The sequence below is a fragment of the Dreissena polymorpha genome, chromosome 5 (genome assembly GCF_020536995.1).
Source record: "Dreissena polymorpha isolate Duluth1 chromosome 5, UMN_Dpol_1.0, whole genome shotgun sequence".
Lineage (NCBI taxonomy): Eukaryota > Metazoa > Mollusca > Bivalvia > Myida > Dreissenidae > Dreissena > Dreissena polymorpha.
The window spans coordinates 17,517,830-17,659,391 of NC_068359.1; the positions used below are offsets into that span (position 1 = coordinate 17,517,830).

Here is a 141,562-nt window from a genome sequence, read left to right on the forward strand (position 1 = left end):
ATTTGGTATCGACCTGCCCCTGTGATGTTTCAGGGGAGACAATCTCCAGATAAATTCTTGTCTGGACGCAGCTCCGCCGAGGGAGTGCAGCAAGCAGCTCTGCCTTTATGGCCACTCTCGTCACCGGCCGTCGTCTTCAACCCCGAGACGGTTTCCCCAGTGCGTTTAGCGCACTGAGTACCGCCGCCCGGGTCCACTCTCTAGGGCCACACCCTCAATGTTCTGATGCCAACACCAGGTCCACCCCGTACGTCCTCCACACTGGTAAGCTCCCTCTGTCCCGCTCTCTCCAGTCCCTCTCTTGGAAAGTATAGTGTGAAAGCCACACTATCTCCTAGACCCTTGCATACAGAGTGGCTCGGGCCCCCGGTCTTCAAGATCCTGAAGATAGCGAACCCCCGTCGATGTACCAGTCCCTCTCTTGGAAAGTATAGTGTGAAAGCCACACTACCTCCTTGACCCTTGCATACAGAGTGGCTCGGGCCCCCGGTCTTCAAGGTCCTGTATCAGCGGTTGACGAGACCGCTGTATCTTCGGGGAGACAGCGAACATAGCAGTGTAGAACACGTCCGGCTCGAGGGTGGCGGACTCAGCTGGATTAGCAGAGCCGCCAGCAGCTCCCTTTATAAGGAAATATGTACAGGTGAGAAGAACTTCTGCGGGTGACTCTCGCCTCGGTCGCGACGCGCACGCTCCAGCTGCTGACCGAGTTATGTTAAGCAGTGTGCTCGGGCAATGGTTTTATAACCGAAGTCCCGAGGGTAAACAACCCCATTAGTAGAAGTAGTCCGCTCTTTAATTCAAATAGTTTTCATCCGATCTTTACGAAACTTGGTCAGTAGTTGTATCTAGACAATATCTAGGTCATGTTCGAATATGGGTCATGCCGGGTCAGAAACTAGGTCACGGGGTCAAAAAACAGATTGATTTTGAAACAATGGGGGGGGGTAAATGTGATGAACAATCAGTAGCAATGCACATTTTGAGTTGCAGTTGTCTCCCTTTATCAGACTTTTTTATTATTGAAAACCTGGTTTTGTGACAATTTTGTCCCTTGTTGGTATCATTCGACAGGGAATTCTTTAAACTTTACTAAAATGTAAAGTTTGATAAACAAATTATACGCTGGATGATAAATATATGAGTCACAAGATTATTTTTGCAGGGTATATAAGAACATCTTTCAACATAAGACACATAAAGCTATATTTTATGTTTACTATGTGTATCAAACCATGCATTGACATAATAACTTATGAACAGTATGACCTTTGCTTTGTTATATACTTCTTTACTTTTTAAATAAGGCCAGCATTTTTATTTTATTTGTTTTACGGGAAATTTTTCAAAAAAAATGAGTCGGGGGGGGGATAAATAAAAATAAAAGCATGAAAAGTGAGCAGTCTACCAAACAATAAAAATAAAACTGTCTAAACCGATAAAAAAATTATTTTTGAAATTTTAAAATTCATTTAACCTTATGTATACTTGCATTAACCTTTACGTGTTTTATATATATATCATTACACTGTTGTAGAAGCTTTTTATAATAATAGTAAACATATTTTTATATATATTTATAGGTAAAAGCACCTTTCGCATGTATTATACTATATTGCTACAATAGAGACTATTTAACACGCCAGATGTGTATTGTATTATAGTGATCGTTGAACTTTTGTTGAGTGTATATCATATGTATGTTGATCACAAATATAGCATGCATTTGACTTAAATAAAAAAGACTTGAACACTTTTTACATTGTTTAATAGCTTTAAATAACAACCAACTTAGTAACTTTCATCCATGGGTGGAATATGCACACTTAAAAATACTCTTTAATATACAACAGACTTGCTTTATATTATGATAATTTGTATCAATCATGACAAAAAAAGAGCCACGTAACAGGAAATATGACCTTAGGGCGATTGCGACCATTTTGGCTCCAAAAGAGCAGTCTGATCAGGATCCAAAATGTTCAACATAATTGTCAAGAAATGTCCAAGAAAATCGTAGACATTCAAGGCTTAAACAATATGAAAAATAGCTTTTCGGCGAAGACAATAATCGCAAAAAAGAAGCATATTGCACAATTGCATAAACAATGGTTTATTGTTATTTTATGTAACGATTAATTCTCAATATGTAGTTGCATAATGTGTTGTTTTCCTTTCCAGCTTTGTGTAGCTATTTTGAATAGTGCCTCATCACGGCAAATATTCGTTTAAAGCTAGTCTAGAACTTACGTTTTATAGCGCAATACATTATCAGCGATCTGTTCTAAAGAGGATATTTATGTCTAATTTATATGACGCCAAGCGTTATACATCCCATCACGGTTTTATGAGCAAGTTAAAATGGTATATCATTCGACCTTTAAGTGGCATCAATAAAAGTGTCACTTTTATCTTGAAGTATCATCAACAGCTTTCTCACTTAGCCAATACCCCTCTGCTGCGAGCGAATTGTTAATAGAGGCGTAACAAAATGTACATTGAACATTAATGTTTCCTGACACCAATCGGATGAGGTTCAATAAGGACCTGGTATGCCATGACAACAATTTTTATTTAACTTTACGAATTTTAAGTGTAAACGCTCTGGTGCTGACAAATGAGTAAATTGCTTATGTGACCCCCCCCCCTCCCCCCACACACACAGTTTTTATCTAGAGGGTTGAGTGTTAAAGTATAGTATGCGTTTAACCTTAAAGGGACTGTCAACCACAAATGACGATAAAAGAAAAGTTATAAAATACTGTATTTTTTACAATTATTAGTTTATATTTATTAAAATATCACGACTGGTAGATGAAATTATTTGAAAAAAGTTCATATTTTCAGTATATTTGGTATTAAAATTACCCGATGTGAAATCGAAAGTACATCGCGAAAAAAAGGTGACATTACGATATATATTACACACTATAAATAACGCTAGTAGATTGATCATTTTCTATATAAGATATATACAATTCTCAACGCATGCACAATTGGCATTCCTGGGTTTACCACGTGACGATGATGATCGATCTACTGGCAGAATTTATAGTTAACTGGTAGTTACCTGGTAGACATACCCAGTAAAATCAATCACCAAATATACTGAAAATATGAAAACTTAACAACTTTTTTCAAGTAATGTTATATACCAGTCGTGATATTTGAATCAATAAAAACTAATAATTGTAAACAAATAAGGTATTTTACAACTTTTCTTTTCTACGTCGTCGTGGTTGACAGTCCCTTTAACGTATGGTATACAATTGTTAAATGCTTAACACTCGGTTTACATCGTTGAATAGAGAATGCCGCATTCCTATCCCTTGATACAGAATTCAATATTTATCAATTTTGGTTAGAACGTTGGACATTTTCTCATTGGATTTGATATTACTATAGAACATAATTTGGTCTTGACAGCTAGGCCGAAAAAACACAATTGTGGTTGTGTAACTTTATTTTCCTATTGAACACAATAAATATTTATCAGATATATGCTTTATTGGTAGAGAATGGACATACTTATTCGTGAATTCACACGATGCTTTGTCCGAATAAGAAAATGGGTTTCCTCAGTTACCGTTAAATTCATGACTGGGTTTATTCATGCAAGGCAAGTCTCTCTGGATCACACTGACTCCGAAAGTTTTACCTCGGACAGTGGGGCGAAGAGAGTTACAGGAGCTCGTGCCTTCCGAAGCTAGCCCCAAAGGTCGTACACTATGTGTGCCTTTTATATGGATTTTTATATTTAAAAAAAAAGCAATAACGCAATCCGGCTTATATGCCGCTTAAAGGCGCATTAAAATAGCATACAAATCGCAAACTCATGAAATAGAATAATTTCCGCGCTGTGTACCTTGTTTAATATCGCAAATCAATCGGAGAACGCATGGACACCGGGGATTAATGATGCGCTAGGGTTACAATTTTCTCAGATAACATATCCTGGTCAAACTCTAGCAAGATGCACTTGAAGTTCCGTCCGTCCGCTTCCTTGTCTGGTCTTTCTCATCCAAAACAGACCAGAATGTGCACATGGAAAATCTCATTTATTTGCCAAGCAATAAAATTTTCTATTTACAATACACTACAACATGTAATTGTACAGTAAAAAACTATCAATATAAGTACATACAATCCAAAGCTGTCAAACACGAAGGTCATGATGACCCTAAGGCGCACACCTGAGTTTAAAGTACAACAACTGCCCAAGACTTAACCTTGCGATATAGATTTTAACCACAAGTGACCCAATTCCAAAGTATTATTGTGGCTTATAGAGTTGTTATATGTTCTTTCCTAAGATTTGACCGAGTGGAAAAAGTTTTGAAACAGCATTTGACAGGGGTATAGCATTTGCTCTAAGTATTATAAACACAAACCCAATACATGTGAAATGATTTAGAAAATTGAGAGCATAATAATGAGTAATTCCATTTGTCCATTATAAAATGGCATAACAAAAGTAACATGTTCTATCTTTTTAACCCACAGTGTTTCTTGTAAACAGACTAGACCTATCACTAAAGTGAAACAAAAATAACCTCTAAACTACCAAAAAATACATATCAACTAACATATTATATTATGGCTATAAACTGCAAACAAAATGTATTTCATTTGAAATATGCCATTAAAGATCCAATCATGTTATTTAATGATATACAAGACGCCTTCTCGGCTAGGGAACATCTGAGCTCAACCAAACGCAAACATAAATACATTTTCCCTCTTAAAAACGTCCGCTTATCGAAAAGCAATAACCATAATTTATTCAAATTGTACTGTTTAAATGGGTAATAAATTGGTGTTTATCTACATTTTTGGTTATCAAAAAGAACTTCTGTATAATTACATTTACATTTACACGAAATTAGCGAAGTCATATTATCGTCGCTTATATAAATATATATTTTTTTATGCTACGATATTTTTCAGCAAGGCTTACTTCAAGTCGTTTGTCTTTTACCAATTAGCAAATGTGTCGTTCTGCTGCTAAGAAATTAACCACAAGGGCTTCCTTTAACTAATTGGTTGTTGACTTATATATGCATATAGCGTGCAGATGCAAAAAAAATCAATAAGATTCCACCTACTTCAAATAATTGGTTATTACCAAATGCATAAATACATTATTTTGATGCTTAAAAATAAAATCCGATTTCAAAAGCGACACAGCTGGATCATCATCATCATCATCATTAGTGGTTGTGTCGTAAGCCTTCTGTTCAGGTTAACCTGGATAGGAATCCCAATGGGAGCAGTAATATTTTACTATTTATGTATTTCGTAATAAGTCTTTAGTTCACATGTTTTAAACATCATGATGTAAAAACTTCAAAATAAACACAAATTTATAAACAAGCCCATTTTGTTCCCACGCATATTAGACGCGGAGACACGGCGATAATCGAATTTTTGGTAAAATCATATTTTCCAAAATCATGCAATTAAAATGTCATGGAAAACGTCTTAAAAGTACTGATAGAAATCGACCTTGCTATTTAACTAACTTAATGAAATTGTGGTTGAAAACAGGTCACGAAATTAGGGACATGAATCGCCCTAGCTTTTAAACGAACTTCAACTAAAATGAATTATGTTTACGTTTTATGTTAAACCAGTTTCGACTTCAGTTGGAAATCAACATTTAACATGTTCATAGAGTAGCAAATATTGGGTCAATGAATGAGTCATGGTATGATCGGGTTTTAATTTTAAGGAACAAATACGTTAATTGCTCATCACTTAAATAACAATCGTTTACAATACAAAATTTAAATGTAATTCTTACAAGAAAAATAGTGTTCAGTCATTGTCATTCATCAGTACTGACGCACGTTTACGTGCTGCTGCTGTTAGATACGAATGATGCTAGCTAAAGATCCTGTAAGGAATCTGATGATTGAACGAAAATTTGACAATGAAAAGGGAATTACTCTGTTACCTGACAAATGACACGCAATAATTTACTAACCATTTTGTCTTGTTCTACTGTCACCGATTCTTTTCATTCAAGCATACAATATCTTTAAATGAAATTGCAATCATTCATACAAAAAGATCTAACATTATTGCTGCAACAAAACCGAGTCACGCGTCATCATTTCTACCCATGTATAAATATATTTCATGTGAATGCCTCATTGAGAATGATAGGTAAAACATTTATTAAACTAATTAAAGAAGCTGCCAATAACCGCTCTTTATACGAACGATTAATATAGTATTAAGCCGAGTCTGGGGCGAAATGTGTATGGTTTAATGTTTTCCGGCTCGCAATTATTGCCATTGGGAAACTAAACGCATAATTTAACGACCGCCTGAATGTATCATGTTGAAAGAATGTTATCACATTATTTTCAAGTTGAAATGGGGGTCGCACGGGTTAATAAAGGGGTTGGGAATGTCGTGAATATATAGCGAGACATAATGGGGACAATCTAAAAAATCTTAAAAGGCTCTGGTATAAGAATATTGTTTATATAGTTTCATATATGTTTGAAAACTGCTTTACCTCTATCGAATTTAAATGTCAACACTTTTCTTTATTTGGACCGTGCTCTGCGAATTGGGGGTTTAATGCATGTGCGCAAAGTGTCGACCCAGATTAGTGGACGGCACTTTCCGCTTTCATGATATGTGTCGTTTAAAGAAAATCTCTTCGCAGCAAAATTAAAGTTGAGGCCAATGTATAGTAGGAACGGATCTTTGATTTGTCGATATTTATTTACATGCTACATTATAACAAATATATACAACTATTTGATTACGGAATGTGAAAAACGATAAAATGCTTACATAATATTCGCGTTAAGTCGACTGACGTATGAGCATTCGCACTAATTACGTGCATAATCTAATCTGCTGTATACTTTATTATTTTGTGGTTTTGACAATCTACTGAAAAATTATATTTTTAAATACTTTTTTTTAAAGATGTTGGAACGAAATGCATTAAGACCAAATTAAGTTGAAATATCTAAAACAAACTCGTATCATCGCTCGATTAGCTGAATGTCTTCTTTGAAATTAGGTTTTTCGATTTATCACATCTAACATCACACTATTTTGCTAACCCAAGCGTGCGACCTATAAACCTGAACATTTAATTCAATCATAGCGACAGCATATCATGTAGCAAATATAATTAAAGGGTCGTTTAAAATCGATAAAAAACGTAGGAAAGAACCAGTAGAACTCTGTAAATAATTATCCACATCTTTTCTTAAACATTTTGAAATGGGTTTTCTGTTCAGTTGTGAACGGGTGAATAGTTGAAAGATTAATGTCTTCATATGGGTAAAAGTTGAAACGTTTTTGTTCGCACGGATGAAATAAATTTACGTATGTTCAAATGAGGCCCGCTCAGAAATTAATTCCAGGACATTCACTGTTGAGTGGTAAATAAAACAGATTTGCGCCGTTCTTGTACGATTGTTTAATAGTGTATAAACGAACTGAGTATATTTTTAATATTTAATGAATGACAAAACAAAATAAAATTTATAAAAATGGGACCGAAAAGTTTGTTAGTTGAGTTTTATACAATTGCAGACACTTTTATGGTGTAATATATATATATATATATATATATATATAGGATCTGGCACGAGTTGTCATATCATACCATATTTTATTAAATGAGTTCAGGAATTTTGTTAGTAAGCGAGCCTTTGGCGAGCTTACTAAAGAATTTCCTGGTCGAGTTTAATAAAATATGGTATGATATGACAACGAGTGTCAGATCTTTTTTATCACATGCTTTTAAATTAGCCAATTAAATAAATATTTACGCAAATATAATGATAAGTCCCGAAAGTTGTTTACATTTCGTGACGTCATTTGACGTTGCAACGTCATTTCAGCAAAATAACAAAATGCGATTGGGTAATAAACGAAAACTAAGCCAATGAAAACGCTTAAAAATGTTGTATTACACATGTGTAATATAAAAAATATGTAATGGTTGTATCATGGGAAACAGGGTATAGCATGTGATAAATATATAAATAAATAAATAAATATATATATATATATATATATATATATATATATATATATATATATATATATATATATATATATATATATATATATATAACAAAGTCTCTATTAGTCTTGTATTTTTTAAACAAAAACGCTGTATTTAATTTTTGCCGAAACTTTCGACCTCACGATCTTCATCAGCGGCCATTTTTTATTTTCAGATGGTTTATTATGAACGAAAATGACGTCGTGCATTTCCGGCGGCAACGTTGTTTACGCGTTCTTTTATTAATGTTTATTCTTGCACGTTGATGCCATATGGTCGGTATGTCCTTAGTTTTGACTTCCACAATTCCTCCATGGTTTTGCGGTACTCGTCCGACCCGTTGAGTTTTTCGAGTCCCATTATTTGGAAATCATCCATGGAATGTCCGTCTGTGTAGAAATGTTCTGCTACCGGGCCACTGTGCTGTGTGCGAATACGCGACAGATTCAATAGATGTCGCTGGTACAGAGTTCCGCCGGTCTCTCCCACATACACGAACCTGCGACAATGACGACATTGTAGGAGCTGGTTTGCGCCTTATGTCCCAGATGGGACCACAGGCGAAGATGAGATGATGAATAAACGGCGAAAAATACCTGCCTCGGCAAGGACTTCGCCATCTTGACTATCAAGTGTTTACCCCCTCTGTGTCTGCGTTATCTGTTACTATCGTCTGCATTTTGGTGTCGGACTCACAATTGAGCATCGCCTTTGAAAAATTGGTGCAAATGTATGTGCGAATATTGTTGTCACAGATAAACCCGTGAAGCCCGCACAGGCTAATCATGGACGACACGTTTTGCCTTTATAGAAATTATGTTGAAAAGAAGTCTCGCCGTAAATCCATTTTAGGCGGCAAGTGCGTCCCTGATCAGCCAAGGCTAGTCAAGCATCTGAATTTAGTCCGTTTTTCTAAGCACGTGTTTCATATTATTTGTGTCGATTTGCTAAATATATAGAGAATACTAGATTAGTGTTGAATACAGAGAAGTTTATGTGGCGAGGCTAAGAACGCCGGGAGCGCGAGCCTTGGCGAGCGCTTTCGGTGTTCAAGCCGAGCAACATAAACTTCTCTGTATTCAACGCTAATCCTAGTATTCTATTTATCCCATTGGATTTTTTTCAAAGTGACATTTAACATAAATAGATCTTATAATCTTAACAATAATTGTAATTCATTCTTTATAAAAGCGCTTATAATCTAACGAATGTAACCATGCGTAGTAATATAAATGTATTTATTCTGGTACGCACAATAGTCTTAAAAATGTTCACACAAAAACTGTAAAACGAGGAAATATATCACCATATGCCTCGATTCAAAATAACGCAGCATGGGAATTGTAACACATTAACACATTCCAACACTATACGATTCCATTTCCAAAGCACATATTGCATAAGTTCAACGAGAAGAATTTCCAATTTCGCATAAAACGGCATATTCACAAATCTCTGAAGAACAAACAGTGCTAAAAATTATTTTAAGTAGTCATTTACTATTTAATTGATTATGTCCTCTGATTGTTGCATTTTTAATTTAAATATGTGGTCGTATATGCATTTATTGCTGTATTGACTTAAAAAAACTAAAATGGATGCCCATTCTTTGTTTGCTGTCTTAGTCTACCCTAAGATTATGCATGTTTCTTGCATAATTGAATTATCAAAACTGCATACTTTTAAAGGCATTGTCAGAGTTATTTGGTTAAGTTAGAGTCAAAGTGAATCATCCTCTGAAGCCCCCACTGGGATTCAAACCCAGATCTCTTTCCTCTGGGAAGGAAAGTATTCTATCTTGAAATACAAGGGCAAGTAAGAGGACAATTAGCAAGTTTAAACCTTTAAACATATAAACTTAATTTTTCACATAACCTTAGAAACAAAACAGACATCTCTGAATCTGAAATACATTACAGTTACAATTCAGGTTTTCAGTATTGTGCATTGTACATGAATGTTCAAGTATTGTATTTATCCTTGGTACACAGACCTGCCTAAAGATGCGTAAAATACCAGTATTCAAATATGAAAATATCCCATGTGTTTGTTTTACTCTGTTAGAATCCCTATATTATTTTAATAAAGCAGTTTTTTCCTTCTCCTGAAAATTTAACAAAATGTCAGTTATGCTTCTTTTTACATTCAGAAAATGACATGTGTTCGTAATGTCAATTTCGAAAATTTGGTAAAAACATTAGTTTTACCAAAGAGGTAGACTTAATATTATTAAACAGTTGATGTGTGTCACCTTAATAAAAAACACAAGAATGGAAAAAAGTAAAAATGTATAAAAATGTCAGTTACATGACTTAAAACATTAGGTAGACGATATAGCTTTGATACTTTAGGATTAGAGTGGACCTAAACACAAAACTTTACCAAATTTTAAATTTTCTAACTATTGGATTTTAATTATGCTGAAAGAGCTCGGGGTCTTGACCACCAAACTGGCTTGGATTTTCATAATGGTGAAATAGCTCAGCGAACTGGCTTGTATTTTAATTATGCTGAAATGGCTGGGGGTGTCGACCACTTAACTGGCTTGGATTTAAATAATGCTAGAATAGCTCGAGGTCATGACCACCAAACTGGCTTCGTTTTAAATTATGCTGAAATAGCTCAGGTTTGGTGTGTAACATCGTTATGAGGTTCTCTTTCAAGTTTGTTCAAGTCATACAGAAAATTTGCCCTCCCTAGGGGTTACTGGTTTGCTTATAAATATAAATAATATGATCATTCTCTGAAACCGCAAGGCCCATTGGTTTGTTACGTTGCATGCCAACCATATAGTGGTTCTTTGCTAAGTTTCCTCAAAGCATGTCTCCGTGGTCAAAACTGTTTGCGATTCAGGGGTCAACTGTTTTATATAGATTAATGTATTTGATAATCCCTAACAACACAGAAACCGCAAGGGTCAGGGCTCAATATTTGGTGTGTAACATATAAGTGTTTTCTGCTTCTAGGTGTGATTAAATCCTACATTTGGAGTAAACAATAACCCGTCCTTGTTTCACATGATTAATATTTACTTATTTAATAAAGAGCTTAAACAATCTTATTCTCTCAAAACGCATGGGTTAGGTGATAATTATTTTGTATGTGACATTGTTTGGTGGTAATCTCCGTAGTTTTTGTATCATGTCCAATTGCTTCACATTAGCCCCAACAAAATATTGAGGTAAAAGACACAATATACCTAGAAACCTTGATTTATTTCATTGAACATTTTCTTAAGTGAAAGCCGTATAAAGAATTATATAGTACATGTAGCAAGGATTTAAATTGTTCTAGTAGAATTACTCTGCTGACTGTATATACTTTACTCGCAACATTTAATTATATATAGAAAACAACTTTTGAGCTATGTAATTGTATATTTTTAAAATAGTATTTTATTTTAATAATTTCGTTAAAGACTCAAAGTATTGTCAAAATAAAATGGTGTAAACTTTTGCACACATTATTTTTTTCCTCTCTTATTCACAGTTTAAGTTAAAAATGAAAAAAATACTATGGAATGTGTTGTTTGTATTATATTAAGGAGAATCAGCAATGACATTTTCTTGGATATATAATAAACAGAGAGAGCTATTTAAATGTGAAGATAATAATAACCCTTGGAACACATACATAGAGCCAATTGAGCACATTTATCAACAGAGCCTGAAGTGTGATAAATTTTAATACTTGCCTTCCTTGCAGTACAAATCCTGCAGTATGAAAACATTATGTACAGTTGATAGACCATCATATTTCGGCTAAATAATCACTCATTTTTGAAAAATACATTAAGATGTATTTCTGATTTACAAAAAATGATCAAATAATTAAGAAATAAATTCCATTTACTTTTTCATGACATTTTGAAAGTCAAAACGTTGGTTTCGTCTGTAGAAATTCAATAAAATGAAGTGATCCAAACAAAGGGACGTAACTTGGTCAAAAGTTACTGGAAAAATGGTTAAACTGTTGATATAAAAATAGTTATACAGTTTAATATATGGAAAAATGTTTGTTTTAAGTCAATGATGAATAATAAGCATGTTAATTTGCTACTGTGTCAAGAAAAATAATTTAAACTTTCTTGTGACTTTGACGGACATACGAACATCCGGACAAAATGTTATTTTCTTCAGAAGCTGTGTTGCATACTTTTTTTCTAAATAAAGAATATATATGGGTGGGTGGGGAATGGGAATTATTGATGCAAGTACCTGTGGTTCAGTCCTCATGTTCATTATAAAGAAACGTAAAGTAGTACTTCTTGGACATTTTCGGGATGTAGATTTTTATCTATAAAAATATTACAGGATCTACATTTTAATAAATACGCATATTTATTAAACCTACCCAAAACTGTTAAACACACCGAAAGTTATCGATGGTGACACCTCTTCATCATTTGCAAAAACTCTAATTATTTTTGATTTCGTATCACATAATATGGGCATGATTTCAACAATGGTGTTCTGAAGATTAACTTTTATAATTGAAATTGTTTCTGCTCCGTTTTTAATTAATTTGATTTTAAAATATGTTACATTTGTCTCGTTGTTGTTAATGTCCGCCATTTCGAAATTGCAATATGAAAATCATTTGTTTAATACTCACCGATTGGCTAATAGCGTGTGGTATTGGCTGCAATAGCCAATGAAAATGGCTGACGCTTTACAAGTCGACTTGGCACAACGAAACAACCCGTATTATAAACAAAGTTTGAACAACACTTTCGGCAATCTGCGCATTTTTTTCTTGTTTTGGATAAAATACCAGGTCGGCGGGCGAAATGTAAATAAAAAAAACGAAAGTGACTTTTATTTTTATTTGTTTTTGTCGAAAAATAGGTTCGGGCGCTCCAGTAAAACAAATTATTAAAAAAATGCCGGCCTAAGATACCTGTCAACCGATACAAACTGAATGACTACGATTCTTCAGTTCCTTTTCCAAGGCGTACACATTTCAGGTATTTTTAGCTCGGCTGTTTTCGGAGAAAACCCGAGGTATTGTCATAGCCAGCTCGTTGTCCGCCTTTTGCCGTCCGTCCTGCTTAAACCTTAACATTGGCTCTAAAATCAGAGTGCTTCCACCTACAATTTTGAAACTTCATATTTAGTTGCACATTGATGAACTCTATACACATCACCCATTTTTGGGTCGCTAGATCAAAGGTCAATGTCACTGTGACCTCTTAAATAAAACATTAACATAGGTTCTGAAATTAAAGTGCTTCCACCTACAACTTTGAAACTTCCTATGTAGAAGCACCTTGTTGAGTTCTACACGTCACACCCTTGCTTTGGGTCACTAGGTCAAAGGTCAAGGTCTCGCCTCTTACCTTTCTTTCTTTTCTTCTGACAAGATTTCATTTATTCAAAACTTGCCCACTGCCAAGCGTTGGCACCCGCTATGCGTTGCTCTTGTTTATACAGTCTGTTTAAAACACCTCTTACATGTATAAGTTATGAAAAAAAAGAAACAAAGAAAACCAACTTAATTCTATTGAATTCTATTTACATAGATAGCAACTGTAATGAAAGAAAAGTAGAAAATGGCAGACTTGGCTTTATAAAGTTAATCACTCAGGCTTAAACTATGCCTAAATCCCGTAGGGTAAGGCATTGTTTTGGACTGAGCTCTCAAATTCTGTTCATGAGAAGTTCTAAAAAGTTTAACACTTACTCATGTGCTCATGCAGATTCAAAACAAGACAGGTAGTTTCATCTCACCTGAGCTTTTCTCGATATGAACTAAATGCCTGTCTGTCAGTTATCAGTTCACCTTAACGACAGACTTCTCTTCAGGAACCATATGCCTGGTCTGAATAGAACTTGAACAGAATTGTTTATGCATATTATTATATATGGGTTTAAATGAAGCAACGAAACATCGTTGCTAAACAAAATTGTCTAATGAATAGAACACTTGTTGGGGCTTTTTTTCCCTCTCTGTCAGTAGCCTGTCAAATGCCACTTCCCCTGAGAGAAAGGCCCCTAAGAAAATCACTGTACAAACATTCCTCAAAGACATGCAGTTTTTGTTTAAACTTTGACTCTACGATAGATATTTTATTCCCCTTTTGGCCTTTTTTTCCCCGCAGTAAAAGGCCAGGCCCCTTCCCATCATTGAAAAAAGGTTCAATTTTATTTAATAAGACATGATCCTTCAACTTTTGAACTTTTAACAGTGATAATGTTGTTGCTAAAAGTCTTAACTCATCAAGCCTTGGTGATGCTGTCATTGTCTTTAGCAAATAAGTATAGCTAGATCAGTTGGCCTAAAGCAGCTATCTGATCAAAGTATAGCCAGATCAGTTGGCCTAAAGCAGTTATCTGATCAAAGTATACTTTCTTTCTATACCCAACACAAGAATCAAAACAAAGACTATGAGCATAGCATGTTTTTCTTTCCATATTTTGGTTTATATATGTTCATGAGGTATATTATTTTGCAATGAATGTTCAGGGCTAATTGAGTTAATATTGTTTAAACCTCTTTTTTTAAGGGTGATGCGGGTGACTTGTTTTATGAATAATATTATTGTCAATTAACATCCAGCATTCTTATCTTTCAGACAAAAGAAACACAATGTTACAAAGGAGAGCCATGAGCAGGAATGTCAAGAGCATTGTGAGATGGAAGCCACTACATCGGAAAGTAGTGCAACTGCTGCCTGTAATGAAATGGGACCATCTGAAGAAACATATAGTGATATGGACCTTTCGAGTGATGCTTCTAGTGAGCAATCTGATAAATCATAACCTGTAACTGACGAACACATCTCTTGTTGATGGTTGTTTTCAGGGAAGCCTCTAACAAATTGTACCAATTAAATAGATCTAATTATAATTGTTTTTATAAGTGCCTGAAATTTTTCTTTCATTAATTGAGATCATGGAAAAAATTGAGTAAAAGCACAGCTTTGATGTTCTTTGATGATCATTTTAAGTGGAATAGTATGTTACAAATTAAACAATTATAACTATTGTAGTAATGAATTGAGTAAAAGCATACCTTTGATGTTCTTTGATGGTCATTTTAAGTGGAATAGTATGTTACAAATTAAACAGTTGTAACTATTTTATTTATGAATTGAGTAAAAGCACGCCTTTGATGTTTTTTATGATCATTTTAAGTGGAATAATATGCTACAAAGTAAACAATTATAATTATTGAAATAATGAATTAATTTTGCTACGAACAAATTCAATTAGACCTATATATACTAAAAACATTTACACTGATTAATTCTGTTATAAGAATTTACTGCAATAATATTGTTCATACATATCATAGTGATAGACATGTTCGGAGTTTGTGAACTGGATAAAATATGTAATTAGTGTTCTTGTGTTAGAATTCATTATGTCGGATCTTTGTTTAGATTGTAAGAACGTTGTTAGTGAACAAGAAGAAGCTATTGAATGTGATTTATGTAACAAGTGGCAGCACCGAACATGTGGAACCGGTAAGTCAATTTAGATAATTATATAATGTTAAGATTCTATTTTTCATCAAGGACTTAGATATCTGCAATAAACGTTATTTGATTTATATATGTATACTGAAGCACTACAATTCCATGTAAAAATATTGATTATAATTGCTAGTTTTTTTTAAATCATTCTTTTTTTCCAAAATGAATTAAAGGCATAAAATGATAGATACATAATGAAGATAAGCCATAAGTTATGATTTTTAATGAAGAATAATAACTATATTCAAATTTTTACTGAAAAACAAACAGTTTGACTAAATAAATATCATATTTAGATTTTTATTTTGAGTAAATAAAATTGTTATATAACATTTAAATTGAAATGGCCCAATACAGCGAGTATTGAATTGTAGTTCTCAGGTGTTACCTTTCAAAATTACTTTTTAAAAATTAAAGCAAACACAAGAATGAAAATATTTTCAAAACTAGGCAAATAATACGAAAGTAATGAGAGTTTTGAAATATTGTTCAATATTCTATTTATTAGGTTAACGGTTGACCAAGCCCCTGTTTCTGAATTTCATTTTGATGTCTATATATCACTTCATACATTATTGATTTCGTTGGATTTTTTTACATATTGATTCAGTCTGTCATCAAGATTATCATATAATAAAAAGTTTGACACTAAGGGGTGATTTCAAAAATAATGAAGCCTAAATGAAAAAAAAATCTCAAATTTTAGATGTTAAGTTATGGCAACAATTTCGTTTGTATTGCAAAGGGAAAGGGTTCAAGTTTTATAAATGAATAGGGCCATTCTGTCAGATGTAATCAATTTTATACGACAAAAGATGTTAACCAAATGTTTTGAAAATTTTGTTGATAAATGTACATGTCTTTTGCACTTCATAAAATCCTATTAAAACATGTTATCAATAATTTTTGTGTTTTTTCAACATGAAGTATGTACTTGACAAATTTATTTTTCATCTATGCTAAGAAATACCCAAACAGTCAGTAATATGGAATTCAAATAAAATTGTCATTTCATATTCTTATAATTATATAATTAGAGGGAACTTAAATTGTTTGCTAAAAGGATCTGGCATGATTTAGGCCAAATCTGTACATTTGGTGTTTATTTTCATCATGATCTCTTACCAGTAATAATTTTACATGAAGCAGTCTAATTTTCTTACACTTCCTTTAAACAGGTTTACTGGGATACATGTGTTATCTTTAATTTTGATAAATAGCTAAGCTTATAACTGATGGGATATCAGAGGCATAAGGACTCTCCATAATTAAAGTGTGTCATAGATCTGTATTTCTCATAAAAAAACATATTTCATAAAGTGTAGATACATTTCACCTGGTTTTCAATATATTTCACATAGTTGTATATATTTGACCATGGTGTCATAATTTACCTTGTTTATATAATAAAAATATATATTTGGCATGTAGGCTTCATTATTTTTGAAATCACCCTAATATGTTTAGTTATGCAGAATATTTACTCTTTACTATTACTATTTACCATCCCAATTTAAAAATTAATTTAATCTGTAGCCAAAATATGTGACAGCATTTAAATTTAAAAAAAAGATTAACATTTCTCTAAATGAAGGTCTTTATTGACATTTCCAGGTATCACACAACGTCAGTATAACAAAGCAATCAAGGCCAATCGTGATATTCCATTCACGTGTCAGAAATGTCTCCGAAGGAATCAAACGGTCAGCTCGAGTCTATCCATGGCTTCATTACACACAATGACAAGGAGAAGCAAGTTCCGTTGGCAATTATCTTTATGTCGAGGAGGAAGAACGACGATTATGTTCAGGTCCTTACAAGTATCCGTGATGCGTTAGATCATGTGGTTGTAGAAAACCTCGTAATGGAGCAAGGTAATAATAATACATAAATTGCTTAAATATTGTATTAAAACGGTAAAAACAGGTTTTATTTGCTTTTCTGATTTGACAGTGTTATACAAACACTATACAAATTTCACTTTCAAAAGAAAATAGATCAGCCATATGCATGAATGAGCTACCCAGCGTATAATATCTTAAAAAATCTACAAATTACAGACATGGTTATTATGTCTAATATGATTATAATATTATCAATATAATCTAATTTCGATTTTATTTAATTTTCAGCGGCGTGGTTGGCGGTCCGTCAGGTATTTCCGGGAGCAACCATCAAGGGATGTGTTTTTTACTTCACACAGGCTGTTTGGCGCAAGGTGGGGGACATGGGGTTAAGGCCAGCGTACATGGAGAAGGCGTCTATCCATACGTACATTAGAAACATGATGGCGCTACCATTCTTTCCAGCCGCCGACATTGAGCCAGCATCCAGCTGCTTGCTGCTAGAGCTAACTCTGAACAGATCACCAGGTTCGTGAGATACATGGAGGAGCAGTGGTTGAACCATCCAATATTCGGTATTGACTCCTTGTCAGTGTATGGGATTAGTGTGAGAACTAACAATGAAACTGAAGGCTGGCATCAATCCCTAAATAGGAAAGCAGGAGGCCAGCACCTGACATTCTACCGCCCTCCAGGTAGAACTCACAATGGAACGTACAGCACACCATGAGACACTTGTTACCTGATTGTGAAAAGTTGGTGTTTATGACATTTTGAAGTAAAGATGTTATGTTTGTGAAACTGAAATGCTTAGGTTTGGTGCATGATGACTAGGTTTATAGATAGTGTGTTCTGTAAAACTGATATATTCATACTCATATTTTTGTATTTAAAACATTATATTTTTTTTGTTTAGTTATTTTCATTTCCCTTTTACAAATTCATGAAATAATTTCTTTTTGATTTTTTTTTGCTTTTAAATATTATTAATATCTTTGAGTTAAATTAAAAAATATCAATATGTTTTGATCACATTTGCTAATTATATCATTAATTTTAAATAATGAAATAATGCACAATGAAAGTGCAATTGTGTTTTAATTAGTCTAAATTAGTTATTAGTAAAAATTAAAATATCAGCGACATCCAATAATTTGATTATAAATATATTAATGCATGAAAAATTGTACGCAGTTACATAGTTTATTTATATCATATTTGACTGTAACAAGGAAAACAGTTTTGAAATTAATATAAGTGTGATTTTACGATTTGTCAAATCACCAATTGACCCTATTTAATTGGATTAAAAACAACAGACAAGTACAGTTCCACAACACTAATGATTTGCATGCATTCCATTCACAGTTAAACCAAAAAAATGAGTTCTAAAACCAAAATAAAATTCCAACACGCTGCTTCGTAGATAAAGTTAATTATAGACTTCATACACAAACTAATCATTTTGATAATAAATCAAGATTATACTTCAACCAAACAATGATAAATTTATTTTGTGGGGGGGGAACTAAAACTAAAACTAAAATGGTGGGGGGAAAACGTCTGGGGAGGAAATGTCTTGGGGGGGGGGACGTCCGGAAACCTTACCTTTATAAGTAAATTGAATGCGTAATAATGTCAATTGTAAAATGCACAGTTACCCTTCTTTATTTCTGTGTCGTAGTCGTCGACAACTTCATCCTCTCTTTCCCCATGGCCATCGTCACTTTATTTGCTTTTCCCGTAAAAGTCAAAATGTTTGCTTTCCGCATTTTCTTTGCTGCACTTGTTATAATCCGGAATATTCGGAGGAACTCTTTCACCATTGCTCACTGAATGAAGCAGAAACAATATATTTTCATTCTTGTTCAATAACTCAAAGATAACAATGGTAAAAACTTATTCACGAACTAACATGACAATGGTATATATTTTTCATAGACTTGGCTTGCCCGCACTTTTTATACAATGCATTGGTATTATATCTGTACACGTTTGGGTATAAGGACTTAAACAAAGCTAACGTGATGTCATCTTGGTGAAATCGATTCCTCGGTAACGATCTGATATTTCCGAATCATCTTTGTCATCGTCATAACCGCCTACATGAGAAACATTTTGTGAAAGAAAAGCCATAAACGCCAATGCATAAAAGCTCTGTTTGTATGGTGTGCAGTTACGCATCACTGCACTAATTCGATGACCAGCTAATGGATAATAATAATTGGTTTATTAAAATTTGATTCTATTGCAGTCTTATGATGCATATTTTTCACGAAGATATTTGTCGATTAATGCCCAAAAGACGTTACCGTGACCTTGCCCTCTCTGACCGCTCTCAAGATCGCTGACACGTGTCATGATGTGATGAGAGAGGCGTGTTGCTTCGAGGTTTCTCTTGCTTAGCGTGTCATCGGCGGGCCTTATCTCGTAAGCCTCGTCGTTATGTTTTAGACTTCCAGTCTGATTATAAGGTAGAATATGATAAAAGAAAGAATAACACCCAAAAGAGAAGGAAGTGTTTTTTCCTTCAAAAAGTGGTGTAATACGAAGTCCAAACAAACATGTTTTAATTTTTAACAGTCTTATTCTAAACGCTGTATGTAAGAATCACATAGCAGTTTTTTAATTGATAATTATTAATGAATTTGTTATCGACATTAAAAGTCATGTTTATTTATGTTCGAAAAGTATCATTTTAATAGATTTAGTGCATGTTAAATAGAATACTGATTAAATGCCAATGCACATTATCAGTAAATTTTGCTTGATACATATACACGTTTATGATTGGCTATTCTGTAAATGTTATATAAATCAAAGCGCTGAAGGCACTGAAGATGTTCGCTATTGCATAATTTAACACGCAATTCATTTTTCAAAATCAATCGCAAGTTTGAAATGAACACACGCCATTCAACTTAAAAAAGTGTGTGTCATAGCGCACGGGTCGAGTTTTGTGTGCACTTTTTATCATCCTTATTATTTCATAGAAATAACTAAGACAAAAAAAAACAGCATGCTTTTTTGGAAGTTCTGAAAGCAAAGAAAGTATGATGAAAATGGTAATGAGAACTTAACTTTTGATTTTTGACACCATATACAAATTCAAAATATACAATAATCTTCGTATCTTGTATATGGAGGAGTAAAAGTATATAAACATTGCTGTTTATGCTTTACTTGTTACCCGAGCAGTTCACACGGTGTCAACAACGCTAACATAAACATAGGTATAGAGCACTAATGCGCTTTTAGGCGAAGCTGTTTCAGTTTTCATCTTAGTGACTTTAACATAACGCCAACAGACACGCATGAAGATTTTCGAATATTTAATAAGCTGATTCGAGATACAACCTCTGAATTTTTGCTACATCACTGCGTATGTGCTCAATTCAAAGGATGTAGCACTGTTCAGTGTAAGAAATTCCGGACTACTCTCTGTATGCTCAAACGACACAAATTGTGGCCCTGTTACAATTAAGCGTTACAATCCATCTCGCAGAATTTCAATTTCGCCTCCAAGATGAGAAAACAATCATTAGCGAAATAGTATAGTGTCACGATAAGAGAAAATCGTTTAATTATCATACCACAATGTTTGCCGTACTTGGTCAGCACGTCTGGAAATCATTCCTTAATGCGTCGATAGGCTGCCATTATTAACAAGTTTGTCATTTTGAATTCAATTTTGTATCAAAAAGCATTGTTTTTAAATGTGGGATTTTCAATTCGCAATGAGATTTGTAATGACCCTCGTCATGCGAAAATGGGTCTTATTCCATATGCGCCCTTCATATAAATAGCCCACTCAGCTATCCCTCCTTCTGGTAAGGAGAAACATAACATATTGAGTGATTTTAAAGCGAACAGCGTCGCCTATGGCCTGACTGCGCAAGAGCACATGTTGGGTTTACAAACGCTTGCCGAAACGCATAAGACCCATTTTCGCATGACGGCGCTATTGACGTGTGATTTAAATGTGACGAAAGAAAACTGCGTTTAAATCAAATATAAACATACGATATATTTCGATAATGAAGAAAGATACTCATAACAAGGCATATGAGGACACATATGAAGTGCTCTCCCGTAGTATATTTTTTATTTACTCACACTAATGTGTGGTTTGACAATGCTAACACACATTTCATGCGGTGAATATGCAGCTTACAAGTAAAAAACACAACACAATAGTTTAACTTTTGTTTAATTGTATTCAATTATTTAGAAAAGTAAATTGCTAACTTTATTTCAAAGTCGGCGTATACGCCGACTACATTTTTAAAAGACATGTATTGTTATAAATATATTTAATATAATATATTTAGTTGTTTTCGGTTTAACGATTATAAAGCATTTTCGAGGTTGCCTATAGTATGCCTGAGTAATTGATGAACTCATATCCAACTGTCAATGTATTGAGAACTGTGAATATAAACAAGCTAAACCTTCTACTAAGCTTCTACTATTGCGTTGCTAGCACCCGTAAATACAAAAGATCGCCGCTATGTGTTGAGAACCAAGAACGCTTTCCAGAAATACCCGATGTAGTAGCTTCAACGAGGTTATGAAACAGGTCATTCGTATTATTATTATAAATTATTTGTTATATTCGGGTTAAGCGATTATGTTTTTTTTTAGTCTATCGTATCGCTGAAGTTTTTGTTGAACTTATGTTCAACGTTTTATAAATTGAGAATATAAATAAGCGTCAACTTTTTCCCAAATCTCTCAATTTACGACCTGTACTACGTCATTGAGTTGTATGTGAGAGCGTAACCTATTGCGTTGTTATCGCCCGTAAACTTTCCTTTGTTTATCGACAGGCGCATCTATTAATAGCCTCATATCATGAATGCCAAAACACCCGCGAAAAAGAACCACGTGACCAAATAGGACGCTAAACGCAAATACCATGCGACTACGACTTTAATTATGTAAGAACGCTCCGCAATTCCTCTGAAGCCGGGGCCTTTGATTGCTTTTACGTAAAGAATTGACCTCTAACTGAAGTAAGCAAAGGAAACGCAGCACCTAATTGACCCATTCCTTCTATGTGCGAAGGCAGATTGAATTTTACTAATGTATGGTTTGCCTATTATAACACACATTATAATGCGGTAAATATGCGACTAAAAGTAAAAAACACTATAATTAAACTTTTGTTTTTAATTAAGTTATTTAGAAACCAAAATTCCAAACCTTATTTCAAAACAGCGAGACTACATTTTTTAGAGAATATTCTTGTTATATTTAAATGATTTTTAACAGTTTCAGCGATAATGAATCATTTTTATGTTGTCTATCGTATCCCGGTAATAATTGTTGAACTCGTGGTCAACGTGTTATTAATTGAGACCTGTGAATATAAACAAGCGTAACCTTATACTAGTGCGGACTCACCCGGACTCCCCTTTGTTTATCGCCAGCCTCAGATTTATGAATGAGATGAGCGAAAATACTACGTCACGCAGACGCAGCAGAAAGTGGACTATTTTAATCATTCATAAACAATCTCCTCCGCGACACGTGCAATACGATCATTGTTTTTTTTAATTCTTTTCTATAAAACACCATTCGAAACTATTGCATTTAACACGATATTAATATAATGTTTCCATTTGTGAATAAACATAATTGGAGAACTCAAACCTCTTGCATAAATTATACAACTCTTTCTTCGCGCGTAGTGTAAGCGGGAATTGGGCTAATCATACCCAGGCCGTATCGACCTGAATTTTACATCATGCACATTAGACGGTCGCTAAAGCGACCATCTAAAAACTATAATCAGAGTGTTGCAGTTTTTGTGAACTTTGTCACACTCTCAAGCAGCGAAGATAAATAGAGAGTTACCGGTCACTTCAACAAAATATTTAAATTTATTTGAAAAAAAAATATTGCAATGTTGTTGATTTTGCCTTCAGAAAAAAAAAGTGTTTGATTTTCTTTTAGCAAGATTCATATTTCAGTGTATCTAATGTAAAAAGAAGAAAAAACACGAAATTATACTGACTTTCACTCGTCCGTATACTGGGTGACACTGATCTTGATAATTTCCGATCTTTAAGTATCTTTTTTCTATCTAAGGCAACCTATTTTAAGACGATACTTACTTACAACGCGTCGCACGCATGCGCCGTTGTTGCGACGTTGACACGACACCATGAATGACCCAACTTTGTTTTTGTCCTGGTAAAATTTCGTCTCCTGTAACAGAAATTCGTGAGAGCGCGCTCATCTTTACAAACGTGCGATATCATAAGGGTATTTTATGCAGAATAGGAAACGCGACAAAATCCTTGAGAGAATGCACACGATATATCGAATATGCAATATTGTAGATACAAATAATTACAATACAAGTTTTTTTTGCAGTTTTATTTAACAATTGTTTAAGTCATATTTCTCTTCAGACGGATGCATATCATTGTATGAAACCGCGACATACATTACGTGAAACCGTGACATACATTGCGTTAAACCGCGACATACTGTACATTTCGTGACCTTTAAATAAAAAACTTTCACGAAGCATTTATGATAGATTTCATACAAGGCGTATGCTACTTTTAATAATTTAAGTTTCATTTTATGCAACCTTTGACCATTATTAAATACATAATTGTTGTATAACGGTCGCCTTGGCTAAGTTGATACGATGCTCGAGCTCGAACCAAATAGTACCTCTCTTCCCCAAAGAAACCAAGGCCTTCTTATACACAGGAAAACAGACTCGAGAACGTTTTAATAAGCAATCGACTTTCTATGCAATCGAGCTAAAATAAATTGGTTTAAAGTAAGTGTGTCAAAGTTGTACTAGAACAGCCTTAAATCCAATTTCCTATTGTATGCAAACAAATAAACGGTTGGAACGAAGTATGCAAATATAATTTACCAAATTTGTAATGAAAAAACTTTTTTTTTTTCGAAAAGCCAAAAAGCCACAAAATACTACTTCAGTATTTATTGACAACGCATAACACTTCTCATGTGATACTTATTTTGATCTAATTATAAAAGTGTTTTATTTGTCATTAGATCAATGTTAAAGAAAAAATAAGGTTTTAGTAACAGGCATAAAACAGTTTCTTTTATAAAAATGGAATATTTGATATTAATGTTAAACAATTGAACTAAAAATCATAACACTCTGGTAACTGCGGCGTAACAATTATGCTTGGTTAAAGTCCTATCATTCTTGCGTGTTGGTGTGCTTTCCGGTAAGCACAGTGCTTGTTACACACACCTCTCACCTCTTCGATCCTGGTTCAATCCCCGTGCCCGGAAGCATGTGATTTGGGTTGGCGGTAATCATATGGGACAGTTTAGGTTTCCTCCAGGTATTTCGGCTTCCCAAAACATCATAGCACCTCATCACAATGTAATGTAAAATCTTTCAAATACAACTAAATAGCAGAAAAGCTAAGTTTTAATTAACAATTCATCCCAAATTTCGTGAGTCTAGTAAAATGATGAGGTTTAAGTGACGGGACACAGTCCTGGTCCTACCATCATGCAGCCCATGCCATGCGATCGGGTTCGAAGATCGACAAAACGACAAAACTAATCCGATTAAATATCAACTCATTGCGTTAATTGAACAATGAAAAACTATATGTACATTAAGTGTGTACCCATCGCACGTAAGGCGTGAAATATAACATAAACAATTACAAGGTTCGTTATGATATATTGAGCAATATTTCTACATTCCTTTGTTAAAGTGCGTATACCAGCCGATTTCGAGCAGCTAAAGGTCGCTTTCTTACAATCAATTAATCCCACGTGTCGTTTCTCAACCGTATCATTTTACAAACGGGTGTTATGATGAGCCATAATTACATGATTTTATTTTTATAAAATTTATAAATAAAATACTAATATTTTTTATATTTTATAATTACTAAATTTGTGCTGGAAAATATACTTCAGTCTCGTGCTTTTACAAGTATTAGTTCGCATAATTGCGAAACTATAGTTTTGTTCCAATTTCAAGTTATGGGTTATTGTGCTATTTTGTTTATGTATGAACGTCCACCAGAAAACACTTTGCGAAACTTAAATATCGCAAACTAAATCATTTTTTTATTATACATTCATATTTCATAAATTGTTTTCGATGCAATTCTTTTTTGTAATCATTCTGTTATCATTAATTGATTGTTTTTATAAAATATTTCCTTTTCTTTCATTCTTTGGTGATTCAAAATTGCGTCTTGTGTGGGATTATTGTGTTTTTATAGGATTTTCTATTTTCCAATGTGATTTTAATCCCATATTAACATTTGATTTTTTTTCTGTGTAAAGTAATTGAACATAAATCAGCACAACTACTGTTACAATTCTTAAAACCGATAACGAGGCATGAAAAAAATGTTGATTTTTTTTAAAAATCCCATGCAAAAAGTTAAAAAAAACATGGGTAAAAAACAGATTGGACAACGAAGTCACATGGAAAAAAAATCCCATTGGAATACCAAATTTGGTCAGATACGTCATTGTGAAAAAAGCGCAATTTTAAGCAAAGACAATAATTAATAAAAGAATAAAATTGCTATCGCATACTTTATCTTAATGGGCAAATCTTAAAGAAAGAGGGAACTTAAGTATGCGAATCTTCAGTTTCGCAAAATTTCCTCGGTGGCCGTTCATCTATAATAATCAGCAATTAATTGCACGATAAAGTTTTATACACTTGCAAGGATATTAACGATGGCCTAAAACTGAAAAGTGTCTTGAAAAAATAATCAGTTTCTATTTGTTTTTACGTTTTTTTTGTTACGTTGACGTTCTCGTCAAAATGCTAACTAGAACGTTTCTTAATGTAATAAAATAAAACATTAAATGAGTAGCAGCATACCTTCAATGGAGAGGTGTTCAGCTTCCTCAGCACATTTTGACCATTTACAGACTTAACCTCGTACATCGGCGCATATTGATTCAGGCGTTTGTTCTCACTCAATGTCAGTTTGACGTTAGACGTCACGCCGCGCTTGACGTTCAATTCCAACCTCCCCGGCAAATCATCGTCAAGTTGACGTTCAAAAGTATCTGACGGTATGTCTTCCACAAGCACATATTCGTCAATGGCTGACATAATTTCAGTTGTTTACAAACATACAGCTTCCTGTCTTATACACCTAGCAAATATTATATTAATCTTACGAAGTAACTGAATCACGCAATTGAAATACATAATGGACATTCAATAATATCAGAACAAGTATGTCTTACTTGTTTACAAATACAATCGTTATTTAATCTCCAAATATTTCAGTTTTAACATAATGGCATTAAGAAAATAAAGATTGTGTTTTTTCGTTTCAAACATAACATATACATTATAAATATTGTCTATTCTAAATGAGAATTTAAATTTTTGAACACGTATTAGTTGTAGTATTTTGTATAGTATTTTGATTTGTCTGCTTTTAGGTCAGATAAAATATATTTGTATTAACCGTATTACTGCATTTACAGTCAACAGTATGACCGTAAAACTAAAGGTTCATCTATGGTTTTAGTAGAAAGATTGAAATTTGACATGATTTTTTTACATCATAGTTATAATAAAACATTTTAATTATATACTCTGTTTTGAAATCAATCTATTTGCAATCTTTGAATTTATACATTGCCTATAAGGTTAGATAATTGTTTGCATTAATTTTTCTTTGACTTTTTATCTTTCCGTGACTATCACAAATGTTTCCATTACATAAATTGTACTTCAATTTTTAAAAGAGACTAAATGAGCGTTTTGCATTGAACTGCAAAATGTAATTGAAAAAATATAATATTATGTTCCACTTACCACAAACTGTTACAATTGCACATAATAAAATGCACAATGAATTCACGCAGTCCATACTTGGGATCCTTTCTTACTTGCGACACACGACTGCGAAAACTGTATATCATCAAATTATTATAGTTATGCAAAACACATAATACAGAAGCGACGACACTTTCCGTTTTTATGATATTGTTTGTTTACAGAGTCTCTTCTTAGCAAAAATCTAGTTAAGGCGGAAAGGGTCGTCCCTGATTAGCACGTGCGGACTTTGCAGGCTAATTTGGGACCCCACTTTACGCACATGCATTAAACCCCCTTTTCACAGAGCACGGCTCAAATGTTTTATAAAAAAACTTAAACAAATGTTTTTATATACATCGCCTTACAAACGGTATGAATGAAAAACAAATTGCATGGAAAATATATACAGTTTGAAACGTGTTTTAAAGAAAATAACAATAGGGGCGCTTTTCATACGGTATTCAAAAAATGTATATATGTGTCGACGAAAGTCGTTCCGGAAGTATACTTATTTGTGACATGTTGTTTGGCATTTAGATTATCTGGAGAACAGCGGCATTGGTATGTATACAATGTATTTAATAATATTTTATTTTATGCTTTCCTGTGGTTTATAGAGAAATATCAGTGAAATAAACTGGTATTTCACTGTTTTAAACAGTGAAAAATAACAATGAAAAATTTCGATATTTTTCACTGTTTTACTGTAAAATGACGTCATTTTTTGGACAAAATGACGTCATAAATACAGCAAAATTATCCAGTTAAACTCTTTTACAATGTAAACAAACGGTGAAAAAAGTATAAAATAAAAAGAAAATGTGTTGGATTCGATAGAATATCGATTTTAATTCACTCGTGATCATAAAAAATACATATTTTATATGATCTCTCTTGAAATAAAATCAATATCCCATCGAATCCAACAAATATCCTCTATATATTCTGCATTATTCACATACCACTACTAATAAGCTAGGATAATTGGCTACTATTAATAGATGATTACATGGCTTTTTAATATTGCATATTGTACCCTTGTTGTGGAAGCAATAGGAACATGTTTGTATTGTGTATAGTAGATATACATAACGCTCTGCAAAATAAAATGTATCTTCTTTCAAGACCTTTGAACAAATACATTTTACAATTATATTAATAAAGTACATCCGAATGTATATCATTTAAGCCTGACGAGTTTGTTTATGTGAACATTTCCCTTCCTTGCACTCAGAGCGGAAAAAATGGATTAATGTTGAAAGCACTGTTTCTGTCACTATCTTACCACGTTTGCAAAATTTGTCTGTATTGCATGTTCTTACTTCTGACAAACTTTTCCTGGTTCAAATGCTCTCAAAACTCCTTGTTTTTACTCGGTACTTTCCTATTCACAGCTTATATACTTACTCTGTTCTGTTTTCGCTTAAAAAAATATGTTCTTGCCATTTTGAACACTCTACTACAATACACTACTCTTTCATTTGTAACTTATTCCAAACTAAGTTCAAACGAAAAAGTGCGAGAATCAAAACAGGCGCCATAAAGCCTATGGTAAATTACTACGTAAATATCAGACAAAACATCAACATGAGTCCACAAAAACTAGGGCAGCAATAAAGATAGCAGTGTGGATTAAATATCTGTAGTAATCTATGGCGTAATTATATACTGTTATAGTGAGCGTATGTGGTAATGTCGCATTTTCGAGAAAAAATAGCGACCTTAATTAGGATAATCTTCATAATAGCATATTCCTAAGCGAATGTTATGCCATACTTATTAACATTTCTAATACTCCTTAAAGAATCATCGGCGCGAAACGAATTGACAAGTGGCGCAAGTGAAACAACATATGAGGTAATTGCAAATAATCTTTCTTCAAATTGTGGACGTTTATGTTAAAGATCCTGTATCGAAACGAACTGTAAATTCAAGGGAGAGAACATCCATTAAAGCTCACTTGAAATAACGACATGACAATATGCGAAAATCCACCATGTAGGAATATTGCCCATAACATTTATATCAAGATTGTACTTTTTTATGAGATCTGACAAAAAAATGGAATTCATTAGAAATCGTCATATTATCTTGCAAAGAGTAATACTAGTAATTCAATGCAAAATTTTGCAAAAGTGGACTTACCGTACATCACAATGTTCGCATTTCCGCTCAATAGTTAGGCTGCAGACGCAGTTAACTAAAATTCTGGTCAATATTGTCGCACCGAACGCAAAAAAAAAATAATTATTGAAAAGGTGATAACTCTCAAATTAACCGAGACGCTCCACCTGATTATGTGTGTATTTCTACCATGAAAGAAAAGTGGACATTATATGGGTTAAATAAGAGAGTTAGTCCCGAAATCTCGAGCGAAAGCAACAAGTGTAAAGGACCGAAAAACGTACGGAAGGGAGGAACGACAACGGTATATTGAGTATTACGGAATTGAATTTCATGTAATTTAGAATCCGACCCACACAACAACTGCATTCCATCAAAATCAGATATCGGGTGGATGGACAAATCGGTGCCTGTATGCTGCCCCATTTAGGGAGCAAATATAAACACTACTTTTGAAACACCTCTCCAGTGTCTGAAAACATCGTGCGCTGCAATTAGAATTTTACTTAACTTCATCATAAGTGTGTATATGTTCAGCGGTATTTTATGTAAAGCTTGTGGACAGATTAGCTACATCCTCTTACTTTCCCGCTGTCTTTGAAAACTTCTGATCATAATAAAACACAGTGTTTTATTGAGCGTTAATAAAAGCGAGACTTACATAAACACCAACCATTTATTCAACAACTTTTAAGATTTATTGTATTTTTAAACACATAAGCCCTTGACATGACCCTTTAAGAACGCGTAGCATTATCCTAGATTTTCAAGGCAAAATGAACGCAATGGAAACATTTATTGGCGACTGCCGGGACATTGTTACTTTCCAGATTGACCCAAATAACACTTAACAGAAAATTACTTAAACAAAGTCTATATAACAAATACCTTTAAGAGAAAGTTTACAGGAGGATATAGAAGTCGACCAGGCATCGATTATGTTAAACAAGCTTCTACTCTATTAAATGACTAGTATTCAATCGAAATAATAAAAGGCGCTCTCCTTGATGATTTCGTTCAAGCAGGGTCGTTTTTATCTTATTCATTATAAGTTATTAAATTATTTAAATGATTAAACATATAACATTTAAAACCACCTTTTAAATAACAATTCAATGAATTTACATGTTATGTTTGTATTAATACACTCACAACCGTATTCAGATTGTATTATATGCGTGTTTTGTTTCAGAAAGACATGGGTGTGTATCACATGTCTTTCGGAGTCCGCATTTATAACGTCTTTCTTTTTCAGATTAATAAAGTGTATTAACGGCGCAGTATTTTAAGTTTCTAAAAAGACCCCTTTTAAATGTATCGAATACTTGTCTGTATAAAATATTTGGCATTGTTATACAAGCCTCTTTAAATTAAATCCATCTCCGAGCTGGTCGTGAGTAAAAACAGTACAAAGCTCCATGAAAATGACAAGTCGAATAATTCTTCATCAAGTGTGCACGGAGAGGTTATGACGATCGGATCATGAACTTTGTCCAATCTTCGCTGAAGTCGCAGAGAGTCGACATATGGAACGAAGAACAAGATTAATTTCCCGTTATTTTTTGTACATTATTTGATAGGTTAATGCATGGCCAGAAATTAACATACTGCGTACTGCGTACTCAGGTAAGCATGATCGCAATATGGTTTAACAATGAATCATAATATTTGCAAAAACACAGAGGAGGGACTTTCTGATGTTGGCTCTTTAAGTTGAATTTAAAAAGTGTTTTCTGTTGAAACTTCTTTAAATTTAGCAGTGTAGATGTAAAACAATATTTTAAAGAATACAAATACACGTGGAACGCTACGTTGGAATTTCATTGAAACGCCACGCGGCTCTGACATGAACGGACTGTAGTGATTCGTGCGTTTAAAAACGTGACTATAAGTATAAAACAGTAAAGTGTTTCTTTTAAAACACATTTAAGTATTTCAAAAACAAAAAAGAAGTTTCTAGAATAATGTTAATTCAATAATGAATAATGGATCTCTTTTTTTATTACCCGTCGACTTACCGGCCGATTCTGTGGGAAACTTTATTGTCTCCAATCTTATGTTTTGGAATTGTGGGCTATGTATTATCCATTTTGGTATGGAATAAAGGTTATTGGTTTATCTTTCCCCAAAAACTATTACTGGTAACATTATTTCTCTTTTTGAAGACACTGTTACAAGTAAATTGTGTCATTCATTAAAGTGGAATGGTCTTTCAACCATTATTGAAGCCTAAATTCTAAATAAATTAACGCAACCAGATGCCCGTTTTGGTGCAAAAGGTTCAAAACACTCTGTAAACGACATTAAATTATGCGGTGCATTGATTTACAAGAGCAGTCCCAAGGGTAAGCGCTTTGCGTATTTTGTGTCAAACATTGACAATAGTAAAACAGTTAATTATATGCAAATGCAAATTAAAACAATCGATACATTTAGTAAACGTAACCTTTATCCAAACTCCAGATTATGAGCGAAATATGTTCCTTTACAAGTGACCTTCACCTCGACCTGGCCCCAAACAAAGTCTGCAGTCCATTTTTAGCAATTCCAATATCTGGTGAGGTCAACATGTATGGTGTCTCAAACAAAATACCTACATATAAACAAAAACGTATTGAAATAAATGTTTTCTTTTTAGTAACAGTGAATTTGAAACAACTGGCCCCAAATGCAATTCCACTCTAAATCAACACAAACATTTATCAAAAAGTACCCATAATTACTCAAGTACAGCAAAAGACACTCTTATTGTGTTATAATGGCTAGGTTTAGCACATGTGACCTTACCTCAATTTGCCACAAAACCTGGATCTACATGCACGCTTGCATGCAATTTTCATTATGGCTTGTCAATAAAATAATGACAATTGCATATGTACAAAACATGAAAATGGGACATTATTTTTATAAATTGCAATTAAGAGTTCTTGCACATGGTCATTTGCGGTAAATTATTATCACAAAGACATACATTGAATTCTAATCAAATATTTGTAGTAGTATGTAATTCAGATATAGAGATGCTGAGTTTACCTGAATAATGATCACAAACATTTGTTTGAATAGTCTTTGAAGATGTTGCACGCTAAATTAAAATAGTAAAGCATGAACTATTTAATGAAGCACAGACTAATACAGATTTTGAAATTTATCGTTTTCATTCCTCCTCAGCGTTGAACGCATACACATAAACATTGGATGATTCGAATGTGCCCAACCTAACTATAACACCAAAACTGATGTTGTTTAAATACGATTGATTGTTTTATTTATTATAGACATAGCTTTGAGATCAACAATGAGTGTTCGAAAGCAACCTGACGAATTTGTGTCATGGTCATTGTACGTAATCAAGCTGAATTCCAACATGTGGTGGATTTCTGCGTAAATGGTATACCTTGCGCTCTTGCTAAACTGGATAACATTACCGAAAGTTACATAGAAACAGCCGAAATAGCAATACACGTACATGTAGTAGTAGCGGTAGTGGTAGTTGTAGTTGTAGTTGTAGTAGTAGTAGTAGTAGTAGTAGTAGTAGTAGTAGTAGTAGTAGTAGTAGTAGTAGTAGTAAGTAGTAGTAGTCGTAGTAGTAGTAGTAGTAGTAGTAGTAGTAGTAGCCGTAGTAGTAGTAGTAGTAGTAGTAGTAGTAGTAGTAGTAGTAGTAGTAGTAGTAGTAGTAGTAGTAGTAGTAGTAGTAGTACAAGTAGTAGTAGTAGTAGTAGTAGTAGTAGTAGTAGTAGAAGAAGTAGTAGTAGTAGTAGTAGTAGTAGTAGTAGTAGTAGTAGTAGTAGTAGTAGTAGTCGTAGTAGTAGTAGTAGTAGTAGTAGTAGTAGTAGTAGTAGTAGTAGTAGTAGTAGTAGTAGTAGTAGTAGTAGTAGCAGAAATAGTAGTAGTAGTAGAAGTAGTAGTAGTAGTAGTAGTAGTAGTAGTAGTAGTAGTAGTAGTAGTAGTAGTAGTAGTAGTAGTAGTAGTAGTAGTAGTTGTAGTAGTAGTAGTAGTAGTAGTAGTAGTAGTAGTAGTAGTAGTTGTAGTCGTTGTGGAAGTATTAGTAGTAGTATTAGACGTAGTAGTAGTAGAGGAAGTAGTAGTTGTGGTAGTGGTAGTAGTAGTAGATATAAGTGATATGACAGGGGTCGCTTATTGCTATCGATACCGGTAGATGCATAATAGTGAATTTAAAGCCAACTTCTTTTGTATTTCATGGCCTTATCAAGTCCCAAGATACTATTACGCGGTTTCTCTGTATTATAGCACCTGAGGCTAAAAAAACTGTCAAAACACAGATTTTGTATATCAAACAAATTGAGTGCTAACCAATAAACATTAATGTTTCACATATATTTACTTTAGTTTTTGACTGATTTTCATAAAATATTTTGTATATATTGCATCAATATAAATTTATAGTTAATTGACGATTGATTGAATAAAAACAGTGTTCGATGCTATATTTTAAATCGGGGCCCCTGTCCCGATTCGATGTCTAATAGAGACATGTCCATATTTAACTTTATTGCGTCATCAGTGTTTACTTCTGGAAAATGAAAACATTTGTATTCATGGATTTGTTAAACACATTTGTGCAATATCGGCCAGAAAATATTAGTTTGTGTAAGTAGTATACTCATTACTTACAACGGTAAAGGTAGCATGATTGATATTTCTAAGTGTCCCGTTTTTTGGTCAAATGTCATGGCATTTATTGGTGGAATGTTTCCGATTAGCACCTAAACAACACCTGCAATTATGATTATGACACTTTCCATTGCAGCTAGTGGGCAACATAGGCCCGCTTTTTATGGTGGTTAAAATAGTGTGTTCTGATTGGATAATACATTCATTTCTGCGTGGTAGAGTCCACACATAGGAGGAGCTATGGGTTGACTGACTAGATCGAAAATATTTTGCTGAGTATTTATGTTTAAGATGCACCCACACAGGCCCTTGTGTCCGATTGAGTCACTTATGCCCCTTTTTGCGAACATTTAATGAAAACTTGTTTTTTTGCCACTTGTTTACGCACATTGAAAGTATGTTTTGCCACTTTTCTAAAACTTCGTATTTGGCAGAACTTGAAAATGATCGCGGGAGAGCTGCAAAAACGTGTTTTTAATCAACCGTTAAAATTATGTGATACATTTAGTCTTGTCAAACTTCCTTTATTTCAAACATAAGTGATTCGATTTTTATGTAGCTTCTCGCAGCCTTTACAAGACTAACGAAAATCGCACAAACATTTCGCTGTCACACCCACGCGCATTTTTTTCCATGTAACGTCCTGAATCTTGTATGCCCTGAGCATATATTATAATGTTATTAATTAGTTGGATTCATATTGGCTTTTGTTATTGAGCTGAAGACAGCCGTATTGGCCTGCGACCTCAGGCCAATACGGCTGTCTTCAGCTCAATAACAAATCCAATATGAATTCAATTAATAAATGACAATTTTATTAACTAACTTTATAATATGAGTTGTGTTCTGAGAAAACTGGGCATAATGCATTCGCGTAAAGTGTCATCCCAGATTAGCCTGTGCAGTCCGCACAGGCTAATCAGGACGACACGTTCCACCTTAACTTGATTTTCGATAAGGAGGGACTTTCTTTAAACTAAAAGTACCATACAAGCGGGAAGTGTCGTCCCTGTTTAGCCTGTGCGGACTGCACAGGCTAATCTGGGACGACACTTTACGCACATGCATTATGCCCAGTTTTCTCAGAACGCGACTCATATTATTCTAATTTCAGCAAAATAAACTTAAATTTCACTTTCGAATTACAGGTTTTTGCTATTAAATGAAGTATGAAGTTTTGAAAAATAGCAAAATTTCTGTTCTATTCAACTCTTTCCAGTTTACATTCCATTGCAAAATGCTTTGAAAATGTTATGTACACCAAACTACCTATTAAGAGATATCTTGTTAATATAAAACGAAAATTGAATATTGTTGCAAGAGCAAACATATGTTCCATGCATTTAATTGCAAAAGAATAATTATTATGTTATTAATATTGTAATATGAAGGCGATATTACTGATATATATCCTCAAATATTGAACCATACTGTTGTTGTTACACTGCACAATTGGTATTGTCGAAAAAGGGAGCTGAAAATGTAAGGAGCTGAGTGCTTTAAGTAAACTGCAATATTATATTTTTAAAGATTTAAACTTTTGCACCAAAACAAAGCATACAACTTCAAAATGGCGTTCACAATTGTCGAAATAGATTCTCATATAAGACCGAGTTTTTCCTGGTTTCCGATTGGCTGAATCTCGTATAGGCGAGTTTCGAGCTTTATTGGCAAGGCTTAGCGTGTATGGGGCGAACAAATTGAACACATTCTCGCCTAACATTATAAAGTAAATTAATAAAAAGTAATATAAAAAGTTTTTAAAAAATACAGGCGCCCGAAAATTTAGAGACGTGTATGCTATGTGTGTTTGTCTATTATTATATTGAAATAAAAACAATAAATCAATGTGAAATATTATTGCATTGAAATCGTCTTTCTCTCCTTTGAAATAAATACAACTTTACATCTTTGCAATCACTTACCTAAAATTATACATAAAAACATCAACAATAAACTTTTTGCTTTCTTCATACGATATCATTTCAAATGCTCTTGGAAGAAACCATTGTTTATTACCGGTTACCCAATAACGAAAATTATATAACGTAATTTTTTTACGCCAGCATAACATTTTGGGATTTTGTCTGTAAATAGGGAATGCTTTGAAATGTGTGAGCCATTCACTTTCCGTTGAAATGTTATGAATATTGTTACGCTTGCATAGCATTTGAGTTTGGGCCTGTAAATATGAAACTATTGGAAATACAACGGATTCGCTTATGAGTCGAAATCTTTGGAATTTTGTAACGCTGGCTTAACATTTTTAGTTTGGGTCTTTTTATAAGGAATGACTTGAAATTTGATAGCAATTCACTTTCTGTGGAAATATTTTCTTATTTGAGTTTGAGTCTGTAAATAAGAAATTATTTGAAATGCAAGGGATTTTCTTATTAGTTGAAGTGTTATGATTTTTGATACGCCTGCATATCTTCTTGAGTTTGGGTCTGTAAATAAGGAATGATTGCAAACTTGAGAGCAGTGCACTTTCTGTTGAAATATTATATATTTTGTTATGCCGGCGTTACATTTGAGTTGGGGAATGTAAATAAGAAATTATTTGAAATGGGAGCTCAGTGCTGATGAGTTGAAATGTTTGGAATTTAGTTAAGCTGGCATAACATTTTGAGTTTGTGTCTGTAGATGAGGACGGATTGGAAACGTGAAAGCAATGCTTTTTCTGTAGAATATATTTTTATTTTGTTATGCCGGCGTATCATTTAAGCATGGGTCTGTAATGATTCGAAATGCGAGCGATTTGCATCTGTGTTGAAATGTTTTTAATTTTGTCACACTGGCATAACATTTTAAGGTTTGGTCTGTAAATAAGTCATGTTCAAAAATGCGAGCGGTTTGGTTTTGAATTAAAATGTCTGGAATTTTGTTACGCTGGCATAACAAATTCAGTTGTGGTCTGTAATTGAGAAATGATTCGAAATAGACGCGATTCACTTTAATTTGAGTTGAAATGTAAAGAATTTTGTTAAGCTGGTGTAACATGATTTGTATCTTCAATAAATTAGCATGTCGATTTCGTGTTTTGTTTTAGGAGTTACATATAAATTATTACAAAAAAGATTTTTAAAGAAACATTGAGATTCAAGAGTATTTAAAAAGTTTTGACTCAGTGCTTAAGCCAATCCTAACATGCGGGCGGAAATTTGCTGCCATACCTTATCTGAAAATATACAAGATTTTCTTGTTCCACATAGGTAAGCCTACAATTGTATGGCTCTAGGGAAGAATGGAAGATAACAATTATGTCTAGACTATAATTTCAAGTGTGTTAAATTAGATTCTTTAATAAGAACGAGATGGAAATGTTACATATTATTATATGTGTATATACATTTTTTGTATTTTCAAGAAAAAAATGTTTATAGCTAAAAACGTTTGTACGTACATGTCTTTCAGTGTTTCTCACTTGTGCATAGTATGTGTATGTACATGTATGCTCATTTTAGTAATTTTTTTCCCTGATATCGTCTATGATTTTATTTCGAATAGGCGATTGTAAGGTGGGGAACATTAATTACAACATCACTTTTGATGAATTCAAAGCTCGTGTGTATAACGACTTTAAGCTATAATTGATTTGAAACGATTTATACAAGCTAATATTTTCCCATAATCGCCTACGGTAGGCTACATATATGTGAAAACAACAGACGTCAAAGATGTTTTTGTTTCTCCCCCCCCCCCATTCTTTTTTTCGTTTGCTATATTTATCTCTATATGTATTTTCAAGGCAAACACGTTAGCTTTGGTTCGCTAATTGAATGTTGTTGTTTTTTTATACACACATCGTTTAAAGTTGGAAAAGAAAAATATAGTATTAAGTTATTGTTTACTGTATTCTCGTGTTAGTTATCAATTCATAACCATGATATACCATACTTTTCATCTCATTAATTATAGTATTTATGTCTTTTGTTGCTACACCGTCATTACATGTACATTTATGTTTTCGTTTTGGCTACGTACACATGTATTTGCCAATAAAATTGACTTGACTTTACTTGTTAAATACTGGTGTAAACTTATTCACATGCCATAACATAGATACTCCAAAAACTGTTATAATATGTTGAAACGCCAGGATGTTTTTAATGTCGATGTATTTTTACAACTTTTTGAAGATCGCCTAATTTGTTGTAACACGTTTACATGGTCAGGGAATTTAGTCAACTCGTCTAGATGTGAAACATATAAAATGTATAAATCATTGCTTAAACCAGAAAAATACGTCGCGTAAAATACCACCTACTATATAAAATAACTTGCAAAGTCAAGATGTGCCAACCACAAGTTTAAATATTGAAACCGGACGACATCTTGGTATAGAACATGATCTTACTTATTGTATACATTGTCTAAATGTAGTAAACACTTGTGTCATTGAAAACGATTTTCATGATTTTCATGTATTTTTTCATTGTTCTGAATTTCACCTTTTTTCTTTGTATAGTGGAAACAATAATGAACTCGATTTTATTAATCTAATAAAAACGAAACATAGGCGTATATTGAATAAAATTACATTATTCATTTATTTCTTAATACGAACAGCATACGTATAAAACATTTCACAACTCATGCATGTATAATGTTACTTTTTTGTAGATAAATATAGTCAGCGATTGTGTTCGTATGTTGTATCCGCCTCGGAATCAAAGATTCATTTCTGAAAAAGAAGAACACACATTAACTTCAGAAAAGTATTATTTCAAAGGATAAGGAACAGTTTAACAAACCAATGCGTTTTTCTCAAAGTACTATAACACAAATAATGACAATAAACAATTTTTCGCCGGATCAAAAACTTAAATCAATATTTGTGGTTCAATAAAAAATAAATGACAGTATACATAGAATATACGGTGTGATCTCGCGAGACATCATTACTGAAAACGGAGACCACGGAATTTATGCAAGTACTTAAATACCATATTGCGCAAAATCCCATGCCAGAGAGCTAAATTGTTTGAAATCTAAATATAAATATTAAATTTGTATTTTAATAATACTGCATAATTACAATTAAATCAATTGGCAGCCAATAAATAAAAATCTCACGTGGCATTCCGGGCTGTTATTAGGACAACACAATCTACGCAAACCCCACCTGCCACAACGTTCGACCAGGCATTCGTTCCACTTACAGTTCAACGCACAGGCGCACCCGTCGGTCGCTGAAATAAAACAGAAACATACAACACATATGAGATGCTTTTGTCGTAAAACAAATTTACAGGTTGCAGTTTCTCATTACTAACTCTGATGCTTCGGTTTTACATCCCTGATTGTTCTTATCGTCGAAAGTGTCTGAATAAAAATATATACAGATCGCGGCAGTCCCTCTGAGATATGGAATTAGAAATTCATATTGGTACATGCAAGTATTCCAAAACCCGAATTTTCTCGTTCAACGTTAACACTTTTCGTTTTGACATTTTAATTTCTGCATATACATGTACTCTTAAGGAAATCTGACTCGATTATGATACATAATGAGCTGTAAAAATTAAAACACATCAATTGAAAACAAACAAACAGACCTGATTGTAAAATTTATTAAGTAAATAACAATGTGATTGGCTAACAAATATCTACTAATTAGCTTTTTTACAAATTGGTAATGTACGGATTTCGACAGATGTTGCCGATTAATAGTTTAATTTCCGCACTTCTCAGGAAATGTTTGTCGCGTACAGTGTTTCTGCACCTGTTATCTATACTCGAGAAAAATCGGCGTTGCCTCTTAACGATCCACATAGTAAACTATTTAAGCTGTAGACTGTGCGCAATACGTTCCTCTATTATTCAACTCAATAAATTGATACGCAGTCTACAACAATAACGGTCAGAACCGGTCAACGAGACAAAGCATAATCATAATGGTTGTGAAAACAAAGCAGAGGTGTAACAGTACATCTTATAGGCTTAGATAAACAATAAACACGGATTTGTCCCTGAAAGATCAATAGATTTAACCACTTTTACCTCCTAGGGGTCGCTTAATTCAAGATTCGGACATCATAATACACACAAATCAGCGGTCGCTGGTCGCTTAAGACAAGAGTCGCTTAATACAATATTAGTATATAGCGAAATAGCTCCGTGGGATTTCAAAATGGTCGCTTAAGACAAAGGTCGCTTAATACAAGTGGTCGCATCCACAAGATTGTCTGTATAGCATTACTAATATGCGTCCAGACAGCATAGCGAAACAGTCGCGACACATTCCGATATTGCCCATCTTTATTTTTTAGTTTAACATAAGGACGAAACATTTCTATTTTCTACGAATTCTGTCGTACTTCTTCAAGCAGAATTTATTCAATTTTCGAAAGTTAAAATCATTTGCGAATACAACAACTACGATGCCCACACATTCGACTTTTGTTTTCAACTTTTACCTTTATTTTTGATGGACGGAGACGTGTGTAACAAATAACAAGGCATCGTATGACGGTTAGCATCTTGGACACGACAGTATCTAAAGTATTTTATCCTTTTAAATAATACTTTTCTGAATTAAATGTGTGTTCTTCTTTTACAGAAATGACTGTTTGTTTTCTTTAAATTATTGAGCAACAATTTTGCCGACTTGACAGACTTTTAATGCATCATGTCTTGTTGTGAGCCGGAATTAAATCATTTCCTAGGCCTAATTGATCCGCAGTCGCCTATTTGTATTCTATGTTTTATTTGATTGAGTTGTTCAAGTTTTGAAAAAGCTAGTTGTCCTGCTTTTTAGCCAAGCTGTAACCAACTTTTGAAACTGAGTTTCCTGGGCTTAAATCTACTGGCCCCAGGCTAACAGGCAACCACAAACCTATAAGTTATGATGTAAGATCTGACATTGTATTGAACTCATTCAATTTGCAAGTCTGAAGACATTAAAGGGACATTTTCACGTTTTGTCTGTCACACTTTTCTGGATCCTGCGATAACTCTAAAAGTTCGTCATATTTTTTCATGACACGTGAAACATGGATAGATGGCAATATGGAGATTATGCACGTCATTTCATTGTGTTCCTACGTCAAGAATTCTGGTTGCTATGGCAACAATTTTTGTTTAATCTGACCATGGTGGAGTTTCACCGGTTTGGGACAATATTGCTTGGCAATCTCTTGTTTTATTCTTTTTTATTTTTAATGGAACTTTTAAGATCCAATGTTTACATTTATCAATATAATTAAGCATTTAATGACAAACTGTGAAAAGGTCCCTTTTAGATGTTTACCAAAAAATACCACAAGGTAAAAATGTAGAACTCATTGGTTGTTTATTTGATTTAAAAGTGATTTTGTTTATTTGCCTTGTCAGCAAGGTTACTTAGAAGTTATTATCACTTTTATCTTATTTCAAATCATTAATAGAAAAGATAATTTAAGCTTCATTTTGGAATAAACAGGGCTTAATGCATATGAATTAATTGTCATCCCAGTACCAGAGACTCTCTTTAAATGAAAAACACCATAAAATCAGAAAGTGTCGTCCTTGATTAGCTTGTGCACATTGCACAGGCTAATCAGTGTGCACGGGCTAATTTGGGACACCACTTATTTGACATGCATTAAGTCCCGTTTTCCCTGAAAGCAGCCAATATTTACTGATTTCAATGACAAACTAGCCAATGTCGTCGCACAAGCTGTTAAACACTATTGATTGCATACACACACTCACTGTCTGCAGTGTATCAGTGGTGAAGTATAAACAGGCAGATGCGGTGGTAATTGTTCTTAGCGTAGTTAAGAGCAGACTGACTTGCAACGCATACCATTAAACTTAGTTCTTCGCAAGCGAACAACTAAAAACGATAAACGACATCAAATTACTGTTCAGAGCGGTTTATGTTATTCTTATTGAAGTTTTCAAGATGTACCGATAATATACAATCATAAATATGTTTTTAATTTTGTCGATTCTGATTTATTAGTGAAATATTGAACTGTTAGATCGACTACTTCAATCAGATCGTTTTCCCGAAAATCCCGAGAGTCCATCTCCAATTGGTTGTGTTTTGTCAAAGAAATCACCTAACTAGAGATCCTTCATAAATTGCTTATTATTAGAATGAAAATACAAGTTCCGAAAGCTGGTTTGGCAGTTAATTTTAGCGGACGAAAAAAATAGGATAATATGTATGATAAACGATAACAAACGTCCGAGATGGACCAGACTTCCAAATTGGCCCATGCCTCATAACGGCTCTCGGACCAAAAGACAGTTGGTCAATTTAAGATGTCCGACAAAGCCCTACTGTATGCTAATGTCTAAGTATTTGTTCTTGATAATTATGCAATAATATTTATAGAAAAATACTACTCAGCTAATGCGAAACATAATTTGCATGTTTTTGTTGCATTTATAACTGTAAATAAATAAAACCTACATAATAATTTGTATTTTATTTCGGCTTGCGTTAGGTATGAATATCATTTCGATAGAGTGTGAAAAGTCACAGTTGCGCATATATTCGTAATATTGCGACATATTTTAATTGGTAAATTAATAAAGGAACCGAGAAAAAACGAGAGCGACGATGGCGTTAAAAGCATAGGTGCAAGATACAGGGAAGAATGGCGTCACGTGGTATAATGTAGTTCGATATCGCCATCCGCGAATTTCTCAAGTCAATAATTTCAAACAATTACCGACTATTTAAATAGATAATCTTTCCATTTACATCAGTGTTTGAAACGCTTATGAAAAATAATTACCCAAGCCTTTCAAAATTTAAGCACGGACAGATCTGTATCGAACTATTCTTTTCACAAATGAAAATAGACGCTACCCTATTCGTCTGCGTCAAGAATTTGTCGTAAAACTTGTGGTAAGCGTTAGATGCAGACGTGCACAACAGATTGAGTTCTGAATACAGATTTCTGAATGCAGATTTTTATAGAAACTCCTCACAGAAGTTACTTCCCTTGCTTCGCCCGGTCAGTAACTTCTAGTATAAGGGAGGCCACTGCGTAGGAGATTGAGATTTATAGTGCAGATAGAATTGTTTTACGAACGAAATTTGTTTTAGGTTATAAGATTTTTTAACATAAAACGGTCTTAGAAAAATTCACTAAAAACGGTGTCAGCAATATTCTTGGAAGAAAACGTTAGAAAAACGTTTCCAAAATTTTTTTGTAAGAATGACCATATACTAAATTAAATAGATGTTTCGTCTGATTTTTGATCAGGTAAGGCTTCATGAAGGGCAACCGATCGATGTGGATTTTCGAAATGTGGTATATACCATAAGCATAGGTGCGTTAACGCACCTATGCTAAAAATCGAATTCGGTCTATAGTTATATCGTTAAATTGCCTCTTTCAGTAAAATAGTTCGACTGCAATACATCAAATTAATTTTAATTTGTCCAAAATAACAAGTTGTAATAATAACTTCGATATAAAGAAGAAAACTAAACATTAAGACACATGTCATTGAAATGGCATACCTTCTGCCTGCTGCACTAAACTCCCTGCGAGGACGCACACAACCATGAGGACAACCAATATCCTGACAGACGACATTGTTCCGGTTATGATGATAACAAATCCCGAATTCTGTAAAAAAAAGAACACAACACATCAGCAGTGTAAATATATTATCATTTTCGTTTTAAAATACAATATATATTTATTAACAATGGTTTTTAGACATAAATTTATCCAACGAATATTTACTTTAACTGTAAAATTTAACTCACCTAGTAAGTACTTTAACGGCACAGGTATCAACTTGATTTCTTGTTATGAATACGTGCAAATATATAGGTTTCCTAACAGGATTTGTTTATCATTCGATCGTTTAGCGCTTAATGAGTTAGGAGAAAACACATTAAATCCGGTGTAATACAAACATCAAACATACGGGTACCACCATGCACATTACAAATTTAGGGTATCCAAAAATATTTATGTGATGTTATTGGACGTTGATTTCAGCCAATGGTTCACAGTTTAGAAACACTTTCACGCGAAAGTGTCTTTTCCAAACCAGTTTTTCCCGTTTTAGCGGTTGAATAATCCACTCTGATTTCATCAGTCATTACCTTTAGGTATGCACATACATGCAGTCGTAAAGTCGTTCAGGATGTGGTTAGGTTAGTCACTAATTCATTGCTATATTCAATTCAATTTAGAAAAAAATATTTATACGAACGAATTCATGCATGGGACTCGAATTCTATTTTTGTCCGACAATTTAAATGTCAAACATTAATAAGGGTATTTATTTATAGAACGGATACGTTTTGTTAGCAAAGAATCTCAAATGATTTAATGATTCAATGTTTGCGATGTCATGGTTCGAGGACTCCGAATGAGATCTGCAATATTCTAATAAATCAATATAGACAATCATTTGCAACTATACTCGTTGTAAAGGATGCTTAACACCCGAGGTCAATCGTGAATGTCCGTTGAGGCACATTTCTAGAGCATGGCAGCAGAATATTCACGTAAACCCGTTTCCTGATAAAGAATTAAATACGCATAAGCCTCCGTTTAAACAAATTTCTTGAGAATAGCTGCAGAATAATCAAATTAACCGGCTAACTTATAAAGTTGATGTGCATAAGCCTTCATTCAGACACGTTCTTTGAGCACAGCTGCCCAAAAGTCATGTTAACCCTCTAACTGGTAAACATTTTAAGATTCTAATACGCATTAAACCCTCCTTTATTTGAAGACAAATGTCGATTTAAAATGGAACAACACTCTATTTTGGTGGTGGAGGTGGTGGTGGTGGTGGTGGTGGTGGTGGTGGTGGTGGTGGTGGTGGTGGTGGTGGTGGTGGTGGTGGTGGTTGTGGTGGTTGTGGTGGTGGTGGTGGTGGTGGTGGTGGTGGTGGTGGTGGTGGTGGTGGTGGTGGTGGTGGTGGTGGTGGTGGTGGTGGTGGTGGTGGTGGTGGTGGTGGTGGTGGTTGGTGGTGGTGTGGTGGTGGTGGTGGTTGGTGGGTGGTGGTGGTGGTGGTGGTGCTGGTGGTGGTGCGTGGTGGTGGTGGTGGTGGTGGTGGTGGTGGTTGGTGGTGGTGGTGGTGGTGGTGTGTGGTGGTGGTGGTGGTGGTGGTGGTGGTGGTGGTGGTGGTGGTGGTGGTGGTGGTGGTGGTGGTGATGGTGGTGGTGCTGTTGCTGCTGCTGCTGACAGAGAGGTTTAATACATGTTAATTTACTAGTCCAGTGTTATGATGTGATAGTTACCTACCCTGTTTATACGTACCAATTAACTATTGCTTTGAGGTGATAGTAAACGAATAAGCTCGACTGAATGATCATAGAATGTCCGAATATAAGTGTATATGTTTAAGATATCAAATTATTTTGCTTCGTTAACAAAAGCTTAAAGCGCTTTGCATCGTACATATTTAGTCATTTTATGTACTGTTATATAACAGACATATACCATGGCTTAAACAGGTTTTAGAGAAACGAACTATGAAGTGTAAGCTTAGGACACAGTGTAATGATCATCCATTTGTATATTTTTTTGGAAACTTCTGAATAGGATATTAAGGATAGTATTAAAGGGTTTCCTCAGGGCCCATACGGCATGTTACGTCCGACTTCAATTCATACTCCGGGGATGTCTTGCGACATTCCTTATGCGCGTGTGTATGTAAGTGAGAGTTTTATAACATGTCCCGCGGCGTTTTCACAACTGTTTTTATGTGCGTTCCTGTGACATCTCATATTTTAACCCATTTATGCCTAGTTGACTCTCCCATCCTTCTAAATTGGATCAATTTATGTCCAAAATTAGGGATGTCTAGAAGATTTATTTCTATATTTAGAATATTTCTTTCAGAAATTCCTTTAAGCATATAGCGCAGACCCAGATGAGACGCCGCATCATGCGACGTCTCATGTGGGTCTACGCTGTTTGCCAAGGCCTTTTTTCTAGACGCTAGGCATAATTGGGTTAAATGACATCCTGTATCTACCGCCCGAGGTAAAAAAAACTTATATACGCCCAAACATAAGAAACTCGGTTACGTCCCTAATATTCGCGGCTGACTGGGTTCACGCGTAATCGATTAGAGGAGACGGTACTTGATTGCCACTGATTATCGATTAAATTACATGGTAGGTGGACAGCCTGTTACCCTGTTGGTACTAAGGTAAAACGCCCTTCGCACGAACTAACACAATCTCGGGCGTGATTTACTAGACTAACGAAAATAGAACTGAATTTTAAATAATAGCTGTAATTTACAGCTAGTCAGTTGTTACTGAAAGATTTTGAATGTTGAGTACCCGCAGCTAGAAACCCTACCAGTCCAGTATGGTATCCATCAACCAGACTCACATAGAAACCCTACCAGTCCAGTATGGTATCCATCAACCAGACTCACCTAGAAACCCTACCAGTCCAGTATGGTATCCATCAACCAGACTCACATAGAAACCCTACCAGTCCAGTATGGTATCCATCAACCAGACTCACATAGAAACCCTACCAGTCCAGTATGGTATCCATCAACCAGACTCACCTAGAAACCCTACCAGTCCAGTATGGTATCCATCAACCAGACTCACCTAGAAACCCTACCAGTCCAGTATGGTATCCATCAACCAGACTCACATGCTTTCACAGGAAACCCTACCAGTCCAGTATGGTATCCATCAACCAGACTCACATGCTTTCACAGGAAACCCTACCAGTCCAGTATGGTATCCATCAACCAGACTCACAGCTAGAAACCCTACCAGTCCAGTATGGTATCCATCAACCAGACTCACAGCTAGAAACCCTACCAGTCCAGTATGGTATCCATCAACCAGACTCACATGCTTTCACAGCCTCTCTAACTACTTAATCGTACAGTCTCTTAACATGCGATACATTCCATATCGCAGGGTATCAAGGCCAGTGCGTGGTCAGTGTGTCAGGAAATCGTCCTTACAAAGCTATGGCATATGCTAAAGCGATACAACAAACATCGTTCGGCGAATGCTAACGTTTCATGCACACTAGGGTACATCATTTAAAAAGACATGTGCACTTTACTAGATACTGAATGTGCTTAGACCATTAACATGATAGTCATCTTGTTTGGTTCATTTAATAACAAATATTATATAAACTTATCGAATGTACTTATCATAATTAAATTTATTAACGATACTATAGATAATATATACACCAGTCAAATTGTATGGCAAACAACTCAAACATGTATGTAAAGAACGCGCGCGTATGCATATTTAAAATATGTATGGGCGATTCATGATAATGCGGTAACCCAATGCTTTTATTGCATTTTACTCAAAGTATTGTGCATTTAAGCTTTAGATAAATTATTATCAATATATAATTTTGATAAATAAATTTTAAAATCTGGCTAAACAGCTCGTACAGATATGGATGGGTTTCAGTTTACATTTATGAAAAAAACCCATCCGCAACATAAGTCACCACAATTCTAATTGACTCACTGTTAACACGCTTGATATATTAAAGCTTAAAAACAACTGTACAAACGGATGTTATTAAAATTCATAGACAGTTTTACCCTACGCCATATCCTGTATCAAAGCACAAACTTATACCCTGTAATGAAATCCCAACATCAAATTTAAATCGCTACAATTTCTGGCTTTTTAATATTAATTTTTGAGTAAAAATAGTTTTTAAGTATGAAGTTTAAAAACTCTTTTTCTATCATACCTTAGACTGGACAACGAGCTAGGTAACACAATCTTCTTATATGCTTGCAGACAATTTGCTGATAATGCACTTGTATACAATGTCAGCGTAACGTCCGTATTGATTTCAAGCTTAATGCTCAAGGTCTCTATCACACAAACATATAAAGTCAAAATCTGTGCATGATTGCATAGTTGTAGGAAATCAAGTGAAACATCATATCAATGAAATCTTTTTTTTTTATCAATCGGTACATAGTCATTTAAGAACATGTTGGACGGTACGTGTCTTTAGCTCCAAATAACAGAAAGGTGTCGGTGTATATATGTAACTATGATTGTTTCATTCGCTCGTTCTTCCTATAGGTCGGTTGGTGGAGGTTTCCAAACTTACTCTTGAACATGAACTTAATCTTGCGTTGCGATGAAGGATTTCACAATTGATTGCTACAATTATAGGCCTATTTTAGAATGTGTGTCGCTCACAACTACCAGATAGAGTCTGTCAATGTTAAGTCATTACATTTAAGGTGACGCATGGCTTACCCAAGCTTTTACTGTTAATTGCGTATGGTATGCAATATCATAAACTTAAAATACACTGCTCATTTACATGCTTGAAGGTTTAAACCATTGATAGAAAAAATATTTCACCAGATTAAACGAGTGATGCGACCATTCCCCAATACGTTTCAGATGAGTCGTTCAGACGAAAACAACTATTAAGCACATATTGATGTAAAAGCGTCATTACCAAACATCAACAGCATGTACATTTAATGTGATGACTATCATCAAAAACAAATTAAATAGTTTACATCCTAGTTTATTGAAGTAAATTATTTCGTTTTTTCTCAATTAACTCAATTTTCCGTTACCAGTCAAGTAGAGTCCGAAGCTCATTAAAATAAAATCCTAACATCCACTCAAAGATTTGTCGTTGTTAGCCGGATGTTTAAGAAGCGTCAGACAGAGAATAATTTGAAATTCTAATATTGAAACAATAACCATGGATTTTTCGAATCAAAGAACTCAGTTTTCTCGAGCAAAACATGATATTACGTATATTGCTCGAGCAAAGCTCATGTTTCACTTTAATTTTGTGATATGTGCTAAAATGATTTCCACGCCTATCAGAGAAAGTCATGTACTTCATACTCATAATGCTTACATAAGTAAAAGAAATGCTGCATGCAATATACGTTAGAACGTTCAGCTGGTTTACATCTCGTGTTATTGCTGTTGTTGTTGTTAATGTTGTAAAATGTCTTTTAGGCCACTTTTAAAATAAAAAGCGTACAGCAAATGTACATCATAGACCAATAACTGGTGCAATTTTATTATGTAAATTTTCATAATTTTTAAGATAAATCGGGTTAAATTATAAGAATAATAATATCTACAGCCGCCAATCTATAACTAAATTCACAGTTATAAAATTTCATCACGTTGCGTTATAATCTGAATGTAATGGCTTTCATATAACGAAATGAGAATTTTGTTTGGAATCGATGAAAAATACACGAATATCAATTAGGAATCTGGCGAAGGGGCTCAAACCGATCATAACGTTGATTGAACAAAAAGTAAAGTATTGCCCGTCAGCAGTAATAAGCGTGTATTACTTTAACAAGTACACACTATATTGCGGTAAATGTATGTATTTCTTATAAATTCAAAACAAAGTAAGCCTAACGTTTAGTGTTTATTTATTGAATGTCTTGTACTTGCATAGAACGTTCTAAAAAAACTCGTATTTTGATCATTAATTAGTCAATATTTCTATAAATAGCGCATGGTGACGATTTTATAAGTTTTTATAAAATTAAAAAAATTCTGATCCTGGTAAGCTAAATATTGCGACTTGCTTTGAAGTTTTAATTTAGTGAAAACGCAAAACAAGTCTATATTTCCTCAAGATATAAAGATAAATTTGCAAAACCACTTAAAATCTTGGTTAAATAACTAAACGCCAACGAATGAGCAAATCTAAATACATGTATTAAAATTACACTACATTAAATTTAAGGGTAAACGTAATGTATACAAGTAAAATATGTACATGTAAAATGTAAATCCTGGGCATTAAACTTAATGGAAATTAAGAAGATAATAATTTACAATGATATTTATACGACTGAATTCATGCATGAGATTCGAATTCTATTTTTGTCCGACAATTTAAATGACAAACATTGATAAGGGTATTTATTTACAAAAACGTTTTATTAGCAAAAAATCTCAAATGATTAAATGATTCAAAGCTTGCGATGTCAGGGTTCGAGGAGTCCGAATGAGATCTGCAATATTCTAATAAATGAATATAGACAATCATTTGCAAATATACTTGTTGTAAAGGATGCTTAACCCCTGAGGTCAATCGTGAATGTCCGTTGAGACACAACTCAAGCATGGCAGCAGAATATTCACGTAAATCCGTGTACTGATAAAGATTCAAATACGCATAAGTGGTGGTGGTGGTGGTGGTGCTGCTGCTTCTGCTGCTTCTGCTGCTGCTGCTGCTCCTGGTGGTGCTGCTGGTGGTGCTGCTGCTGCTCCTGGTGGTGGTGCTGCTGCTGCTCCTGCTGGTGCTGCTGCTCCTGGTGGTGGTGGCGCTGGTGCTGCTGCTGGTGCTGCTGCTGGTGCTGCTCCTGGTGCTGCTGCTGCTGGTACTGCTGCTGCTGGTGCTGATGCTGGTGGTGCTGGTGCTGCTGCTGCTGGTGCTGCTCCTGGTGGTTGTGCTGCTGCTGCTCCTGCTGGTGCTCCTGGTGGTGCTGCTGCTGGTGCTAGCGGTGGTGGTGCTGCTGCTGGTGCTGCTGATGGTGCTCCTGCTGCTGCTGGTGCTGCTACCTCTGGTGCTGCTGCTGGTGCTCCTGTTGGTGCTGGCGCTGATGCTCCTGGTGGTGCTGGTGCTGGTGCTCCTGCTGGTGCTGCTGCTGGTGCTGGTGCTGCTGCTCCTGCTGGTGGTGCTGGTGCTCCTGCTGGTGCTGGTGCTGCTGCTGGTGCTGCTGCTTGTGCTGGTGCTCCTGCTGGTGGTGCTGGTGCTGCTACTGGTGCTGGTGCTGCTGGCCCTGCTGGTGCTGCTGGTGCTGCTGCTGACAGAGTGGTCAAGTTGTTCAACACATGCTAATTTACTAGTCCATTCTTATTATGTGATAGTAACCTACCGTGTTTAAACGTACCAATTAACTATTGCTATGAGGTAAAAGTAAACGAATAAGCTCGACTGAATGATCAGAGAATGTCCGAATATAAGTGTATATGATTAAGATATCAAATTATTTTGCTTCGTTAACAAAAGCTTTAAGCGCTTTTCATCGTACATATTTAGTCATTGTATGTACTGTAATATAACAGACATATACCATGGCCTAAACAGGTTTTAGAGACACGAACTATCAAGTGTAAGCTATGGACACATTGTAATGTGCACCCATTTGTATGTTTTCTGGACATTTCTGAATAGGATATTTAGGATATTATTAAAGGGTTACCTTGGGGCCCATACAGCATGTTACATCCTACTTCAATTCATACCCGGGGGATGTATTGCGACATTCCTTATGCGCGTGTGTATGTAAGTGAGAGTTTTATAACATGTCCCGCGGCGTTTTCACAACTGCTTTTATGTGCGTTCATGTGACATCTCATATTTTAACCCATTTATGCCTAGTGAACTCTCCCATCCTTCTAAATTGGATCAATTTATTTCCAAAATTAGGGATGTCTAGTAGATTTATTTCTATATTTAGAATATTTCTTACAGAAATTCCTTTAAGCAAACAGCGCTGACCCAGATGAGACGCCGCATCATGCTGCGTCTCATGTGGGTCTACGATGTTTGCCAAGGCCTTTTTTCTAGACGCTGGGCATAAATGTGTTAAATGACATCCTGTATCTACCGCCCGAGGTAAAATAAACGTATATAACCCAAAAACATAAGAAACTTGTTTACGTTCCTAACATTCGCGGCTGACTGGTTTCACGCGTAATCGATTTGAGGAGTCGGTACTTGATTGCCACTGATTATCCATTACATTACCCTGGTAGGTGGACAGCCTGTTACCCTGTTGGTACTAAGCTAAAACGCCCTTCGCACGAGCCAACACAATCTAGGGCGTGATTGCTTGCTTTTTTAATAGTAATATTCGAGGTCTTCTTGCAAACGTGATTTGTTATGACCAAACAATCCTGCTTTATGAAGATCAAGATACAATTTCTAATACTATTACATATGATTCCAACTGTAAAACCTGTAACTCTTTAAATATGCTCATAATTTAATTTTGTTGAAAAAGTTTATATCAACCATCATTAAGAACCGGAGTGAGGCAATGCTGCTATCACCTTAAATGCTAATGCAAAGTAATGAGGATGGGTGACTTGAACAGCCTAATAGCACGTGTAGTCTATTCATTAGCCTATGTAGCAAATACAGCTTGTATAGATATTTTATACGAAAGGTTGACATATACAAACTATTTAGCGCATTCAGCCCATAAGCAGCTCAGTCATTGGCCCATTGATTAGAAATAAAGAGTTATCCTCCGATAGCGAACTAGTACACGTCAAACAACCCATCGGCTGTCTGTCGGGATTACCTAGTATCGGTAGCCCGGTACCGACTTAATGAACGCCAACCACCTGCGAGCTGCCCGTTGGGATGACCCAATGTCTGGCCAATGTTTCAATTAGCAGACGTATCTTCACAAATTAAATTTACAAACACATGAAAAATAATCAGCATATTCATTACATCATATTTTTCACGTGCTATTAAATGGAGCGTTCTCAGTTGAACTAGGGTATGTACTTTTTTGTAAACCCATTTATGCCTAGTGGACTCTCCCATCCTTCTAAATTGGATCAATTTATTTCCAAAATTAGGGATGTCTAGTATATTTATTTCTTTATTTAGAATATTTCTTACAGAAATTCCTTTAAGCAAACAGCGCAGCCCCTTATGAGACTTCGCATCATGCGGCGTCTCATCTGGGTCTACGCTGTTTGCCAATGCTTTTTTTTCAAGACGCTAGGCATAAATGGGTTAATGTTTGCAAATAATAAATATGGTTTATACAAATATGATAAATATTCCTTCTGAATTGACTCAAAATAACTGCAAATTCGAATAGAGTATTTTTACCGTTACTCATGAAAAGTGTGTTGCAGGATCAATTTTCGAACTTGATGTCTCAAATTTGAAAATAAAATTAAAAAAATACCCAACGGCGAAGTAACGCTATTGACTCGTATCAATTACATTTAGGTCCCTGCTCGTCCCGAAAATATATCTTCATATGAAATCATTTTATTTTCATGAGTATTCATCATTTGAAATTGATAAAATTATGAACCGTAACTACCACGAAACCACTGAACCCTTCTCGGTGTTTATGTTTTAGGTAAACAGTGTTGCAAATTTAGATTGCTTACAAAAATGTTAACTGCATGATGCATTATAACATTAAAGAGAGTGAGAGAGAGAGAGAGAGAGAGAGAGAGGAGAGAGAGAGAGGAGAAGAGAGAGAGAGAGAGAGAGAGAGAGAGAGAGAGAGAGAGAGAGAGAGAGAGAGAGAGAGAGAGGAGAGAGAGAGAGAGAGAGAGAGGAGAGAGAGAGAGAGGAGAGAGGAGAGAGAGAGAGAGACAGAGACAGAGACAGAGACAGAGACAGAGACAGAGAGAGAGAGAGAGGAGAGAGAGAGAGAGAGAGAGAGAGAGAGAGAGAGAGAGTTTTCATTAATAAATACTTGATTCACAATAAATTACACACACACACACATATATATAATTGCTAAAAAGCAAATTATCCACTTGATTATAGGAACATTCTTATTTCGAATTCAAACAAAGAATGAATTAACCGTCATGATACAAATTATTTATCCCCAATAAATATCTTCTTCTGTCTGCAGATATTTCAGAAGCCTCTCAGGATATTCGTGAGGGGCATCGTAAACACGTACATTAAACGTAAAATCCTTGCGTCATCTTAGCAATCGAAAGCATGTTTTGTGAGGCTGCAATATTTCATGATAAAAATTTAGATTATGATAACTTATCGTGCATGTATTGCTATATTTAAATGTTTATAGGATATTAATTGTTTGTTGTTTTGTTATTGATTTGAGAAATGAAAACAGTGTATATTTCGATGCTACAATTCTATTCAAGATAATTATTATGACAGCTTTCTTAAATATATCTTGTTATTTTTTTAAGAATGTGTAAAACGAGAAACTTAGAGAGAATGTTCAAAGGCAAAACACAAATTATGAATATTCTTAAAATATAATTGCATATAAGTAACCGTTTTAATCCATTTTTGTGTATGGTGTGTGTACGCGCGTGCGTGTGTGCGTGCGTGCTCGCGTGCAAGCGTGTGTGTGTGCGTGTGACACAAATTGTTGCCCAGTTACAATTACGCGTAAAAATCCATCTCGCTGAATTTCAGGGTCAGTACTCGTTCACTAAATCGTCCAAGGAATATATAATTAGCTATCGATAAACACAGTTTTGCTTTCAAGATTAGAAAACAAACAAATAGTATAGTGTCACGATAAGAGGAAAATCGTTTAATTATCCAACCACAAATGGTTGCCGTACTAGGTCAGCACGTCTAGAAATCGTTCCTAAATGCCTGGATAGGCTGCTCTTATTTACAAGTTTGCTATTTTGAATACAGTTTTGTATCGAAAAGCATTGTGCTAAAATGTGCCATTTACAATTCGCGATGAGATTTTTAATGACCCCGTCATGCGAAAATGGGTCTTATTCCATATGCGCACATCATACGTATAGCCCACTCAGCCTGCGCATCTCTCAGTCTGGTATGGAGATACATAACGATACCATAACACATTGGGTAATTTTATAGCGAACAACATCGCCAGCAGACTGCGCAAATGCACTGGCTGGACTTAAGATACGCTGGCCGAAACGCATAAGACCCCTTTTCACATGACGCGGCTATGAAATTGTGTTTTTAATGTGTCGAAAGAAAACTGCGTGTAAATCAAATCTTAACATACTTCGATGGTGAAGAAATACACGAATAATAAGGCATGTGAGGACACATATGATGTGCACTCCCGAAGTATAATTTGTATCTACTTACACTAATGTGTGGTTTGACGATGATAAGTTGATAACACACATTTCATGCGGCGAATATGTGACTAACAAGTTAACAAACACAATAGTTAAACTTTTGTTTTCAATTTAATTATTTAGAAACGTAAACTGCAAACTTTATTTAAAAGTCAGCATTTACGCCGACTACCTTTTAAAAAGATATTTCTTGTAATATTTAGTTGTTTTCTTATATTCGATTTTAGCAATTATAAAGCATTTTTTTGTTGTTTATAATATACCTGTTATAATTGGTGAGAAAAGTAAATTGCAAACTTTATTTCAAAGTCTAGCGAATATATAGCATTTTTGTTGTTGTCTATCGTATACCTGTAGTAATTGGTGAACTCATGTTCAACGTTTTATTAATTGATAACTTACATACAATATCTTCATAAATGTTTCATCATATAAAACGATAGCAATACGTAAAATAATGTTTACATAGGCTGAATTAATACATGCAAGTAAACAACTTTTTAAGTTTATCCTTATACACGGGAGATCATCCAAGTGTTACCTTCATTATCTAAAGAGAGTGGCAAAAGATGTGGGTTGTTTCCCTTAAAGTTATATGGGCTGTTACCCATGTCACACAGGCACCTCCTGTCACATCGGTGTTTACTGAAATACATCCAGAGCCCCAAATAAGCATGTAGCCTGAAAGGCATTTGTTCAAAAAATGTTTTTGATGTTGTTGCTGTTTTTTTAAATATAGATTGCTTCTTTTCACAGTGATACTTTGCCTAAAAAACTGATATTGTTGCATTGTTATCATGTGTTTGTTATGGAACGGTTTGTTTATTGATGTTTTGTTGTTGTGTTTTTTTTTGTTTCTTTGTGTGCGTGGGGGGGGGGGAGGCACATATTACATGTTACACTTGTGTTTTGTGTTCATATGTTTTATATGTATTTGTTGCATTTAAATTCACCGATTCAGAGTAATAGGATATTAGTATTCAAAGGAGTAGGTCTTAAAAGCCGATTGAAGCGGTGCAGTTCTTAATAACTCATGGGACAATATGTTTATATCAGAGAAAGATTGTAAATGTTTTCAAATTCATATCATATTTCACATTAAAAATAAAAAAGGGTACTGTTTGCATGCAAAGGGACATAAGCAAAAATTACTCAAAGACAAAAATTAACATATGTGGCAGCAGTTAAAATACAATAATGACTAGGTTAACTGTTCTGCTAATTTTGCTGAATTTTAGTTACTTTTAATGTATTTCTAAATTATCGCTTCTACAGAGTGCTTTCTCAAAGAAATCACAGAACATGCAAAATAAACCCTTACCTGCATTCTTTTGCTTTTATTTCCAAAAGCATGATATTTATACAAATTTATACATTTGGTCCATACATACATAATGGAAAAAGAGTTAGACCTAAAGTTCTACAACATTATTGGGGATCTTTCTATTGGGAAAGTTTAACTTATTATAATGGTGAGAGATATACACAATATAAATTATGTCATTAACAACGTTCACAGTAGAGAACACAAAAAGCAATAAATATAATGATTTCATTAGGGAAATGATTATTCTAGTATATATTATTAGAATGATAGTAACAATCATAGTAGTTATTTATTATATTATTATTATTATTATTATTATTATTATTATTATTATTATTATTATTATTATTATTACTATTATTATTATTATTATTATTATCACTACTATTATAATTATTATTATTATTATATAAATACTAATAAAATAATAATAATATAAAAGTTAATAATAATAATAATAATTAAATAATAATAATAATCATCATAATGAAAATAATAATACTAATGATAATAATAATAATGTAAATAATAATGATGGTAAATAATAGTTAAAATGATAAAACAACGAAAGTAATAAGTCCTGTCCAGCATAAGAATTTTGTTAGCCAAGTTAAAAAGCGTTGTGTCGCATTAATATATCTTTGAACTTCTTTAAAAATGAATGTGCTGTTTTTATTATTTAATCAGGGCTTACCAAAAAGGAGCAGTTCACAGTTAAGGGGATGAACTGTTCGTTTCGCAGTAAAAAGAGCTAATCGTTGCAAACGGTAAGTAGGACAACAAAAAAGTAATGCTCAACATTTTCAACCACATTTCCGCATAAACATAAAGGAGTGTTTGCTTAATGATTATTAGATAGCAGATGGTAAAAACGAGCGTGAATAAAGTAAAGTTCTTCTTTATAAAATAATATACTTAATGTAACTTTCAGAGTGCTAACAAAGTTTGACTATAGCCATATTAGGATAAATTCCCCGATAAATTCCCGACCCCTGGCGGCCATGTTTTTCAACGGACCGAACTATTTTCTAAAGGATTCAATATATCATTAAAACAAATTTTCTGACCCAGTGTTATAGAGATTGGACAATAAATATGACTTTTAGAGTTTTAACAAGTTTTTACTATCATTAGCCATATATGGAAAAATGCCCCGCCCCTGGCGGCCATGTTTTTCAATAAACCGGAACCATATTCGAACTCGTCCAAGATATCATTGACACAAATCTTCTGACAAAGTTTCATTAAACTCAGATAATAAATGTGGCCTCTAGGGTGTTTAAAAGGTAAACACAAATTTTCCGCGGAACGAAGGAATACAACAAAAGATATCAGATTCCCTCTCAAACCGTGCTCAAAAGCCTAAATAATCGCAAAAGGCTACACGTCATTAATACGACTCGTATATCTGTCAAAGCCCAACTTCTAAAAACAAAATTAATTAAAACAAAACATATAAACTTCACATCACAATGCATTCTCACTTACTTTAAATCAAATCGTTATGCTAAAATTGTTTTTAAAAAATGTTTGAAAAATAATGTTACTAAAATATTGAATATAGTTCAATTGAAATATAACTTGGAAGGTCACTGTTTACGTTGGAAAGATTACATATCATTTTTCAACGAAAACAAATACAACATCTTATCATTGCGTGAATATAAGAATTTTTAATAATGTTGGATATCTGTAATAAGCCGTATTTTTTGCAATAGCTTACAGTCGTTAAAGGATTGTGGGTGAGGTAAGAGTTAACAAATCACTGTATTTGAACCAAAAAAGTAATTTTCATTTTTAAATTGATACAAAGTTTAACAGAAATAAATTTTCCAATAGCTCACACAAACATTAAATATGCAGAAATTATATCTTGTTTTACTCTATGTGATTTATAATTAGTTTTAGGACACCATAATTAGCTTCGCACTACATAAATATGTCAAAAATAATACCTCATATATCTGACCTGGCAATTTATAAAAACTGTTAAACCTGTTTTACTTTAAAAAGGAAAGGTTTTGCTTGCAACAAATTTGCATCTTTGTATCTGCTACAGAATCTAATATTTATATACCTGTATTCAGGATCATAATATAAGGCAAATACTGATGAAACGAGTGTGCATCTTTGTATCTGCAACATAATACATATCTTGCGGGTCATAATATTAAGGAAATACTGATAAATATACACACTAGTTAGGTATTTTATTGCAGGTTTTTAAAATAAAAGCCTACATATGTCGGGCGTATTTTACATGAATGATGGCTTAGATACGATTTTAAAGGTACATAGCAATAGGGTACGCATGTAAATAATTTGATTATTTTTTTCGAAAATATCAGATGCACCATCATAGATATATGTGATTATAAGTCAAAATCAACATAACAGTGTGTTATTTTCCATCATGTTATATAACTTAATGAAATTATTTATGGAAGGCAGGGAAGTTGAAGATCTGCAGGGATCCTTTGAACAGGGGGCCTTTAGATTTCAGAATGTATATACGTTCAGTCTAACGCTCTCCCAACTGAGCTATTCCCAACTCTCCCAACTGGAAAGCTCCCTATGTCGGTGTACATAAGAAATTCCTGCTGTCCCGCTCAATCTCCGGTTACGACTAAGGGGACTGATGGTAGCAAATAATGATTGTACATGTATACTATTAACAGCATTATTATTGTCCGTTTTCATGATAAATAAAATACAAGAATACTTACACGACTGAGGGAGGGATTTAGAATTGGCGTTGTCCGTCTGTTCGTCAGTCAGTCCGTCCGGCTGTCCTTCAGCTCATCCGTCTATCGCAAACTTTTCATGGCTATATCTCAGTCACTATGTGAGATATCCCGATGTCCCGCTCAATCGCTGGTAACGACTAAGGGGACTGACGGTAGTACATGAATGTGCACTGTCAGCCGCCGAACAGTGTTTCGTTCGTGCCGGAACCCGGGATTGAACCGGGGGCCTTTAGATTGCAGCTATTCCGGCTGACAAATATGTCAGATTCGTGATAATGTTTTAACTCTAATTTCAAACTTAATTTACATTATTTCAGCCTGTAATGAAAAGCAAGCATGTAGACGCAAGTAAACTCTAAACGACGCAAAATGAGCACACTAGCACTGTCAATGTCGGTCCAGGATTATTTTTTATCCCCCGCCAAAGGGGGAGGGATTTAGAATTGGCGTTGTCCGTCTGTTCGTCAGTCAGTCCGTCCGGCTGTCCTCCAGCTCATCCGTTTATCGCAAACTTTTCAGGGCTATATCTCAGACACTATGTGTGATATCAATACGAAACTCCATGTGTGTATAGCCATTAATGAGGAGCAATGCCATGCACAAGAACCATAACCATACACCTTCTTACATGTAAATAAGAGCTATTGCCTTTTGTTTGGATTTTACATTATGTAAATTTTCATTCTATCTCCTTTGATATATACGATTTCAACATGGAACCTAATGGGTGTAATACATCGATAAGGAAAAAAGTGTTGTGCACACGTGCCATAACTTTCTAATAAAATATCAAGAAAACAATAAGATTAGTGTAACTATGTTTATACAAATATGACACAAAACCTTTAGGCCATGTGTGCCTATGCTGAACACATTGATTAGACACACATTACATACAACGTTTGCATAGCGCATTTCGCGTAATTTAAATATGAAAGGGATTGCCCCTTGTAGGATGTTGATTTTCGGGCATTTTCTAAGGTTTCAAAAAAACTGTCAGCCGCCGAACAGTGTTCCGTTCGTGCCGGAACCCGGGATTGAACCGGGGGCCTTTAGATTTCAGCATGTATATATCTTCAGTCTAACGCTCTCCCAACTGAGCTATTCCGGCTGACAAATATGTAAGATTCGTTATAATGTTTTAACTCTAATTTCAAACTTAATTTACTATTATTTCAGCCCGTAAGGAAAAGCAAGCATGTAAACGCAAGTAAACTCTTAACGACGCAAAATGAGCACACTAGCACTGTCAATTTCGGTCCAGGATTATTTTTTATCCCCCGCCAAAGAGTGAAGGGGGCTTAGAATTGGCGTTGTCCGTCTGTTCGTCAGTCAGTCCGTCCGGCTGTACCTTCAGCTCATCCGTTTATCGCAAAATGTTCAGGGCTATATCTCAGACACTATGTGTGATATCAACACGAAACTCCATGTGTGTATAGCCATTAATGAGGAGCAAATGCCATGCACAAGAACCATAACCATACACCTTCTTACATGTAAATAAGAGCTATTGCCTTTTGTTTGGATTTTACATTATGTAAATTTGTATTCTATCTCCTTTGATATATACGATTTCAACATGGAACCTAATGGGTGTATATACATCGATGAGGAAAAAAAGTGTTGTGCACACGTGCCATTAACTTTCTAATTAAATATCAAGAAAACAATAAGATTAGTGTACTATGTTTATACAAATATGACACAAAACCTTTAGGCCATGTGTGCCTATGCTGAACACATTGATTAGACACACATTACATACAACGTTTGCATAGCGCATTTAGCGTAATTTAAATATGAAAGGGATTGCCCCTTGTAGGATGTTTATTTTCGGGGCATTTTCTAAGGTTTCACAAAAACTGTCAGCCGCCGAACAGTGTTCCGTTCGTGCCGGAACCCGGGATTGAACCGGGGGCCTTTAGATTTCAGCATGTATATACCTTCAGTCTAACGCTCTCCCAACTGAGCTATTCCGGCTGACAAATATGTAAGATTCGTTATAATGTTTTAACTCTAATTTCAAACTTAATTTACATTATTTCAGCCCGTAAGGAAAAGCAAGCATGTAGACGCAAGTAAACTCTTAACGACGCTAATGAGCACACTAGCACTGTCAATTTCGGTCCAGGATTATTTTTTATCCCCCGCCAAAGAGTGAAGGGATTTAGAATTGGCGTTGTCCGTCTGTTCGTCAGCCAGTCCGTCCGGCTGACCTTCAGCTCATCCGTTTATCGCAAAATGTTCAGGGCTATATCTCAGACACTATGTGTGATATCAACACGAAACTCCATGTGTGTATAGCCATTAATGAGAGCAATGCCATGCACAAGAACCATAACCATACACCTTCTTACATGTAAATAAGAGCTATTGCCTTTTGTTTGGATTTTACATTAGGGACATTTGTATTCTATCTCCTTTGATATATACGATTTCAACATGGAACCTAATGGGTGTATATACATCGATGAGGAAAAAAAGTGTTGTGCACACGTGCCATAACTTTCTAATAAAATATCAAGAAAACAATAAGATTAGTGTAACTATGTTTATACAAATATGACACAAAACCTTTAGGCCATGTGTGCCTATGCTGAACACATTGATTAGACACACATTACATACAACGTTTGCATAGCGCATTTCGCGTAATTTAAATATGAAATGGATTGCCCCTTGTAGGATGTTGATTTTCGGGCATTTTCTAAGGTTTCACAAAAACTGTCAGCCGCCGAACAGTGTTCCGTTCGTGCCGGAACCCGGGATTGAACCGGGGGCCTTTAGATTTCAGCATGTATATACCTTCAGTCTAACGCTCTCCCAACTGAGCTATTCCGGCTGACAAATATGTCAGATTCGTTATAATGTTTTAACTCTAATTTCAAACTTAATTTACATTATTTCAGCCCGTAAGGAAAAGCAAGCATGTAAACGCAAGTAAACTCTTAACGACGCAAAATGAGCTCACTAGCACTGTCAATTTCGGTCCAGGATTGTTTTTTATCCCCCGCCAAAGGGAGAGGAATTTAGAATTGGCGTTGTCCGTCTGTTCGTCAGTCAGTCCGTCCAGCTGTCATTCAGCTCATCCGTTTATCGCAAACTTTTCAGGGCTATATCTCAGACACTATGTGTGATATCAATACGAAACTCCATGTGTGTATAGCCATTAATGAGGAGCAATGCCATGCACAAGAACCATAACCATACACCTTCTTACATGTAAATAAGAGCTATTGCCTTTTGTTTGGATTTTACATTATGTAAATTTGTATTCTATCTCCTTTGATATATACGATTTCAACATGGAACCTAATGGGTGTATATACATCGATGAGGAAAAAAGTGTTGTGCACACGTGCCATAACTTTCTAATAAAATATCAAGAAAACAATAAGATTAGTGTAACTATGTTTATACAAATATGGCACAAAACCTTTAGGCCATGTGTGCCTATGCTGAACACATTGATTAGACACACATTACATACAACGTTTGCATAGCGCATTTCGCGTAATTTAAATATGTAAGGGATTGCCCCTTGTAGGATGTTGATTTTCGGGCATTTTCTAAGGTTTCACAAAAAACTGTCAGCCGCCGAACAGTGTTCCGTTCGTGCCGGAACCCGGGATTAAACCTGGGGCCTTTATATTTCAGCATGTATATACCTTCAGTCTAACGCTGTCCCAACTGAGCTATTCCGGCTGACAAATATGTCAGATTCGTTATAATGTTTAACTCTAATTTCAAACTTAATTTACATTATTTCAGCCCGTAATGAAAAGCAAGCATGTAGACGCAAGTAAACTCTTAACGACGCAAAATGAGCACACTAGCACTGTCAATTTCGGTCCAGGATTAGTTTTTATCCCCCGCCAAAGAGGGGGGGGACTTAGAATTGGCGTTGTCCGTCTGTTCGTCAGTCAGTCCGTCCGGCTGTCCTTCAGCTCATCCTTTTATCGCAAAATTTTCAGGGCAATATCTCAGACACTATGTGTGATATCAACACGAAACTCCATGTGTGTATAGCCATTCATGAGGATCAATGCCATGCACAAGAACCATAACCATACACCTTCTTACATGTAAATAAGAGCTATTGCCTTTTGTTTGGATTTTACATTATGTAAATTTGTATTCTATCTCCTTTGATATATACGATTTCAACATGGAACCTAATTGGTGTATATACATCGATGAGGAAAAGAGTGATGTGCACACGTGCCATAACTTTCTAATTAAATATCAAGAAAACAATAAGATTAGTGTAACTATGTTTATACAATTATGACACAAAACCTTTAGGCCATGTGTGCCTATGCTGAACACATTGATTAGACACACATTACATACAACGTTTGCATAGCGCATTTAGCGTAATTTAAATATGAAAGGGATTGCCCCTTGTAGGATGTTGATTTTCGGGCATTTTCTAAGGTTTCACAAAAACTGTCAGCCGCCGAACAGTGTTCCGTTCGTGCCGGAACCCGGGATTGAACCGGGGGCCTTTAGATTTCAGCATGTATATACCTTCAGTCTAACGCTCTCCCAACTGAGCTAAGGCCATAGCCCACAAGACTGTATGGGGCAACTGTGATTGGAAAAGAGAGAGAGGGGGAGAGGGGGAGGGAGGGAGGGAGAAAGAGAGAGAGAGAGAGAGGGAGGGAGGGAGGGAGCAAGAACATGAACAAGAGTCTAAAATGTGAAAGAGAGAGAGAGGGAGGGAGGGAGCAAAAACATGAACAAGAGGCTAAAATGGTATATCCTATGTAAACTTTATCATTAAATCTTATCAAAACTCTACATAGTGGTTACTCATTATAATGTTTTCGATACAAAATCAATATGAATTCTAACAACATAGGATCTATAAAAATTATGAACATTTACATCTGCTAAGATCTTAGTTTATAACCAATTTTGTAGAATTTGCAATCATTTTAAAAAAAGAAAAAAACATGTAATAATTAAGAATGATAGTTTTTCATACTATTTACATGTATTAATCTTTCCTCAACCCTTTACCAAACAATAACAAGATTTTAACAGTTAATGTGGGAAAAGGAATCATTCCTCAAACTGAGTAATTTCTCATTATCCCACTATGATTTCTACTCAAAGCAATTTATACTGAATATATTTTGACTTTTCATTTTAATTTTTTTCGCAGTCTCTTTGAATTCAAGAAACTAAAAAAAACAACCTAAGAGTTGAAAAATACAAATTTCCTTGAAGTTCTAGATCTAGTGACATGATTTAATGATGTATAAAAAAAATCCTCCCTTTCCTTCTTACTTTCTGTCTGACTGCTGTTGATGACGCAAAATTAAAAACGCAAGACATCCATGGCACCAAAGACTTACAAAATATTTCAATTTGTTTTCAATCCAGCCATCTAAAGTGTTCCTTTCATGTGCTTCCATCCAGATGAATGTTAGTGGTCCTTCCAAAGGTCATCCTTTGTTTTCCATAAAAATAATCCTTCCTTTGAAGTCTTTCCTATGTAATTGATCAATCCTTCTCATCCTTCCTTGTAATGCATTACTTACAAATCAATGATTTGATAATCGTTCACTAAACTCAAGGTTGTTGGTACTCATTAGAATAGCACATTTATACAATTCTGAGGAGAAAATACATGTTGTTTTGATTAAAATTCAGAAAGTTATTTGAAATACTCCACACCCCTTACTAGAGCTATCTCCTTTGTTTGATAGACAGCTTTTCTATTCTTTCATGTTGATGTAAGAGATAAACCACATTTCTCCAGTTAAAGCTACCAACAATTGAAATAAATCAGTACCCTATAACCAAAAAATATGTGGCTTTCCCTCGTTCCTTTCTGTCCATAAATATCCAAGAAATACATTGCTTTCGGAAATTTCCAAACATCCTTTACTTCCAAAATGTTAATCCTTTTTTCCTTCATGATTTTCAGAAACTGTTGATATTTATTATGATTATGAAGCATAATTATGCTCGTCCTTTTATGACTGTTTTACAGGTAAGACACATTTCTCCAGTAAAAGATGCCACCAATAGGTTTTAAGGTGCACCTTAAACCAAGAAATATATGGCTCCCTGCCATTCTAAATGTTTGTTCGAGTCCTTTCCATCCATTTCGCTCGGTTTCTATATCCTTGGATTACTTCTGCCTTGTACTGAGATGGTTTTAAACGGTCATGAAGGTCACAGCCAACGCACTAAGCACTAGATCTATTTGAATAACACTTCACACAGATGTTCCTTGGATTAAGTTCTTTGGATAATTTACAAGGTAATGAAGGTCACAGCAACCACTCTTAGCACTAAATCTATTTCAATGAAACTTCACTCAGGTGTTTCTTGGATTAATTTTGTTGCTATCTTCTATATTGCCAAAATTATGAGCAAGGTTAAATTTTTGGGACAAGCAGATACAATAACAGACATACACATAAAATAACAGACAGACACGCCAACAACAATATACTCATGATAATTTGATTAAAAAGCATATTTACCTTTAATGATGTCTTCAAAGTTTTACAAACAAACCAACAGTTCCTCAGCAGATGCATTGCCCATTTCAATTTCACCTAAGAAACAATAAAAATACATAAAGCTTTACACATGATTCAGATTATACTTATTTAATCCTTTACTGTACTAAATCAATGCCCATTAATTTTGTGATTGGTCCTATTTGAAAGCATAAGCTCAGCGACATAAATGACAAAATGAAAATATGCAATACAAGTTAAACTATTTGGTCGCTCGGGGCGTATTTCTTTTTAGCAAATAGCAAACCTGGATAGCTCTAACAGTATTTGTTTGCAAAGCCTGTTGAAACATTGACAACAATATTTGCCTCCATAGGATGACATATGCCCCCGATAATGAGTTATGAGCATTTTTTGAAACCTAAACACATATTTCAAAACCTGAACGCGTTCCCTAAGTTGAATTCCAAAGGGGTCAAACATTGTGTGTGTATGGAAATGCCTTGTCCAGATACACATGCATACCAAATGTGAATCTTACATTTGAAGCGACAAAGAAGTCATAAGCATTTTATTTTCGAAACTTAAATGAAAAGTGTGACGGACAGACTGACAGTGCGATCACTATATGCTCTCCTTCGGGGTCATAAAAATTGTAAGATAATCTGTCAGAATATGTATGTTAAAGCTTGCATTTAGTTAGATAAGAGAATTTTTTTTAAATTGAAATAATTTTTTACCTAATATTTTGATTCTCTATAAAAAATAACAAGGTATCCCCCGCAACATATGCTTCGTTTGAGGATGGGTGCAAATTGGACGGATGAACATAATGATAGATGGACGGACGGAGGACAATAACACAAAACTAAGACAAAGGAAGGTTCTTAAGCCTTCACAATTTATTTCATACCAAGTTTCAAAGAAATCCGCCAAAGCGCTTCCAAGATATGGCTCCGGACACAAAAATGCCTATAGTAAAAAGCATTTTTTCAAGATACAAAGGGCCATAAGTCTGTTTTTAACAGATGGTGTACAATGCCATTTGGCGTGCATCATCCTCTTATGCATATATATACTCATACGTAGTTTCAATGAAATCCGCCGAAGCACTTCCAAGATATGGCTCCGGACACAAAAGTGCCGGACGGACGGACAACGCCAAAACAATATCCCTCCGCCTCTAATATTCTGAAGGTTATATTGTATGCACAGGTTTATTTTTTAAATAACCTTTTTTACAAATTTACATTCAATTTGCCTTGAAAAACTTCTGCTTACCAAAAATGGCCAATGTCTTGAATTGAACCCGACAAATTTAATTTTCCTTGCAATTTCCGAGCATTGAAGTGTCCATTTTGACGAGTGTAGCATTTTTGTGTTTTTCATATAACTTCAATTGAAAAGCATGTGATAAACAATAATAAAACAAGCAATTTCCACCTTCTCACCAAAGTATTGATGAGTTTAAATTTTAAAGTACAGGATATCCTAAATGCAAACATGAAATGTGTTTGTTTGAAACGCTATGTCCCCTTTTGCGCCGCTTTGAAGCTATATATTTGACATTTGACCTTAAATGATGACCATGACCTTTCACCACTCAAAATGTGCAGCTCCATGAGATACGCATTCCTGCCAAATATCAAGTTGCTATCTTCAATATTGCAAAAGTTATGGCAAAATGTTAAAGTTGGAGCAAACCGACAGGCCAACAGACAGACAGGGCAAAAACAATATGCCCCCCACTATAGTGGTGGGGGACACAAAAATAATCTTATAGTGTTTAGCTTAATTTAATGTTGTAAAAGCCTCGGTTCGATATCAGAAGCCCCTGTTTAAAATCATGTTACCAACAGATACATGGGATTACAGAAACCTAGATTTATCATATAAAATGTTAATATACAGTGGAACAAACAAAACACAATCATCTTACCACATATGGCATCTTCTGAATAGCTTGTCTCCTTGATTCGCATTCCACTCTGAACTGAAAGATTAAGCAAAAAAAGGTCAACGGCTAATATTATTGTTTTCATGATAACAGACAGGTATTTGCACATCAAACTGACATTCAGACATATATCGAGAAGGACAAATGTATACATCATAGTGTTTTGTGGTATAGTATAATATTAGACAGTTAATTCATTTGTGTATGTGTAATAAGGAGGGTCATTTTCCTGACTTAAGTGTGTGTTTTCCTACTAAGGCTCTAACCAGTCAATTAGAGCCACCTAGTTACCAAGTTGACTGTCCCCCGGAAGACATCTATAATGCGGCATTGTTTAATGCAGACATGTGAACTGTAAATTGAACGCTTTCGATAAATACAGATTTAATATAAACAAATTAAACCTTATAATAAAAGAATGATAGTATGGTGGACAAACCAGTTATCGAACACCTAAGAAATTACTTTAAATTGCCTTAAAATTGAAACACTTAAAATGATAAAAAAACATTTTGTTTTAACAAATGACTAACAGTTCAATCATTGAATGGTTTATCTGTAAAGTTTTCCAGCAAACTACCTTCAAGAATTCATAACAATGATTCGCTAATTATTGTCACCTCTAGCAGACAAAACAAAATGGCGGCCGATGTAAACATGACCTATTACCCGACACTTCATAAACAGTGCAAACACTACTCCAGTATAAACAAAGTCACATGACTAATACATGACCCGGACTCGGCGAAAAAATCTGCGTCTGCTGCAATCAAAATTGCAAACAGAAATATGCTTTTTGGTGTGTAAATGCATGTTTTGATAAATGCATTCAAAAAGTTACAGCAAAAAACACACAAAACAGTGTAAATAACAATAAATGCATTCCTTTTACCTGTTTTTGGCGCATTTGTTTCAAGCTAAGTAGGCAAGTAGGTCATGGACTTAATGTGCGACCATTTGTTTATCAATGTGATGTCATGCGCACTTTTGTGCATGTGCATACAGAACCAAAACAAAACGTTTGATAGCTGTTCGATAACAGGTACTTACACGATAAGTTCACTATGCTGAACGAAAAAACAAAAACTTACAAGCTCGCTTTTTGTTTTTTCATTTAGTTTCGTCGTAAAAAATTCCAAATAATGAAATCTAAACTCGCATTTTAACTGGCCAGACTTGTCAACAACTGCATTCGTGTTAACATCCGCCGTATAAAATGAGCAGATAATTGAGACAAATAAATATTTCAAAGATTAAGGAATGTATAATATTCTAAGAGAGCACCGAACAGTTATGAAACAAAACAGAAGAACTATCGCGATGTGATTTATACCCATTCAATTTCTGACTGTTTACCTGTGAATCAAATGCGTTGAAAAAATTACCTGAATGTACCCCACTGTAAGTGTAAAAAGCCCATCCATAGCTTGGCATCCTCGACATTTCCTCCTTGCTCTATGCACTGGTGGCAAGCTGAAACCTTCAATTCCTCGTAGGTTTGGTTGTCTTTATCCCACTGGCGATCCTTCTCCTTGACATGTCTGTGAGGCTTACTTTTCCATGGCCATCCTGTCATCTAAAATAAATAATCAGGGTTTTACAATCATGTCAAATTTAAGGGTCCCTAGGACTTTTCAGTAAATAATTTTCAGGGGTCCTGTCAATAAAAATGGAAGTCCCAATATAACTTATTGGTAGAAACTTGCACTTGTTTGACTGATTCAACATATTTTGAACTCGTTTGATAATCTGCTCGTAGGTCACCTTGTTTTCATATTTTTGCAGACGAAGAGACTATTTAAATTCATGCCATTTGAGTTGCAAGCGGCAAATGTATTAAAGTTCTTACATTTCTACTAATACCAAGCTGGAAGGCTGGACCCACCGTTTTTAACCAGAAACTTGAAGATACGAGATCCTAATGCTGAGAACTTCTAGAGTCTCTAGTAGAGACAACTAAAACGACTGCTTAAATGTTTTGCTTTCGTCATCAAATGTACTACACCTCATAGTTCTGGGTTACACACCACTTAACTATTTACCACAGTATGCTTAATATGCTGGCTGTATCAAAGTTAATTAGTCAAAACTCAAAAGTATAGTAAACGATTGTTTACGTAAACAATAGCCGTAATCTATCACACACCTATAAAAGATTGTATATATTTTTATAGTTTTATCTTGCTTGCCAGATAATAAGGTATCATAACCTCAATAAGCTTCTCTTTCATATCGACATAAATAGCTCACATTTACACAATCTAAATTTGGGACTTGAGAAACATATTTTATTTCCAAAATAATAAAAAAAAACTACAAAATATACATAGCAATACAACTATTTTGAAGAAAGGGTAGGACCCTAAGTTCTAACAACATTAAAAGTGGGCTTTTCCGGTGTGTTATTGACATTACATGTTGGTGATGACAGCGTGATTTTGTAAAGCTCTATGTTACAAGGTCAAAAGTACATTAAATGAGCGTTTTATTAACTATATACAATTTACCGAACATGATATGTACTGAAACCTCCATAAATCGTAAAAGGTAAACATTCTATTTTTACAGATTGATTTCTGCACAAAACGACACCGTTGATTCTCTTAATCAATACTCATCGTCTGCTAAAATTGTGATCTGGCTGGCTAGCACGGCTATCTGAGCATTAGGGGTTCAGCTTCTGGGTGCGGATCATCAAGGGGTTCAATTGTCATATAATTCCTCAAAGAGCATCACGTCTAAAGTTCTTTAAATATACATACATAAATAATAGCACGGTGTAGATGAATATCGGTCGTCGTCTCTGTGTCAAATGCTGCCTCTCTTACTCTCTGTTCTTAAACAATAATATAGATGATGGAAATTCACAAAACAGGTAAACAAAGAACATCTAAAATTAAAACCCATAAACACATTTGTACATAAAAAGAGATGGTCCATGAGTTGAAGCATATATCCTGCTACATGTAGAGGTTGACAGTATTCCGCAGGTCCAAACACTTATCACAAACTCTGTCGAAGATGAAATGATCATGAGGATGGTGGAACAAACGGGCAGACATTTCACTTTAATGACTTTTTAACATAGATTTCCCATAATATGTCAAATATCTAGTGTCATTGATATCATCTTTATGATCAAATCCTTACGTTCAATGTATGCTTTATAGTAATTGTCATCAATTTAAATAAAAAAATGCCTACTTTCGCTTCTGTTGTGGCACGTTAAGCCTCTTGATCAGCTCACTTTTCTGGTATGGGAAAAGCCTACTTGTTGTCGATTGACACTGGCATGGGAACACTCTTTATTAATATATTACATTTAAAGGGATCTTTTCACGCTTTGGTAAATTGACAAAATTGAAAAAAGTTGTTTCAGATTCGCAAATTTTCGTTTTAGTTATGATATTTGTGAGGAAACAGTAATACTGAACATTTACCATGGTCTAATATAGCCATTATATGCATCTTTTGACGATTTTAAAACCTAAAAATTATAAAGCGTTGCAACGCGAAACGATTGAATAATTTGGAGAGTTCTGTTTTTGTCGTTAAATTTTGTGAAACTACAAAGATTGCTTATATAAGGTATAAAATACCTCAAGTATGTGTACTCGGCGGAATAGCTCAGTAGGCTAAAGCGTTTTTACTTCAGGACTCTGGCAGGACTCCAGGGGTCACTGGTTCGAAACCTGCTCCGGGCAATGTTCTTTTCCTTTTTTTAATTTTATTCTTGATTTTTTACTGGAGCTTTTACGATCCAATGTTTACATTTATCAATATAAAGCATTTAATGAATAAGTTAAAAAATGCCAAAATCTGTGAAAAGGCCCCTTTAAGGCCATATAGCCGTTCCTCGCAACAATGGGAATGGTGTACTTTAACAGGGTTTTACGGGACGCGATATTCTGCGTCAAATACGCATAAAATGCCAGTCAGGAGTGGACCCGTCATATTTATTAATTTGCGTCCCATGGGACGCACACTCATTTTGACGTATTCGTTCTTGTAATATCAAGACGCTCTGAAAGACATCTGCAGTACGCAATTTTCTAGAAGGATGTACGAGTTGTCTCGCTTGTTGATTTATCGACCAATTGAGTTATCGAGCACCTGCTGTTTATAGGTGCAAAGTCACGAATTGAGATTACATTCCTTAAATGTGAGCTATTTATGTCGCAATGAAAGAAAAGCTTACTGAGATTACGATAGCTTATTATCTGGCAAGCAAGATGAAACTATAAAAATAAATACTATCTTTACTTTTATAGGTGTGTGTTAAATCTCGGCTATTGTTTACGCTAATAATCTATTACTATACTTTTAACTTATTGACTTTGACACAGCCAGCATATTTTTACTGCTTGTAACTCAAGTTATATTGGGACCCCCATTTGTATTGACAGGACCCCTGAAAATTATTAACTAGAGTCCTAGGGACCCCTAAAATTTGACATGAATGTAAAACCCTGCTTTAAGCATCCCAATGATTAAATTAATACATTTATCATGAAATAAATTTATTAAAACTTATCAGAGAGGCAGCATTGTGTCAGAGAGCCCACCAATATGCATCTTCACCATGAAAAGGAACAGTGAAAGACAATATAAAAAACAATTACAGTCTGGCATCATAACGGATCAATGACGAAATACAATCAATATATATATAAATGTAACTATTGGACATGATTACCTATGCGAGTATAAATGTGCATGCATTAAACATGTTTTTTTTTCATCGGCAATAATTGAATGGCTTTGCTATTGTTTACGTTTAGGCGGAAGTGGTTTTAAAACAGGACAACAACCACTATAATGCTAAACAATCTATACAAAATTAAGTAAACTAAGGAAATCTTTGACATAATGCTTTCATATTCTTAACATACCACATGGATTAATGTATTGAAAACGCATTTATTGAAAATCATTGACAGAAAAATGACGAGTCCAAGTTGAGTAAATATCGCAAATCTAATGCAGAAATGCAGCTCAAACTCACTTACCTATATAGACTGTTTTGAATTCACAATATAATTAACTAAATAATTATAATTAGCAAATGTGTAAATAATGTTTTACAAAGATGACAATTTCGTGATTATGATCAGCAAGCTGATTTCAAGATGGCGGAATAGTAATGCGAATGGAATCAGCTGGATAAAAGGAGAGTTCTCATTGGTCAAATCATAGTTTGAAACATAGTTTGACACTATGATTCTTGCAATATGATTGGATGTTGAAATACAGTATTATAAGTTAGGTTGAGAGCTAAGGCCATAGCCCACAAGACTGTATGGGGCAACTGTGATTGGAAAAGAGAGAGAGGGGGAGAGTGGGAGGGAGGGAGGGAGAAAGAGAGAGAGAGAGAGAGGGAGGGAGGGAGGGAGCAAGAACATGAACAAGAGTCTAAAATGTGAAAGAGAGAGAGAGGGAGGGAGGGAGCAAAAACATGAACAAGAGGCTAAAAGTGTATATCCTATGTAAACTTTATCATTAAATCTTATCAAAACTCTACATAGTGGTTACTCATTATAATGTTTTCGATACAAAATCAATATGAATTCTAACAACATAGGATCTATAAAAATTATGAACATTTACATCTGCTAAGATCTTACTTTATAACCAATTTTGTAGAATTTGCAATCATTTTAAGAAAAGAAAAAAACATGTAATAATTAAGAATGATAGTTTTTCATACTATTTACATGTATTAATCTTTCCTCAACCCTTTACCAAACAATAACAAGATTTTAACAGTTAATGTGGGAAAAGGAATCATTCCTCAAACTGAGTAATTTCTCATTATCCCACTATGATTTCTACTCAAAGCAATTTATACTGAATATATTTTGACTTTTCATTTTAATTTTTTTCGCAGTCTCTTTGAATTCAAGAAACTAAAAAAAACAACCTAAGAGTTGAAAAATACAAATTTCCTTGAAGTTCTAGATCTAGTGACATGATTTAATGATGTATAAAAAAAATCCTCCCTTTCCTTCTTACTTTCTGTCTGACTGCTGTTGATGACGCAAAATTAAAAACGCAAGACATCCATGGCACCAAAGACTTACAAAATATTTCAATTTGTTTTCAATCCAGCCATCTAAAGTGTTCCTTTCATGTGCTTCCATCCAGATGAATGTTAGTGGTCCTTCCAAAGGTCATCCTTTGTTTTCCATAAAAATAATCCTTCCTTTGAAGTCTTTCCTATGTAATTGATCAATCCTTCTCATCCTTCCTTGTAATGCATTACTTACAAATCAATGATTTGATAATCGTTCACTAAACTCAAGGTTGTTGGTACTCATTAGAATAGCACATTTATACAATTCTGAGGAGAAAATACATGTTGTTTTGATTAAAATTCAGAAAGTTATTTGAAATACTCCACACCCCTTACTAGAGCTATCTCCTTTGTTTGATAGACAGCTTTTCCATTCTTTCATGTTGATGTAAGAGATAAACCACATTTCTCCAGTTAAAGCTACCAACAATTGAAATAAATCAGTACCCTATAACCAAAAAATATGTGGCTTTCCCTCGTTCCTTTCTGTCCATAAATATCCAAGAAATACATTGCTTTCGGAAATTTCCAAACATCCTTTACTTCCAAAATGTTAATCCTTTTTTCCTTCATGATTTTCAGAAACTGTTGATATTTATTATGATTATGAAGCATAATTATGCTCGTCCTTTTATGACTGTTTTACAGGTAAGACACATTTCTCCAGTAAAAGATGCCACCAATAGGTTTTAAGGTGCACCTTAAACCAAGAAATATATGGCTCCCTGCCATTCTAAATGTTTGTTCGAGTCCTTTCCATCCATTTCGCTCGGTTTCTATATCCTTGGATTACTTCTGCCTTGTACTGAGATGGTTTTAAACGGTCATGAAGGTCACAGCCAACGCACTAAGCACTAGATCTATTTGAATAACACTTCACACAGATGTTCCTTGGATTAAGTTCTTTGGATAATTTACAAGGTAATGAAGGTCACAGCAACCACTCTTAGCACTAAATCTATTTCAATGAAACTTCACTCAGGTGTTTCTTGGATTAATTTTGTTGCTATCTTCTATATTGCCAAAATTATGAGCAAGGTTAAATTTTTGGGACAAGCAGATACAATAACAGACATACACATAAAATAACAGACAGACACGCCAACAACAATATACTCATGATAATTTGATTAAAAAGCATATTTACCTTTAATGATGTCTTCAAAGTTTTACAAACAAACCAACAGTTCCTCAGCAGATGCATTGCCCATTTCAATTTCACCTAAGAAACAATAAAAATACATAAAGCTTTACACATGATTCAGATTATACTTATTTAATCCTTTACTGTACTAAATCAATGCCCATTAATTTTGTGATTGGTCCTATTTGAAAGCATAAGCTCAGCGACATAAATGACAAAATGAAAATATGCAATACAAGTTAAACTATTTGGTCGCTCGGGGCGTATTTCTTTTTAGCAAATAGCAAACCTGGATAGCTCTAACAGTATTTGTTTGCAAAGCCTGTTGAAACATTGACAACAATATTTGCCTCCATAGGATGACATATGCCCCCGATAATGAGTTATGAGCATTTTTTGAAACCTAAACACATATTTCAAAACCTGAACGCGTTCCCTAAGTTGAATTCCAAAGGGGTCAAAAATTGTGTGTGTATGGAAATGCCTTGTCCAGATACACATGCATACCAAATGTGAATCTTACATTTGAAGCGACAAAGAAGTCATAAGCATTTTATTTTCGAAACTTAAATGAAAAGTGTGACGGACAGACTGACAGTGCGATCACTATATGCTCTCCTTCGGGGTCATAAAAATTGTAAGATAATCTGTCAGAATATGTATGTTAAAGCTTGCATTTAGTTAGATAAGAGAATTTTTTTTAAATTGAAATAATTTTTTACCTAATATTTTGATTCTCTATAAAAAATAACAAGGTATCCCCCGCAACATATGCTTCGTTTGAGGATGGGTGCAAATTGGACGGATGAACATAATGATAGATGGACGGACGGAGGACAATAACACAAAACTAAGACAAAGGAAGGTTCTTAAGCCTTCACAATTTATTTCATACCAAGTTTCAAAGAAATCCGCCAAAGCGCTTCCAAGATATGGCTCCGGACACAAAAATGCCTATAGTAAAAAGCATTTTTTCAAGATACAAAGGGCCATAAGTCTGTTTTTAACAGATGGTGTACAATGCCATTTGGCGTGCATCATCCTCTTATGCATATATATACTCATACGTAGTTTCAATGAAATCCGCCGAAGCACTTCCAAGATATGGCTCCGGACACAAAAGTGCCGGACGGACGGACAACGCCAAAACAATATCCCTCCGCCTCTAATATTCTGAAGGTTATATTGTATGCACAGGTTTATTTTTTAAATAACCTTTTTTACAAATTTACATTCAATTTGCCTTGAAAAACTTCTGCTTACCAAAAATGGCCAATGTCTTGAATTGAACCCGACAAATTTAATTTTCCTTGCAATTTCCGAGCATTGAAGTGTCCATTTTGACGAGTGTAGCATTTTTGTGTTTTTCATATAACTTCAATTGAAAAGCATGTGATAAACAATAATAAAACAAGCAATTTCCACCTTCTCACCAAAGTATTGATGAGTTTAAATTTTAAAGTACAGGATATCCTAAATGCAAACATGAAATGTGTTTGTTTGAAACGCTATGTCCCCTTTTGCGCCGCTTTGAAGCTATATATTTGACATTTGACCTTAAATGATGACCATGACCTTTCACCACTCAAAATGTGCAGCTCCATGAGATACGCATTCCTGCCAAATATCAAGTTGCTATCTTCAATATTGCAAAAGTTATGGCAAAATGTTAAAGTTGGAGCAAACCGACAGGCCAACAGACAGACAGGGCAAAAACAATATGCCCCCCACTATAGTGGTGGGGGACACAAAAATAATCTTATAGTGTTTAGCTTAATTTAATGTTGTAAAAGCCTCGGTTCGATATCAGAAGCCCCTGTTTAAAATCATGTTACCAACAGATACATGGGATTACAGAAACCTAGATTTATCATATAAAATGTTAATATACAGTGGAACAAACAAAACACAATCATCTTACCACATATGGCATCTTCTGAATAGCTTGTCTCCTTGATGCGCATTCCACTCTGAACTGAAAGATTAAGCAAAAAAAGGTCAACGGCTAATATTATTGTTTTCATGATAACAGACAGGTATTTGCACATCAAACTGACATTCAGACATATATCGAGAAGGACAAATGTATACATCATAGTGTTTTGTGGTATAGTATAATATTAGACAGTTAATTCATTTGTGTATGTGTAATAAGGAGGGTCATTTTCCTGACTTAAGTGTGTGTTTTCCTACTAAGGCTCTAACCAGTCAATTAGAGCCACCTAGTTACCAAGTTGACTGTCCCCCGGAAGACATCTATAATGCGGCATTGTTTAATGCAGACATGTGAACTGTAAATTGAACGCTTTCGATAAATACAGATTTAATATAAACAAATTAAACCTTATAATAAAAGAATGATAGTATGGTGGACAAACCAGTTATCGAACACCTAAGAAATTACTTTAAATTGCCTTAAAATTGAAACACTTAAAATGATAAAAAAACATTTTGTTTTAACAAATGACTAACAGTTCAATCATTGAATGGTTTATCTGTAAAGTTTTCCAGCAAACTACCTTCAAGAATTCATAACAATGATTCGCTAATTATTGTCACCTCTAGCAGACAAAACAAAATGGCGGCCGATGTAAACATGACCTATTACCCGACACTTCATAAACAGTGCAAACACTACTCCAGTATAAACAAAGTCACATGACTAATACATGACCCGGACTCGGCGAAAAAATCTGCGTCTGCTGCAATCAAAATTGCAAACAGAAATATGCTTTTTGGTGTGTAAATGCATGTTTTGATAAATGCATTCAAAAAGTTACAGCAAAAAACACACAAAACAGTGTAAATAACAATAAATGCATTCCTTTTACCTGTTTTTGGCGCATTTGTTTCAAGCTAAGTAGGCAAGTAGGTCATGGACTTAATGTGCGACCATTTGTTTATCAATGTGATGTCATGCGCACTTTTGTGCATGTGCATACAGAACCAAAACAAAACGTTTGATAGCTGTTCGATAACAGGTACTTACACGATAAGTTCACTATGCTGAACGAAAAAACAAAAACTTACAAGCTCGCTTTTTGTTTTTTCATTTAGTTTCGTCGTAAAAAATTCCAAATAATGAAATCTAAACTCGCATTTTAACTGGCCAGACTTGTCAACAACTGCATTCGTGTTAACATCCGCCGTATAAAATGAGCAGATAATTGAGACAAATAAATATTTCAAAGATTAAGGAATGTATAATATTCTAAGAGAGCACCGAACAGTTATGAAACAAAACAGAAGAACTATCGCGATGTGATTTATACCCATTCAATTTCTGACTGTTTACCTGTGAATCAAATGCGTTGAAAAAATTACCTGAATGTACCCCACTGTAAGTGTAAAAAGCCCATCCATAGCTTGGCATCCTCGACATTTCCTCCTTGCTCTATGCACTGGTGGCAAGCTGAAACCTTCAATTCCTCGTAGGTTTGGTAGTCTTTATCCCACTGGCGATCCTTCTCCTTGACATGTCTGTGAGGCTTACTTTTCCATGGCCATCCTGTCATCTAAAATAAATAATCAGGGTTTTACAATCATGTCAAATCTAAGGGTCCCTAGGACTGTTCAGGTAATAATTTTCAGGGGTCCTGTCAATAAAAATGGAAGTCCCAATATAACTTATTGGTAGAAACTTGCACTTGTTTGACTGATTCAACATATTTTGAACTCGTTTGATAATCTGCTCGTAGGTCACCTTGTTTTCATATTTTTGCAGACGAAGAGACTATTTAAATTCATGCCATTTGAGTTGCAAGCGGCAAATGTATTAAAGTTCTTACATTTCTACTAATACCAAGCTGGAAGGCTGGACCCACCGTTTTTAACCAGAAACTTGAAGATACGAGATCCTAATGCTGAGAACTTCTAGAGTCTCTAGTAGAGACAACTAAAACGACTGCTTAAATGTTTTGCTTTCGTCATCAAATGTACTACACCTCATAGTTCTGGGTTACACACCACTTAACTATTTACCACAGTATGCTTAATATGCTGGCTGTATCAAAGTTAATTAGTCAAAACTCAAAAGTATAGTAAACGATTGTTTACGTAAACAATAGCCGTAATCTATCACACACCTATAAAAGATTGTATATATTTTTATAGTTTTATCTTGCTTGCCAGATAATAAGGTATCATAACCTCAATAAGCTTCTCTTTCATATCGACATAAATAGCTCACATTTACACAATCTAAATTTGGGACTTGAGAAACATATTTTATTTCCAAAATAATAAAAAAAAACTACAAAATATACATAGCAATACAACTATTTTGAAGAAAGGGTAGGACCCTAAGTTCTAACAACATTAAAAGTGGGCTTTTCCGGTGTGTTATTGACATTACATGTTGGTGATGACAGCGTGATTTTGTAAAGCTCTATGTTACAAGGTCAAAAGTACATTAAATGAGCGTTTTATTAACTATATACAATTTACCGAACATGATATGTACTGAAACCTCCATAAATCGTAAAAGGTAAACATTCTATTTTTACAGATTGATTTCTGCACTAATCGACACCGTTGATTCTCATAATCAATACTCATCGTCTGCTAAAATTGTGATCTGGCTGGCTAGCACGGCTATCTGAGCATTAGGGGTTCAGCTTCTGGGTGCGGATCATCAAGGGGTTCAATTGTCATATAATTCCTCAAAGAGCATCACGTCTAAAGTTCTTTAAATATACATACATAAATAATAGCACGGTGTAGATGAATATCGGTCGTCTCTGTGTCAAATGCTGCCTCTCTTACTCTCTGTTCTTAAACAATAATATAGATGATGGAAATTCACAAAACAGGTAAACAAAGAACATCTAAAATTAAAACCCATAAACACATTTGTACATAAAAAGAGATGGTCCATGAGTTGAAGCATATATCCTGCTACATGTAGAGGTTGACAGTATTCCGCAGGTCCAAACACTTATCACAAACTCTATCGAAGATGAAATGATCATGAGGATGGTGGAACAAACGGGCAGACATTTCACTTTAATGACTTTTTAACATAGATTTCCCATAATATGTCAAATATCTAGTGTCATTGATATCATCTTTATGATCAAATCCTTACGTTCAATGTATGCTTTATAGTAATTGTCATCAATTTAAATAAAAAAATGCCTACTTTCGCTTCTGTTGTGGCACGTTAAGCCTCTTGATCAGCTCACTTTTCTGGTATGGGAAAAGCCTACTTGTTGTCGATTGACACTGGCATGGGAACACTCTTTATTAATATATTACATTTAAAGGGATCTTTTCACGCTTTGGTAAATTGACAAAATTGAAAAAAGTTGTTTCAGATTCGCAAATTTTCGTTTTAGTTATGATATTTGTGAGGAAACAGTAATACTGAACATTTACCATGGTCTAATATAGCCATTATATGCATCTTTTGACGATTTTAAAACCTAAAAATTATAAAGCGTTGCAACGCGAAACGATTGAATAATTTGGAGAGTTCTGTTTTTGTCGTTAAATTTTGTGAAACTACAAAGATTGCTTATATAAGGTATAAAATACCTCAAGTATGTGTACTCGGCGGAATAGCTCAGTAGGCTAAAGCGTTTTTACTTCAGGACTCTGGCAGGACTCCAGGGGTCACTGGTTCGAAACCTGCTCCGGGCAATGTTCTTTTCCTTTTTTTAATTTTATTCTTGATTTTTTACTGGAGCTTTTACGATCCAATGTTTACATTTATCAATATAAAGCATTTAATGAATAAGTTAAAAAATGCCAAAATCTGTGAAAAGGCCCCTTTAAGGCCATATAGCCGTTCCTCGCAACAATGGGAATGGTGTACTTTAACAGGGTTTTACGGGACGCGATATTCTGCGTCAAATACGCATAAAATGCCAGTCAGGAGTGGACCCGTCATATTTATTAATTTGCGTCCCATGGGACGCACACTCATTTTGACGTATTCGTTCTTGTAATATCAAGACGCTCTGAAAGACATCTGCAGTACGCAATTTTCTAGAAGGATGTACGAGTTGTCTCGCTTGTTGATTTATCGACCAATTGAGTTATCGAGCACCTGCTGTTTATAGGTGCAAAGTCACGAATTGAGATTACATTCCTTAAATGTGAGCTATTTATGTCGCAATGAAAGAAAAGCTTACTGAGATTACGATAGCTTATTATCTGGCAAGCAAGATGAAACTATAAAAATAAATACTATCTTTACTTTTATAGGTGTGTGTTAAATCTCGGCTATTGTTTACGCTAATAATCTATTACTATACTTTTAACTTATTGACTTTGACACAGCCAGCATATTTTTACTGCTTGTAACTCAAGTTATATTGGGACCCCCATTTGTATTGACAGGACCCCTGAAAATTATTAACTAGAGTCCTAGGGACCCCTAAAATTTGACATGAATGTAAAACCCTGCTTTAAGCATCCCAATGATTAAATTAATACATTTATCATGAAATAAATTTATTAAAACTTATCAGAGAGGCAGCATTGTGTCAGAGAGCCCACCAATATGCATCTTCACCATGAAAAGGAACAGTGAAAGACAATATAAAAAACAATTACAGTCTGGCATCATAACGGATCAATGACGAAATACAATCAATATATATATAAATGTAACTATTGGACATGATTACCTATGCGAGTATAAATGTGCATGCATTAAACATGTTTTTTTTTCATCGGCAATAATTGAATGGCTTTGCTATTGTTTACGTTTAGGCGGAAGTGGTTTTAAAACAGGACAACAACCACTATAATGCTAAACAATCTATACAAAATTAAGTAAACTAAGGAAATCTTTGACATAATGCTTTCATATTCTTAACATACCACATGGATTAATGTATTGAAAACGCATTTATTGAAAATCATTGACAGAAAAATGACGAGTCCAAGTTGAGTAAATATCGCAAATCTAATGCAGAAATGCAGCTCAAACTCACTTACCTATATAGACTGTTTTGAATTCACAATATAATTAACTAAATAATTATAATTAGCAAATGTGTAAATAATGTTTTACAAAGATGACAATTTCGTGATTATGATCAGCAAGCTGATTTCAAGATGGCGGAATAGTAATGCGAATGGAATCAGCTGGATAAAAGGAGAGTTCTCATTGGTCAAATCATAGTTTGAAACATAGTTTGACACTATGATTCTTGCAATATGATTGGATGTTGAAATACAGTATTATAAGTTAGGTTGAGAGCTATTCCGGCTGACAAATATGTAAGATTCGTTATAATGTTTTAACTCTAATTTCAAACTTAATTTACATTATTTCAGCCCGTAATGAAAAGCAAGCATGTAGACGCAAGTAAACTCTTAACGACGCAAAATGAGCACACTAGCACTGTCAATTTCGGTCCAGGATTGTTTTTTATCCCCCGCCAAAGGGGGAGGAATTTAGAATTGGCGTTGTTCGTCTGTTTGTCAGTCAGTCCGTCCGGCTGTCATTCAGCTCATCCGTTTATCGCAAACTTTTCAGGGCTATATCTCAGACACTATGTGTGATATCAACACGAAACTCCATGTGTGTATAGCCATTAATGAGGAGCAATGCCATGCACAAGAACCATAACCATACACCTTCTTACATGTAAATAAGAGCTATTGCCTTTTGTTTGGATTTTACATTATGTAAATTTGTATTCTATCTCCTTTGATATATACGATTTCAACATGGAACCTAATGGGTGTATATACATCGATGAGGAAAAAAAGTGTTGTGCACACGTGCCATAACTTTCTAATAAAATATCAAGAAAACAATAAGATTAGTGTAACTATGTTTATACAAATATGACACAAAACCTTTAGGCCATGTGTGCCTATGCTGAACACATTGATTAGACACACATTACATACAACGTTTGCATAGCGCATTTCGCGTAATTAAAATATGAAAGGGATTGTCTCTTGTAGGATGTTGATTTTCGGGGATTTTTCTAAGGTTTCACAAAAACTGTCAGCCGCCGAACAGTCTAACGCTCTCCCAACTGAGCTATTCCGGCTAACAAATATGTCGGATTCGTTATAATGTTTTAACTCTAATTTCAAACTTAATTTACATTATATCAGCCCGTAATGAAAAGCAAGCATGTAGACGCAAGTAAACTCTAAACGACGCATAATGAGCACACTAGCACTGTCAATTTCGGTCCAGGATTATTTTTTATCCCCCGCCAAAGGGGGAGGGATTTAGAATTGGCGTTGTCCGTCTGTTCGTCAGTCAGTCCGTCCGGCTGTCCTTCAGCTCATCCGTTTATCGCAAACTTTTCAGGGCTATATCTCAGACACTATGTGTGAAATCAACACGAAACTCCATGTGTGTATAGCCATTAATGAGGAGTAATGCCATGCACAAGAACCATAACCATACACCTTCTCTCATGTAAATAAGAGCTATTGCCTTTTGTTTGGATTTTACATTATGTAAATTTGTATTCTATCCCCTTTGATATATACGATTTCAAAATGGAACCTAATGGGTGTATATACATCGATGAGGAATAAAAGTGTTGTGCACACGTGCCATAACTTTCTAATAAAATATCAAGAAAACAATAAGATTAGTGTAACTATGTTTATACAAATATGACACAAAACCTTTAGGCCATGTTTGCCTATGCTGAACACATTGATTAGACACACATTACATAAAACGTTTGCATAGCGCATTTCGCGTAATTTAAATATGAAAGGGATTGCCCCTTGTAGGATGTTGATTTTCGGGCATTTTCTAAGGTTTCACAAAAACCGTCAGCCGCCGAACAGTGTTCCGTTCGTGCCGGAACCCGGGATTGAACCGGGGGCCTTTAGATTTCAGCATGTATATACCTTCAGTCTAACGCTCTCCCAACTGAGCTATTCCGGCTGACAAATATGTCAGATTCGTTATAATGTTTTAACTCTAATTTCAAACTTAATTTACATTATTTCAGCCCGTAAGGAAAAGCAAGCATGTAAACGCAAGTAAACTCTTAACGACGCAAAATGAGCACACTAGCACTGTCAATTTCGGTCCAGGATTGTTTTTATCCCCCGCCAAAGGGAGAGGAATTTAGAATTGGCGTTGTCCGTCTGTTCGTCAGTCAGTCCGTCCGGCTGTCATTCAGCTCATCCGTTTATCGCAAACTCTTCAGGGCTATATCTCAGACACTATGTGTGATATCAATACGAAACTCCATGTGTGTATAGCCATTAATGAGGAGCAATGCCATGCACAAGAACCATAACCATACACCTTCTTACATGTAAATAAGAGCTATTGCCTTTTGTTTGGATTTTACATTATGTAAATTTGTATTCTATCTCCTTTGATATATACGATTTCAACATGGAACCTAATGTGTGTATATACATCGATGAGGAAAAAAAGTGTTGTGCACACGTGCCATAACTTTCTAATTAAATATCAAGAAAACAATAAGATTAGTGTAACTATGTTTATACAAATATGACACCAAACCTTTAGGCCATGTGTGCCTATGCTGAACACATTGATTAGACACACATTACATACAACGTTTGCATAGCGCATTTAGCGTAATTTAAATATGAAAGGGATTGCCCCTTGTAGGATGTTGATTTTCGTGCATTTTCTAAGGTTTCACAAAAAACTGTCAGCCGCCGAACAGTTTTCCGTTCGTGCCGGAACCCGGGATTGAACCGGGGGCCTTTATATTTCAGCATGTATATACCTTCAGTCTAACGCTCTCCCAACTGAGCTATTCCGGCCGACAAATATGTCAGATTCGTTATGAAAATGGATAATGAAAAGCAAGCATGTAGACGCAAGTAAACTCTTAACGACGCAAAATGAGCACACTAGCACTGTCAATTTCGGTTCAGGATTATTTTTTATCCCCAGCCAAAGGGGGGGGGAACTTAGAATTGGCGTTGTCAGTCTGTTCGTCAGTCAGTCCGTCCGGCTGTCCTTCAGCTCATCCGTTTATCGCACAATTTTCAGGGCTATATCTCAGACACTATGTGTGATATCAACACGAAACTCCATGTGTGTATAGCCATTAATGAGGAGCAATGCCATGCACAAGAACCATAACCATACACCTTCTTACATGTAAATAAGAGCTATTGCCTTTTGTTTGGATTTTACATTATGTAAATTTGTATTCTATCTCCTTTGATATATACGATTTCAACATGGAACCTAATGGGTGTATATACATCGATGAGGAAAAAAAGTGTTGTGCACACGTGCCATAACTTTCTAATTAAATATCAAGAAAACAATAAGATGAGTGTAACTATGTTTATACAAATATGACACAAAACCTTTAGGCCATGTGTGCCTATGCTGAACACATTGATTAGACACACATTACATACAACGTTTGCATAGCGCATTTCGCGTAATTTAAATATGAAAGGGATTGCCCCTTGTAGGATGTTGATTTTCTGGCATTTTCTAAGGTTTCACAAAAACTGTCAGCCGCCGAACAGTGTTCCGTTCGTGCCGGAACCCGGGATTGAACCGGGGGCCTTTAGATTTCAGCATGTATATACCTTCAGTCTAACGCTCTCCCAACTGAGCTATTCCGGCTGACAAATATGTCAGATTCGTTATAATGTTTTAACTCTAATTTCAAACTTAATTTACATTATTTCAGCCCGTAATGAAAAGCAAGCATGTAGACGCAAGTAAACTCTTAACGACGCAAAATGAGCACACTATCACTGTCAATTTCGGTCCAGGATTATTTTTTATCCCCCGCCAAAGGGGGAGGGATTTAGAATTGGCGTTGTCCGTCTGTTCGTCAGTCAGTCCGTCCGGCTGTCCTTCAGCTCATCCGTTTATCGCAAACTTTTCAGGGCTATATCTCAGACACTATGTGTGATATCAACACGAAACTCCATGTGTGTATAGCCATTAATGAGGAGCAATGCCATGCACAAGAACTATAACCATACACCTTCTTACATGTAAATAAGAGCTATTGCCATTTGTTTGGATTTTACTTTATGTAAATTTGTATTCTATCTCCTTTGATATATACGATTTCAACATGGAACCTAATGGGTGTATATACATCGATGAGGAAAAAAAGTGTTGTGCACACGTGCCATAACTTTCTAATAAAATATCAAGAAAACAATAAGATTAGTGTAACTATGTTTATACAAATATGACACAAAACGTTTAGGCCATGTGTGTCTATGCTGAACACATTGATTAGACACACATTACATACAACGTTTGCATCGCGCATTTCGCGTAATTTAAATATGAAAGGGATTGCCCCTTGTAGGATGTTGATTTTCGGGCATTTTCTAAGGTTTCACAAAAACTATCAGCCGCCGAACAGTGTTCCTTTCGTGCCGGAACCTAGGATTGAACCGGGGGCCTTTAGATTTCAGCATGTATATACCTTCAGTCTAACGCTCTCCCAACTGAGCTATTCCGGCTGACAAATATGTCAGATTCGTTATAATGTTTTAACTCTAATTTCAAACTTAATTTACATTATTTCAGCCCGTAATGAAAAGCAAACATGTAGACGCAAGTAAACTCTTAACGACGCAAAATGAGCACACTAGCACTGTCAATTTCGGTCCAGGATTATTTTTTATCCCCCGCCAAAGGGGGAGGGATTTAGAATTGGCGTTGTCCGTCTGTTCGTCAGTCAGTCCGTCCGGCTGTCCTTCAGCTCATCCGTTTATCGCAAACTTTTCAGGGCTATATCTCAGACACTATGTGTGATATCAACACGAAACTCCATGTGTGTATAGCCATTAATGAAGAGCAATGCCATGCACAAGAACCATAACCATACACCTTCTTACATGTAAATAAGAGCAATTGCCTTTTGTTTGGATTTTCATTATGTAAATATTAGTATGTATTCTATCTCATTTGATATATACGATTTCAACATGGAACCTAATGGGTGTATATACATCGATGAGGAAAAAAAGTGTTGTGCACACGTGCCATAACTTTCTAATTAAATATCAAGAAAACAATAAGATTAGTGTAACTATGTTTATACAAATATGACACAAAACCTTTAGGCCATGTGTGCCTATGCTGAACACATTGATTAGACACACATTACATACAACGTTTGCATAGCGCATTTCGCGTAATTAAAATATGAAAGGGATTGTCTCTTGTAGGATGTTGATTTTCGGGGATTTTTCTAAGGTTTCACAAAAACTGTCAGCCGCCGAACAGTCTAACGCTCTCCCAACTGAGCTATTCCGGCTAACAAATATGTCAGATTCGTTATAATGTTTTAACTCTAATTTCAAACTTAATTTACATTATATCAGCCCGTAATGAAAAGCAAGCATGTAGACGCAAGTAAACTCTAAACGACGCATAATGAGCACACTAGCACTGTCAATTTCGGTCCAGGATTATTTTTTATCCCCCGCCAAAGGGGGAGGGATTTAGAATTGGCGTTGTCCGTCTGTTCGTCAGTCAGTCCGTCCGGCTGTCCTTCAGCTCATCCGTTTATCGCAAACTTTTCAGGGCTATATCTCAGACACTATGTGTGAAATCAACACGAAACTCCATGTGTGTATAGCCATTAATGAGGAGTAATGCCATGCACAAGAACCATAACCATACACCTTCTCTCATGTAAATAAGAGCTATTGCCTTTTGTTTGGATTTTACATTATGTAAATTTGTATTCTATCCCCTTTGATATATACGATTTCAAAATGGAACCTAATGGGTGTATATACATCGATGAGGAATAAAAGTGTTGTGCACACGTGCCATAACTTTCTAATAAAATATCAAGAAAACAATAAGATTAGTGTAACTATGTTTATACAAATATAACACAAAACCTTTAGGCCATGTGTGTCTATGCTGAACACATTGATTAGACACACATTTCATACAACGTTTGCATAGCGCATTTCGCGTAATTTAAATATGAAAGGGATTGCCCCTTGTAGGATGTTGATTTTCGGGCATTTTCTAAGGTTTCACAAAAAACTGTCAGCCGCCGAACAGTGTTCCGTTCGTGCCGGAACCCGGGATTGCACCGGGGGCGTCTAGATTTCAGCATGTATATACCTTCAGTCTAACGCTCTCCCAACTGAGCTATTCCGGCTGACAAATATGTCAGATTCGTTATAATGTTTTAACTCTAATTTCAAACTTAATTTACATTATTTCAGCCCGTAATGAATAGCAAGCATGTAGACGCAAGTAAACTCTTAACGACGCAAAATGAGCACACTAGCAATGTCAATTTCGGTCCAGGATTATTTTTTATCCCCCGCCAAGGGGGGGGGGATTTAGAATTGGCGTTGTCCGTCTGTTCGTCAGTCAGTCCGTACGGCTGTCCTTCAGCTCATCCGTTTATCGCAAACTTTTCAGGGCTATATCTCAGACACTATGTGTGATATCAACACGAAACTCCATGTGTGTATAGCCATTAATGAAGAGCAATGCCATGCACATGAACCATAACCATACACCTTCGTACATGTAAATAAGAGCAATTGCCTTTTGTTTGGATTTTACATTATGTAAATTTGTATTCTATCTCCTTTGATATATACGATTTCAACATGGAACCTAATGGGTGTATATACATCGATGAGGAAAAAAAGTGTTGTGCACACGTGCCATAACTTTCTAATAAAATATCAAGAAAACAATAAGATTAGTGTAATTATGTTCATACAAATATGACACAAAACCTTTAGGCCATGTGTGCCTATGCTGAACACATTGATTAGACACACATTACATACAACGTTTGCATAGCGCATTTCGCGTAATTTAAATATGAAAGGGATTGCCTCTTGTAGGATGTTGATTTTCGGGCATTTTCTAAGGTTTCACAAAAACTGTCAGCCGACGAACAGTGTTCCGTTCGTGCCGGAACCCGGGATTGAACCGGGGGCCTTTAGATTTCAGCATGTATATACCTTCAGTCTAACGCTCTCCCAACTGAGCTATTCCGGCTGACAAATATGTCAGATTCGTTATAATGTTTTAACTCTAATTTCAAACTTAATTTACATTATTTCAGCCCGTAATGAAAAGCAAGCATGTAGACGCAAGTAAACTCTTAACGACGCAAAATGAGCACACTAGCACTGTCAATTTCGGTCCAGGATTGTTTTTTATCCCCCGCCAAAGGGGAGGAATTTAGAATTGGCGTTGTCCGTCTGTTCGTCAGTCAGTCCGTCCGGCTGTCCTTCAGCTCATCCTTTTATCGCAAACTTTTCAGGGCTATATCTCAGACACTATGTGTGATATCAACACGAAACTCCATGTGTGTATAGCCATTAATGAGGAGCAATGCCATGCACAAGAACCATAACCATACACCTTCTTACATGTAAATAAGAGCTATTGCCTTTTGTTTGGATTTTACATTATGTAAATTTGTATTCTATCTCCTTTGATATATACGATTTCAACATGGAACCTAATGGGTGTATATACATCGATGAGGAAAAAAAGTGTTGTGCACACGTGTCATAACTGTCTAATAAAATATCAAGAAAACAATAAGATTAGTGTAACTAAGTTTATACAAATATGACACAAAACCTTTAGGCCATGTGTGCCTATGCTGAACACATTGATTAGACACACATTACATACAACGTTTGCATAGCGCATTTCGCGTAATTTAAATATGAAAGGGATTTCCCCTTGTAGGATGTTGATTTTCGGGGATTTTTCTAAGGTTTCACAAAAACTGTCAGCCGCCGAACAGTGTTCCGTTCGTGCCGGAACCCGGGATTGAACCGGGGGCCTTTAGATTTCAGCATGTATATACCTTCAGTCTAACGCTCTCCCAACTGAGCTATTCCGGCTGACAAATATGTCAGATTCGTTATAATGTTTTAACTCTAATTTCAAACTTAATTTACATTATTTCAGCCCGTAATGAAAAGCAAGCATGTAGACGCAAGTAAACTCTTAACGACGCAAAATGAGCACACTAGCACTGTCAATTTCGGTCCAGGATTGTTTTTTATCCCCCGCCAAAGGGGGAGAAATTTAGAATTGGCGTTGTCCGTCTGTTCGTCAGTCAGTCCGTCCGGCTGTCCTTCAGCTCATCCGTTTATCGCAAACTTTTCAGGGCTATATCTCAGACACTATGTGTGATATCAACACGAAACTCCATGTGTGTATAGCCATTAATGAGGAGTAATGCCATGCACAAGAACCATAACCAAACACCTTCTTACATGTAAATAAGAGCTATTGCCTTTTGTTTGGATTTTACATTATGTAAATTTGTATTCTATCTCCTTTGATATATACGATTTCAACATGGAACCTAATGGGTGTATATACATCGATGAGGAAAAAAAGTGTTGTGCACACGTGCCATAACTTTCTAATAAAATATCAAGAAAACAATAAGATTAGTGTAACTATGTTTATACAAATATGACACAAAACCTTTAGGCCATGTGTGCCTATGCTGAACACATTGATTAGACACACATTACATACAACGTTTGCATAGCGCATTTCGCGTAATTTAAATATGTAAGGGATTGCCCCTTGTAGGATGTTGATTTTCGGGCATTTTCTAAGGTTTCACAAAAAACTGTCAGCCGCCGAACAGTGTTCCGTTCGTGCCGGAACCCGGGATTAAACCGGGGGCCTTTATATTTCAGCATGTATATACCTTCAGTCTAACGCTCTCCCAACTGAGCTATTCCGGCTGACAAATATGTAAGATTCGTTATAATGTTTAACTCTAATTTCAAGCTTAATTTACATTATTTCAGCCCGTAATGAAAAGCAAGCATGTAGACGCAAGTAAACTCTTAACGACGCAAAATGAGCACACTAGCACTGTCAATTTCGGTCAAGGATTAGTTTTTATCCCCCGCCAAAGGGGGAGGGAACTTAGAATTGGCGTTGTCAGTCTGTTCGTCAGTCAGTCCGTCCGGCTGTCCTTCAGCTCATCCGTTTATCGCAAAATTTTCAGGGCTATATCTCAGACACTATGTGTGATATCAACACGAAACTCCATCTGTGTATAGCCATTAATGAAGAGCAATGCCATGCACAAGAACCATAACCATACACCTTCTTACATGTAAATAAGAGCTATTGCCTTTTGTTTGGATTTTACATTATGTAAATTTGTATTCTATCTCCTTTGATATATACGATTTCAACATGGAACCTAATGGGTGTATATACATCGATGAGGAAAAAAAGTGTTGTGCACACGTGCCATAACTTTCTAATTAAATATCAAGAAAACAATAAGATTAGTGTAACTATGTTTATACAAATATGTCACAAAACCTTTAGGCCATGTGTGCCTATGCTGAACACATTGATTAGACACACATTACATACAACGTTTGCATAGCGCATTTCGCGTAATTTAAATATGAAAGGGATTGCCCCTTGTAGGATGTTGATTTTCGGGCATTTTCTAAGGTTTCACAAAACCCTCAGCCGCCGAACAGTGTTCCGTTCGTGCCGGAACCCGGGATTGAACCGGGGGCCTTTAGATTTCAGCATGTATATACCTTCAGTCTAACGCTCTCCCAACTGAGCTATTCCGGCTGACAAATATGTCAGATTCGTTATAATGTTTTAACTCTAATTTCAAACTTAATTTACATTATTTCAGCCCGTAATGAAAAGCAAGCATGTAGACGCAAGTAAACTCTTAACGACGCAAAATGAGCACACTAGCACTGTCAATTTCGGTCCAGGATTATTTTTTATCCCCCGCCAAAGGGGGAGGGATTTAGAATTGGCGTTGTCCGTCTGTTCGTCAGTCAGTCCGTCCGGCTGTCCTTCAGATCATCCGTTTATCGCAAACTTTTCAGGGCTATATCTCAGACACTATGTGTGATATCAACACGAAACTCCATGTGTGTATAGCCATTAGTGAGGAGCAATGCCATGCACAAGAACCATAACCATACACCTTCTTACATAAAAATAAGAGCTATTGCCTTTTGTTTGGATTTTACATTATGTAAATTTGTATTCTATCTCCTTTGATATATACGATTTCAACATGGAACCTAATGGGTGTATATACATCGATGAGGAAAAAAAGTGTTGTGCACACGTGCCATAACTTTCTAATAAAATATCAAGAAAACAATAAGATTAGTGTAACTATGTTTATACAAATATGACACAAAACGTTTAGGCCATGTGTGTCTATGCTGAACACATTGATTAGACACACATTACATACAACGTTTGTATAGCGCATTTCGCGTAATTTAAATATGAAAGGGATTGCCCCTTGTAGGATGTTGATTTTCGGGCCTTTTCTAAGGTTTCACAAAAACTGTCAGCCGACGAACAGTGTTCCGTTCGTGCCGGAACCCGGGATTGAACCGGGGGCCTTTAGATTTCAGCATGTATATACCTTCAGTCTAACGCTCTCCCAACTGAGCTATTCCGGCTGATAAATATGTCAGATTCGTTATAATGTTTTAACTCTAATTTCAAACTTAATTTACATTATTTCAGCCCGTAATGAAAAGCAAGCATGTAGACGCAAGTAAACTCTTAACGACGCAAAATGAGCACACTAGCACTGTCAATTTCGGTCCAGGATTGTTTTTTATCCCCCGCCAAAGGGGAGGAATTTAGAATTGGCGTTGTCCGTCTGTTCGTCAGTCAGTCCGTCCGGCTGTCCTTTAGCTCATCCGTTTATCGCAAACTTTTCAGGGCTATATCTCAGACACTATGTGTGATATCAACACGAAACTCCATGTGTGTATAGCCATTAATGAGGAGCAATGCCATGCACAAGAACCATAACCATACACCTTCTTACATGTAAATAAGAGCTATTGCCTTTTGTTTGGATTTTGCATTATGTAAATTTGTATTCTATCTCCTTTGATATATACGATTTCAACATGGAACCTAATGGGTGTATATACATCGATGAGGAAAAAAAGTGTTGTGCACACGTGCCATAACTTTCTAATTAAATATCAAGAAAACAATAAGATTAGTGTAACTATGTTTATACAAATATGACACAAAACCTTTATGCCATGTGTGCCTATGCTGAACACATTGATTAGACACACATTACATACAACGTTTGCATAGCGCATTTCGCGTAATTTAAATATGAAAGGGATTTCCCCTTGTAGGATGTTGATTTTCGGGGATTTTTCTAAGGTTTCACAAAAACTGTCAGCCGCCGAACAGTGTTCCGTTCGTGCCGGAACCCGGGATTGAACCGGGGGCCTTTAGATTTCAGCATGTATATACCTTCAGTCTAACGCTCTCCCAACTGAGCTATTCCGGCTGACAAATATGTCAGATTCGTTATAATGTTTTAACTCCAATTTCAAACTTAATTTACATTATTTCAGCCCGTAATGAAAAGCAAGCATGTAGACGCAAGTAAACTCTTAACGACGCAAAATGAGCACACTAGCACTGTCAATTTCGGTCCAGAATTATTTTTTATCCCCCGCCAAAGGGGGAGGGATTTAGAATTGGCGTTGTCCGTCTGTTCGTCAGTCAGTCCGTCCGGCTGTCCTTCAGCTCATCCGTTTATCGCAAACTTTTCAGGGCTATATCTCAGACACTATGTATGATATCAACACGAAACTCCATATGTGTATAGCCATTAATGAGGAGCAATGCCATGCACAAGAACCATAACCATACACCTTCTCTCATGTAAATAAGAGCTATTGCCTTTTGTTTGGATTTTACATTATGTAAATTTGTATTCTATCTCCTTTGATATATACGATTTCAACATGGAACCTAATGGGTGTATATACATCGATGAGGAATAAAAGTGTTGTGCACACGTGCCATAACTTTCTAATAAAATATCAAGAAAACAATAAGATTAGTGTAACTATGTTTATACAAATATGACACAAAACGTTTAGGCCATGTGTGTCTATGCTGAACACATTGATTAGACACACATTACATACAACGTTTGTATAGCGCATTTCGCGTAATTTAAATATGAAAGGGATTGCCCCTTGTAGGATGTTGATTTTCGGGCATTGTCTAAGGTTTCACAAAAACTATCAGCCGCCGAACAGTGTTCCGTTCGTGCCGGAACCTGGGATTGAACCGGGGGCCTTTAGATTTCAGCATGTATATACCTTCAGTCTAACGCTCTCCCAACTGAGCTATTCCGGCTGACAAATATGTCAGATTCGTTATAATGTTTTAACTCTAATTTCAAACTTAATTTACATTATTTCAGCCCGTAATGAAAAGCAAGCATGTAGACGCAAGTAAACTCTTAACGACGCAAAATGAGCACACTAGCACTGTCAATTTCGGTCCAGGATTGTTTTTTATCCCCCGCCAAAGGGGGAGGAATTTAGAATTGGCGTTGTCCGTCTGTTCGTCAGTCAGTCCGTCCGGCTGTCCTTCAGCTCATCCGTTTATCGCAAACTTTTCAGGGCTATATCTCAGACACTATGTGTGATATCAACACGAAACTCCATGTGTGTATAGCCATTAATGAGGAGTAATGCCATGCACAAGAACCATAACCATACACCTTCTTACATGTAAATAAGAGCTATTGCCTTTTGTTTGGATTTTACATTGTGTAAATTTGTATTCTATCTCCTTTGATATATACGATTTCAACATGGAACCTAATGGGTGTATATACATCGATGAGGAATAAAAGTGTTGTGCACACGTGCCATAACTTTCTAATAAAATATCAAGAAAACAATAAGATTAGTGTAACTATGTTTATACAAATATGACACAAAACCTTTAGGCCATGTGTGCCTATGCTGAACACATTGATTAGACACACATTACATACAACGTTTGCATAGCGCATTTCGCGTAATTTAAATATGAAAGTGATTGCCCCTTGTAGGATGTTGATTTTCGGGCATTTTCTAAGGTTTCACAAAAAACTGTCAGCCGCCGAACAGTGTTCCGTTCGTGCCGGAACCCGGGATTGAACCGGGGGCCTTTAGATTTCAGCATGTATATACCTTCAGTCTAACGCTCTCCCAACTGAGCTATTCCGGCTGACAAATATGTCAGATTCGTTATAATGTTTTAACTCTAATTTCAAACTTAATTTACATTATTTCAGCCCGTAATGAAAAGCAAGCATGTAGACGCAACTAAACTCTTAACGACGCAAAATGAGCACACTAGCACTGTCAATTTCGGTCCAGGATTATTTTTTATCCCCCGCCAAAGGGGGGGGGGATTTAGAATTGGCGTTGTCCGTCTGTTCGTCAGTCAGTCCGTCCGGCTGTCCTTCAGCTCATCCGTTTATCTCAAACTTTTCAGGGCTATATCTCAGACACTATGTGTGATATCAACACGAAACTCCATGTGTGTATAGCCATTAATGAAGAGCAATGCCATGCACAAGAACCATAACCATACACCTTCTTACATGTAAATAAGAGCTATTGCCTTTTGTTTGGATTTTACATTATGTAAATTTGTATTCTATCTCCTTTGATATATACGATTTCAACATGGAACCTAATGGGTGTATATACATCGATGAGGAAAAAAGTGTTGTGCACACGTGCCATAACTTTCTAATAAAATATCAAGAAAACAATAAGATAAGTGTAACTATGTTTATACAAATATGACACAAAACCTTTAGGCCATGTGTGCCTATGCTGAACACATTGATTAGACACACATTACATCAGGGCCGTACCCAGGATTTTTTTACTGGGGGGGCCCAACCGGGGAGGGTTTGGGAGGGGTCCCCCCTCCCTATATATATACTTTTTTTTTATTTGGCACTTTGCAAGGTGAATTGTAATGCTTATAAAAAACGTATTTTGTGATATGAATTAATGGAATATAACAAGTAAATCAGCACATTTCGGAAGTCTTAAGCCTTAAACATTGGTGTGAATTCACAACAATATTAAATGCTTTAGATTTCCGAAATTTACAGGTTTAAACTGACGATTATCCACATCAACTCTCGTATTGCTTCCACCATTTTTTTTTCACAAATCAATAACGTCACAGGTTTTTTTAATCTGATTTTTTGGGAAAGACCTTGCCATTTTTGAGGAAAAAAATTGCGCGAATTGCCTAATTTTGGGGGGAAATAATGAAAGTCTTAAATAATCAATTTAACATATTTTACTGTTTCAAACAAATTCAAGGAAAGAGATAATTTAATTATACAATATTTTTCTACACTGGATCAGGTTAACTTATATAATGTGATCGATTTGTTGTTTCAATTTTCATTTTTTTACCAATGAGCCATTAATAGGTTGATATTACTCAATTCTCGGTACTCAATTATTTTAAATACTGAATTCTGCCAAATTCTTATCTGTTGCTCGGCAAATTTATGAATCTGTTTTTCTTTTAAACAAACATGTTAACTATCTCATCGTAGTCTTTTTCAGTGATTTCCTTTCAAAAATTATAAATACTCAGTTTTAATACCTTTGTCAGTGTTTTTGTTCCGGTTCAAAGTCAGGGCCCTATTCTCAATGCATAAAGTATATATTGGGACTTAAAAATTCCCAATAAAAGGTTTAAAAAAAACAAATTAAACTTTTAGAAGGGAAAAATACGTATAGGGCTTTCTCAAAGAAGGAAAAAAGCTTGAGTCGGCAATTATCAGACCATAGTCTACGACCTCCTGTAGCAGTTGCTTCCATTCGCTGCACTTATCAAAATACATGTTACATCAACCATCGATAGATGAAGCATTCATGATCACAATGGAGGACTGATCGGGGATGTGTGTACAAGGCGATAAAAAAACATTGCCTAGAGGCTTATCTCGATTGGCGAGCGTTAATCCCCTTGTTTATCAGGGACAATAAAACATAGCTGCTCTTTTGTTTTGAGGGAAAGTGTACTGTGGGCCCTTGCACGAGAGAAAAAATTGCAGTGGGCCGATTATTTAAAAAAAATCATAGTTCGACAGCCAGCTGGGGGGGCCGGGCCCCTGGGCCCATGGCCTGGGTACGGGCCTGCATTACATACAACGTTTGCAAAGCGCATTTCGCGTAATTTAAATATGAAAGGGATTGCCTCTTGTAGGATGTTGATTTTCGGGCATTATCTAAGGTTTCACAAAAACTGTCAGCCGCCGAACAGTGTTCCGTTCGTGCCGGAACCCGGGATTGAACCGGGGGCCTTTAGATTTCAGCATGTATATACCTTCAGTCTAACGCTCTCCCAACTGAGCTATTCCGGCTGACAAATATGTCAGATTCGTTATAATGTTTTAACTCTAATTTCAAACTTAATTTACATTATTTCAGCCCGTAATGAAAAGCAAGCATGTAGACGCAAGTAAACTCTAAACGACGCAAAATGGGCACACTTACACTGTCAATTGATTAATAAAAGCCGGCAAGTAATGTTGTGTTTTTAGACAATAGCGACATGAAAGTTCGGTTATGTAGGAAACAAGATGGCGCTGTCCATGGAGACGTCACCTGCAAGGGTTAGTTTATGCGGTTTTCTGCTTGGATCGACGTCATTCTGGGTGTATTTACTATGCAATTTACTCACAATTCTTCAGGAATTATGGAACAGTCACTTTTGGATTGTCATTGTTGCCGGGTGGTCTTTCTGCATGCTGGGAATGACACGGATGTTGTTGACAGACAGGCAGGCATACATTGAACACGTTCAGGTAGTTTTTGTTATTTGTATTTGCCCTTTTGCATCATTACGATTAAATACGATATATGGTTAGCATTGATGAACATGATATCATGATAATGATGCCAATGATTGTGATTGTTTAATTTATGGGAAACGGGGAGAAGAGGGGAATTCAGTAGAAGCGTCTTTTCCATTATCCCAGTGTGACCCAAGTTCGAGGATGTAACGGTTACATGAAGCAATATTTAGAAAATAACGAAAGAAATAATGAAAAGTTTAATGGCACAAAATAATAATTTTAAACTCGGTTGTATTACTTTGAAATGATTCCAAGACAATAATCATCCATTTAATCAATACAAATAGAACATCGTCGAATTTAGCTGTCGTCGAATTCGGGTTACGGTAGGATATACAGTCGATTGGTGTATAGCGGATTTTAGTGAGTAGCGGATAGGTTGAACTTTTTTTGCAAAATACATTCATTTATATTAAGATTTATAGTTTTCTATTAATTGAATACATAAAGCCTATCATTGTTAAGTCGATTCATGTTTTTGTTTATGTGTGTCAATGTTTACAACTGTTTCTATTTTCGAAAGCAAAACAAAGTCACGTTATGTACGCACCGTTTTTGTGACAACAGGAAAAGTGCAGACGAATGGTTTCTTGAATTTTGCAGATTTTATTTGGTAAACATAATGTTCATTGATGTAATATTTTAGTATTATGTGTCCTTTACAAAAGAAAGAATGCTCAGAAACCAAATTGATGCGTACCATATAAAATAAGCATGAAAGCTGCAACTCAGGATTTTGTGAATAACGGACATGTGATGACCCATATTCAGGAATGTGGGGATTGTCTCAAAATAAATATAAACTCAATTGAAGTTGTCCATGTGGTAAGCGTGTGGCTATAATATTAATAAGTAAAAACATCATTTTTAATGAAAAACTATCAAATTATAACCAAAAATTGATTTCTCTGAAAACGTATTTTCCGCTATCAAATCTATATATAGATTTAACTCAAAATGACCCGAATATAGAATGCATCGCTTTGAACAGCAATTACTTCATCAATTGTGCAGCGATTTCCATGAATTTGGTCTTATTAAACGCAAAAATGAATTTCCTTTCTGGAAATGTACATATATTTCAATTATTTGTTATAAATGCTGTGTCAAATTTCAAGAAATAATACGATACACATGTAATCCGATAAAGACCTAAGCGATCCGGTAATGGCTGAATCAGTGTACCATGAAATTCGCGCTGTAAACAAATAATATTTTTCGGAAATTTAAAACCGCTGGCATGTTTCAATAGGAAAGACATGTGTCTTTCGAGATTTAATGGTATAATTACCGAATGCATGATGTATTAATTGAAATTAGACTCGGAGTGCTTAGCTATCCGCTATATCGGACTGTATTCAGCCACTGAAGAGTTAAAGGGATCTTTTTACATTTTGGTAAATTGACAAAATTGAAAAAAGTTGTTTCAGATTCGCAAATTTTCGTTTTAGTTATGATATTTGTGAGGAAACAGTAATACTGAACATTTACCATGGTCGAATATAGCCATTTTATGCATCTATTGACGATTTAAAAACCTGAAATTATAAAGCATTGCAACGCGAAACGATTGAATAATTTGGAGAAATCTGTTGTTGTTTAATTTTGTGAAACTACGAAAATTGCTTCTTCTTCTTTTCTTCTTCTTCTTTTATAATAATGGCTATGTTCAATACTGATACATTATGGCCATGCGTGGGGGGTTAAAAAGAAATAGATTGATAGGTTTCCCGAGTTACTCAATCCACTCAGGAAAATCCTATCAACAGTGACAAAAAAAGGTGCAAAACCTAACACCTTAAGCCCTTAAGACTTAAATATATACATATACAACTGTGCATGTGGTGAGAATATTAGTCGAGTTAAAAACAGGATAAAAGAAACATGTGATCTAAGGAAGGAACACTTAGATCACTTATATCACTTATATTGCTTATATAAAGTAATATGATTATAGGTGCTACCTAATTTACAGGCAAAAGCTTTTTAAGTTTTTTTGATAACCATGTATTTTTTATAAATATATTGACATGATTGTGTTCAAAATATTATAATTGTTGCAATAATTAAGTAATGCATCAAAAAAATCAATCTTAATTTTTTTTGTTTTCCAGCCACAGGAATTTAAAGCAGGTTCGGTGGCTGTGGTATAGTGGATGGGATGTCTGGTAACTGGCTTAGTCACTAGGAGGTCTCTGTATTGATCCCGCATTCTTTAGATAAACCTTAAGACATACTATGGCGTACCATTTGGGTTGAAAGTCAAGAAGACCTACAAGGTAAAAAGAGAAATGTACATCGAAGTACAATCATTGTACGTCGACATACAAATATAAAATACACTTCGAAGTACATAATTGTATGTCAAAGTACTATTTGTACTTTGACATTCATGTTTGTACTTCGACTTACACATTTTCTGAACAGCCAATCAAAAGACTTGTCTCTTGAGCGCTTTTCCTTCAGATTTATTCAGAACAAATGTTTAAAATCTCTTTTTTAATTGAGGACAAAATGAATAAAAATATCAGAATGGCAAAAAAAACAACATAGAAGTTTCAAGTATTTAATGCATTGAAATAGATTATATACAAATTTGAAGAAGATTCAATTGTTACCTTTTTAAAATTAAAATTATTCAGCATATTGTGAGTATTTATTGATCATGCGGGGCGAAGTATCACGACCGTCCAGCGCATTACTGTGTAGGAAATTCCCAACGGTAACCAAACAGTTACCAAACATTATCGGGATAAATAATGTATAATTACCTCCCCATTGGTCGTATTTTGTGATAACCATAACTTGCATAAGTCAGAGATTAATTCCGCAATCAGGTCAATAAATACGCACAATATATATAAGTTAGCGGACGATAGTTGCATAATTTGGTATAAATTATAATAATAATAATGTTTAATAAATACGCACAATATCTATGAGTTAGCGGTCGATAGTCGCATAATTTGGTATAAATAATAATAATAATAATGTTCAATGTCAAATACCTCTTAAAGCAACAGATGTAAGGTGTCTTCTGATTGGCTAACACTCATGGTGGGTGAAAATTGTACGTCGAAGTACATTTCTCGTTCTACCTAGTAGGTCTTGTAGACTTATGACGTCATGGTACGTCATATAGACACTAAGTACTGGTCCTACCCAGGAAACAGTTTGTTTCATCAAATGTCTCAATTCAACTTGACAGCTTGCTATAAAGCAGTTGCATTTAGCATACAGTACACTGATTTAACATAATCAAAATCATGTGATGTGTCAAATCAATTTTGATTGACAAATTTGACAGGATTTTTTTTATCCCATAAGTTTTAGACCGTCAAATAACACACACTACGTATTGAAGGCCTTACCTGGAGCTTTCGTCTGTATATCACTGACTTCATCAGAAGAATGGTTTCTACTGTTGGGAAACGTTAACACCGCTAATTGTCTTCTTATTTATTATCAATGTATAATTATGTGTAACAGCATAACAACATACTTGTTTTGCAATTAAAATATTTAATAAATACAGGTATCTTGCAGGTTTCTATATAAATTTTCTTTCGAAAACTATTGTTGAATAGTTTAAATTTTGTCGCCACTAAAATACTAGCCATTTTGTAGCAATTCTTAAATCACAGTCTAAACTGCATGCACTTAGCTCTATAGTTACAATTTGAATGCAAATATTAGAATGCATCATGTTATATCATCCATATTTTTTTATTTAAACATTCAAATAACACAGTACATATATAAAAAGGTATGTGGTATTGTGTGGAGATACAAAACACTTCACATCATTTATTTGCACATAAATAGTTACAAAACAAGTAATACTAAAACACTGTCATCAACCTACAGTACAAGAATATTTACGTATATGAAATTACAAAGTGGTATTATTTTATTACCTTTTACAAAATTAACAATGCTGGTTTTGTACTAGCCATAAAACATTTATCATGGATTAACAAGAAGCAACCAATTTATTAATTACATAATAGAAAGGAAATCATATTAATTGCATTATGCATTTACTAAACAAGCTATTTGCTACTGTTTAGAATTACACTATCTTACTAAAAATGATCACAACAGGTACTTAGTGCTTTTAAATACTTATGGTAAGTTTTGTATTACTAGTAAGTTTGACATTTATTGGCAGACACTTGTCGATATACAGACTAAATTTGCATGGGAACTTTCATATTTTTTCAGCATAATTGCCTTCAAATTGTTAATATGACAACCCTTTGACATTGTTTGCACATCTGATCTTATTATACCATAGCTGATTTTGGTTTATAAATAGACAGATATAGACTTTTTAAAGTTCTATAAAAGTTCACACATGTTCCATCCAAGTAAACCAACAGAACCAATAAAGATCACCACAGATAATTACTGTGTGTATAGCTTGGAAATTTTGATAGTTCAGGAATCCCTCCTTTGTTGATTTCTGTTAACCAAAACTGTCAGTTATGCTGGATAGAATGGATTGTGTGATGCCCAGCTCTTGCCTTGGCAGAACAGCTTCTAAAAACGAAAAACCAACAAATATCTTAAAATTTGATCAATAATGCAGACAGTTTATAAATGTCTTGTTTTTTTGTTGATTTCAAATCTGGAAGATTTTTTACGTATAAGTGTGGTACGAAAATCCAACGGTATCGGATTTTGTGGTTTTAGGCCTAAACTTATTATAGTGATATGTAACCTTTCCGGATATCGGTAAAGTGCGAGCAGACAAGGTGTAAATATGTTACAGATAAAAGCTAAAAGACTAAAAAGTTAGATCGGAATATCTTTAAATTTTGTGAATAAATGTGTTTCTGATGGATAACAACGACAACTTAACAGAATATTACTCATGATCACACGTAAAACTTCTTTCTGAGAGCGAATGGAAAATGCTTCACGAATTCTGACAAATAAACAGTAGGGTGTCGTTATTGAAAAACCGCGAGAATACTGGAAGAATAGAGATGCAAACTATAATGTTTAAAACAAATAATTTTTTAACAAGCGTTTGTGATTTGTCAGGATACTAATAACAATAAAATATCGAAAAGATCAAATCAAATAAATTGGACAGAAATCTGAGATTCGGCAATATATTTAAGACGGGTTATGGTCACGTAAATTGTGTTTAGTAAAGACTGTCACTATATGTAGTGAACCAGTCTTCGGCGGTTACTGGAGGTTTCGGCGAAACACCAGTTCGGCGAATTGATTATAAATAGTAGGTGTTAAACCGGTTCGGCGAAATGATTTATGGTTGATCACGCCTTTACATAACTACTTAATAGGTGTGAATAGATCGATGTACAGCATTACTATCACATTCAAATTGTCGGCGAAGTGTTAGCAAACACTATTGTGTTGCCCATCAGCAGGTCAATTACTATTGTAGTTGATTGCTCAAATCAGCGCACGAGGAGCAATTAAACAGTATGCATGAGTATTTAATCGTGTGAATAAAACAAAGGAAAAACAGTGTGCAGTGTAATATGTTTTTGAAATACCTTTTAACGATTGTTCAACATGTTCATATTCACAAATTTACTTGCAAGTGATTATACATAAAAAATAGTCATAATTACCTTATTTACTTATGCAATTCACCATTATATATGCAACGACATGACAACACATGAAACACTTGGAATACACAATATTTATATGCATTTACACATACACATGTACTAAGGCAATCAATTTGCAAATGATACAACACAGACAATTCAATATACATGAGAGCATAGCTTTTAACAATCGTCGTCGTGGATGGCATCAGTTGTTCTGATATTAGATTTTTTATATGCCCCTGGATCTGCGGGATGAGTATGTTCATTTAGACTGGCTGTTAACATGTCGCCAATTGACGAACCTCACTGTCCAAATTACAATCCACACAAGACCACTCCATGGTCAGTTGTCCACTTGACATCAAGCGGTACTGCTCAGATGTAATACCGGTGTCGCATTAACGATGTTGCCACCGACCACAACCGTCACAACTTACGGCGTGCATACGCCGAGTCACATTTTTCATGCATTTTATACAAGGATATTCATTCGCCATGATTGCTAGAACGAACATAAGTGACCATGTCGACCATTTATAGAAGTCAGCATAATATGACATTCATCACTAGATACCAAACTGTGAGCTGTTTTCAGGTGTTGAAATTTGACAGCCTCACTTGAGCCAAGCGTTCTTTATAATAAGTGTGAAACAATATCGCTAATTAAAATATACAATTTGGATGTGATAGCAATGCCGTACATCGATCTATTCACACCTATTAAGTAGTTATGTAAAGGCGTGATCAACTATAAATCATTTCGCCGAACCGGTTTAACACCTACTATTTATAATCAATTCGCCGAACTGGTGTTTCGCCGAAACCTCCATAATTCGTCTTCGGCTTATACCCACTGAAGATGAGTATTCAGGGGAGATAATTGAGTAAATGACTAAATTCTGGAATGGTTGCAAAGAAAAACAAATAATTCGATAATATTTAGTGCGATTCGCTACACAATTATGATGTCTCTGATATCATTTTTCCTGGGGTATGTATTTACATGTGATTTAGCATTTGTCCAAAGTGTTTTTGATTTGTTCAATGTCATAAATAGCATCGCGAAAATATATGTCGCGTGGCAATTTTTTTTTAGACGCATCCCTATGTGGTATAATGGTATTCTTATGTAATTTTATGTCTAAATTACCATATGTATGAACGGTCAACGCCCCCTTCGCGGGCTCTTGCCCGTATAAAATACGTCTCGTATAGATACTTGGCAGGATGGCGGAGCGGTCTAATTGGTTTTCACTCAAGGACCCTGGGGGTCACTGGTTCGAGCCCTGCAGCGGGCTACTTTTTTTCCCTTTTTAGCTTGACTTTTATATATGAAATATATGTAGTGGAGCTATCCTACTCATCCAGGCGTTTGCGTTCCCGTTGGCGTTTGCGTGCAAATGTCAAAGTTTGCTTACTACCCCAAATATTTTCATTGTCCTTTGACATATTGCTTTCATATTTTGCATACTTGTTTACCAACATGACCCCAACCTATAAATAAGAGCAGACAACTCTATGAAGCATTTTGTAATAATTATGGCCCCTTTTCAACTTAGAATATGCAGGAATTGTTAAAGTTTGCGTACTACCCTAAATATTTTCAATGTCCTTACACAAATTGCTTTCATATTTTGCATACTTGTTAACCAACATGACCCCAACCTATAAACAAGAGCACACAACTCTGTCAAGCTTTTTGTACTAATTATGGCCCCTTTTATACTTAGAATATGCATATTATTGATAAATCTATGTTAAAGTTTGCGTACTACCCCAAATATTTCCTGTGTCCCTTGACATATTGCTTTCATAGTTTGCATACTTGTTTACCATCATGACCCCAACCTAGATACAAGAGCAGACAACTGTATCAAGCAATTTGACAGAATTATTGCCCCGTTTATACTGAGAATATACATATTATTGATAAATCTATGTTAAAGTTTGCGTACTACCCCAAATATTTCATGTGTCCCTTGACATATTGCTTTCATATTTTGCATTCTTGTTTACCAACATGACCCCATCCTATAAAGAAGAGCAGACAACTGTATCAAGCATTTTGATAAAATTATGGCCCCTTTTATACTTAGAATATGCATATTATTGATAAATCTGTTAAAGTTTCACAAAACAACACTTACCTGACATACCACAATGCACTCCACCCAAACCATCCCCCACGCCCCCCCCCCCCCAATTTTTTTTTGTTTTCTTATTTTTGAAAGATCATCTATTAAATAATCACACACCTACATTATTACCCCCCCCCCCTCCCTCTCCATTATGGCTGACGTTATACTGTCAAGCACTCGAATAGTCCTCTGACAGCTCTAGTTTAATTTTATTCTTGATTTTTACTGGAGCTATTTAGATCCAATGTTTACATTTATCAATATAAAGCATTTAATGACAAACTTTAAAACATGCCAAAATCTGTGAAAAGGCCCCTTTAAATTGAATTAACATGTACATTCTATATAAAATGAAAATAATGTCAATGCATGTGAGACATATAATTTAATGAAAGGAAACATAATTTACATATCAGATATTTCCTTCTATCAAACACATTTGAGAAAGGCTTTCCACCAACCCTGATGTGTCTGTTTGTTTCCTTTTATAGAAGAACACAAAAATTGTACTATTTTTTAAATCAATAAATTATTCTTCTTTTAGACATAAACAACTGTTTAAAACAAGACTATCCAAAAAGTGTTTAACCTGATGTATTAAAGACTGGTATAAATCCCATGCTGCTGGTCGGAATGTGGATAAAATAATTGAAATTCAAAAGGAAAAGTTGAAAATTAAAACCTTACAAGAAAATGCTAGCTCGAATGGAATATGAGCAGAAAACATGACATCGTATTTTTACATTCATGATATGTTATTGCGCATTCACACCTGAAAACTCTCCAATGTGAGTAATTCTATGTCAATAGTGTTTTTCCGATTAACATAAATGTGTTCTGCATTTTAATTCAGATCGTTTTAATCGGGGCATTAACAGGTCGTTTTTGTTCATATTTACATTTAACAGTGCCTGTTCATTGATTTATATATGTTTGTTGCCAGTTTGTAGACATTTGTATTTAAATTCTGAGTTGTCATATAATTACTTTAAATATTTGTCATTGAAAGTTTCTAAATTCTAATATTTGCTTTGTGCTTTTATAAGAGAGTCAGTTGCATCATGCATTTGATATCTGACATGTATTATGTTGTTTTAAGGTACTTCATCGTTTTAAACCAGTATTAAAATTAATATTATTTTTTGTGTGTAAATATTGATTGACACACTTCAGTCACTGTCATACTTAACTGTCAGTTTCTGAAAACATTTGTTTTAATAGCAATTTGCATTACCATATATACTTCTGGAATTTTCTATTGAGAAATTGTATTGTTTTTTTACTATTTCCGGGTTGAAATAATTTTTCTTTAGAATACTTTGTGAGAAGGTTGTGATTTGTTATTGTTTAGTTTTTATTGTTCAGTGTTGTGTTGTTTATCTTCATTTTCCATTTTTTGTACATGTGTAATAATCATTAATAATTATGTCAATACATTTAAGTCGGTTTCTTGATGCAGGGCTTCTGCTGTCTAAAATGTCCATTTCGCAATTTCGAATTATACTGTCATTTTTGATAATAAAACTCTTTAAACAGTTAATTGTATTGACTGTGGTTTTCGCTCTGTCCGTCAGTCTGTCAGTCTGCCACACTTTTCGTGTCCGCTCTCTAATTCAAATAGTTTTCATCCGATCTTTACCAAACTTGGTCAGAAGTTGTATCTAGACAATATCTAGGTCAAGTTCGAATATGGGTCATGCCGGGTCAAAAACTAGGTCACAGGGTCACTTAGTGCATTTCAATAAATTCTATCAACGCTTTTATTGGGGGCATATGTCATCCTATGGAGACAGCTCTTGTTTCAATATGGGCGGGCACAATTTATATAATTAAATTATGGTACTGGATGAAACTATAGGAAAGATTTATGATTAGAAATGATTTGGACTGGAATACATCTTAGACAAATGTGTCAAGCCAAGCTTTCCCTTGACAATTTCCCTTTCCCACTCAGAAGCAAAGGCAAGATGCGATATGCATCCAGCATAATGCCAGAACAGCCTGCATGTAAATCACAGTCTGATCGGGTATTATGCTATTTGTTGCTCATCAGTATCTTTGGGTTTGAAATATATAGATATAGAGATGCTGAGTTTACCTGAATGATGATCACAAACATTTGTTTGAGTAGTCTTTGAAGATGTTGCACGTTAAATTAAAATAGTAAAGCATGAACTATTTAATAATTAGCAAGAAAACATAAATGACCGTAAAAAATAACCATAGCACAAAAGTTGTCCTGATTTCAACGAAGTGAATGAACTAGAATGCTCAAACTAAAATAGCATTTGTGTTGAAATAAAAACAGGTGTAATTCGGTGTATAACATTTTAACAACATAATTGCCGATAATCGAATTCCAGTCGCCCAGACGTTATTTGTATTTTTTGTGTAATTTAAGTCGATGGCAGGCGTTTGTTCATTTGTGTTCCGTCTAGATTTTCGGGTGTGAAGTACTTCAACGGAAAGAAAAATGGCAGTTTCTTCATGGCAGGATTATCCAACACATTAAATGGCGCGTTCCGACGAACATAGTTAAGGCACTGAACTGCGCATCATTCATGGTATTCGAAAAGTCTTTAGGAGAATCTTCTTGTCAGCTGAATTTTCGTGCGAATATCAGATAAGCATTTATGAGTGAAAACCGATGTTTTCTGCTTAGTTTACATATACCAATATCCAAGTACCTAGCAATATTTATTTAATAACCAATTCAATATTTAAGAACAAACGAGCAAAAAACATTATTAAGGAACATTATTTATTGAAGAATGTATTTATCTAAAGTCAATTCTGAATAAGCTGCACGTGCACTCGATATATATATATATATATATATATATAGTTATATATATATATATATATATATATATATATATATATATATATATATATATATATATATATATATATATATATATATATATATATATATATATATATATATATATATACTCAGATGCAGTGAGACTGTTGTAAATTAAATTAGATAATATATTCGTTAAATATCGCAGTCAACGGTACATGAATCGGGAAGCTGTTGACTGGTAACACGAACACTTTGCGTTATGCTATCATCAGCAAACTAAACTATAGACTAGTAATTGGACACGTAAAATCACGTGATATTAACACATACATATAAATATATATATATGCATTCAAATTTAGAAAATATATTACAATATTTTTCATTCAATATAAATAACTATAGTGGCATTACGGTTGATGGTGTCATTAAGCCTGGAAAAAAAGAGAGTCAAAATAATACTCATGTATTGTTTTGTTCACTACGAACATGAATTTACCAATACAACCACTAGTTCCATCATTATCTAATAATCCATTAATGAAGCACAGACTAATACAGATTTTGAAATTTATCGTTTTCATTCCTCCTCAGCGTTGAACGCATACACATAAACATTGAATGATTCGAATGTGCCCAACCGAACTATAACACCAAAACTGACGTTGTTTAAATAAGATTAATTTTTTTATTTATTATAGCCATAGCTTGGAGATCAACCATGAGTGTTCGAAAGCAACCTGACGAATTTGTGTCATGGTCATTGTACGTGATCAAGCTGAATTCCAACATGTGGTGGATTTCTGCGTAAATGGTAAAGCTTGAACTCTTGCTAAACTGGATAATATCACCGAAAGTTACATAGAAACAGCCGAAATTGTAAAACACGTACATGTAGTAGTAGCGGTAGTGGTAGTAGTAGTTGTAGTTGTAGTTGTAGTAGTAGCAGTAGCAGTAGTAGTAGTAGAAGTAGTAGTAGTAGTAGTAGTAGTAGTAGTAGTAGTAGTAGTAGTAGTAGTAGCAGTAGTAGTAGTAGTAGTAGTAGTAGTAGTAGTAGTAGTAGTAGTAGTAGTAGTAGTAGTAGTAGTACTAGTAGAAGTAGTAGTAGTAGTAGTAGTAGAAGTAGCAGTAGTAGTAGTAGTAGTAGTAGTAGTAGTAGTAGTAGTAGTAGTAGTAGTAGTAGTAGTAGTAGTAGTAGTAGTAGTAGTAGTAGTAGAAATAGTAGAAGTAGTAGTAGTAGTAGTAGTAGTAGTAGTAGTAGTAGTAGTAGTAGTAGTAGTAGTAGTAGTAGTAGTAGTAGTAGTAGTAGTAGTAGTAGTAGTAGTAGTAGTAGTAGTAGTAATAGTAGTAGTAGTAGTAGTAGTAGTATAAGTGATATGACAGGGGTCGCTTATTGCTATCGATACAGGTAGATTCATCATAGTGAATTTAAAGCCAACTCCTTTTGTATTTCATGGCCTTATCAAGTCCCAAGATACTATTACGCGGTTTCTGTGTATTATTGCACCTGAGGCTAAAGAACCTGTCAAAACACAGATTTTGTATATCAAACAAATTGAGTGCTAACCAATAAACATTAATGTTTCACATACATTTACTTTAGTTTATGACTAATTTTCATTAAATATTTTGTACATATTGCATCAATATAAATTTAGAGTTAATTGACGATTGATTGAATAAAAACAGTGTTCGATGCTTAATGTGAAATCGGGGCCCCTGTCCCGATTCGATGTCTAATAGAGGCATGTCAATATTTAACTTTATTGAGTCATCAGTGTTTACTTCTGGAAAATGAAAACATTTGTATTCATGGATCCGATTTCTTAAACACATTTTTGCAATATCGGCCAGAAAATATTAGTTTTTGTTAGTAGTATACTCATTACTTACAACGGTAAAGGTAGCATGATTGATTTTTCTAAGTGTCCCGTTTTTTTTGGTCAAATGTCATGGCATTTATTTGTGGAATGTTTCCGATTAGCAGCTAAACAACACCTGCATTTATGAATATGACACTTTCAATTGCAGCTAGTGGGCAACATAGGTCCACTTTTTATGGTGGTTAAAATAGTGTGTTCTGATTGGATAATACATTCATTTCTGCGTGGTAGAGTCCACACATAGGAGGAGCTATGGGTTGACTGACTAGATCGAAATATGTTACTGAGTATTCATGTTTTAGATGCACCCACACGGGCCCTTGTGTCCGATTGAGTCACTTATGCCCCTTTTTAGCGAACATTTAATGAAAACTCATTTTTTGCCACTTGTTTACGCACATTGAAAGTATGTTTTGCCACTTTTCTAAAACTTCGTATTTGGCAGAACTTGAAAATGATCGCGGGAGAGCTGCAAAAACGTGTTTTCAATCAACCGTTAAAATTATGTGATACATTTAGTCTTGTCAAACTTCCTTTATTTCAAACATAAGTGATTCGATTTTTATGTAGCTTCTCGCAGCCTTTACAAGACTAAAGAAGATCGCACAAACATTTCGCTGTCACACCCACGCGCATTTATTTTCCGTGTAACGTCCTGAATCTTGTATGCCATGAGCATATATTATAATGTTATTAATTAGTTGGATTCATAATGGCTTTGTTATTGAGCTGAAGACAGCCGTATTGGCCTGCGGCCTCGGGCCAATACGGCTGTCTTCAGCTCAATAACAAAGCCAATATAAATTCAACTAATAAATGACAATTTTATTAATTAACTTTATAACATGAGTCGTGTTCTGAGAAAACTGGGCATAATGCATGTGCGTAAAGTGTCATCCCAGATTAGCCTGTGCAGTCAGCACAGGCTAATCAGGGACGACACGTTCCACCTTAACTTGATTTTTCGATAAGGAGGGACTTCCTTTAAACTAAAAAGTACCATAAAAGCGGGAAGTATCGTCTCTGTTTAGCCTGTGCGGACTGCACAGGCTAATCTGGGACGACACTTTACGCACATGCATTATGCCCAGTTTTCTCAGAACGCGACTCATATTATTCTAATTTCAGCAAAAAAAGCTTAAATTTCACTTTCGAATAACAGGTTTTTGCTATTAAATGAAGTATGAAGTTTTGAAAAATAGCAAAATTTCTGTTCTATTCAACTTTTTCCAGTTTACATTCCCTTGCAAAATGCTTTGAAAATGTTATGTACACCAAAATACCTATTAAGAGATATCTTGTTAATATAAAACAAAAATTGAATATTGTTGCAAGAGCAAACATATGTTCCATGCATTTAATTGCAAAAGAATAATTATTATGTCATTAATATTGTAATATGAAGGCGATATTACTGATACATATCCTCAAATATTGAACCTTACTGTTGTGGTTACACTGCACAATTGTTATTGTCGAAAAAGGGAGCTGAAAATATAAGGGGCTGAGTGCTTTAAGTAAACTGCAATATTATATTTTTAAAGATTTAAACTTTTGCACCAAAACAAAGAATACAACTTTAAAATGGCGTTCACAATTGTTGAAATAGATTCTCATGTAAGGCCGAGTTTTTCCTGGTTTCTGATTGGCTGAATCTCGTATTGGCCGACCTTTTTCTCGTATAAGGCGAGTTTCGAGCTTTATTGGCGAGGCTTAGCGTGTATGGGGCGAACAAATTGAACACATTCTCGTCTAATATTACAAAGTAAATTAATAAAAAGTAATATAAAAGTTTTAAAAAATACAGGCGCCCGAAAATTTAGAGATGTGTATGCTATGTTTGTTTGTCTATATTATATTGAAATAAAAACAATAAATCAATGTGAAATATTATTGTATTGAAATCGTCTTTCTCTCCTTTGAAATAAATACAACTTCACATCTTTGCAATCACTAACCTAAAATGATACGTAAAAATATCAACAATAAACGTATTGCTTTCTTCATGCGATATCATTTCAAATGCTGTTGGAAGAAACCATTGTTTATTACCGGTTACCCAATAACGCAAATTATATAACGTATTTTTTTTACGCCGGCATAACATTTTGAGAGTGTGTCTGTAAATAGGGAATGATTTGAAATGTGTGAGCCATTCACTTTCCGCTGAAATATTATGAATATTGTTACGCTTGCATAGCATTTGAGTTTGGGTCTGTAAGTATGAAACTATTGGAAATACAAAGGATTCGCTTATGAGTCGAAATCTTTGGAATTTTGTAACGCTGGCATAACATTTTTAGTTTGGGTCTTTTTATAAGGAATGACTGGAAATTTTATAGCAATTCACTTTCTGTGGAAATATTATGCAGGCGTAACATTTGAGTTTGAGTCTGTAAATAAGAAATTATTTGAAATGCAAGGGATTTTCTTATTAGTTGAAGTGTTACGCCTGCATATCTTCTTGAGTTTGGGTCTGTAAAAAAGGAATGATTGCAAACTTGAGAGCTGTGCACTTTCTGTTGAAATATTATATATTTTGTTATGCCGGCGTAATATTTGAGTTGGGGAATGTAAATAAGAAACTATTCAAAATTCGTGCTCATCGCTGATGAGTTGAAATGTTTGGAATTTAGTTATGCTGGCATAACATTTTGAGTTTGTGTCTGTAAATGAGGACGGATTTGAAACGTGAAAGCAATGCTTTTTCTGTTTAAATATTTTTTATTTTGTTATGCCGGCGTATCATTTGAGCATGGGTCTGTAATGATTCGAAATGCGAGCGATTTGCATTTGTGTTGAAATGTTTTTAATTTTGTCACACTGGCATAACATTTTAAGGTTTGGTCTGTAAATAAGTCATGTTCAAAATGCGAGCGGTTTGGTTATGAATTGAAATGTCTGGAATTTTGTTACGCTGGCATAACAGTTTAAGTTGTGGTCTGTAATTGAGAAATGATTCGAAATAGACGCGATTCACTTTTTAGTTGAAATGTAAGGAATTTTGTTATGCTGGTGTAACATGATATGTATCTTCAATAAATTAGCATGTCGATTTCGTGTTTTGTTTTAGGAGTTACATATAAATTATTACAAAAAAAGGTTTTTAAGGAAACAAAACCTGTAAAATACCATTTAAAATTGGGATTCATGGACGATCCCTTTTTAAAATAGTTACACCTTACCAAGGCTATTTTGGAAAAACTGAGATTCAAGAGTATTTTAAAAGTTTTGAGTCAGTGCTTAAGCCAATCTTAACATGCGGGCGGAAATTTGCTGCCATACCTTTTCTGAAAATATACAATAAATTCAGGCTCAATTTTGCAAATATTTTCTTGTTCCACATAGGTAAGCCTACAATTGTATGTCCCTAGGGAAGGTTGGTAGATAACAATTATGTGTAGACTATAATTTCAAGTGTGTTAAATTAGATTCTTTAATAGCAACGAGATGGAAATGTTACATATATGTGTATACACATTTTTTGTATTTTCAAGAAAAAATGTTTATAGCTAAAAACGTTTGTACGTACATGTCTTTCAGTGTTTCTCACTTGTGCATAGTATGCGTATGTACATGTATGCTCATTTTAGTAATTATTTCCCCTGAAATCGTCTATGATTTTGTTTCGAATAGGCGATTGTAAGGAGGGGAACATAAATTACAACATCACCTTTGATGAATTCAAAGCTCGTGTGTATAACGACTTTAAGCTATAATTGATTTGAAACGATTAATACAAGCTAATATTTTCCCATAATCGCTGACGGTAGGCTACATATATGTGAAAACATCAGACGTCAAAGTTGTTTTTGTTTCCCCCCCCCCCACCCCCGTGTAAGTTATCAATTCATAACCATGATATACCATACGTTTCATCTCATTAATAATAGTATTTATGTCTTTTTTTCTACACCGTCATTACATGTACATTTATGTTTTCGTTTTGGCTACGTACACATGTATTTGCATATATAATTGACTTGACTTTACTTGTTAAATACTGGTGTAAACTTATTCACATGCCATTATATAGATACTCCAAAAACTGTTATAATATGTTGAAACGCCAGGATGTTTTTAATGTCGATGTATTTTTACAACTTTTTGAAGATCGCCCTATTTGTTGTAACACGTTTACATGGTCAGGGAATTTAGTCAACTCGTCTAGATGTGAAACATATAAAATGTATAAATCATTGCTTAAACCAGAAAAATACGTCGCTTAAAATACCACCTACTATATAAAATAACTTGCAAAGTTAAGATGTGCCAACCACAAGTTTTGTTATTGAAACCAGACAATATCTTGGTATAGAACATGATCTTACTTATTGTATACATTGTCTAAATGTAGTAAACACTTGTGTCATTGAAAACCATTTACATGTATTTTTTCATTGTTCTGAATTTCACCTTTTTCCTTTGTATAGTGGAAACAATAATGAACTCGATTTTATAAATCTAATAAAAACGAAACATAGGCGTAAATTGAATAAAATTACATTATTCATTAATTTTTTGATACAAACAGCATACGTATAAAACTTTTCACAACTCATGCATGTATAATGTTACTTTTTTGTATATTGTATTTTCGGCCGGTGGCCTTTAGTTTCGAAATAAATTGTCTTGTCTTTATAAGATAAATATAGTCAGCGATTGTGTTCGTATGTTGTATCCGCCTCGGAATCAAAGATTCATTTCTGAAAAAGAAGAACACAAATTAACTTCAGAAAAGTATTATTTCAAAGGATAAAAAACACTTTAACAAACCAATGCGTTTTTCTCAAAGTACTATAAGAGATTTCTAAAATTCAAAAACATAAATAATGACAATTACCAGTTTTTCGCCGGATCAAAAACTTAAATCAATATTTGTGGTTCAATAAAAAATAAATGACAATATACATAGAATATACGGTGTGATCTCGCGAGACATCATTACTGAAAACGGAGACCACGGAATTTATGCAAGTACTTAAATACCATATTGCACAAAATCCCATGCCAGAGAGCTAAATTGTTTAAAATCTAAATATAAATATTAAATTTGTATTTTAATAATACTGCATAATTTCAATTAAATCAATTTGCAGCCAATAAATAAAAATCTCACGTGGCATTCCGGGCTGTTATTAGGACAACACTTTCTACGCCAACCCCACCTGCCACATCGTTCGACCAGGCATTCGTTCCACTTACAGTTTAACGCACAGGCGCACCCGTCGCTCGCTAAAATAAAACAGAAACATACAACACATATGAGATGCTTTTGTCCAAAAACAAATTTACAGGTTGCAGTTTCTCATGACAAACTCTGACGCTTCGGTTTTACATTCCTGATTGTTCTTATCGTCGAAAGTGCCTGAATAAAAATATATACAGATCGCGGCAGTCCCTCTGAGATATGGTGTTTGAAATTCATATTGGTACATGCAAGTGATAACATCATAAATGATACTATAAACATATTTCTGATGATTACTTTATTCAAGACTTGTACATAGTACATCGTCTAAACACATACATTTACAAAGAATATGTCAACATTCTAAGACATTCTCATTTCCGAATTTCCGAGAAAAAAATAAAAATGAAATAAAATAATAACAGCACAAAATGAACTGGTAAGAAAAAGGTGTTAAGTAAACATAAATGACGATGCCATTTTTGTAGTGGAAATGCAATGGAAATGAATATATATTTTAAATTGCAAAATATATTTATTTTTATCACATCAATCGGCCAGCGGTGGTGCGGTGGTCGAGTGTTAACACTCTGGTCTACCATTACAGAGGTCCCCGGTTCAAATCCCGGCCGGGGCACTGGAAATTTCAGAAATGCTGCAAGTGTTTCCCACCCAACTAGAGATGTACTGGTATGAAACCCAGGTAATTCTCGCGTGTATCGGTGCTATACACTGAGCACGTAAAAGAACCAAGGTATCTATTCGCAAAGATCTAGGGTATCGCACCCGGATTCCTTGTATCCCAATACTGTCTCTTCTGATTGCTGACTCTTCAACAAAACCAAAGAACCCCATTGGAAAAAAGTGCTTGCACCTCTATGGGTTATCCTTGACCGCAAGGTCAAAATAAATACATACATGCATACAGTGCTTTGACCCATTGATTGCTATTTTCCTACTTGGACCCGAATTTCAACCGATGGAGGCGAATCTCCTGATAGCGTCGGGACCATACATTTGTATTAAACTCAATGAAATTTGTTGCACATATGTGTCGGATTTGCTTAGCCACAAATGTTGACTATATAACATTCCTAATATGCGTCCAGACAGCATAGCGAAACAGTCGCGACACATTCCGATATTGCCCATCTTTATTTTTTAGTTTAATATAAGGACGAAACATTTCTATTTTCTACGAATTCTGTCGTACTTCTTCAAGCAGAATTTATTCAATTTTCGAACGTTAAAAAATCATTTGCGAATACAACAACTACGATGCCCACACATTCGACTTTTGTTTTCAACTTTTACATTCATTTTTGCTGGATGGAGACGTGTGTGACAAATAACATCGTATGACGGTTAGCATCTTGGACAAGACTGTATCTAAAGTATTTTATCCTTTTAAATAATACTTTTCTGAATTTAATGTGTGTTCTTCTTTTACAGAAATGACTGTTTATTTTCTTTAAATTATTGAGCAACAATTTTCCGACTTGACAGACTTTTAATGCATCATGTCTTGTTGTGAGCCGGAATTAAATCATTTCCTAGGCCTAATTGATCCGCAGTCGCCTATTTGTATTCTATGTTTTATTGGATTGAGTTGTTCAAGTTTTGAAAATGATAGTTGTCCTGTTTTTTAGCCAAGCTGTAACCAACTTTTGAAACTGAGTTTCCTGGGCTTAAATCTACTTGCCCCAGGCTAACAGGCAACCACTAAACCTATAAGTTATGATATAAGATCTGATCAGTCTGTCAGTCTGTCTGTCTGTCTGTCTGTCTGTCTGTCACACTTTTCTGGATCCTGCGATAACTTTAAAAGTTCTTCATATTTTTTCATGAAACTTGAAACATGGATAGATGGCAATATGGAGCTTTGCACGTCATTTCATTTTGTTCCTACGTCAAGAATTCTGGTTGCTATGGCAACATTTTTTTAAATCTGACAATGGTGGAGTTTCACCGGTTTGGGACAATATTGCTTGGCAATATCTTGTTTTATTCTTGTTTATTTTTAATGGAACTTTTAAGATCCAATGTTTACATTTATCAATATAATTAAGCATTTAATGACAAACTGTGAAAAGGTCCCTTTTAAATGTTTACCAAAAAATGCCACAAGGTAAAAATTTAGAACTCATTGGTTGTTTATTTGATTTAAAAGTGATTTTGTTTATTTGCCTTGTCAGCAAGTTACTTAGAAGTTATTATCACTTTTATCTTATTTCAAATCATTAATAGAAAAGATATTTAAAGCTTCATTTTGGAATAAACAGGGCTTAATGCATATGAATTAATTGTCATCCCAGTACCAGAGACTCTCTTTAAATGAAAAACACAATAAAATCAGAAAGTGTCGTCCTTGATTAGCTTGTGTGCATTGCACAGGCTTATCAGTGTGCACAGGCTAATCTGGGACACCACTTATTTGACATGCATTAAGCCCCGTTTTCCCTAAAAGCAGCCAATATGTACAGATTTCAATGACAAACTAGCCAATGTCGTCGCACAAGCTGTTAAACACTATTGATTGCATACACACACTCACTGTCTGCAGTGTATCAGTGGTGAAGTATAAACAGGTAGATGCGGTGGTTATTGTTCTTAGCGTAGTTAAGAGCAGGCTGACTTGCAACGCATACCATTAAACTTAGTTCTTCGCAAGCGAACAACTAAAAACGATAAACGACATCAAATTACTGTTCAGAGCGGTTTATTTTATTCTTAATGAAGTTTTCAAGATGTACCGATAATATACAATCATAAATGTGTTTTTAATTTTGTCTGATTTATTAGTGTTATATTGAACTGTTAGATCGACTACTTCAATCAGATCGTTTTCCCGAAAATCCCGAGAGTCCATCTCCAATTGGTTGTGTTTTGTCAAAGAAATCACCTAACTAGAGATCCTTCATAAATTGCTTATTATTGGAATGAAAATACAAGTTGCGAAAGCTGGTTTAGAAGTTAATTTTAGCGGACGAAAAAAATAGGATAATATGTATGATAAACGATAACATACGTCCAAGATGGACCAGACTTGTACAGTCGGCCCATGCCTTATAACGGCTCTCGGACCAAAGACAGTTGGTCAATTTAAGATCCTACCGTATGCTGATGTCTAAGTATTTGTTCTTGATAATTATGCAATAATATTTATAGAAAAATACTACTCAGCTAATGCGAAACATAATTTGCATGTTTTTGTTGCATTTATAACTGTGAATAAATAAAACCTACATAATAATTTGTATTTTATTTCGGCTTGCGTTAAGTATGAATATCATTTCGATAGAGTGTGAAAAGTCACAGTTGCGCATATATTCGTAATATTGCGACATATTTTAATTGGTAAATAAATGAAGGAACAGAGAAAAAAATCGAATTCGGTCTATAGTTATATCGTTAAATTGCCTCTTTCCGTAAAATATTTCGACTGCAATAGATCAAATTAATTTTTATTTGTCCAAAATAACAAGTTGTAATAATAACATCGATATAAAGAAGAAAACTCAACATAAAGATACATGTCATTGAAATGGCATACCTTCTGCCTGCTGCACTAAACTCCCTGCGAGGACGCACACAACCATTAGGACAACCAATATCCTGACAGACGACATTGTTCCGGTTATGATGATAACAAATCCCGAATTCTGTGAAAAAGAACAGAACACATCAGCAGTGTAAATGTGTTAGCATTTTCGTTTAAAATACAATAAATATTTATTAACAATAATTTTTAGACATAAATTTATCCAACGAATATTTACTTTAACTGTAAAATTTAACTCACCTAGTAATAACTTTTACGGCACATGTATCAACTTGATTTCTTATTATGAATACGTGCAAATATATAGGTTTCGTAACAGGATGTGTTTATCATTTGCTCGTTTAGCGCTTACTGCGTTAGGAGAAAAACAAGTTAAATCCGGTGTAATAAAAACATCGAACATACAGGTACCACCATGCACCATTCACATTTAGGGTGTCCAAAAATTATTTGTGTGATTTTATTGGACGTTGATTTCAGCCAATGGTGCACAGTGGACGTTGAGATGTTGATTTCAGCCAATGGTGCACAGTTTAGAAACACTTTCACGCGAAAGAGTCTTTTCCAAACCAGTTTGTCCTGTGTTAGCGGTTTAAAAATAGTTTAACCACTCTGATTTCATTTGCCATTACCTTCAGGTCTCTACATACATGCAGTCGTAAAGTCGTTAAGGATGTGGTTAGGTTAGTCACTAATTCATTACAATATTCAATTCAATTTAGAAATAATATTTATACAACCGAATTCATGCATGGGACTCGTGTTCTATTTTAATCCAACAATTTAAATGTCAAACATTGATAAGGGTATTTATTTACAAAACGAACACGTTTTATTAGCAAAAAATCTCAAATGATTTAATTATTCAAAGTTTGCGATGTCATGGTTCGATGAGTGCGAATGAGATCTGCAATATTCTAATACATTGTAAAACATATTGTTGAATAAATATGTTTAAACCAATATTCTAATAAATCAATATAGACAATCATTTGCAAATATAATCGTTGTACATGATGCTTAACCCCCGAGGTCAATCGCTTAAAATACCATCTACTATATAAAATAACTTGCAAAGTTAAGATGTTCCAACCACAAGTTTTATTATTGAAACCGGACGACATCTTGGTATAGAACATGATCTTAGATATTGTACACATTGCCTAAATGTAGAAAACACTTGTGTCATTGACAACGAATTTCATGTATTTTTCATTGTTCTGAATTTCACTTTTTACTTTGTATAGTGAAAACAATAATGAACTCGATTTTATTAATCTGCATAGTCTTAAACATTGTAAAACACATTGTTGAATAACTATGTTTAAACCAATATTCTAATATATCAATATAGACAATCATTTGCAAATATACTCGTTGAAAAGGATGTTTTACCCCCGAGGTCAATCGTGAATGTCCGTTGAGACACATATCTAGATCATGACAGCAGGATATTCACGTAAACCAGTTTACTCATAAAGATACAAATACGCATTAGCCTCCATTTAAACACATTTCATGAGAATAGCTGCAGAATAATCTAATTAACCGGCTAACTAATACAGTTGATATGCATAAGCCTTCGTTCAGACACGTTCATTGAGCACGGCTGCAGAAAAGTTGAATGGTGAAAGGTGCATGCTGTAAATCGAATCCTGCTGGTGGTGCTGGTGCTGCTGCTCCTGCTGGTGCTGCTGGTGCATCATGCGGCGTCTCATCTGGGTCTACGCTGTTTGCCAAGGCCTTTTTTCTAGACGCTAGGTATAAATGGGTTAAATGACATCCTGTATCTACCGCCCGAGGTAAAATAAACGTATATAACCCAAATACATAAGAAACTTGTTTACGTTCCTAACATTCGCGGCTGACTAGTTTCACGCGTAATCGATTAGAGGAGACGGTACTTGATTGCCACTGATTATCCATTTTATTATGCCACGACAGCGCATTTACGTTGGAGACGCTGACATGACGAGTCTGATATGGCGTAGGAAAAGGCGAGGCTTGCCGAGCCTTTTCGCACGCCATATCGGACGAGTCTTATATCACATGATATCAAAAGTCACCAACCATATATTCTCTATATATTACCCTGGTAGGTGGACAGCCTGTTACCCTGTTGGTACTAAGGTAAAACGCCCTTCGCACGAGCCAACACAATCTAGGGCGTGATCGCTTGCTTTTAGTTTCTTAAACATTCGGATAATTTATCTAAATCCAGAATACTTAACATGACGTTGGAAAAAGTTAATTGGTTTCAAATTAGTACATTTTGAAATGGTAAATGATTATTCTAGTATATATTATTATAATGATAGTAACAATCATAGTAGTTATTATTATTATTATTGTTATTATTATTATTATTATTATTATTATTATTATTATTATTATTATCACTACTATTATAATAATTATTATTATTATATAAATACTAATAAAACAATAATAAAATAAAAGTTAATAATAATAATAATAAAATAATAATAATAATAATAATGAAAATAATAATTATAATGATAACAATAATAATGAAAATAATAATGATGGTAAATAATAGTTAAAATGATAAAAATAACGAAAGTAATAAGTCCTGTCCAGCATAAGAATTTTGTTAGCCAAGTTATAAAGCGTTGTGTCGCATTAATATATCTTTGAACTTCTTTAAAAATGAATGTGTTGTTTTTATTATTTAATCAGGGCTTACCAAAAAAGAGCAGTTCACAGTTAAGGGGATGAAATGATCGTTTCGCTGTAAAAAGAGCTAATCGTTGCAAACGGTAAGTAGGACAACAAAAAAGTAATGCTCAACATTTTCAACCTTATTTCCGCATGAACATAAAGGAGTGTTTGCTAAATGATTATTAGATAGGTCTGAGTTTAAGTTGCTGCAATTATTTCTTAAACGGCCATGTACAATTGATGAGTTTCTATCTTCGGTATAAAAGTACAAGAGATTGTCGTGGCATAAATTAAATATTAATTGTTTCAGCGAATAATTAAATTTTGAAATGGTGGCAATGTTGCGGATATCAATGTGTAAGGAATTCCATAAATTTATAGCAGATGGTAAAAACGAGCGTGAATAAAGTCAAGTTCTTCTTTATAAAATAATATACTTAATGTAACTTTCAGAGCTAACAAGGTTTGACAATAGCCATATTAGGATAAAGTCCCCGATAAATTCCCGACCCCTGGCGGCCTTGTTTTTCAACGGACCTCTAAAGGATTCAAGATATCATTAAAACAAATTTTCTGACCCAGTGTAATAGAGATTGGACAATAAATATGACTTTTAGAGTTTTAACAAGTTTTTACTATCATTTGCCATATATGGAAAAATGCCTCGCCCCTGGCGGCCATGTTTTTTAATAAACCGGAACCATATTCGAACTCGTCCAAGATATCATTGACACAAATCTTCTGACAAAGTTTCATTAAACTCAGATAATAAATGTGGACTCTAGGGTATAAAAAAGGTAAACACAAATTTTCCGCGGAACGAAGGAATACAACGAAAGATATCAGATTACCTCTCAAACCGTGCTCAAAAGCCTAAATAATCGCAAAAGGCTACACGTCACTAATACGACTCGTATATCTATCTGTCAAAGCACAACTTCTAAAAACAAAATTAATTAAAACAAAACATATAAACTTCACATCACAATGCATTCTCACTTACTTTAAATCAAATCGTTATGCTAAAATTGTTTTTCAAAAAATGTTTGAAAAATAATGTTACTAAAATATTGAATATAATTCAAATGAAATATAACTTGGAAGGTCACCGTTTACGATGGAAAGATTACATATCATTTTTCAACGAAAACAAATACAACATCTTACCATTGCGTGCATATAAGAATTTTTAATAATGTTAAATATCTGTAATTAGCCGCATTTTTTGCAATAGCTTACAGTCGTTAAAGGATTGTGGGTGAGGTAAGAGTTAACAAATCACTGTATTTGAACCAAAAAAGTAATTTTCATTTTTAAATTGATACAAAGTTTAACAGAAATAAATTTTCCAATAGCTCACACAAACATTAAATATGCAGAAATTATCTCTTGTTTTACTCTATGTGATTTATAATTAGTTTTAGGACACCATAATTAGCTTCGCACGACATAAATATGTCAAAAATAATACCTCATATATCTGACCTGGCAATTTATAAAAACTGTTAAACCTGTTTTACTTTTAAAAGGAAAGGTTTTGCTTGCAACAAATTTGCATCTTTGTATCTGCTACAGAATCTAATATTTATATACCTGTATTCAGGATCATAATATAAGTCAAATACTGATGAAACGAGTGTGCATCTTTGTATCTGCAACATTATACATATCTTATGGGTCATAATATTAAGAAAATACTGATAAATATACACACTAGTTAGGTATTTTATTGCAGGTTTTTAAAATAAAAGCCTACATATGTTGGGCGTTTTTTACACGAATGATGGCTTGGATACGATTTTAAAGGTACATAGCAATAGGGTACGCATGTAATTTGATTAATTTTTTCGAAAATATCAGATGCACCATCCTAGATATATGTGACTATAAGTCAAAATCAACATAACAGGGTGTTATTTTCCATCATTTTATATAACTTAATAAAATTATTAATGGAAGGCAGGAAAGTTGAAGATCTGCAGGGATCCTTTGAACAGGGGGCCTTTAGATTTCAGAATGTATAAACGTTCAGTCTAACGCTCTCCCAACTAAGCTAATCCCAACTCTCCCCACTGGAAAGCTCCCTATGTCGGTGTATCGAAGAAATTCCTGATGTCCCGCTCAATCTCCGGTTACGACTAAGGGGACTGATGGTAGCAAATAATGATTGTACATGTTTAATATTAACAGCATTATTATTGTCCGTTTTCATGATAAATAAAATACAAGAATACTTACACGACTTAGGGAGGGATTTAGAATTGGCGTTGTCCGTCTGTTCGTCAGTCAGTCCGTCCGGCTGTCCTTCAGCTCATCCGTTTATCGCAAACTTTTCAGGGCTATATCTCAGACACTATGTGTGATATCAACACGAAACTCCATGTGTGTATAGCCATTAATGAGGAGCAATGCCATGCACAAGAACCATAACCATACATCTTCTTACATGTAAATAAGAGTTATTGCCTTTTGTTTGGATTTTAAATAATGTAAATTTTCATTCTATCTCCATTGATATATACGATTTCAACATGGGACCTAATGGGTGTATATATATCGATGAGGAAAAGTGTCCTGCACACGTGCCATAACTTTCTTAATTACGAGTTATTGCCCTGTGTTGTTTTAAATGATGTAACAATTCAGGGCTATACATCAGATTTCGTCGGTGTATCGACGAAATACTCGATGTCCCGCTCAATCGCCGGTTTCGACTAAGGGTACTGACGGTAGCAATGATTGTACACGCATAATTTTAACAGCACTATTATTTTCCGTTCTCATGATGAATAAAATATCATGAAAACATTAAGACTAGTGTAACTATGTTTATACAAATATGACACAAAACCTTTGGCCATGTGTGCCTTTGCTGAACACATTGACTTACACACACATTACATACAGCGTTTGCATAGCGCATTTCGCGTAATTTAAATATGGACGGGATTGCCCCTTGTAGGATTTTGATTTTCGGGCATTTTCTAAGGTTTCACAAAAACTGTCAGCCGCCGAACAGTGTTCCATTCGTGCCCGAACCCGGGATTGAACCGGGGGCCTTTAGATTTCAGCATGTATATACCTTCAGTCTAACGCTCTCCCATCTGCGCTATTCCGGCTGACAAATATGTCAGATTCGTTATAATGTAAACTCTAATTTCAAACTAAATTTACATTATTTCAGCCCGTAATGAAAAGCAAGCATGTAGACGCAAGTAAACTCTAAACGACGCAAAATGAGCACACTAGCACTGTCAATTTCGGTCCAGGATTATTTTTTATCCCCCGCCAAAGAGGTAGGGATTTAGAATTGGCGTTGTCCGTCTGTTCGTCAGTCAGTCCGTCCGGCTGTCCTTCAGCTCATCCGTCTATCGCAAACTTTTCAGGGCTATATCTCAGACACAATGTGAGATATCAATACGAATTCCATGTGTAACCATTAATAAGGAGCAATGCCATGGGAGAGCGTTAGACTGAAGGTATATACATGCTGAAATCTAAAGGTCCCCGGTTCAATCCCGGGTTCCGGCACGAACGGAACACTGTTCGGCGGCTGACAGTTTTTGTGAAACCTTAGAAAATGTCCGAAAATGAAATTCCTACAAGGGGCAATCCCTTCCATATTTTAAGTGCGCGAAATGCGCTATGCAAACGTTGTATGTAATGTGTGTGTAAGTCTAATCAATGTGTTCAGCATAGGCACACATGGCCAAAGGTTTTGTGTCATATTTGTATAAACATATTTACACTAGGCTTAGTGTTTTTTTGATATTTTATTCATCATGAGAACGGAAAATATTAGTGCTGTTAAAATTATACGTGTACAATCATTATGTGCTACCGTCAGTTCCCTAATGGTCTTATTCCACTACGAAAACAAGCCCAAGATTCGCTACGATTATCACATGTATTGAATCGGGAAGACTCGTGACAGTCTACCATTCAGTTACGACATTGTTACGATTGAGTTACGACGAATCGTGGGGTTTGGTTGACGTCTTACGAATAGGGTCGCGACTTCACTACGATTTGTAAGAAGATACTGCGACTGTACTACGAACGATGCAGATCCGTCACGACTAAGCTAGGACCTCACCGAACTCACCCATGAATTAGGCGCCAATGTCTATTGATATTGATCTAAATAGCGAGAATCTTAGCGGGCTGGCAACTCACTCGGGGTGAACTCGTGAGAGTCTTGATCTAAATCGCGAGAATCTAAGCTGGCTCGCAACTCACTCGGGGTGAACTCGTGAGAGTCTTGACAAAGTCGTAGCTGATTCGTAGACAGATTACGTGATCACCGATTTCCCGATTGAGTCACGAATTACCTACGATTCCATTACGACGCCCAAGAACTCACTACGACGTTGTTCCGAGTCAACTGCGATTAAATTCAGTCATGAATGTCCTGGCCATATTTTAAACACGTTTAAAACCTGATCGGGAGCTCACGAGTTGCAGGAATCACTTACGACCGGCCCACGACTAGCTACGAATGAGTTAGGACCTTCGCCGATTGAGCTACGAATGTCCCCGTCCTCAAAATATTGGAAATCGGGACAAATCGTGGGGAATCGGGTCTTAGTGGAATACCCCTATTAGTTGTAAACGGCGATTGAGCGGGACATCGGGAATTTCGTCGATACATCGACGAAATCTGATATATAGCCCTCAATTGTTACATCATTCAAAACAACACAGGGCAATAACTTTAAATTGAGAAAGTTATGGCACGTGTGCACAACACTTTTCCTCATTGATATATATACACCCATTAGGTTCCATGTTGAAATCGTATATATCAAAGGAGATTGAATGAAAATTTACATAATGTTAAATCCAAAAAAAGGCAATAGCTCTTATTTACATGTAAGAAGGTGTATGGTTATGGTTCTTGTTTAACTTAAAACTTAATTTACATTATTTCAGCCTGTAATGAAAAGCAAGCATGTAGGCGCAAGTAAACTCTAAACGACTCAAAATGAGCACACTAGCACTGTCAATTTCGGTCCAGGATTATTTTTTATCCTCCACCAAAGGGAGAGGGATTAAGAATTGGAGTTGTCCGTCTGTTCGTCAGTCAGTCCGTCCGGCTGTCCTTCAGCTCATCCGTCTTTCGCAAACTTTTCATGGCTATATCTCAGACACTATGTGAGATATCAACACGAAACTCCATGTGTGTATAGCCATTAATGAGGAGCAATTCCATGCACAAGACCTATAACCATACACCTTCTTACATGTAAATAAAAGCTATAGCTTTTTGTTTTGATTTTACATTATGTAAATGTTTATTCTATCTCCTTTGATATATACGATTTCAACATGGAACCTAATGGGTGTATATATATCGATGAGGAAAAGTGTTGTGCACACGTGCCATAACTTTCTTAATTTAGAGTTATTGCCCTGTGTTGTTTTGAATGATGTAACTATTCAGGGCTATATATCAGATTTCGTCGGTGTATCGACGAAATTCCCGATGCCCCGCTCAATCGCCGGTTACGACTAATGGTACTGACGGTAGCACATAATGAGTGTACACGTATAATTTTAACAGCACTAATATTTTCCGTTCTAATGATGAATAAAATATCAAGAAAACACTAAGATAAGTGTAACTATGTTTATACAAATATGACACAAAACCTTTTGGCCATGCGTGCCTATGCTGAATACATTGATTAGACACACATTACATACAACGTTTGCATAGCGCATTTCGCGTAATTTAAATATGAAAGGGATTGCCCCTTGTAGGATTTTGATTTTCGGGCATTTTCTATGCTTTCACAAAAACTGTCAGCCGCCGAACAGTGTTCCGTTCGTGCCGGAACCCGGGATTGAACCGGGGTAGAGAGATAGATAGATAGACTTTTATTTTATTGTTTTCCTCCATTCACGAAGAGCATAACATTTAATACAAGCAAGGAAGTACAATCAAGTATATACACACACATGAGATCATAAATGAAACAAATCAATACATTCAATTAAATTATTTACAAAGATAAGTATAACTAACTATGTAGATGATAACTTATTGTTAATTCCTAATGAAAATAATCACATTGAAATAATAATGAAAATAATTTTTTTTCAGTGTAACTTATTCGCCGAGGATATTTCTTAAAGGGAAAACGAAAATAAAGACATAATAGGCGAATATACTTAACATGTGTTATAGGTTTTGCCTTCCACGGAAGGCTGCTATATAGTGTTAAGATACACTAATATAGACTGTAATACACTAATATAGATAGATGGATAGAAATGTCAACATATGTGATAAAAAAACAAAAAACACACAAAACCTGGCTCAGAGCGTCTAACACTAGTTCATGATGCTAACAGCAGTCTTGCACAATTTAAAATGAACAAAATATGAGTCAACAGTTTCAGATATCATTTTCAGCAACGATGCATTTAGTTCTAAGCCACTTAAGTGGATGAAGCGCGAGAATTCCGTTATACCGATGCATTCAATTAGAGTTGTCCATAAATGTTTTCGCTTATACTCTAACAGGTGGCAATAACACAACTTATGAATTACGAGATTAACGGTTTTCAGGCAACAATGTCTGCATTCTCGTACATACTGTCTGGACACAAACATACCAATGCTATTCATTATAGTTTTACACACGTTAATTATTCTTGGGTTGTCTTTTGCTACTCTCCATAGAGGGGAGTAATTATTGGAGTCTATTACATGCACAGTTACTCCCCATTGATCGTTGCCTTTGATGCGACTCTGTATTTCGTTCGTAATGTTCATTACGACTTTTCGCTCAACTATTTTTTTCCATTGTCGCTTTGTGGGGAAATTTCCATCCTGGACGTCTGATCATAAGACGTTCATTAAGTCGTACTTTTGTAGTATCCTGTATGCATCAGGGATATATCCGATGCATTGGCCTTCTAGTTCAATGTGACGTATAAGTCTATTATTGAAGATATCTTTCGCTAGGTATTTTGGATTCAATCTGCATATTCGGCCGAAAAATGTTAGTTTTCTGATTTCAAGTTCATTCACTATCGGGACGGTATTAAGGGTTGACAGGCAATAATCTGTTGAGATGCTTCTGTCATACCCTTGCATGTGTTTCAGGCAAAAGTTATGTGCAATAGAAAGTTGAACAAGATCACTTTGTGAGTTGTTGTTCCATAGCTCACAGCCATATAAGGCCTTTGGGATAACGGATGAGTTGAATATCGTTAAGAGAGTTGGTGGACTCAGTCGTTCAGGCGCTAACCCTTTTGAGCACAAGCTCATGTATGTTCCTCGCAGTCGCACGCATGCATCATGAATCGCATTATTAGTGGTCAGAAGAGAGTTGCATTCAATACCAAGATGGGTATACTTGTCGCTAGCGGGCAGACGATCATGTCCTAGATAGAAGGTTAAAGTCTATTCTGTCTTCTTATTATAGACTAGTACTGAGCACTTCGATGCGTTATAAAGAAACCTCCTCCTGTTTGCATATTCATAGCACATCTTAAGCATCCTCTCCAGTCCATTTTTAGAGTATGATACTAGCACCATATCATCGGCCACAGTAGGCGAAGCCATAGTTATGTCATAAATGCAAAGGCCATCACCGCTCTCTTCAAGTTTCTCTATCAGGCCATTTATGTAGATAAGGTACAGCAGCGGCGAACTTTTGCCTCCCTGACGGGTTCCTTGCCCGTCGGTAGTGGTTCCGAGATCAATCCTCGATGGCGAACGCGGCTTATTGAATTTCGATACATTTCACGAAGTGCGAGAAGGGTGTTAGTATCAATGACTGGATCAGGATCATAAACACCGGAAATTGATAAGAGTTTATGAAATAGTCCATCGTGCCATACCCTGTCAAAGGCCTGACGAGCGTCCAGGAAACATAGATATACACTTGATCCAAGCTTTTTTGCATAGTATAGACATTCGCGGAGACTAAAGCTAGTCATTATGCACCCAAGCCCGTCCTGAAATCCACCTTGTAACTTTCTGATAGAAGCGAGTATACCGTCCTTGCACCGGCTTAATAAAATCGATTCATAAAGCTTTAGCAGCGTTGACGATAGTGTAATTGCTCGGTAATTATTAGGCTGGTCTCGCCGCTTTCGCCTGCCTTTAAATAGTGTAATAATCTCACCTTCCTTCATTTTGTCAGGTACATTACCGCTGCGCAGCATAACTGTATATAAGCGTGATAGGGGTTCAGCGATAATGTTCTTACCATACATCATGTGCTCATGGTAGATTTCATCGGGACCACAGGCCTTTCCTTTAGATAGCTGATTTATACTAGACTCAACCATTGCAGGTGAAACAAAAACATCTTGAGACGGTGACAGGTTAGTCAATGCCTGCTCCACTCCCTGTCTAACAACATACTCCCAGTGTGAATCGAAGTCCGGGGAGCTTGAAGGGGTGTACAGGTCTTTAAAGTAATTCGCCCACTTCTCCGTTATTTCCTCCCGGCTTCTATACATCTTCCCATCGAAGTTGATGCCACCTCCTATGTCGGCACCGGATCCCCGTTTTCTTAAGTTTACTGTCCGCCAGAAACTCACACTGTCATGTACAGAGTCATATTCGAGTTTATGGTCAAGTTCTGTCATAAATTGTTCACCGCACCGCCGCATGGGCCTCCGGAAATGTGCTTTAACCGCTTTATAATCACGATATTCCATGTGCTGCGCGCCCCGTGGCTTACCAGCGCTGCACCACGCGGCACGTGACGAGCTCATATGTGCATGTAGTTCCGTGAGCTCATTTGTCCAGAACGATTTCAAATGACGCCTTTTACGTTTCGTGGGGAAACATGTATTGGCACAATCATGCATACTGCTACACAACACCGAATACAATTCATTTGCATCTCTAGCACTATTTGTATCAACTTTAGATAATGTTTCACACAGAGTGTCACAATATTGCAAAACATGATCAATGTTAGCAGCTTTCCAGTTAATGCATCTTTTCAAATCACTGATATTGTCATCAACATGAATCTCAAAATTAAAGCAACATAAAATTGGTCTATGTCTACCAAACATTTAGACAACATCATCAGCAATTTCACAATGTGTCACAAAAGACAATAATTCAGTTAGTACAAAAACAAAGTCAATCAATGAGGAATATCTATCATCATAGGAAACATATGAATTAGATGGACCAATACATGATTCATGAGTATTAACGGCATACAAATTACAGTCGTAAGCAAATCGACTTAATAACCTGTTTTTAAAGCTATGTTTAGGAGATATAATGTCTGCATTGAAATCTCCTAGAAATATTGTTTCACCTTGCTCACAATAGGTATTATAAAGGTCATAAAGGTTGTTTAAACATTCACAATATATCTGATAAGAATGATTAACACATGGTAAATAAACTTGAAATATGTAAATGTATTTCCTCGGAGCAATTTGCATTTGTATTCCTGCAACGTAATCACTGTCAATGGTAAGTGGTGTAATCAAGTTGTTGAACTTGTTTTTCCAAATGGTAGCCACGCCCCCTTTACCTGTTGCGCGTGAAGACTTTGTATATTCGGTATTACTACAGATAGTGAAATGGTTATATTCAGTTAAAATCGTGTCCATAAAATGAACATTGCACGGCAGTAGCCAGTACCGCAAATGTCGATGTTGCCATCACTTAGTACATTTGATAGGTATGCGGCACTCGACATAATCCAAGTTATGTTCCAAGTCACTATGTTCAACCCTATAAGAGTCATGATAGAATGATTAATCAATTTCACTAGCAAGTCCTTCATATCGATTATGGAAGTATAGTTCACGACGTGTCCAGTCGTCGCGTTCTTTATCGGTCTGTTGTTGCATTACTTTCTTGAATCGTGGCGGAACTCGTTACTGTTGGTTTGGGTATCCAGTTGTCCTTGCACCACGCTTTGTTGGCCTCTTGTCGTCAGATCGACCAGCCGGTTCCCCTACCCGATCACTGTTGTGCTGTATACGCGACTCACGGGGTTTCCATGGGAAACAAGTGACGTATTCGGGCCAAAATTCATCAGACAGCACGATGCCGGTGTCACCGTTTGCCACTAGTGTCAGTTTCACAAGCACCTGCCTCCGTGTCCATCCGGACGCCGCTCTACCGGGGGCGCGGCGCTGGTAAGCAGAGGGGGGAAGCGCCCGTCGATATCCGGTCGCTTCTCCAGCGATGGCGCGGCACGGGTCTGCGGCGGAGCGAAGTGTCCGCGGTTATCCGGGCACCTCTCTAATGGAGGCGAAGTACGTCTCTGTGGAGGGGGAAGATGTCCGTTTGCATCCGCATGCATCTGTAGTGGGGGCTCGGCACCGGTTGACAGAGGGGTGGAGCGTCTGTCGACGTCAGGTCGCCTCTCCAGAGGAGTTGCAGCACATGTCTGTAAGGGGGTACCACCACATACACTCGAAGGCGATAATAAATATGAAGTCATAGCTGCCTTACTATTCATAGTGGGTGACACATCTACATTTGATATCCGTTTTGCCATGTATGGAGCATCATATCTCAGTGGATATGGGCCGCAGTAACCAAGTCTTTGGGGCGTGGTATTAGTCTTGGTCTCAAGATATACTTCAACAAATCTAATTATGTCTTCCAATTCTGTGACCCTCGACATGGCTTGGCGTGAGATGTTACCCATACCTTGTACTGCAGATGAAGTAACGTTATGTACCGTCCTTGTACATTCCACAATATCACTTTTTATACCTAGATGTGTCGACTTTATCAGATTTATTTCTTGAGTTCTCATCATCTCACTAGCATGAACAGATTGCTTCAGTAACAGTACACTGGCTTGTATAGAAGCGATAGTGTCCTTCAATATTGAAAGTTCCGTCGCACACTGACATTCAGGAGTCACAATATCCTTGACAACGCTTTGTTGCCGTTGCCGTGTTTTTCCGGTGCTTAACATCTCCCGTAATAGACTAAAGTCCCCACCCTCTGTTACGGCTATAATGTTAAAAATGTCTTTCGCAAGGCGCGTGGCCACCGGCTCTCCCGATCTAGTAAACACACGACGTTTGAGTTCAATGTCATAATTAAAAGGGAAATCGTCATTTACTTGATTTAAATGTTCGAAATACTCACAGCGCAATTGGTCTAACCTCGTTTCATCCGATGCATATTCTCTTAGAATCATTTGAACACACTTGTCTTTTGGGTGCTCCCGGTATATCTTCACCAATTTCATATACTCGATAACTGACCGGAAGTCTGTGTCAACCATCAAACGCTCTTCGCCGTCATTTTGGTCACTGTTTCCGTCACATGACCGGTCACATGACAGGTATGGATCATCAACCCAATCACGTGATGTTTCTATGGGAATATTGACTGCATTTAATTCCGTCACAGGTAGCTGCGCTGGAGTAAGTAGGTCAAGAGACTCCGTGCGAGCCATGACGTCATCATTATCGTTCACTATTCCAGGTTGGTCATCTGAACTACCATCAGGGGTTGTGGATTTCAGTGTTTCCCCTGATTCCCTTTGTCCAAGCGTTAGTAAATCCAGTAATTGATCATTGGGATCACCGTTACTATCCATTGTGGACATTCCACTTTTCATTGATTGCTAACTGATTGCTAATCCCTTGCACTTTATATATGTAATCCTGAGTCAATATTTACACAAAGAAAAAATACAAAAAAGCATTTCTCTCTCAAAACTCAGTATATTTCCAATTGAGATTTTCACAATCACATACTCCATATATTCGCACACACAAATGTATATATTATATCACATATTATTCAACATAACTATGATTTTCTTCAAGAAAACTCAGAGCGATACATTTCTATAACCAGTTACTTGCGCATACACTAACGCTCTCCCAACTGAGCTATTCCGGCTGACAAATATGTCAGATTCGTAAAATGTTTTAACTCTAATTTCAAACTTAATTTACATTATTTCAGCCCGTAATGAAAAGCAAGCATGTAGACGCAAGTAAACTCTAAACGACGCAAAATGGCCACACTAACACTGTCAATTGATTAGTAAAAGCCGGCAAGTAATGTTGTGTTTTTAGACAATAGCGACATGAAAGTTCGGTCATGTAGGAAACAAGATGGCGCTGTCCATGGAGACGTCACCTGCAAGGGTCAGTTTATGCGGTTTTCTGCTTGGATCGACGTCATTCTGGGTGTATTTACTATGCAATTTACTCACAATTCTTCAGGAATTATGGAACAGTCACTTTTGGATTGTCATTGTTGCCGGGTGGTCTTTCTGTATGCTGGGAATGACACGGATGTTGTTGACAGACAGGCAGGCATACATTGAAAACGTTCAGGTAGTTTGTTTTATTTGTATTTGCCCTTTTGCATCATTACGATTAAATACGATATATTGTTAGCATTGATGAACATGATATCATGATAATGATGCCAATGATTGAGATTGTTTAATTTATGGGAAACGGGGAGAAGAGGGGAATTCAGTAGAAGCGTCTTTTCCATTATCCCAGTGTGACCCAAGTTCGACGGGCTGCCAGTTCGACGATGTAACGGTTACATGAAGCAATATTTAGCAAATAACGAAAGAAATAATAAAATGTTTAATGACACAAAATAATAATTTAAAACTCGGCTGTATTACTTTGAAATGATTCCAAGACAATAATCATCCATTTAATCAATACAAATAGAACATGGTCGAATTTAGGTGTCGTCGAATTCGGGTTACGGTAGGATATTCAGCCACTGAAGAGTTAAAGGGATCTTTTAACATTTTGGTAAATTGACAAAATTGAAAAAAGTTGTTTCAGATTCGCAAATTTTCGTTTAAGTTATGATATTTGTGAGGAATCAGTAATACTGAACATTTACCATGGTCGAATATAGCCATTATATGCATCTTTTGACGATTTAAAAACCTGAAATTTTAAAGCATTGCAACGCGAAACGATTGAATAATTTGGAGAGTTCTGTTGTTGTTTAATTTTGTGAAACTACGAAAATTGCTTCTTCTTTTCTTCTTCTTCTTTTATAATAATGGCTATGTTCTATACTGATACATTATGGCCATGCGTGGGGGTTTAAAAAGAAATAGAATGATAGGTTTCCCGAGTTACTCAATCCACTCAAGAAAATCCTATCAACAGTGATAAAAAAGGTGCAAAACCAAACACCTTAAGCCTTTAAGACTTAAATATATACATATACAACTGTGCATGTGGTGAGAATATTAGTCGAGTTAAAAACGGGATAAAAACAAAAACATGTGATCTAAGGAAGGAACACTTAGATCACTTATATTGCTTATATAAAGTAATATGATTATAGGTGCTACCTAATTTACAGGCAAAAGCTTTTTAAGTTATTTTGATAACCATGTATTTTTAATAAATATATTGACATGATTGTGTTCATTATATTATATTATATATATAAATATTATAATTGTTGCAATACTTAAGTAATGCATCAAAAAAATCAATCTTAATTATTTTTGTTTTCCAGCCACAGGAATTTAAAGCTGGTTCGGTGGCTGTGGTATAGTGGATGGGATGTCTGGTAAATGGCTTACTCACTGGGAGGTCTCTGTATTGATCCCGCATTCTTTTGATAAACCTAAAGACATACTATGGCGTACCATTTGGGTTGAAAGTCAAGAAGACCTACAAGGTAAAAAGAGAAATGTACATCGAAGTACAATAATTGTACGTCGACATACAAATATAAAATACACTTCGAAGTACATATTTGTACGTCAAACTACAATTTGTACTTTGACATTCATGTTTGTACTTCGACGTACACATTTTCTGAACAGCCAATCAAAACACTTGTCTCTTGAGCCGCTTTTCCTTCATATTTATTCAGAACAAATGTTTAAAATCTCTTTTTTAATTGAGGACAAAATGAATAAAAATATCAGAATGGCAAAAAAAAACAACATAGAAGTTTCAAGTATTTAATGCATTGAAATAGATTATATACAAATTTGAAGAAGATTCAATTGTTACCTTTTTAAAATTAAAATTATTTTTGCATATTGTGAGTATTTATTGATCATGCGGGGCGGAGTATCACGACCATCAAGCGCATTACTGTGTAGGAAATTCCCAACGGTAACCAAACAGTTACTAAACATTATCGGGATAAATAATGTATAATAACCTCCCCATTGGTCGTATTTTGGGATAACCATAACTTGCATAAGTCAGCGGTTAATTCCGCAACCAGGTCAATAAATACGCACAATATATATGAGTTAGCGGACGATAGTCGCATAATTTGGTATTAATTATAATAATAATAATAATGTTTAATAAATACGCACAATATATATGAGTAAGCGGTTGATAGTCGCATAATTTGGTATAAATAATAATAATAATAATGTTCAATGTCAAATACCTCTACAGCAACAGATGTAAGGTGTCTTCTTATTGGCTAACACTCAATGGTTGGTGAAAATTGTACGTCGAAGTACATTTCTCGTTCTACCTAGTAGGTCTTGTAGACTTATGACGTCATGGTACGTCATATAGACACTAAGTACTTGTCCTACCCAGGAAACAGTTTGTTTCATCAAATGTCTCAATTCAACTTGACAGCTTGCTAAAGCAGTTGCATTTAGCATACAGTACCCTGATTTAACATAATCAAAATCATGTGATGTGTCAACTCAATTTTGATTGACAAATTTGACAGGATTTTTTTTATCCAATAAGTTTGAGACTGTCAAATAACACACACTACGTATTGAAAGCCATACCTGGAGCTTTCGTCTGTATATCACTGACTTTATCAGAAGAATGATTTCTACTGTTGGGAAACGTTAGCACCGCTAATTGTCTTCTTATTTATTATCAATGTATAATTTTGTGTAACAGCATAACAACATACTTGTTTCGCAATTAAAATATTTAATAAATTCAGGTATCTTGCAGGTTTCTATATAAATTTTCTTTCGAAAACTATTGTTGAATAGTTTAAATTTTGTCGCAACTAAAATACTAGCCATTTTGAAGCAATTCTTAAATCACAGTCTAAACTGCATGCACTTAGCTCTATAGTTACAATTTGAATGCAAATATTATAATGCATCATGTTAAATCATCCATATTTTTTTTATTTAAACATTCAATTTTGTACTAGCCATAAAACATTTATCATGGATTAACAAGAAGCAACCAATTTATTAATTACATAATAGAAAGGAAATCATATTAATTGCATTATGCATTGACTAAACAAGCTATTTGCTACTGTTTAGAATTACACTATCTTACTAAAAATGATCACAACAGGTACTTAGTGCTTTTACATACTTGTGGTAAGTTTTGTATTACTAGTAAGTTTGACATTTATTGGCAGACACTTGTCGATATACAGACTAAATTTGCATGGGAACTTTCATATTTTTTCAGCATAATTGCCTTCAAATTGTTAATTTAACAACCCTTTGACATTGTTTGCACATCTGATCTTATTATACCATGGCTGATATTTGTTTATAGATAGACAAACTTTTCAAAGTTCTATTAAAGTTCGCACATGTTCCATCCAAGTAAACCAACAGAACCAATAAAGATCACCACAGATAATTACTGTGTGTATAGCTTGGAAATTTTGATAGTTCAGGAATCCCTCCTTTGTTGATTTATGTAAACCAAAACTGTCAGTTTTGCTGGATAGAATGGATTGTGTGATGCCCAGCTCTTGCCTTGGCAGAACAGCTTCTAAAAACGAAAAACCAACAAATATCTTAAAATTTGATCAATAATGCAGACAATTTATAAATGTCTTGTTTTTTTGTTGATTTCGAATCTGGAAGATTTTTTACGTAAGATTGTGGTACGAAAATCCAACGGTATCGGATTTTGTGGTTTTAGGCCTAAACTTATTATAGTGATATGTAAGATTTCGGGATATCGGTAAAGTGCGAGCAGACGAGGTGTAAATATGTTATAGATTAAAGCTAAAAGACTAAAAAGTTAGACCGGAATATCTTTAAATTTTGTGAATAAATGTGTTTCTGATGGATAACAAGGACAACTTAACAGAATATTACTCATGATCACACGTAAAACTTCTTTCTGAGAGCGAATGGAAAATGCTTCACGAATTCTGACAAATAAACAGTAGGGTGTCGTTATTGAAAAACCGCGAGAATACTGGAAGAATAGAGATGCCAACTATAATGTTTAAAACAAATAATTTTTTAACAAGCGTTTGTGATTTGTCAGGATACTAATAACAATAAGATATCGAAAAGATCATTTCAAATAAATTCAACAGAAATCTGAGATTCGGCAATATATTTAAGACTGGTTATGGTCACGTAAATTGTGTTTGGTAAAGACTGTCACTATATGTAGTGAACCAGTCTTCGGCTTATACCCACTGAAGATGAGTATTCAGGGGAGATAATTGAGTAAATGACTTAATTTTGGAACGGTTGCAAAGAAAAACAAATAATTCGAGAATATTTAGTGCGATACGCTACACAATTATGATGTCATTGATATAATTTTTCCTGGGGTATGTATTTACATGTGATTTAGCATTTGTCAAAGGTGTTATTGATTTGTTCAATGTCATAAATAGCATCGCGAGAATATATGTCGCGTGGCAATTTTTGTTTTGAGACGCATCCCTATGTGGTATAATTGTATTCTTATGTAATTTTATGTCTAAATTACCATATGTATGAACGGTCAACGCCCGCTTCGCGGGCTTTTGCCCGTATAAAATACGTCTCGTATAGATACTTGGCAGGATGGCCGAGCGGTCTTATTGGTTTTTCTCAAGGACCCTGGGGGTCACTGGTTCGAGCCCTGCACCGGGCTACTTTTTTTCCTTTCCTAGCTTGACTTTTATACATGATAATATATATAGTGGAGCTATCCTACTCACCCAGGCGTTTGCGTTCCCGTTGGCGTTTGCGTGCAAATGTTAAAGTTTGCGTACTACCCCAAATATTTTCAATGTCCTGTGACATATTGCTTTTATATTTTGCATACTTGTTTACCAACATGACCCCAACCTATAAACAAGAGCAGACAACTCTATGAAGCATTTTGTAATAATTATGGCTCCTTTTCCACTTAGAATGTGCAGGAATTGTTAAAGTTTGCATACTACCCCAAATATTTTCAATGTCCTTTGACATATTGCTTTCATATTTTGAATACTTGTTTACCAACATGACCCCAACCTATAAACAAGAGCAGACAACTCTATAAAGCATTTTGTAATAATTATGGCCCCTTTTCCACTTAGAATATGCAGCAATTGTGAAAGGTTGCATACTACCCCAAATATTTTCAATGTCCTTACACAAATTGCTTTCATATTTTGAATACTTGTTAACCAACATGACCCCAACCTATAAACAAGAGCACACAACTCTATCAAGCTTTTTGTACTAATTATGGCCCCTTTTATACTTAGAATGCACTCCACCCAAACCACCCCCCACGCCTTTCCTCCCAGACCCCCCCCCCAATTATATTTTTTTCTTCTTATTTTTGAAAGATCATCTATTAAATGATCACCCACCCACATTATACCCCCCTCTCCCCCCACCCCCCCACCACCCCCAAATTTTTTTTTTGTTTTCTTATTTTTGAAAGATCATCTATTAAATGATCACACACCTACATTATACCCCCCCTCTCCATGATGACTTACGTTATACTGTCAAGCACTCGAATAGTCTAGCGCGCTGTCCTCTGACAGCTCTTGTTTAATTTTATTTTTGATTTTTACTGGAGCTATTTAGATCCAATGTTTACATTTATCAATATTAAACATTTAATGACAAACTTTAAAACATGCCAAAATATGTGAAAAGGCGCCTTTAAATTGAATTTACATGTACATTCTATATAAAATGAAAATAATGTCAATGCATGTGAGACATATAATTTAATGAAAGGAATCATAATTTTCATATCAGATATTTCCTTCGTATCAGACACATTTGAGAAAGGCTCTCCACCAACCCTGATGTGTCTGTTTGTTTCCTTTTATAGAATAACACAAAAATTGTACTATTTTTTAAATCAATAAATAATTTTTCTTATAGACATAATAAACTATTTAAAACGAGACTATCCCAAAAGTGTTTAACCTGATGTATTAAAGACTGGTATAAATCCCATGCTGCTGGTCGGAATGTGGATAAAATAATTGAAATTCAAAAGGAAAAGTTGAAAATTAAAACCTAGAGAGAAAAAGCTAGCTCAAATAAAATATGAGCAGAAAACATGACATCGTATTTTTACATTCATGATATGTTATTGCGCATTCACACCTGAAAACTTCCTCCAATGTGAGTAATTCTATGTCAATAGTGTTTTTCCGATTAACATAAATGTGTTCTGCATCTTAATTCAGATCGTTTTAATCGGGGCATTAACAGATCGTTTTTGTTCATATTTACATTTAAAAGTGCCTGTTCTTTGATTTATGTATGTTTGTGGCCAGTTTGTAGACATTTGTATTTAAATTCTGAGTTGTCATATAATTACTTTAAATATTTGTCATTGAAAATTTCTATTTTTCTAATATTTGCTGTGTGCTTTTAAAAGTGAGTCAGTTGCATCATGTATTTGATATCTGACATGTATTATTTTGTTTTAAGGTACTTCATCGATTTTAACCAGTATTTAAATTAATATTATTTTTGTGTGTGTAAATATTGATTGACACACTTCAGTCACTGTCATACTTAACTGTCAGTTACTGAAAACATTTGTTTTAATAGCAATTTGCATTACCATAATATACTTCTTGAATTTTCTATTTAGAAATTGTATTGTTTTTTTTTACTATTTCCGGGTTGAAATATTTTTCTTAAGAATACTTTGTGAGAAGGTTGTGATTTGTTATTGTTTAGTTTTTATTGTTCAGTGTTGTGTTGTTTATCTTCATTTTCCATTTTATTTTTGTACATGTGTAATAATCATTATGTCAATACATTTAAGTCGGTTTCTTGATGCAGGGCTTCTGCTGTCTAAAAAGTCCATTTCGCAATTTCGAATTATGTTGTCATTTTAGATAATAAAACTCTTTAAACAGTTACTGTGTAGACTGTGGTCCAATATACCCAACTATTTAGTATATTTTGAAAGTTTGGCATCTTTTTGGGGAAAGTGTTGGTCCCATTTTGGAGAAATTGTTTTTAACCTAAAGACAACATTTAATGTGTGATAGCTAGTTCTTCTTGAATGCTCTGAGCTTTTATGGGTACATACGTACAGCTCATCCTAGTGACCTGTAGGGTCAATAGCTGGGAGTTGGATTATTGCAACTAGTGTGATAGCATTTTCTAAGTAAGTAAAAATTATGTTATAATTTCAATGCCCCCTTTCGAAGAAAAGGGGGTATACAGTTTTCGCACTGTCCGTCATGCAGTCTGTCAATCTGCCACACTTTTCGTGTCCGCTCTCTAATTCAAATAGTTTTCATCCGATCCTTACCAAACTTGGTCAGAAGTTGTATCTAGACAATATCTAGGTCAAGTTCGAATATGGGTCATGCCGGGTCAAAAACTAGGTCACGGGGTCACTAAGTGCATTTCAATAACTTCTATCTTTTATTGGGGGCATATGTCATCCTATGGAGACAGCTCTTGTTTTAATATGGGCGGGCACAATTTATATAATTAAATTATGGTACTGGATGAAACTATAGGAAAGATTTATGATTAGAAATGATTTTGACAGGAATACATCTTAGACAAGTGTGTCAGGCCAAGCTTTCCCTTGACAATTTCCCTTTCCCACTCAGAAGCAAAGGCAAGATGCGGTATGCATCCAGCATAATGCCAGAACAGCCTGCATGTAAATCACAGTCTGATCGGGTATTATGCTATTTGTTGCTCATCAGTATCTTTGGGTTTGAAATATACAGATATAGAGATGCTGAGTTTACCTGAATGATAATCACAAACATTTGTTTGAATAGTCTTTGAAGATGTTGCACGTTAAATTAAAATAGTAAAGCATGAACTATTTAATTATTAGCAAGAAAACATAAATGACCGTAAAAAAACAAACCATAGCACAAAAGTTGTCCTGATTTTAACGAAGTGAATGAACTAGAATGCTCAAACTAAAATAGCATTTGTGTTGAAATAAAAACAGGTTTAATTCGGTATATAACATTTTAACAACATAATTCCCGATAATCGAATTCCAGTCGCCCAGACGTTATTTGTATTTTTTGTGTAATTTAAGTCGATGGCAGGCGTTTGTTCAGTTGTGTTCCGTCTAGATTTTCGGGTGTGAAGTACTTCAACGGAAAGAAAAATGGCAGTTTCTTCATGGCAGGATTATCCAACACATTAAATGGCGCGTTCCGACGAACATAGTTAAGGCACTGAACTGCGCATCAGTCATGGTATTCGAAAAGTCTTTAGGGGAATCTTCTTGTCAGCTGAATTTTTGTGCGAATATCAGATAAGCATTTATGAGTGAAAACCGATGTTTTCTGATTAGTTTACATATACCAATATCCAAGTACCTAACAATATCTACTTAATTACCAATTTAATATTTAAGAATAAACGAGCAAAAAACATTATTAAGGAACATTATTTATTGAAGAAT

At 35.1% G+C, this 141,562-nt stretch overlaps 1 protein-coding gene, 1 long non-coding RNA gene and 12 other non-coding genes across 15 annotated transcripts; 1 reads left to right on the top strand and 13 right to left on the bottom strand.

Annotated features, from left to right (window-relative positions):
* The first annotated feature begins 12,935 nt into the window (after positions 1-12,935).
* On the top strand, positions 12,936-18,206 carry LOC127832671 (uncharacterized). The gene is made up of 4 exons (XM_052358279.1): positions 12,936-13,010; positions 15,429-15,512; positions 17,136-17,395; positions 17,654-18,206. Exons 3-4 carry the CDS (start codon positions 17,203-17,205, stop codon positions 17,899-17,901), a joined length of 441 nt encoding a protein of 146 aa, XP_052214239.1. The 5' UTR covers positions 12,936-13,010; positions 15,429-15,512; positions 17,136-17,202; the 3' UTR covers positions 17,902-18,206.
* A 20,263-nt stretch (positions 18,207-38,469) lies between these two features.
* LOC127882265 (uncharacterized) lies at positions 38,470-118,626 on the bottom strand. Of its 2 annotated transcripts, none has more exons than XR_008050465.1 (4): positions 118,532-118,626; positions 43,414-43,522; positions 39,024-39,139; positions 38,470-38,631 (listed from the first exon to the last, which is right to left on the bottom strand). It is a non-coding gene; the product is annotated as an uncharacterized LOC127882265 (long non-coding RNA). The 2 variants fall into 2 exon arrangements; XR_008050464.1 differs by lacking the exon at positions 118,532-118,626 and adding an exon at positions 43,666-43,812.
* On the bottom strand, positions 59,811-59,899 carry Trnaf-gaa (transfer RNA phenylalanine (anticodon GAA)). Its single transcript is given in 2 exon segments — positions 59,811-59,846; positions 59,863-59,899. It is a non-coding gene; the product is annotated as a tRNA-Phe (tRNA).
* On the bottom strand, positions 60,680-60,768 carry Trnaf-gaa (transfer RNA phenylalanine (anticodon GAA)). Its single transcript is given in 2 exon segments — positions 60,680-60,715; positions 60,732-60,768. It is a non-coding gene; the product is annotated as a tRNA-Phe (tRNA).
* Positions 61,542-61,630, bottom strand: Trnaf-gaa (transfer RNA phenylalanine (anticodon GAA)). The gene is given in 2 exon segments: positions 61,542-61,577; positions 61,594-61,630. It is a non-coding gene; the product is annotated as a tRNA-Phe (tRNA).
* Positions 83,234-83,322, bottom strand: Trnaf-gaa (transfer RNA phenylalanine (anticodon GAA)). Its single transcript is given in 2 exon segments — positions 83,234-83,269; positions 83,286-83,322. It is a non-coding gene; the product is annotated as a tRNA-Phe (tRNA).
* On the bottom strand, positions 84,923-85,011 carry Trnaf-gaa (transfer RNA phenylalanine (anticodon GAA)). Its single transcript is given in 2 exon segments — positions 84,923-84,958; positions 84,975-85,011. It is a non-coding gene; the product is annotated as a tRNA-Phe (tRNA).
* Trnaf-gaa (transfer RNA phenylalanine (anticodon GAA)) lies at positions 88,313-88,401 on the bottom strand. Its single transcript is given in 2 exon segments — positions 88,313-88,348; positions 88,365-88,401. It is a non-coding gene; the product is annotated as a tRNA-Phe (tRNA).
* On the bottom strand, positions 89,176-89,264 carry Trnaf-gaa (transfer RNA phenylalanine (anticodon GAA)). The gene is given in 2 exon segments: positions 89,176-89,211; positions 89,228-89,264. It is a non-coding gene; the product is annotated as a tRNA-Phe (tRNA).
* On the bottom strand, positions 90,902-90,990 carry Trnaf-gaa (transfer RNA phenylalanine (anticodon GAA)). Its single transcript is given in 2 exon segments — positions 90,902-90,937; positions 90,954-90,990. It is a non-coding gene; the product is annotated as a tRNA-Phe (tRNA).
* On the bottom strand, positions 91,765-91,853 carry Trnaf-gaa (transfer RNA phenylalanine (anticodon GAA)). The gene is given in 2 exon segments: positions 91,765-91,800; positions 91,817-91,853. It is a non-coding gene; the product is annotated as a tRNA-Phe (tRNA).
* On the bottom strand, positions 92,628-92,716 carry Trnaf-gaa (transfer RNA phenylalanine (anticodon GAA)). Its single transcript is given in 2 exon segments — positions 92,628-92,663; positions 92,680-92,716. It is a non-coding gene; the product is annotated as a tRNA-Phe (tRNA).
* On the bottom strand, positions 94,355-94,443 carry Trnaf-gaa (transfer RNA phenylalanine (anticodon GAA)). The gene is given in 2 exon segments: positions 94,355-94,390; positions 94,407-94,443. It is a non-coding gene; the product is annotated as a tRNA-Phe (tRNA).
* Trnaf-gaa (transfer RNA phenylalanine (anticodon GAA)) lies at positions 96,531-96,619 on the bottom strand. The gene is given in 2 exon segments: positions 96,531-96,566; positions 96,583-96,619. It is a non-coding gene; the product is annotated as a tRNA-Phe (tRNA).
* Positions 118,627-141,562: the final 22,936 nt, after the last annotated feature.

Excerpts from the sequence above, each read along its gene's own strand:
- LOC127832671 (XM_052358279.1), top strand. The coding sequence starts at position 17,203 with ATGTCTCCGAAGGAATCAAACGGTCAGCTCGAGTCTATCCATGGCTTC. Across the intron at positions 17,396-17,653 it reads AAACCTCGTAATGGAGCAAG|CGGCGTGGTTGGCGGTCCGT; the intron begins GTAATAATAATA and ends TTTAATTTTCAG.